At 43.2% G+C, this 144,179-nt stretch overlaps 5 protein-coding genes and 1 pseudogene across 5 annotated transcripts; 2 read left to right on the top strand and 4 right to left on the bottom strand.

Annotated features, from left to right (window-relative positions):
• Positions 1 to 30,851: 30,851 nt before the first annotated feature.
• On the bottom strand, positions 30,852 to 39,680 carry LOC133926929 (serine/threonine-protein phosphatase PP2A-1 catalytic subunit). Its single transcript, XM_062373102.1, has 6 exons — positions 39,155 to 39,680; positions 38,163 to 38,277; positions 35,511 to 35,619; positions 35,346 to 35,423; positions 33,314 to 33,505; positions 30,852 to 31,312 (listed from the first exon to the last, which is right to left on the bottom strand). Exons 1-6 carry the CDS (start codon positions 39,405 to 39,407, stop codon positions 31,139 to 31,141), a joined length of 921 nt encoding a protein of 306 aa, XP_062229086.1. The 5' UTR covers positions 39,408 to 39,680; the 3' UTR covers positions 30,852 to 31,138.
• Positions 39,681 to 54,188: 14,508 nt separating this feature from the next.
• LOC133926928 (transcriptional elongation regulator MINIYO) lies at positions 54,189 to 64,741 on the top strand. The gene is made up of 10 exons (XM_062373101.1): positions 54,189 to 54,543; positions 54,662 to 55,505; positions 55,595 to 55,707; positions 56,543 to 56,730; positions 59,948 to 60,053; positions 60,130 to 60,390; positions 60,579 to 60,767; positions 61,370 to 63,667; positions 63,962 to 64,168; positions 64,271 to 64,741. Exons 1-10 carry the CDS (start codon positions 54,313 to 54,315, stop codon positions 64,424 to 64,426), a joined length of 4,593 nt encoding a protein of 1,530 aa, XP_062229085.1. The 5' UTR covers positions 54,189 to 54,312; the 3' UTR covers positions 64,427 to 64,741.
• A 928-nt stretch (positions 64,742 to 65,669) lies between these two features.
• On the top strand, positions 65,670 to 72,632 carry LOC133927708 (U-box domain-containing protein 70-like; annotated as a pseudogene).
• A 15,473-nt stretch (positions 72,633 to 88,105) lies between these two features.
• LOC133925935 (uncharacterized) lies at positions 88,106 to 89,489 on the bottom strand. The gene has a single exon (XM_062371676.1). The coding sequence runs from the start codon at positions 89,303 to 89,305 to the stop codon at positions 88,166 to 88,168; it is 1,140 nt and encodes a 379-aa protein (XP_062227660.1). The 5' UTR covers positions 89,306 to 89,489; the 3' UTR covers positions 88,106 to 88,165.
• Positions 89,490 to 108,053: 18,564 nt separating this feature from the next.
• On the bottom strand, positions 108,054 to 110,115 carry LOC133926926 (uncharacterized). Its single transcript, XM_062373100.1, has one exon. It carries the CDS (start codon positions 109,821 to 109,823, stop codon positions 108,372 to 108,374), a length of 1,452 nt encoding a protein of 483 aa, XP_062229084.1. The 5' UTR covers positions 109,824 to 110,115; the 3' UTR covers positions 108,054 to 108,371.
• Positions 110,116 to 125,706: 15,591 nt separating this feature from the next.
• On the bottom strand, positions 125,707 to 130,508 carry LOC133926925 (beta-galactosidase 9-like). The gene is made up of 15 exons (XM_062373099.1): positions 129,768 to 130,508; positions 129,619 to 129,685; positions 129,377 to 129,469; positions 129,125 to 129,268; positions 128,711 to 128,799; positions 128,505 to 128,610; positions 128,269 to 128,356; positions 128,001 to 128,119; positions 127,573 to 127,907; positions 127,362 to 127,471; positions 127,171 to 127,280; positions 126,945 to 127,055; positions 126,757 to 126,858; positions 126,440 to 126,642; positions 125,707 to 126,266 (listed from the first exon to the last, which is right to left on the bottom strand). The coding sequence occupies exons 1-15, from the start codon at positions 130,136 to 130,138 to the stop codon at positions 126,158 to 126,160; spliced, it is 2,157 nt and encodes a 718-aa protein (XP_062229083.1). The 5' UTR covers positions 130,139 to 130,508; the 3' UTR covers positions 125,707 to 126,157.
• Positions 130,509 to 144,179: the final 13,671 nt, after the last annotated feature.

The following is a 144,179-nucleotide window of genomic DNA, read 5'->3' as shown; positions in this document are numbered from 1 at the left end:
GGCCATCAAGGTCAGTGGTTTCTGCATTGATTCGAGCATTAAAGAGGGAGATTGAAGAGGGGAAATGTGTTGGTAATATGCCCTAGAGGCGATCGAGTTTGCGGATTGGATCTGCTAATGGGCTTTAATGTTGATTAAAGGACCATTAGGGTTTAGAGTCATAATGGGCTTTAATGTTGATTAAAGGCCCATTAGTGTGCTCTATATAAGAATAGGCAGGGGCCAAGGCGCATTGAGTTTTTCAGAAACCCTGGCCGCCTCCTATTCCCGAACTCCCTTCGAAACCCTAGCCGGGCGCGCGGTGCTAGCACACCGGCGCACGGCGATTCCATCCTTGTACGTGTGGATACCGTAGAGGCGCTGCTGCTATTGCAGTGCTGATCTACTCGGGACGTACTCGCGAGTACTCGGAAGGTGCTCGGGACGTGCTCGGGACGAGGTTGACGATCGACTACTTGACGCGCACGACTTTGGATTGGTCTGCTCCAACTCTTCTTCCGCTGCACTGCTCGTCAAGTGGTAACGATTCATGATCCCCTACTCGCATGGCTTCCTGGTTGAATGCGGTAGAGAAAATTTATTTTGTGCTAGCGTAGCCTACCCGCAACCCTTCAGTGGCATCAGAGCCATCCTGCGTAGTTTTCGATCTGGATCAGTCACATATAGAAGATATGTGATAGAAATAGATTAGATCTATTGTTTTTGATCAGTTCATATGATGGATTGATCAATGCACGGTTGGTTTGGTGAATTAGAGATCGGATGAGATGCCAGTCGATGAAACCACATAGCCAAAAAGATTAGCTCGATCTCCCACCTGGTTTTGCGTGCGACTTGCCCCTACCGGCTGGAATCACCATCGGGGCTAACTACGTGCATCGCGACATGGTCGGGAGAACAGCAGATCGAGGTCGTGTGTGCTGTCATCGTTTCTGGAAAAACCTCACGCGATGATCAATGGGACCGCCGTTGCGTACACGCATAGATTGTTGTAATAACATGATCCCATCACGACATTAGAATTCGATTCTACGCTTAACTCGTTTTTGCAGAGAATGTTGTGACTGGTATGGCCTTGTGATATGTGATGCATGTGTGTAATTTTTCATAGCCTGCGTGTCATGGTTAATTGCAGCCCAAGGCTGTCATGTTATTGTATAACGGCCTGCGTGTCGACTTGTGATGCTTCTTCTCATGTAATTTATCTAGTGCTATTAGGTGTAATAGACTAGAACAAGATCATGGAGATTTGAAGCATGATGACCCGGAGGATAGGAACCGTGGCGATGAAGATCACCATGTGAAGGGGCCATACTATGTCACAGTTAATATGATTGCTTGTGATGTTTTTATGTTCCTGTCATACTATTCTTTCATGTTTTATATGTGGTGGATATGATTTTCATGATAGAGTAGTTTCCCTCAGAAAAATCAAGAGTAATTGATGCCCTTCCAATAGCTGCACCTACAAAGGTTTTGATCATTGTGTGGTAGGTCTGCCAAAGCAGGGTGCCATCATTTATCTTAACCAGTTAGAGTGGATGTCGGACATCCACACGCATAGTATTGGTTTCCTTGATAAAGCTATCAAAACGGTTTTGGGCTTTGGGGCATGATGTTGGGCGCCGGGGCATTCGATGTCACCCAGCAAACAAGAGTCACATAGGGATGTGATTAGCAAGACGTTGCTTACCTATGTCACTAAGTTTCTAGCAGTGATGCCAAAGCTCACTAGAACTTAGTTGAATATGGATCTTGATCCTCTATATGTTGTTAGAGGGAAAACACATATAGTGGAGTATCTTTTGTTAAATTGTTTAATAGAAGATTCACATAGGCATAGTGCTGAACCTGCATTTTCTGTTGTAGATCATGGTACCGGCCGCTAGTAACACTTCCAGTTTTAATTTGCGATCGATTCTTGAAAAAGAGAAGCTTTCTGGAACAAACTTTATTGATTGGTATAGAAATCTGAGAATTGTTCTCAAACAAGAGAAAAAGGAATATGTTCTAGAGGTCCCCTATCCTGATGAACCAGCTGATAATGCTCCTGCCGCGGATCGGAGGGCTTATGAGAAGCACACCAACGATTCACTGGATGTTAGCTGCCTCATGCTTGCCTGTATGTCCTCTGAGCTTCAGAAGCAATATGAGAACAGGGATGCCCATGATATGATTGTGGGACTCCGAGGCATGTTTGAGAACCAAGCTCGGGCCGAGAGGTACAACACCTCAAAGTACTTGTTTGCGTGCAGGTTAACAGAAGGCAGTCCAGTCAGTCCTCATGTGATCAAAATGATTGGTTACATTGAAAGCCTGGAAAAACTTGGTTTTCCCCTTAGCCCTGAGTTGGCTACAGATGTAATTCTCCAGTCGCTCCCTGCGAGCTTCGAGCCGTTCATTTTGAACTTTCATATGAACAGCATGGAGAAAAGCATGGCTGAATTGCATGGGATGCTAAAAACTGCTGAGGAAAGCATTAAGAAGAGCTCTAGTCATGTGATGATGGTTCAAAAGGATAGCAAGAAGAGAAAGCGCAAGGACAAGGCTAAAACTTCGGATGAGATCTCGAGTTCTAAGCCTAAACCTGTTGGAAAGCCCAAGGCTAGCCCTGCCGCTTCTGACACTTGCCACCACTGCCATAAGACTGGTCATTGGCGGAGGAACTGCAAATTGTACTTGGAAGAACTCAAAAAGAAGAAGGGAAGTAAGACTTCATCTTCAGGTATAAATGTTATTGAAATTAATCTTGCTACTCGTCCTGATGATTCATGGGTATTTGATACCGGATCAATGATTCATACTTGCAAATCGTTGCAGGGACTGAAAAGGACTAGGAAGTGTGCAAGAGGCGAACTGGATGCTCGCGTCGGCAATGGTGCAAAAGTTGCTGCGTTGGCCGTTGGTGTTTACTCCTTATCGCTACCCTCAGGATTAGTTTTGGAATTAAATAATTGTTATTATATTCCTGCCTTGGGCAAAAACATTATCTCTTCTTCATGTTTGGAAGAAGACGGTTATGAATTCACAATAAAGAACAAGTGTTGTTCGATATTTTTGAATGGTATGCTCTATGGTAATTGTCCATTAGTAAATGGATTATATATATTGGATCTTGAGGATATAACTATCTATAACATTGATACAAAGAAGCCTCGGCTTAATGATTTGAATCCCACTTTTGTTTGGCATTGTCGATTAGGTCATATAAATGAGAAGCGTATGCAGAAGCTCCATAAAGATGGTCTTCTACATTCATTTGATTTCGAATCATTTGATACATGCGAGTCTTGTTTACTTGGCAAGATGACTAAGACGCCTTTCACTGGTCAAAGTGAGAGGACAAATGAATTATTGGCCCTAGTACATACAGATGTATGTGGACCGATGAGTTCTACAGCTAGAGGTGGTTTTCAGTATTTCATTACTTTTACCGATGACTTTAGTAGATATGGTTACATCTACCTAATGAGGCACAAGTCTGAATCCTTTGAAAAGTTCAAGGAGTTCCAGAATGAAGTACAAAATCATATAGGCAAGACAATTAAATTTCTGCGATCAGATCATGGAGGTGAATATTTGAGCCATGAATTTGGTGATCATCTAAGGCAATGTGGAATCGTTCCACAATTGACTCCACCGGGTACACCACAATGGAATGGGGTGTCCGAGCGGAGGAACCGAACTTTGTTAGACATGGTCCGGTCGATGATGAGCCAATCTGATCTTCCATTGTCCTTCTGGGGATACGCTCTAGAAACTGCTGCTTTCACGTTAAACAGGGTTCCATCTAAGGCTGTAGAGACGACACCATATGAGATATGGACCGGGAAGCGTCCCGGATTGTCTTTCCTTAAGATATGGGGTTGTGAGGCTTATGTAAAACGTTTGTCGTCTGATAAGCTCACTCCGAAATCTGATAAATGCTTCTTTTTGGGGTATCCTAGGGAAACCAAAGGATATTATTTCTATAACCGGGAAGAAGGCAAAGTGTTTGTCACTCGGAATGGTGTCTTTCTTGAGAAAGAATTTCTCGCGAAGAGAGTTTGTGGGAGCACGGTGCAACTCGAAGAAATTCGGGAACCACTTGAAAGTGTTTCAGCTCCTATTGAACCACAACTCGGTATGCAAGATGTTGCAGAACCTGTTGTCGAGACACCAGCCCCACGTCGGTCGGAAAGGTTCAGTCGTGCACCCGAGCGGTTTATGTTCCTAACCACGGGGCAGCGCGACATATTATTGTTGGACAATGATGAACCTAAGACTTACTCGGAAGCAATGGTGGGACCAGACTCCGAAAAATGGCTTGGAGCCATGAGATCCGAGTTAGAATCTATGCGAGAAAACCAAGTTTGGAACTTGGTCGATCCACCTGATGGTGTGAAAACTATCGAGTGTAAATGGGTTTTTAAGAAAAAGATAGACGTTGATGGAAATGTTCACATCTATAAGGCACGATTGGTGGCGAAAGGTTTCAGGCAAATTCAAGGTGTTGATTATGATGAAACGTTTTCGCCCGTCGCAATGCTAAAGTCTATTCGGATTCTCCTAGCAATTGCTGCATATTTCGACTACGAGATATGGCAAATGGATGTCAAAACGGCTTTCCTTAATGGAAACCTAAGTGAGGATGTGTACATGACACAGCCTGAAGGTTTTGTCAATCCGAAAAATGCTGGGAAGATTTGCAAGCTGCAAAAGTCCATCTATGGACTAAAGCAAGCTTCTCGGAGTTGGAATCTTCGTTTTGATGAAGTAATCAAAGGGTTTGGTTTCATCAAGAATGAAAAAGAGCCTTGTGTTTACAAAAGGACTAGTGAGAGCGCACTTGTGTTTCTGGTCTTATATGTGGATGACATATTATTGATCGGAAATAATATTCCAATGCTCGATGCTGTCAAATCTTCATTGAAAAAGAGTTTTTCAATGAAAGATTTAGGAGAGGCAGCATACATATTGTTCATAAAGATCTATAGAGATAGGTCGAAAAGACTAATCGGATTAAGCCAGAGCACGTACATTGACAAGGTATTGAATCGGTTCAATATGCAAGATTCTAAGAAAGGTTTCTTGCCAATGTCACATGGCATCACTCTCAGCAAGAATCAATGTCCTAAGACATCTGATGAGCTCGAGAGGATGAGTGCGATCCCGTATGCTTCTGCTATCGGGTCCATCATGTATGCTATATTTTGTACACGCCCAGATATCTCCTATGCTCTAAGTGTTACGAGCAGATATCAATCGAACCCAGGTGAATGTCACTGGGCTATAGTAAAGAGTATCCTCAAGTACATGAGAAGAACTAAGGATATGTTCCTAGTCTATGGAGGTGAGGAGGAGCTCGTTGTAAATGGTTACACCGATGCTAGCTTCCAAACCGACAAGGACGACTCGAGATCGCAGTCTGGTTTTGTGTTTTGCCTTAATGGAGGTGCGGTGAGTTGGAAGAGTTCCAAGCAAGAAACGGTTGCTGATTCCACGACGGAGGCCGAGTATATCGCAGCTTCGGAAGCTGCAAAAGAGGCTGTTTGGATCAGAAAATTTGTTTCTGAGTTGGGTGTGGTCCCTAATGCGTCCAGTCCAATGGACCTCTATTGTGACAATAGTGGTGCCATTGCACAAGCCAAGGAGCCTAGGTCGCACCAGAAGTCCAAGCACATACTTCGGCGCTATCACCTCATTCGAGAGATTATTGATAGAGGTGATGTAAAAATATGCAAGGTGCACACGGATTCGAATATTGCTGATCCGTTGACGAAGCCTCTCTCACAGCCCAAGCATGAGGCACACTTGAGCTCTATGGGTATTAGATACTTGCGGGATAGACTCTAGTGCATGTGAGAGAATGTGTTCTGTCTATGCTAATGTACTTTTGGATAATTGTTATCTGGTTCCATGAATAATTATCATTTACATTGATCAGCAAGTATGTGACTTGTTTGTGAAACTCTTTGTTTTTATGATGTTATTCTAAATAGTCCCTAATCTCATATCATTGTGTGGGACAATAATGATTTATAGATTAGCACATTTGACTGAATGATGATCATGTTTCACGGATCATAGATATGGAGATATCAAATCAGTAATGTGGACACATGTTAGAGAACATGATGTTGGATAGACCCACCCTGAGATACTGCTGGGATTGTTATTTTTAATGTGCCATCAGTTGTTATCTCAAATGGTGTACCTACAGAATCCTTTGACCTGAGATCATCATTGATTCCAGAATGTGTAGTAACACACTTAGGAGCTTCCAAACGCTATTCCGTAACTGGGTAGTTATAAAGGTTGCTTTCGGGTATGTTATGAAACATGTCATGGGATGTGAGTGATCAAGATGGAATTTACCCCTCCTAAATAACGGGGGAGATATCTCTGGGCCCCTCGAGGTAGTTGGATTGGAAAGTGCATGGCCATGCCAATGTGATTAAAGAGTTAATCATGGTGAATCCACTACTTGATCGAGTGAATGGTCGAGCTATCACAAGGGTGGCACGAATCTCGCCTTGAGCTTGACTGGTATCGTGTGGTAAAGGGATTGGTGCATGAGTATATCAAGGTTCAGCCGATATGATCTTTGTGTGCATTCGGGAGTCAATATGTCCTGCTAGGTACCGCTATTAACTTGCAATTCGGAAAAAGGGTTTCCGGATAGCGGCCGTTTACACATGAACCTAACGGGTCACACACTTAAGGGGATGGAATATAAAACTTGTGCTGACTCTAGTGCAAGTGGGAGATTGTTGGTAATATGCCCTAGAGGCGATCGAGTTTGCGGATTGGATCTGCTAATGGGCTTTAATGTTGATTAAAGGACCATTCGGGTTTAGAGTCATAATGGGCTTTAATGTTGATTAAAGGCCCATTAGCGTGCTCTATATAAGAATAGGCAGGGGCCAAGGCGCATTGAGTTTTTCAGAAACCCTGGCCGCCTCCTATTCCCGAATTCCCTTCGAAACCCTAGCCGGGCGCGCGGTGCTAGCACACCGGCGCACAGCGATTCCATCCTTGTACGTGTGGATACCGTAGAGGCGCTGCTGCTATTGCAGTGCTGATCTACTCGGGACGTACTCGCGAGTACTCGGAAGGTGCTCGGGACGTGCTCGGGACGAGGTTGACGATCGACTACTTGACGCGCACGACTTTGGATTGGTCTGCTCCAACTCTTCTTCCGCTGCACTGCTCGTCAAGTGGTAACGATTCATGATCCCCTACTCGCATGGCTTCCTGGTTGAATGCGGTAGAGAAAATTTATTTTGTGCTAGCGTAGCCTACCCGCAACTCTTCAAAATGGATAGGGCAGCTTGATGGGGCTTAAAGCCTCAGATTTGGACGTTACGGGAGGCGTGGGATTGCGATGGCCCGAGGAGGGGATTAGAGTAGGACGGAAGAGGAAGAAGAGTGGGGGCTTGGCTTTGTGGCTTGGCTGTTGTGGCTCAGCTTGGCTGTGGCCCCACGAGACAGAGAGAGTAGTGGGAGGGGAGGTCGGCTCAGCTAGATGGACTAGGCCCACTGGGCGCGCGAAGAACGACCGGGCCACGACCCAAGCGGGGAGAGGAGAGGCAGTGTCACACCTTGATTTTTAGATTTCTCAAATTTTAAAATTTTCCAGGATCAGACTATAGATTAAATAATTAGATTATGAAAAAGCCCTATTTTCTAAATTCTAATTCAAATTTGAATAAGGTTATAATTATTTGCATGCATTCATGTTGGAAATAGGCATATAGGGTTTTATTTTGAGTTGTTGAGTTTCTCTGGATTTTCTTGGATTTTAAACTAGCTCATTTGGGATTTATCTGAATTTATTTGAGTTTTATTTTATTTCCAAAATCACAAAATGTTTTCATAAGCTTAAAATATTTTTATTGGCTTCTAAATGTTTTAAAGGCTTGCCGAAATTTTCTAGAATTTTTAGGCTTTATTTGGTATTTTATTTGGATTTATTTCTTTCCTTTTTTCTGAAATTCCCAAATCTAAAGACCAACCCACCTATCTAGACCCAGCCCAACTCCCCAACCCTCTCTAGACCAGGCTAGCCAAGCCCAGCGCAAGCCAGCCGACCCTTTCCTCCTTTCTCCCCACACGGGCTAGCCCATCTATCTCCCCCTCTCTTATTTCCTCTCTAGGTGTGCCATAGGTGACTATTAACCTATGTCTGACTGCGAGGGAGGTCCCCTTATCTTCACACTCCACCTTTTTCTAAGTATTCGGGACTTCTCGAAAGTGCTCTAAACCATCTCTGAAGTACTCGAAGCACATTTCGACTCAACATGATAAATAAATACCTATAATTATATGCGATGATGATCATGCATGCTTAATAAGAATATCGTCCTGAGATTCGGTGGACTTGGGGAGAAAGTGACGGTGGTGGAATGGGAAAGATTTCTCCTCAATTGGAAAGAATGGCGTCAACTTTCATCGACGGAAAGAAAAGATAATCATTGGGCTTCCCTGTGAACTAGCGGTCAGACCACAGCTAGGCTCAATCAGACACGGCTTGGTTGGACCGCGAAAATGGCGGTTAGACTAAAATCTATACAAAGAGTTTTGTGTTCTAACGGTCAGACCGCAAGTCTTGTGGTGGTCATACCGCCAGGAGCAGGTTTCTTCCGGTTGAAAGGTTTCTAAGTGCACTCTTTGGAACAAAATTTCCATTCGACATGGTGATGAATATACACATCTATGTTGTCCAAATTGTGCAAAATTACAATGACATCTACAAGTTCTCAAAAAGCTCAGGTTACTCAGAGCGGATTTTATCCTCACGCTCCCATGTCGCCTCATCTTTGGTGTGGTTTCTCCATTGGACATTGATGAACTTCATAGAATGCCATCAAGTCTTGCATTCCGCTTCATCCAAGATTCAGATTGGTCACTCACAATACGAAAGATCCAGCTGCAACTTTTGGTTTGCAACTTCGATCTCTTCAGTTGGAACTCGAAGGCATTTCTTCAGTTGCAACACGTGGAACATGTTGTGGATAGTGGAGAGGGACGGTGGAAAGTTCAATTGATAGGCCACCTCTCCATGCTGAGCAACAATTTGGAATGGTCCCATGTATCGGGGTGCTAGCTTCCCTCCGACTTGAAAGCATCAAACTCCTTTGTGTGGAGAAACTTTGAGATACACAAAGTCTGTAATCTCGAACACAAGTTCTCTCTGGTGGCAATCCACATAGCTTTTCGGTCGTGATTGAGCTGTGAGAAGACACTTCCGAATAGTCAGAACATGCTCTTCTACCTCTTTGACCAAATTCAAACCTAGAAAGTCCCTTTCATCGGATTTGGACCAATTCAACGGTGTTCAGCATCTACGGCCATAGGGAGCTTCAAACAACGACATTTCAGTACTCGCTTGGTAGTTGTTGTTATAAGAGAACACGACAAATGGCAAGCATATCTCACACTTCTTCCCATATGTGAGAGCACAAGCTCGAAGCATGTCCTCTAGAATCTGGTTCACCCTCTCAGTTTGACCATCAGTTTGGGGGTGGTATGTAGTGTTGTGGAAGAGCTTAGTTCCTTGGCCTCATGCAGGCTTCTCCAGAAATGAGAAGTGAATTGAGTGTCTCGATCAGAAATGATCTTATTTGGAATCTTATGAAGGCAAACAATTTGAGTGAGGTACAGCTCCGCATATTGATTGACTAAATATGTGGTCTTGACAGGAAGGAAATGAGCGGACTTTGTCAATTGGTCCTCAATGACCTAAATCGAGTCATATCCATGTGAGGTCTTTGGCAACCCGGTAATGAAGTCCATACCAATCTCCTCCCACTTCCAGAAGGGAATGGGTAAAGGCTGGAGCATACTTGTCGGTTTAAGGTGTTCGGCCTTCACTCTTCGGTAGACATCACACTCAACAACATATCTAGCGATTTCTCACTTTATGCGAGTCCACCAAAATTTGGGCTTGAGGTCTTGGTACATCTTTGTGCTCCCAGGGTGGATGGATAGCAAAGAATCATGAGCGTCATCCAGAATTTTCTTCCTCAATGCCTCAACTTTCAGAACCACTAGCCAATTCTCAAACCACAGGACACCTTGATCATCCTCAGAAAAATAGATAGCCTTACCTTCCTTCATTTTATTTCGGATTCAGGCCATGCCCTTATCATCCTTTTGAGCTGCCTTGATTTTATTCAGGAGGGTGGATTTGATCTCTAAATTTGCTAGAAATACCTCCAGGACTATTATGAGCCCAAGTCTTTGAAATTCATCACAATGGTATTTTCAGGCTCGGCCATAAGGCAATTGCATCAAGCTTTCCTACTCAGTGCATCGGCAACAATATTTGCCTTGCCGGGATGATAATGAACCTCTAGTTCATAATCTTTGATCAACTCGATCCACCTTCTCTGTCTCATGTTCAGATCGACTTGAGTAAATATGCATTTGAGACTTATGTGGTATGTATAGATACGACACATATTTCCTAAAAGATAATGAGGCTAAATCTTTAATGCATGTACAACCACCGCAAGCTCTAAATTATGGGTTGAGTAGTTCTCTTTGTGGTGCTTCAGTTGGCACGAGGCATAAGCCACAACTCTGCTCTCTTGCATAAGGACACATCTGAGGCCTATGCGAGAAGCATCACAATAGATGTCAAAACCCTTGTCCATCTCAGGCTGAGCGAGAACGGGAGTGGTCATGAGCAGTTTCTTCAAAATCTGGAAAGCTGACTCACATTCACTCGACCACTCAAACATGATTCCTTGCTTCAACAACTCAGTCATGGGCTTAGCAATCTTGGAGAAGTTCTTGATGAACTAGCGATTATAACCCGTAAGTTCGAGAAAACTCCAGATGGTAGGGTCAACGGCGACTCGTTCTCAGACAACACTTGAAAAGCGACTTCCTTTTGCCAGAACTCACACTTGCTGAACTTGGCATAGAGTTGGTGATCTCGAAGTTGGCCAAGAACAAATCGAAAATGCTCATAATGTTCTTCTTTAGCCTTGGAGTATGTAAGAATGTCATCGATGAAAACCATAACAAACTTGTTGAGTTCCTCTATGAACATTGTGTTCATCAAATACATGAAGAACACCGGATCATTCGTCAAGCCAAAGGACATGACGATGAACTCATAAAGCCAGAAGTGGGTGGAGAAATCTGTTTTTGGAATATCCTCCGGTCGGACTTTTATTTGGTGGTAGCCCAATCTTAAGTCAATCTTTTAGAAAACACAGGCACCGGTCAGCTGACCAAACAAAATATCGATCCTAGGAAGCGGATACTTATTCTTGACCGTGATCTCATTTAGCGAACGGTAATCAACACATATCCACAAAGTATCATCCTTCTTCTTCACAAAGAGCGTTGGGCATCCCTAGGATGAGGAGCTCGAATGAATAAAACCTTTTGATAGCAACTCCTAAATCTGCTTCTTCAACTTCGCCAACTCATTTGGTGGCATCTTATAAGACTTCTTCGAAATTAGGTCGTACCAGCAAGAGATCAATAGAGAATTCCACTGCTCGGTCGGGTGGTATTTTTGGCAATTCTTCTGAGAAGACATCAGAAAATTCACAGGCCACAGGAATATCCATGATATTCATTGCTGTGACAACCTTCGGAGTGTACAAGTGGAAACCACCCTCTCTAAAATGAAGAAAAACCTGATCACCCTTGGGATTCTTGAGAGGAACGATTCTCCTGGCACAATCAAGCCGAGCCTCATACTTGTCCAACCAATTCATTCCTAATATGATATCCATTCCTCTAGTATCCAACAGGATCAAATTTGCAGAAAATTGAACTCTCTCAATTAGGATCTTAGCCTTAGGGACAACTCGGTTGGTTGTCAACTTAGTACCGGGTGCGTCAATGTGATAGGCAGAGGGTAGGGTCTCAGTGACCAAATTGTGATTCAAAACATAAATACCATTAATAAAAGAATGAGATGCTCCCGAATCAAAAAGGACAACTGTGGGATGAGAGTTCACAAGTAGCGTACCAACGAGCACGTAGTCGTCCTCTCGAGCCTCTTCGTTGGTGATGTGATGCACTCGGCCATATTTGGGGACGTGCATAGCCTGGGAGGCTTGAGGAGTGGGTTGAGCGGGTGATGGTCTTGGAGCAGTCACCATGGCTCCCGGCTTCAGATAAGGGCAATCTAGTGCAAAGTGGTCGACACGCCCACAGTTGTAACACGAGCCATCGGGGTCACCTGTCACACTCCTCTGAGAACTGGTAGGTCTTGGAGTTTGTCATTGCAGAGTGGAGAAAGTCGGGCATCACACCATCTACATTGGTCGTGGAGCAGTCAAGGCCGACATGTGAGATAGAGGAGGCTGACTCTCTGTCCATGCACGTTGAGAGCTCCCGCCCATGGAAGGCGACAAAACCCTCTTGCGCTTCTTCTTCTCCTCCTGGTGGTTCTTTAGCTTGAACTCCACTGTGAGAGAGGTGCTCACTAGCTTGTTGAAGTCAGTGAACTCATGCACCGATAGCCGGTCTTGCATCTTGGAATTGAGTCTATTCACAAAGCGGTATTGCTTTCGCTCGTTGTTGTTGACCTCATCCTGAGCATACTGTGCAATGTGGTTAAACACCTGCACATACTCCATCACTGATCTACCTCATTGCTTGAGGTCTAGGAACTCCCGTCTCTTGATCTCCATGATCCCCTTGGGGATGTGAAAATCATGGAAGGCTTAGCGTAACTCCACTCAAGATACACGGTGATTGGCGGCGTGCATGGCAAAATAGTTGGTCCACCATGCACCGCCCGCACCTTAGAGCTGATGGGCGGTGAAGAGCGCCTTCTCGTGGTCCTTGCACCGAAGGAGAGTGAGCTTCTGTTCGATAGTCTACAGCCAATGATCGGCGTCAAGAGGATCCTCAGCACGCCGTGAAGGTGGGAGGCTGAGTCTGGAGAAAATCTGAGAAGTCATCACGGTGTCCGACCCCACCTCCTCCATGAGAGGCCGTATTATGCACGAGAGCTTCGAGGAGCACTGTCTGAGCCTAACGGTTTTGTTCAATTTGCATAAGCACATCCGTCATACTTGGTGGTGGAGGGTTGTTCTCATTAGAACCCTCAGGAAGATCATTCCCGAGATTCTGATGGGTCCTCATTCTGTTGTGATGATAAGATGAATGAGAAAAAAAGTCAAACTTTGACATAGCATAGTAGCATTAGCCGGATATCATTTGATTGAATCCCATAATATCGTATATTTGGAAAAACGCATGCATATGGGTCATAGAAAAATGAAGGCATGCTCGACTCCTATCTACACATTTCTTTCTCGAACGCATGTCTCTACAATAAACATCAAAATCACATGCATTCATATATACAACAATTACCAATCATCACCCTTCGCACTACCTATTATTTCTTTTGTGAATGGTGCTTGTGAATCTCACCGCACAAGCGATATTTCATACGTTGTTGCCAACGTATTTACTTTCTGTACCATCGCCTTACGGGACACCCCATGTAATCGCCACATGGGTAGAAGATCATATCTACCATCGTATAGTGGATGTTCATACATTATTACTAACATATTCACTTCTCGTACCATCACCATACAGGACACACTAGGCCCCTGCCTTGCACTGGTTGAACCTCTAATATTTACCGCCATCAAGATGCGTTCCTTACCTTTTTCATCGATGCAATATGATTCATGAAAAGGAACATCACAATGTGAAACTAAACAACATAAGTATCGCACACAACAACGCATTACACTTAGAGGCATAATATAGCAAGTTCATACATATTAGCAAGAGGGGCACAAAAAGAACTTTGGTGGGTTGCTTAGTGATATTGACACATTTACTAACCCACGCCCTAAGCATGTTTGGGCTACTTCATTAAACCAAGCTCTGATACTATGCAGTGAGGAACAGTCTAAATAGTATTCCAATTAATCATCAGGAGGATCATTTGGTTAATCACAATCTTAATGATTAACTAGAATACCATCCCGGTAGTCTCCGCACGTGTTTTGTGCCCAAGATTAGAACACATATCTTTCCAATATATAACATCACAACAAAGCTTAAGAAAGAGCGAATAATTAATATTAGATTACAAGTTCTTAAACATTCCAACATTTATAACAGTTTATGCAAAAGATTATATCAACTACGTAGCGGAAACAAAACTATAGACAAAAAAAGAAGAGTAGAGCTACATGCCCTTAGGCTCCACCGCAAAAACTTCGCCACTCGAGAGTAGTTGCCTACTCAGGCCCACCACCAAGATCGGCGGGCGTGAAGTAGCCAAAAATGAGCTCCTCCCCACCAGAAGTACCTGAAAGAGCAGCGTGAGTACGAAGATACTCGCAACACTTAATCCATATAGGATACATATAGATAACCCAACTCTAAGGATTATGCATTGATCCATTAGCAAGGAGAATGACAAAACCATATCAACCATCCCACATTCGTGACTCTACGACTGATGCAAATGGACAAGAGCATGCTCATGACCGAGAGCATGGCAATTCAAATTGTTTTTATACCCTGCAGAGGGTACAACTTTACCCACATGACACGAGGACCATACGGCTTGAGTGACCACACAGTCCCACCCAAGGCGGTACCCGTGTCAACCTTTCTCATACCCGGAACTACCCACTTGCAATGCCCCTATGGCACCGGGGTTACCACGAGTGTGTCCCGAACACCTTCGGCTCCCCGCCACCTTGCTTATACTTTTCTTTTTCTCTTATGTGTCATAGTGCCACAAGGCAAGTGTCGGCATAGCGTATCATATTTGGCTTACCTTACCATTAGATCAGCATGTGGTTAGTATGGAAAGTGCTAGAGCCAACTGCACCGACGGACGGTGCTTAAATAATGCAAACGGTCTATGGTGCCTCGGCTCCTCTCCCGAACTACCCCGAGGAACTCCTCCAGGGCAGAAGATACCCCTAGCACCGCCCACATCTTGCCTCAACCTCACCACTCATCCAACCATCAATATCATAATCAATGTTTGTGAACAATAAGTAAGCTCTAAGCTCACGAACAACAAATAAACCATTGCTCGACTTCTACTAAGGACCTATGCGTTGCTAAGCATTTTGAATGACTCTTAAGTTAGACATCGACAATGTTATCAAGGCTACAAGGATATAGATAATCAATAACTCAAGGTAGAGGTAATGCATCAACATAGGTTCTACCCATAGACACCCAACAATGACTCACTGTATATGTAAACTTACATAAAGCATAACTTATCGATTTAGACTACACAATTCAATCAAAGGGTGCAATATGCTTAGATGCTTGCCTTGTTGCTCTAGGGTTTGCCTAATACTTCCTGCACAACACTCGAAAAACTCCGGAAGGTTGGCGCCGCCTTCACTCGCTTGGATTGTTAGCACAACACTCTCTAAATGGAATAAGAATGCATTGCATAAATAATAAATAATGGAAAAGTGTGTATATGATGCATGCTTGAATAATACTAGAGCGTCATGCTTCAAAAACATCTGCAAAAGATCGCTAAGTGATTAGGGTTTTGAAGTTTGAAACCCCAGATAAGCTAACCTAAGTGCACATAGCCTTGCATGGCTAGCGGTCAAACCGACGTAGAGGTGCCAGTCATACCGCCGGCTTGCAAAGAGTTTCAGCCTCTGGCGACCAGACCGTAGGCATGCTGGCGATCAGACCATTGTATGGCGATCAGATCGGCCCTAGTGGTGTTCTGACCCCTATATAGGGTTTTCAACTCGAATTCTTTGGCCCTAACTGGCGGTCAGACCAGCCCTATCGGTGGTCAGACTGGCAAACCTTGCCAGCAACATCTTTGCGGGATCGCTGGCGAGGACTCCAGCAAAACCTTCGATGATGAATTGTACCAAACTGCTCTATGGGACTAGTGAAATGCTTCTAAAGTGATTTGGACAACATTCACCGAGCTAAACTCAAAATACCCCATGGATTGGATCTAAGTTTGGCTGAACTTGGGTCTAAATGACATAAGGGTTGAATCGAGCTCGTAAATAATGGGGGAATGGTAGGGGATGCCTCACCTTAGTGTATGGCAGCTTCCTGTTGGATCACTCCACTCCGGAGAAGCTCTGGTTTGGAGATCGGCTCCGGGGTAGTGTGCAGGCTTGAGGTTGTACGAGCATGCCTCCGGCAAGGGAGAAGAGTGGAGGAGCTCGGGGAAGTCCTCCGGAAGCTTGGGGAGGCTCCCACCATTGATCTCCGGTCGTTGTGGACGTCGAGGTGGAGCTTTTCTTCTCTCTCTAAGGTGGAGTGGGGAAGAGAGTGAGGGAGGGAGTATGAGAGAGAGAGAGAGCAAGAAACAGTGATCAATTCTGCGCTCTGGCAGTCAGACCACCAATGCTCCCAATCAGACCGAGGTAAGTCCACGTGACTGCACACCTGGCGGTCAGATCACGGGTAAGCCCGGCCAGACCGCGAGTGCGGTTTTTGCTGAATTTTCCTAAGTGTCACCTTATCTTCACTCTCCACTTTTTTCTAAGTATCTGGGGCTTCTCCAAAGTTCTATAAACAATCTCTAAAGTACTTGAAACACATTTCGACTCAACTCGATAAACAAATACGTATAATTACATGCGATGATGATCATGCATGCTTAATTACGTAATAAGCATTTTGGGACGTGACATCCACCACTCCCGATCCCCTCCAGTCGCCCCTTCTCCCTTGAGCTGTTAGATCCAAAACTGAAGGCCTAGATTAGATCTGGAAGATACATCTTAGTTGGCCAATAGAGAGCTGCCATGTGTCCTTCGTAATCCAATTATCCATGCTTGCCACCTCAAACACCCACGTCAGCAAATTTGCTAACTTGTCGTTCCAGTCGGCTAGCCACGTCATGAAAGTCAGCCCAATCAGCAATTCAATCTTAGACATAGGTTAATAGTCACATATGTCACACCTAGAGAGGAAATAAAAGAGTGGGAGAGAGATGGGCTAACCCGTGCGGGGAGGGAGGAGGAAAGGGTCGGCTGGCTTGTGCTGGGTTTGGCTAGCCTAGCCCAGAAAGGGTTGGGGAGTTAGGCTGGGTCTAGATAGGTGGCTTGGTCTTTAGATTTGGTAATTTTAGAAAAGAAGGAAAGCAAATAAAATCCAAATAAAATACCAAATGAAGCCTAAAAATTTTAGAAAATTTTGATAAGCTTTTGAAAACATTTAGAAGCCAATATAAATATTTTGAGCTTATGAAAACATTTGAGATTTTGGAAATAAAATATAACTCAAATAAATTCAAATAAATCCCAAATGAGCTAGATTAAAATCCAAGAAAATCCGGAGAAACTCAACAACTCAACATGAAACCCTTAATGCCTATTTCCAGCATGAATGCATGCAAACAATTATAACCTTATTCAAATTCAAATTTGAATTTAAAAAATAGGAGTTTTCCTAATCTAATTATTTAATCTATAGTCTAATATTGGAAAATTTTAGATATTCGAGAAATTTGAAAATCAGAGTGTGACATGGAGCTAGCTCGGGCCAGGACGAGAGGAGAGTGGGAGAGAGGGATTTGGGTTGGGTTAGATAGGATTAGGCCCGGATGGTTTATGATTTAGGAAATTTATTTTCTTTTTACTTTTAAACCATTTTCTCAAAGAGCTTCTAAACGAGTGCCCTCTAGCGACATTTTGCAAACATTTTCCACACAATAAAAACCTAATGTAACTACTGTCGCATGAATGCATCAAGCATGAATATAACCTATGGAAAATTAAGTTTAGAAATTAATTTCCTTCTAAATTTAAACAAGATCTACAACTCCTATTAAATTCTAACAAAATTTTAAACTATTGAGAAAAGTTAAAAATTAAGGGTGTTACATGCATCCTCGGCCCTAGCAGACTTACCAACAATCTGCATGAGCTCCTTAACTATTTCAGGTTCTTTTCTGGAGATGTCTTCAATGCAACGCCAGCTCTTAACCCCTTGAGTGAACGTATGGATGACATCGCAATCGTTGATGTTGGGGATGATATTCTGGGTATTGCCGAAGCGCCGCATGAACTCACCCAAGGTTTGATTCCCCATCTGCTCGCAATGGTGGAGATTATTTTTCATGCTGGGGCGAACGTACATACTCTGGAAGTTAGCTCAGAATACATCACAGAGCTACTCCCACAAGTAGATTATTCATGATGATAGATTGATTAACCATGTCCTAGTTGCACCTTCAAGGGCCATGGGGAGGTAATTCCCCATTACTTTCTCATCCCCACCAGCTACTTGGATGGTCATAGTATAGATATAGAGAAACTCAACGGGATTTGTGCTTCCATTTTATTTCTCAATCATCCTGGGGCGGAACCTTGCCAGCCAACTTACGTTTCATAGGTCTAGAGAGAAGTTCATGCAACCGTTGATGGAGATTTGCTTGGTTCCAGCTCCCCTAAGAGACTTTTCCACGGCGATCAGAGATCAGTCCCGATTTGACCGATGTTGGGATATTTCCCGTTTAGATCGATGGGGGTAGAAGAAGCCTCCTTAGAAGCCCCCGAGCATCTTCACCGCTTATCAATGACTTGACGCAAGTCATTGATCGGACAACCCTTGACTGCTGAGGTCCGACAGTGGTTATTTCCCCCATTGTCATCCCGGGAAGCCTTGTTCCTGGAGTTACGCCTTTCTAAGTCCGACGCGTCTGGCAACGGGGGATTGTCCGGCCGACCCTAATTGATACTATTTTCGTTTAGGGCCATATGGGAGTTCTCAGCCTGAAGCACGATCTCCTTCGTTAAGTCTAATGCCGAGTTCACCCAATCCTTACCGGCTGGGGTAGCCAGACCTATGGTCGGAGGGCGCATGAGAGCCTCTTGTAGAAGGAGGATCCTCTTAGCAGTTACGGATTTAAAGCAGTCAGTCCCCTGTTGGTAATCGAGAGATGGTATGACCGAGGGCCCAATAAAGGCTGAAGGTGGTGTGTCCGTGTAAGGCTGATCATTGCCTGCCACTGGGGTCGAAGGACCCCAACTATTTGCAGGGTCGTCGTTATGATGATCTAGATCATCACCTCTGTCACCAATAGCGAAAATTCTTAGGGATAATCTCCGCGAGATGAGGTGTCTAGATCCATCATGGATGCTTTGTTGGATTGCTCCGAGTTAGTATCCTGACAATCCATATTGTGGTAAACTGCTGGGATTGATCCCGACTTGCTATGAATCGGACATTCACGGTTGCATTGGCAGCCGAGTGGTTTAAACTCGATGTCGTAATCTTTGGCGCATTGATCCATAAATTTACTTACCTTATCGCTTGAATCATCGCCAGAAAGTTTATCGCCGAAATACACCCGATCGATCACTGGTTCATCAGGAAGAGAGGTAAGTTGTCGTAGAACCCCTCCTCCGAAAAGCCAGCTTTCGACGAAAATTTGGGCGATGTCGACGGCATGTCGTATGTAGACTTTTCAATTCATTTTATCATGATCCCCACGGACAGTGCCAGCTATTGACGATTAGTAAACTGCCGATCTAACGAATTTGTTAAAGAATAGGGGATGCTTTGAGTAGACGAATCATGAGGAGAACACACATGGGGTTTTTAGACAGGTTTGGGACTCTCTAAGGATAATAACTCTATGTCATATTTATCTTGTATAGATTTTAACCTGTTCCAAAGGGGGTGTAGCTAGCCTAGATGGATCTAAATTTAGTCGGTGACTTCTTCCTTCACTTCTATTAGCTTATGGTGCTCTGATCCAGCCTCTCTTTTTTCCTCATCGCATGGTCCCTCGGCTCCGTGTGAGTGTATATATATATACCATACGTCCTCTTGACTCCTCTATGTTTTTGGAGATAAATCTTTCCAATTACGGGTTGCATTAGGCATCTATGGATAGTTTCCTTTCTTTTAACGATTCCTTTCCAGAGAAAAGATATACTCCGAGAATTACCGGATACCCTATAGTACCCAAATACGATAACTATCCATTATTCATCATCAGTGGTCCATAACATGTGCATCAACAGCATCCTGATCTCATTTTCTTTCTGTGCGTCAACAGCATCTCCTTTTCTGTCAGTATCTCATTTGTCAACGTGACGAAGCATATTTATATCTCATTTTCCGTCGTGCGTCAACAGCATCCTGATCAACCAGGTAGCCCTTTGCTCCCTCCCAGCGTGGATCCAGCTGATGCTCGGATCTCTTCTTGAGGATGAAGATGCCTCATTCTCCAGTTTTTTCTCCTTGTTCTGTTATATCTGTTGGTTTTTAGTCTGTGTAGAGGCAGCTAATCCTATTTGTGCGCGATGGTGGCTGGTCTGCTTTGGTTAGAATATTTGTCAGTTCATCGTTTGCCGGTTTGTTGTAATGACGTATGCTTTTTAGTTTGGTTCTTTTACTACTCTGTAATTCCTTGTATAGTTCAAACTCTGGGTGTAACAAAACAGTATTCCGTTATCTGATAATGGAAAAGGGCATACCCCGTGTTGGAAAAAAAAAAACAATATAGTCTATAACTATATAGCCTTTGTAAATTATTGCTTCTGGGTCATCGGCTGATCATTAAGGCTAGAACCGTCTTATAATTGGTTGGTGTGGTGTGAGTGCGTGCGTGAGTCCCCTCCACAAGTTTAAATTTGTACGGTTCACGGCTCACCTTTAAACAGATAAGTTTGCTTTAAGAGTAGTGAGGCCACAGGTTAATCCGAAAAATGCCCCAAAAAAACTTTGCCATTAGAGAGACGCTTTCACTCGATGAAGATTGCCCTACTTAATATTTTTTTTGCCTCTCCTCAAGGGGCTTCTCACCCATTTTTCCTTTTTGAAGCAAAATCCTCCTCCGAGCCTTGTCTTTCACCCACCTATTAAAGAACTCATCGCAGCCAAAGCCCTCCCCCATCCCCGGTCCTTGTCACCGAAGTTGACGCCAGCCGTCCGTTTGAGAAGCTCATGTAAAATGTTTTGAATTCTGTATCAGCTTCGGCAGGTATCCTGTTGAAGAAAAGCTCAGATCGTATGGAAAATACATCTGGGCGTTGTGGCACAAGTACAATTTTTTTACCCATTTTAATCTAATATTTTATTACTAATCTGCTTTGGACTAAATTTGCAAAGTGGTCATTTTGGTCACACCAGCCGTGTTGGCACGGCAAATGACCTATGTGATCGACGTGACAAGCTTCGCCACGGCACGCGATCGGTGCCCAACCCATGTGGAATTGGCGCTATCGCGCCGCATGCTCTGTCGTGATAAGCTATCATGCCAATCGGGCTGGGAACACCGGGTACAAAGCACAGCTGCAACCTTCTCTTTTCTTCCTCTCTCTCCCCATCTTCCCTGGCAGAACCAGTGCTCCTTGCCTTCGGCCGCCCCTCCCCCAAATTCTGTGACTTGAGGCCTAATTTCAAGCGCATTTCACCGAGGGAGGGGCGTCTAGGAAAGTATATCCTCTATCTTCTCTTTTTCTCTTTTTTTTTTTTTGCTTGATTTCGTAGATTTTAGGTGATTTAGATGAGCTAGGGTTTAAGATGAATCTTCAAAATTTGTGAAGTATGTTAGGATTTGGCTTGATCGTAGGTTACAATTTATCACAATTAAGTGTCTATCGGTTTGTTTGATGTGTAGAAATTGTTACATGTGCCATTTGTGTTGTATGTCATGGATTGGCTAGTGTATATGTATATGCATGGTGTATGTGTTGGTAGAAATTGTTCAATTGGCTAGTCTATATGTATATGGTGGTATATTGCATGAATATGATGGTAAATGAAATATTTGCGGTATCGAATGTCACCATATGAACCATATGCATATTAATATGAATTGTATAGTTGGTATATCATGAAAGGGTAAATATTTGTTTTATTTTGTGTTGTTGCATGGATTGGATAAGAGATGTGCAATTATTGCTTGTCTTTATAGATGGAACATTTAGTTCATATATTTTTTGGCTGCACAGTTAATGAAAATTGCAAGTTTGAAAAATGAAGGAAGATGTAGAATTGTTCAACAATCCAACTTGTTATAATGATCTAGTTCATTGGGTTCGGTCTAAATTCATTTGTGGTGTGGAGGATGGTAAGGTAGTAATGCATGGTCGGTTTGATGCTAGCAAGGCTAGGGTGCACTATGTGCTCATGAAGTTGGCATCGGAGGTAGATTGGAAGATGTACACGGAGATTGTTAATGGTTTGCAATTAGTTGCACAGAGGTCGTTATCAAAGTTTGTCGTAGGCCAAGCACCCTATCAATTGTGCATGAAGGGGGATGTGGTGGTCTGGCCTCAATAAGTTCGGATGAGGAAGAAAAGCATGTTGAGCATTTGACTCAGGATGGGTCGTCATTGCATCCAATGGCCACCCTTGTTCATGAGGTGGTTTCTTCTTTGCAAGCTGACCCAGCTATAGATCCGGATGTACATCATATTTCAGTCCTTGATGAGGCAGTCGGTGGTTCAAACTTTTATATGGTCATGACGATGAGTGACTTTGATGATGGGACTTTCAAGGAGGAGGAGGCCAATCAAGATGTTGATGAAATATCTATATCTTCCTTAGACAATGAAAGTGAAGAGGTGGAAGAAGGCGGTGCAGATGGTCCTAAAGGACATGATAGAGGAGATAGTCCTAAGGTAGAGGTTGTAGCTGATGATTCGCTTGCAGGAGATGGAGGATGGGAATCATTTTACATAGAGGAGTAATTGAGGGCACTTAAGGCTGTGCATGTGGTGGTTCCCGAAGTGTCCTCATTTAATCATTTAATGACATAAGTTTGACCGGTAAGGTTGTATGTGACAATGGGTTGCTAACTAAGCAAGGGGCACCGGATAGTGAGAAGGAGGAAATCCGAAAGGGCATGATCTTGGAAAGTATGGAATAATTGAAACTTTGGTTGCAGGATTACTCCATGCGGCATCACAGAACTTATGATATGGTTCATTCAGATATGAACTTGAGGTGCACCATATGCTACAAGAGAGAATGTGGTTGGGGTGTTTGGGGTTGACTAAAGAAGAGTGATTAGAGAAGATGGAAGATCATTGTCACATCCCAAATCTCACAAATGTGTCATTAAGCATAATCGTGCAGCATAAGCATCACTTTTAATTTTTGAGTGCTTGTTATTTCTAACGGTTGCTTAACCTTGACGAAGTGTTATGAAAATACCCGACCGTTGAGTTTTCTTTTAGCTTTAGATATGCTTAGGCATTGTGAGTGAATACATTTAAAATGGGATCATCTCGCATTGTAATCACGGCACAAAAAATCCTAGAATTTTGGAGCATTAGAGCACCTCGTTTTGGGTTAACAAAATGGGGAGAGAAGGAATAGTTTGTGCAACTGAAATCGACTTATTTCTCTAGCATGTGGGCCCCACTTGGCTGGCCCACCACCTCACCCCTCTGTCCCCACTCGGCTGCACCAGCAGCCCCACATTCCCCCTCACTCTCCCTCACTCTCTGTCACTCTCACTCTCTCTCTCCCAAACCGTCAGCACAAGAGTAGGAGTTCTCCCTCTTCCTCAAACTCTCTTTCTCCCAAAAATCTCCCTCGAGAAGCTGAATGAGGTATGCATGTCACACCATTGTCTTCCCTCCATCCATCCAAGTTTCAGTTGCATTCATGAAGATTTGAATGATTTCCAATCCATTTTCGTCACCCCTTTTCTCTGAAATTTCAGCACCAATTTGTTCCTCTTCTCTGAGCTCTTTTCCTCCATTTCTTCCCCAACCGACGGTCACCAACATCAACAAGGATAGTGATGTAAGTTTCCTAGGTTTTCCATGGTGAGAATGCGCAAATTAGTTGGCATTTGGATAGGTTTTGCAGCTGCGTTCTTAAAGTTGCGAAGCATCTTTCTTTCTTGTTGAATTGGAGCTCGTAGGGAAATGTTGAATGAGAGAGGGCTAGTGAATCGTGCTTGTGGAGTGGGTAAATTAGGTCTAGAATCCATGCTTTAGTGCCAATACATGCTTATGTGGGTTGGGGTTTAGCATGCAAGTTGAATCGGTCGTCGAATCATCGAAAAATTCACCTCTGCAGGAACCCAAAAGTTCCGGATTCTAGCCCAAAAGTTCTGGATTAAACTGAGTTAAAACATCCTGAGAACCCCTACCTGGAAGTTTTGGATTCTAGCCACGAAGTTATGGGTTAATGCAAGTTAGCCAAATCGAGAGCCTTGTTCGAAACCCCACGCAAACATTCTGAGCACCCGGAAGTTCCGATCTCAATCCCACACTTTCGGATTAAATATAACTTGCCAACCCGAGAACCTCTATTCAGAGTACAACCTGGAAGTTCTGACCACCCGGAAGTTCTAACCTCAACCCGAAACTTTTGGATGTCAATTAGAATGTCAAATGATGCTTGGATCGGATACTTTGTTGTTCTACTGCATGCCTTTATACACTTAGCATGTCTTTTTAGGGGGGGGGGGTGTCACGTCCCAAAATGCTAATCATGTGATTAAGCATTCATAATCATCATGACATTATGTTTGTGCATATTCGTTTGATAATTTGAGTTTAAACATGTTTCAAAAGTACTTGGTGGTAGTTTAGAGCCCTTTAGGAAAACCCTAAATGCCTTGGAGATGAAGAAGAATATAAAAGGGGAATAGAATCAAGTTTCAGCACAAGATCGCTCTCACGGTCTGACAGGGATTGCCTGCAGTATGACCACCAGGGGGCGGCCACGTAGGATTGCCACGTGGGCTTCCCGTAATCTGACCAACCCATCCCGCAGTCTGATCGCCATAGCACAGAGGCTCCACTTAAGAAAATCGGCCAACTCTCTCCCCGTAGTCTGATCGCCATAGCACAGAGGCTCCACTTAAGAAAATCGGCCAACTCTCTCACACACACTCTCACTCTCACTCACTCCTTCACCCACACCAAGAGAGAGGGAGAGATCACCTTGATGTCCATGACGACCGGAGATCAATGGAGGAAGCTTCCTCGAGCTCCCCAAATGCTTCCTCGAGCTCATCCCTTTCACCCTCATTGTCGGTGAAGTTTCCACGCGAGTTCCTCCACCTCAAACCCCTAAACCACCCCGGAGCCCAATCTCCAAATCGGAGCTTCCTCGGAGTGAACCCCTCCAATAGAAAGTTTCCCCTACCGATTTTCCATCATTCCCAATCTTGAGTTGATCCCCATGTCATTTAGACCCAAGCTTAACCCTGGCCTATGGCTTATCCATGGGATATTTTGAGTTTAGCTTGGTGAATGTTGTCCAAATCACTTTAGAAGCACTCCACTAGTCCCATAGAGCTTTTTGGTACCCTTCGTGGTTGAAAGTTTTGCCAGATCCTTCGTTGATAGCCTCGCAAAGTGGCAAGCAAGGTCTCACGGTCAAACCACCACTAGGGCTGGTCTGACCGCCAAACGGTGGTCTGACTGCCAACATACCGTCGGTCTGACAGCCAGGCGTCAAAATCTTCTGCAGGCCAACGGTCAGACTACCACCTCCATGTCAGTCTTGCCGCCAGCCTTTCAAGGTTGCATGTACTTAGGTTACCTTGTCCGAGTCTTCAAACTTCGAAACCCTAATCAGATGGCGGTCTTTTGCAAATGTTTTTGAAACACGACGCTCTTTTGTTATCCAAGCATGCATCATTTGTATACTTTTCCATCTTTCATTTGTTTATGCAATGCATTCCTGATTCATTTAGAGAGCGTTGCACCCCCGGTCCAAGTGGTTGAGGGCGACACTGGACCCTTAGAATTCTATGAGTGTTACGCCGAGAGTATCAGGCAACCGCCGGAGAAGCAAGGCAAGCATCTAAGCATACTCAACCTACTACTTTTGATCTTGTATTGTATAACTTGATAAATTACATTTTATGTATATTTGCATGAGTAGTGAGTCCATTATCGGGTTTTGGTGGATAGAACCTATGTTGATGAATTACATTACCTCTACCCTGAGTTGTTGATTATCTAAATCCTTGTAGCCTTGATAACATTGTTAGTGTCTAACTTAAGATTTATTCGAAATGCTTAGCAATGCATAGATCCTTGGTAGAAGTCGAGCAATTGTTCAACCGTTGTTCGCAAGCTTAGGGCTTACTTATTGTTTACAAACACAATGATAATGATGTGGGTTGTATGAGATGTGAGAATGAGATGAGATGTGGGCACTGTTAGGGGTATCTTCTACACCGAAGGAGTTCCTCGGTGTAGTTCGGGAGAGGAACCCAGATGCCATAGACTACTTGCATCGTTTAAGCACCATCTGTTGTTGCAGTTGGATCTAGCACTTTTCGTACTAACCACATATTGATCTAATGGTAAGATAAGTCGAATACCTTTAGATGTGGTCATTTGGGCTTGCACATCAACGATGTGAGTGGGTGGGCTTGTAAAGACACTTGTGGTTGCTCTGGGAGTTAACCAAAGTGGGCTCTGCACCGAGCGATGTCTGATTCAAATGGTTGAGACCAATTGGTAAATGTTGGCACGAGTACCCTCTTGGGTGGGCCTATGTGGTCACTCAAGCCATATGGTCCTCGAGTCGCGTGGGTAAAGTTGTACCCTACTGCAGGGTGTAAGAATAATTTGAATTACCTCTTGGTCATGAGCATGCTTTTGTCCATTTGCAGCAGTCGTAGAGTTGCGAATGTGGGATGTGTGGTATAGTTGGATGAGATGGGTTTGAGATGGTTCATTTTACAGTTATGTTCATGAGATGGTTCCATTTACGTTTATATACAAGTCAATGGTTATAGAGTAGAATGGTACCTATGGTTATATATAGATGCTCACGTGTGTATGTCAAGTTCCATTTCGCTTATGAAAGTTACTTAACCTTGGGGCGATTCCTTGCTAATACCTCAATGCATTCTATGAGTAACTGTCCAAATTGTATTCTAATTAATTATCAAGAATGATCTATAATATAATCACATCCATAACGATTAACTAGAATCCAATTCTGGTAGTCTCGGCACGTGTTTTGTGTCCAAGATGGGAATACATGCATTTCCAACATATAATATCACAACAAAGCTTAACAAAGAGTGAGTAATTAAACTATATTACAAGTTCTTAAGCACTTAACCATTTACACAATTTACAACAAAAGAAAGCTAGCAGGGTAAAGAACAGATCACCTCCTAACCAAAACTAGAAACTACGCAACGGATGATAACACCTATAAACACCAAAAGCTAGGTAAAATCATATGCCCTTAGGCTCCACCAAAAAGCATACCATATGAGTAGTTTGTCATTTCTGCCACCTACATTAGCGGACGTAAAGTAGCCAAACATGAGCTCCTCCTCACCGGCAAAACCTGAAAGAGCAGTGTGAGTATGAAGGTACTCGCAAGACTTAATCCATAATAGGAACATATAAATAACCTGACTCCAAGGGTTATGAATTGAGTCATTAGCAAGGAATATGCCACAAAGTTAAGTAAATACACATGCGTAAGCAACCTTAACACCTATGTGTGAGCACCTATACTTAACCGCATATATTTTTCTACTCTGTAACCTTCGACTTGCATATAAACGTAACTGGAACCATCTCAGAGCTTGCACAACTGTCGCAAGCTCTAAGTTATGGGTTGGGTAGTTCTCCTCATGGCGCTTCAACTGGCGTGAGGCATAAGCAACAACTCGACCTTCTTGCATGAGGACACATCCGAGGCCTATGTGGGAAGCATCGAAATAGACGTCAAAACCCTTGTCCACTTCGGGTTGATAAAGAACGGGAGCGGTCGTGAGCAGTTTCTTCAGAGTTTGGAAAGCTGACCCACATTCACTTAACCACTCGAATACACTTCCTTCCTTGCCATCACTCGACTTTTACCGGGACCTATGCATTGCTAAGCATTTCGAATAACTCTTAAGTTAGGCATCGACAAGGTTAACAAGGCTACAAGGATATGGATAATCAAGAACTCAAGGTAGAGGTAATGCAATTCGATATAGGTTCTACCAATATGAACTTGACATCGACTCGCTAACCATGCAATGGTACATAAGCGACAACTTATCAATTTAGACTCCATTCAATTCAAACAAAGGTGCAATATGCTTAGATGCTTGCCTTGCTGCTCTAGTGTTTGACTGATACTCCCGGCGCAACACTCACACAACTCAGGTAGATTGGCGTCGCCTTCACTCGCTTGGACCATCGACGCAACGCTCTCTAAATGAATCAAGAATGCATTGCATAAACAAATAAACGATGGAAAAAAATGTGCAAATGACTAGCTTTCCAAAGTTTGAAACCCTGGAAGATAACCTAAGTGCACAAAGCCTTGAAGAGCTAGCAGTCAGACCGACGTGCAAGTGGCGGTCAGACCACGAGCATGCAGAGAGTTTAGGGCCCAAGCGATTAGACCAAAGGCATGGTGGCGGTTAGAAAACCGACCAATAGTCAGACTGGCCCTAACAATGGTCTGACTCCTAAATTCAGATGTTTTGAACCGACCTACTAATTGTCAAATTGGCCCTAGTGGTGGTCAGATCGCCAGACCCTGCCAGTAGCACCTTCACGGGGTCGGCGAAACCTTCGATGCGAAGGGCACCAAAATACTCCATAGGACTAAGGGAACATATTCTATGATTGTTCAGACGACATGCATGGTCTGAACACGTAAAACCCAAAATTAAGATCTAGACCTAGTATTTACCAGGATTTCAATACGAAAATTGAAACAACGATCACCTAGGGCTAGAAAACAATAGGAAAACCACAACTAGGATCACTCTTTGATCCCCTCTCAAAACCGCAGCACCTAGCTACAACTATCTCTAGGCCTATAAGCACTAATCACTCTCTAATCTTGTGCTTAATTATCTTGGATGATCACTTTAAGCACTATGGTGGCTTGAATGTCTTCTCAAGTGTCTATGAACTTCTCTGGACATCCACACCTTCAAATGATTGAGTGAAGGGGTATTTATAGCCTCAAACCTGCTAATTAGCCGTTGCCCCAACGGCTCAGAAAAACTGTAAGGACCGGATGATCCGATGATAACAGTAGTATAAGCATCGGATCATCCGGTGAGTACAACAGAAAAAATTAGCGATTGGAACCCTCTCAAACTCATCTACAAACACCGGATTATCCTATGACGACTTACTGAATACCGGACAAATGCGTCACAACTCTCTAGGCGGTGAAGCCTAAACCGATCACAATGAGACTAAGGCTCAAATACCACTAGAATTAGCTAAACCTTGTGAAAGGTGTGAGGCTCTAAAACCAATTGTAGAGCAGGTGAGAGCCCTAGCTCTGATACCACTTATAGGGATCGATGATGTCATAAGGGGAGTGAATTATGACACTTAAAAACTAAACCAGCTCCAAAAACTACACAAGATAAATCTATATCAATTTCTTTCTAAATATGCTCTAGGTTTATCTAGTGTGTCTACTCTACCATTCACAAGAGATTGTAACCTACCTAGGAAGGTAAATTGCAAAAATATAAATGCGGAAGCATAAATAAAGTGGAGAGAGCAAACTCAGCACAAGAGATTTTTATCCCATGATATCGATAACATGAATATCACCCCTAGTCCACATTGAAACTCCATAAATAGATCCAAATATCATACATCTCGGGAGGGCATCAATCCATTGTAAGAAATAGAAACTCTCTCATTCCTACAAAATTGTAAACAACATATCAACATTATCCAATGTTATGTGCTTCTTTTCTACCAACAAACATGCACTTACACTAGATTTCAGGCACATGTAGTAAGCCCGAGCAAACATGTCTTGATATAATGATTGGAGGCCCACAACAGGCCTACCACAATCACAATTAGTGATAAGAAGAGCGGAAGGAACCGAGGCATTCTAGCAAGACACATCAGGATAATTTTCTAAGTTGATGTGCTCCCAGCCTCCCACTTGTGTTTACACCACAATCCTCTATAGCCCATCATACCCTACAACTACATAATTACGAAGTCGTTAGAAATTGGACATCCGTCTAACATATTATTGGCCACTACATTTATCATATAATTAAGCAACATAAGTATTCATAAATTATTTCTATACATAGGTACCAAATATCACATGCAAAACTATCTACATATCAAAATATGCCTGCTTCCTAACTCGTAAGCTGCAATTTAACATCATATCAATCTTATACTCAAAACTTCATCATCTCCATTCTAAACCCTAGCAACTCTAAATACACTAGAACAAAGCAAATGAATCCGAAATACATGGAGAGGATGAAGGATATACTTCCTAGTCGCATCACATGCAAAATCCAAGTGAAATTCAACCTCAAATCATCGGATTTGGAGGGGTGAGAGCAGAGCTAGTGGCCAAGAACCGAGCCTCGAGCTTAGGGTACGAGAGTAAAGGAGAGGACAGAAGAAGAGTGTTGTGACCTCTTTATTAGGTTGTCAGGCCATGTGGCGTGACAGAGCTAGAGTTACATTGGCTACACACGGGACATGCGTTGACCACGTGCTAACATAGCAAAACTTGTTACGCCGCTGCATGTGGCATGACCAAGGAAGTTACTTAATATAATTTAATCAAGGATGGGTTAGTAATAAAATAATATATTAAAATAAGTTACGAATAAATACACAAAGTACACGGCTTCCTGAAGAGAACCTAACAAAATTGGTGGGGCCGAAGGCTCAAGCAAGATATGGCTGAGTTGACTTCATAGAACGAGGTTCTCTTGGAAAATATAACATTTCAACAATGTAGCGTACAGAAGTCCACATAAAAAATAAAAAAAAAACCATCTTAAATCACCTGAACAAGTCGTGAACTTGTAAAACTAGCTGTTCGACCATGGAGCCTCAGATCTGAGTCAAACATCACTCAAATCCCACCAAGCCAAGAGGCAACGGCCAACGGGAACATCAGGCCCATCAGGCGCTGCATGTTCTGGAGACGTTAAAATATAATACGAAACAATTCCATTGCAGCTTCTCTTCTCTTTTGTCTCAGAATAATACAAAATAGAGGTACAAAGAAAAAGAAAATCCCAACACCATGTACGTTTAACATGCTCTATGAAGTTCCGAGAAGCAGCAGCAAAATCTCCACACGAAAGAATGACCGGTGGGGGTACAACGCGGCTCAAGGAAACACATGTTCTAAGGACAGCTCTACAGGCCCAGGCGGTGCGATAGAGGAGAGGGGCATCAACAGCGGCAAAGTTAAAAAGGAGTCGACACAGAGATTACAGAAAGTAGTCCGGGGTCTTGCGTGTTGTGTCCGGCTCGATTTGCCGTGGCGCTGGGTCAAATTGGAGGAAGTTCTGGTCCATATTCTCTCCGATTTCGAGAATTGCAGCCATATTACCACAACGATAACAGTAGTTTGGCGCGCTGAACACTGTGACAACGTTCTTATCCTGCGTCACACAATCAACACAAGGCAAAGCAGATTATTCAAGATTCTGTGGGGAAATGCTCCAATTTGATGCTCATATGTCAGTGATGGAATAAAAAAACATGATTCACGTGTACATTATATAAGTGATCCCTGCCTCCCTGAGATCAAGAATCAACCGGGACCAGACACCCAATGACACAACTTCATGCTCTTTAGAGAATTGTGTGATACATTATGTAAGTGATTGTAAATAATTCATCCAGATATTTAATTTACTGCTGGCCATCAAGATAAATAATCAGCAGTTTTACCATTTTATGATGTCATCAGTCTTTCGGTATAAAACCATGGAAAGAGTAATGGAGTTGATGCAGTGTACCTAGGGACGGCAATCGGGCGCAGCGGGCATGGGTAGTGCTCCCCCATACGCATATCCGCCAATTTTATCTCGCCCGCGGGCATACCCATGAGCACCCACAGGCGAAGAGCTAAGAAGACACCCATCACCCGTGGGCATACCCGTTTACCCACAGTCCCCTCCCCTCCCTTCATCTCCTCCCCCTACAGCAATCCACACCCAGTTCATACCAGCCACACAAAATGAAAACAGAACATCTAATCCACCCTGCTAGATCCAAGCCAAAGTCGACACCACGATCGGTGGAGCAGTGGATTTGGAGGCCATGATGGCGATTTGGAATGGGGAGAGGCCCAGCGCAAGGAGCTCCGCGGAGATGGGTGCAAGGGAGCAGTCGATACGGACACGCGGTTTGGAGGCCACAACGGCAATTTGGAATGGGGAGAGGCCTCGCGCAAGGAGCTCCGAGGAGATGTGGTTTGGAGCCACAACGGCGGCCACCTACTTCAGAGAGAGCCCGAGGCCCGTGCGGAAGGCAAGCACGGCATCTAGGTTGGAGGCAGACTTGAGGTGTGCGAGGCTCTTGGACACCTTGACGGCTTTGTGGCTAGGTGAGGTGCAAGCGATTCTAGAGTTAGAGATTGATGGGCCTTGGTATGGAGGTGGACGGGAACGAGTGGAGGCAGCGGCAAGGGGAGCGAAAGGAGGAAGGGGATCGGGACATGGGAGCAGGAGTGCAGGACCTAGGGGGCTGAGTGTGAGGGTATAGGTGTGGGGGTGGCGGCGGGGATTAGTGCATTAGGTGGATTGGACTAATTTGGTCTACCAGACTGGACCTACCTGTCAAAAAGTATATACAGGTAAACGGGTTTCACAGGCACGGATAGGCTTTGCCCATACCCGTACCCGTACCCGTATACCCGTCTGGTGGCGTTTCTCGCCCACAAACATGGCCGCTGGTACCAAATTTGAACCATACCCGACCCTATTAGGGTATTACCCGTGGGTAATTGGGTTAAATTGCCATCCCTAAATGTACCTTATCTCTTTTCTTCCTTTCAAGTTACACCTTATCTAATACATGGATAAATCATCATTTATTTTATGTTGGAAATAGTGTCATCATTTTCTTAACAGTTGTCTTAGAGAATTTAGCAGGATATAGACCTTATGCAACAAGGTAATTCAGGTATTATCTCATAATAAATGATTACTTCCTCCGTTCTTTTTTTGGACGGGAAGAACTTCCTCAGTTACAGAATATATGATGTTTTAGAAAGCGTGCAGTCAAACCTCTGTAACTTTGACCCCTAATTTAAACTGAACTATTTGGATTTGTCATATGGAAATGGTTTTGTTGGATTAGTGTAACAATTTTACATTTTTAATATCATTTCCATTTAAAAAGTAAAGTTCAGAGTTGCGTAATCGAGACAGTGCCGATGTCCAATACACCTTATATCTACGAACGGAAGGAGTGCTACAATGAGTATTCCTTATGTTTTGCAACAGAAATTCTTATCAATAATTAAAAGCCCCAGAAATATTTGCAAAATTTGGTTTGGCCCTACTTGAAAAAAACAAAGCCAAAAACAATTTGGTGAGCAGAGCTCCAAATGAAAACAATTTCGATGGTCAAAATTAAACACATTGGATACTAACCTGGCACCAATTGAACCCTTCCATTACAAGTTGATGAGCCCTTGAAATAAGACTAAGTCCGTTTGTATGGTTAAATTGCTGTGCGATATCTTGCCCAAATGTGTAGCCTGCCCCTCTTGGTGAAATTCCCCACCCACATCGGTCATCTGGATCAGACCACAAAAGATCACACATTGGTCCTTCATGCGGGACCTACAATCATTTTAGAGAACAGAGCAAAAATATTAATCAAGAGTAAACAAAAGTTGTGTAAAACAGCAAACCACTTCTATACAATAATAATGATATTTATACCCTAAAGCCCAATTGAGGGGTCAATTCTAGATCATTTAAGAAAAATCTGTGTCAAGAAATTGGATAGCTAAAATATTTAGGTGCCGATATTAAGTCTCTTTCTCACTGCAACTGAACTAGGAAGTAAAAAAATCATGCAGATCCAGAAAATGGAGTCAATGATATTCTATTTTGCCCTACAGAATTTCATCCAAACATAGAATAGAAAATCACACAACTACAACAAGGTGAACAAATCATTCCATAATCTGGATCTTCTTGTTTAGTTTCTATGGTTCTACCAACAATATCAATTGCATCTTGGTAAAACATTCAATTATACATCAGAAAATCACATTACTGCAAATTGATATTTGCTAAAGAATACTTATTGTATATCAGTGAACATTTATCATATGATATCAACAGTTCCATGGTGGCATTATCAACATGCAAAGAACACAAAGAGTGAACATCACAAAAGTACACTTTATTGCTTTCATTTCACAAAACCACACTTCTTTTGGGTTATGTACGCTTCTTTTATTCTATTTCATAGAACTACACTTTTTTGCAACGAATTTTCGCAAAACTACACTTTGAAGATTCTGGGCCCACATGGCATTCTCGTGGGTCCAGGCTGTTCAGCCAAACAGAAGTGTAGTTTTGTGAAATAGAAACAAAAAAGTGTAGTCTATGACAACATGCCTAAAAGATGTGTGGTTTTGTGAAATAGAAACAAATAAGTGTAGTTTTGTGATAGTTTACCCAAAAGAAGTGTAGTTCTGTGATATTTGCTCGAAAATAAATGAAATTCTTGGCACTTAAATAATTATAGTAGTTGTAGATGAAATAGAAACAAATAAGTGTAGTTTTGTGATAGTTTACCCAAAAGAAGTGTAGTTCTGTGATATTTGCTCGAAAATAAATGAAATTCTTGGCACTTAAATAATTATAGTAGTTGTAGAAAAAATTGCTCATCAGACCAGGATGCATCAGTGTTTCAATATAAGCTGCGTCATTATTAATTAATTAAAACTAAATAACTGATGACAATTAGCAATATAATAGTTTAACCAAAAAAACATAATGTACAATGATCACAGCGCAGGATATGCATAGAATTCCAATGCCACATCCAGGTGACAGTTATTAATAGCTGACGGAAGTTTCCAGGGTCATTTCTGGGCTTGTTGGGATCTGATACCATAAACTCAGGTATATGTGCTGACCATATACAGTCAGCTCACAGCTGGTTCAGATCGTCAGATTAAACAGTATCCCTCCAACATAGCGTGGATCTTTTCAACGCAAAACTAGCAGCTACTGCTATATAGCGTTGATTAAAACTGTCAGATGTCTATCTTCCAAAGTCTGTCACGCAAGTATCCGAGATGACATATACAAACCTTCTCTCATAGTTAACATCTCATCCCAGTACCACTTACAAGTAAATCAATATCAGAAGAGAATGCCCTCTAGTTTATGCACACATGCAAGATAAGTGGTTCAATCTCATCCAATGACCCAAAAGGCAAAAAGGGATTCTGCATGCACTCTTCTTCCTTACTAACCTACCTTACAGATATATTTAATATGTTCAATGGAACATCTAAGTCTTGATGACCAGAACTATCTAACACATCTTATTCACAAGGAAGATGTGCATAGAATAGTCTACAAGTTCAAATATGTGAGGTGTAAAATTATCCACAATTAGGCACTAGTTCACAGAGATCATGGAAAAACGGTTGCCAACCTCTTGTATGCGATCAAGAGCACGGATATTATCCAATGTATCCAGTGATGGAGAGAGACCACCATGTAGGCAAAAGATCTACAAAATGGAATTTTCCGCTTTCGTCAGGTATGCACAGAACTGTATTGTAAGTTTGTATACCAACAATATAACCAAAGAACAAACCTGGTTTTCTATAAGAGCTGTGAGAGGCAAATAATCAAACAAGTCCGTGAAATACTTCCATACATTTGCATTTCCGTACTTCCGTAGGCATTCATCATAGAAGCCATACCTGTAGCCAAACAATTCATGTAAAGAACACCCTAGCAATTTGGATGTGTTTGTATAGGTGCATTTCACAAGGTAGGCCGATGCAAGAAAGCAGCTGAGACAACATATGCTTCATGGCAAAATTTTGTTGTCACTTGACAACTGAAATTTGATCAAGCACAACCAAGGGTAAGAAAGAAAGATGAAACCAAATTTCCAAACCGTATGGGCCAAGTTGTCACATTTTAGTCAGTCAATTCAGCCAAACAAAACAGCTTTGGACTTCCCTTTCCCATGCAGTTTTAAGTTCAGAGTTTGCTCGGCTCCAAAAGGAGGGGAGGGAGGGAGGGTGAACATTGTATTCAACATCTAAAGCGGACTGAACTCTAGTTATTTGAAGCCACCATCAGAGTTCCGTCGGCTCCAGATATTGAAGCGATGGTGGCTTCAGGAGTGGGGAGCACGTCAATACCTCATTGGTTCATTACTCCATTACACATACAATTCTGCATAACCATAATACAGGATAATCTCTCGATCCTATGCTAATGACCTCCCTCACATCGAGCAAAACTAGGTTGAGTCTATAGGATGTTTTGAATCAATCGCATGCATGCCATAGAAAGCTTGACGTATTATTGGTCATTGTATGAAAAATCAGCAAATTGCTAAATAAACCAACCGAAATATTATTCGGTCAATCTGATTGTTAAAACTCTAAAACCGAAATCTATAATCCAATCCGCAATTTTTCAATCTAACTGAACCGGCGGAATAATCATCCCAAAATGCAGCTAAAAGTTATGAATGGGAAAAGCACAATGTAGGAAACCAAGAAGCATTGATCACAAAGAACACCCAGGGCATCTTTTTTTCTGGGGCAGTGTCCTAAGATAATGGTCTGACGACGAAGGACTGACAAGCATGGAAACAGGTAAGTGCGCTGGAAGCTTAGACAAGAATGTAGATAAGAGCCTCCTCACTTCTTTGGGATTGTTGTTGAGGGTTTAGGGGACCCATAAAGTATAAAGTACAGATATCCTACAGTTAGGAAACCAGTGAATGGAATCTGTATCCATGTCAGTTCTCCATCTTTGAATCTGCTCTAGAAGATTATTCTACTTCAATCAACATCTGTCAGTTCACCACATTCGAATCTACTCTAGAAGATTATTCTACTTCAATCAACATTCGCTCAGATTTAAAATGTGGATAGAGACAAATTTCAAGTTTCATTAGCATCCAATTATGTATAGAGAGAGAGAATATATATATGCACTGTGTTGCTATTCTGTGCCTATGCGGTTGCGGGATGTGCGCAGCGCGAATGATAGTTGCGCATAGGCGCAGAATAGCCTCACCGTATATGTGCAGACATGAACTACAGTGAGCATACCAGCAGAATATACATACAGTATATATGTAACTCACAGTGTTTCGGGTTGTAACTGGGGATGTGCGCAGTGCGAATAACAAATTGTAACTCACCGTGTTAGCTTCTCGTGTTGCAATTATGCATTTATGAACGTGAAGTTGCAACTGGTCTACCTAACGAGTTGTAACTCATAGTGTTTCGAGTTGTAACTGGGGATGTGCGCAGTGCGAATAACAAGTTGTAACTCACAGTGTTAACTTCTCGTGTTGCAATTAAGCATTTCTGGACATGAAGTTGTACCTGGTCTACCTACCAAGTTATAACTCATAGTGTTTCGGGTTGTAACAGGGGATGTGCGCAGTGCGAATAACAAGTTGTAACTCACAATGTTAGCTTCTCGTGTTGCAATTATGCATTTCTGGACGTGAAGTTGTAACTGGTCTACCTAACAAGTTGTAACTCACAGTGTTTCGGGTTGTAACTGAGGGATGTGCGCAGTGCGAATAGCAACTGCGCATAGGCGCAGAATAGCCTCGCCGTGTGTGTGTGTGTGTGTGTGTAGAGAGAGAGAGAGAGAGAATAAAAAGCTTTTGTTGCCTAACTTCAGCATAATGCTATGGGATTTCTGAAGCGAAAGCTAGGTTAAATATGTGGAGCTTTTTAGGACTATCTTGTAAACCTAAGCCCATTTCTACTACCACAAAAGCCAAATATGCTTAAGTAAGACAACAATGCAACAATCAAATTTATAAATGTTGTGCCAAAAATTGCTTTTATCACAGAAATTAGGTGAAGTCCAAATATTATGCTAGGTCAGCACTACAAGCATCCTGTTGTCCTTGAACATGGAAGTAAAGTAATGCAGTCTGTTTTAAACGAGCATCGTGAATGAAGGCTAGCCAAGTAAATGATGTAAAAAAGGCCAAAATGCTTTGACCTGAGTATTGCGAAGAAATAATGATACGGCCAGGAGATAAAGATAGCAATTGCCCTAATTCTCTAACAGTAGAAACTTTTAACGAATTTTGCACCCTAATATGGATTCACTACCAGGAAACAACCCATTTTCATTTTAGGGAAATTTACTCAATAATGCCCACATGTTTGCAGTAATTGCAATACAAAAGTCCTATGCTGAAATTAGCAATTGCCTAGTGCTTTAGAGTTCAGTTAGAGGAATAGGAACTCACACTTGAGTTATTTGTCTGCTCTCATGATTTCCTCTCAATATTGTGATTCTGTCTCTATAACGTACTTTAAGAGCCACTAACAATGTCACAGTCTCCACTGAGTAGTAGCCACGGTCTGCAGCAAATACACATAGTCAATTCAACTATAATATATAAGCAAATGAAACTATCCAAAGCAAATAAGTAATGGAAAATATAGATAGAAAGAAAAGCAGCTCCCTTTACAACTTAACCAAAAAAGTAGCATTCCCTGCCACATGCCTAACTAAATATACAGTACTAGAAAAGTAGGAAGCGACACATCTAAATTTCCAAGAATGTTTAATTGAATGGCATTCTGTTTGTGTAAAATCGTGGCGGTGTCCTTAAGTGCGTACAGATTTCAGACATCAAAGGCATGTGTTGTAGATGCATGTGTTGTAGATGCATGGTCTTACAATACACCATCAATTTCAAGAATGCTTTTCGTACACAATCAGTGTAACCAATACAGTAGCAGAACCAAGCAGCCCAGAATAAAGACAGCATCCTTATTTGCTTATCTAGCAGTAGAGAACAAACTATTCCGGGCAAACCTTTGAACTTCTTAACCGTGGTAACCATATACACTATCTAAGCCCATTATGGCTATAAGGGAATACCTTCTAAGGGAAAATACCTTCTATGTTCTGCAAAAGTTTCTACTCAGTCAACATATACCAAATCCAGAACACAATAACATCGTGAAACTCTTGCGATGTATGAAGCAACAGTAAGAAAACCATCATCAGTATAAACAATCTATTTAGCATCAGCAAGCCCAGCACACGGGCTCCAACCCCCACGCCCGAGCACATCAGCACCTCAGTTCCTGAGCAGGATCTGGCGAATTCAGCAGTAGCACTCTCCACCGAACCAGATCGAACCTATTCGCCAAATCCAAAGATCGACAGGAACCCAGCACGTGAAGTCGGCGGTTGGCGGCGTATGACCAAAGGAGGCGGGGGACTGACCGACGTAGTCGCCCATGAAGAGGTAGTTGGTGTCAGGCGCATCCCCACCGATGCGGAAGAGCTCGATGAGGTCGTAGAACTGGCCGTGGATGTCGCCGCAGACGGTGACGGGGCAGCGCACGGGCTGCACGTTCCACTCCTCCATGAGGATCGCCTTCGCCTGCTCGCAGAGTCCCTTCACCTCCGCCTCCGCCAGGAACTTGCACTCCCGCAGCTGCGAGATCTGCCGGTCCAGATCCGCGTGCGACGGCATCGCCGCTGCCCCTCCGCTCTACCTCACCTTCCCTTTTCCCTTACCTAGTTCACTCCGCCGAAGCAGCCGCAGCAGCCGAGGAGGAGCAAGGGTCCCGGCAAGCCCGCCCTCGATGATGGGGCTCGGGCAGCGAGGGTTTCGAGGGGATCAGAAGGGCGGAGGTGGAGCGGTGGGAGGAGGTGCTCATGCCTCCATTTCTGCTCTCGCTTCGCGGTGTTTGTTCGTGAGATGGGGGATTTTTTTTTTTTTTCCTTTTCCTCGCTGTCTTGGTATTTGTTTTGGATTTGGCTTTCGGCTTTTGGTTTGGTTTGGCGGTTTGGTCCTCGTCAAAATAATATTTTATGTTCCGGCAAAAAACAGAATAATATTTATGGGTTGTTTATGAGAGGAAAGGTGAGGGCGGAGTACTTTCAAGGTGGAGCGATTAGAGAGAATCACAGGATTTTTCGTGGTGGGGATGTCTGTGGGTTCTTATATTATATCATTGCTGAAAGTTTTTAGGAAATTGATCTCTCAAAAAAGAAAGTTTTTAGGAAATTGAAGTCCCCACTCTGATTCAGGATTTTTATGGAAATCGAAAGCCAAAAAACTAGAGTGTTTGACATGGATTGGATTTTTTATTTAATATACTCTTTGTATTCGATCCTAGCCTATTTTTGGCCCTAGCAGAGGCAAGTTTCGAAGACCCTTCGGCTAGAATTTTTCACCTTCGACAAATAAGTCTGGCTCCATTTTAGAGTGGCTTCGGAGAATTATAACTATTATTGTGTTTTGTCTGGCTAATAATTACAATAGTGCTATCAATTGATGAAAATATTGTGCATGAAGATGTGGTGTGTGTGGTATTATAGAAAAAAAAGAATAGTTTTTTTCTCTACCTGTCTATCTTTCATGCTAGAATTGTCTTTTTTGTCATGAGTAGAGGCCATACATCATAAGTAGAAGAATAAGTATCACGTAATCATTTTGTATAGTCAGAGTTGCAAAAAAAAAACCATATGTTTCGAAGCTTTGTATTAAATAACCTCAACATTTACGGTCATAAGGTTTAAAAAAGCCCACTATAACCCAAACATTTGACATGTCATAGCTTTAATCGGTTCATTACGTCAATTAGGGGATTTTTTAAAACCTTTTAACCATAAAACCTAGAGTTTTGTGAATAGGATTATAAAACATAGGGTTGAATCCTACTGGCAAATATCCGATGTTTTTTTCGCAACTATGATCATAATATTTTTAGAAGTTTTTCTTAAAAAGTATTGCATCATCCTTTATTTTTTTCAAGTTTAAACTAAGAAAATGTTCTAACAGAACACGAAAGGTTAAATTAACAAAACAGAGAAGATGTGTTTAATATGAAGAGAGATGTTTTTCTACATGACCAAAGTGCAAGTTTTTTGCCTAGCTACTCATGTTAAGAGGATCCTAGCAGCGGAGAGCCTCCAACAAAGTGCCTGGCCAAATGATCCATGGTACAAACTTTGGAACCAACACGATGAGATAGAGAATCACCTGGCTTTGAGATGTCATTTCACAAAGGGGGCATGGGTAATGCTTCCGTTCGGTAATGGAGATCTAGCGAATTTTGACTCATTCACAAACCCTACGAAATAGTTGGTTCAAGCATCTAAGAATTTTGACAAGCACATAAGATGAGCATTTCAGTCAAGCCGCCATTTACTTCTAGCGGAACATTTGAAAGAAGAGAATCAGAGAATGTTCCAAGGATAATACCTCATAACCTCACAAATTGCGGCGAACATTTGAAAGCAAAAAAAAAAACACAGAATAACAAAAATTGGCCATATTGGAGTAGCTCTTTCGAATGGTTTTTACACTATCTCGAGTTGTTTTGCTTCAAACGGTTGTTGTAGTTTCATGTTACGCTGCTTTTCTATTGTAAGCTATCTGAGCCCCACCGCTCATACAAAGTGTTATGGGCTCCTCTTCCATAATTTGTATTCCTATTACTTCTAATACAACTCGATATATCTTGTGTTAACCTTTTGAGAAAAAGATAGAGATGTTATTTTATTTTTGTTTTTCTCTCCTAATATATAGTTTGGTGGGGATTTTAATCTTTTTTCCCAACACTATCTGAGCGTTAGGTTGTATTAGATTAAAATAGCTGCAGCAGAGAAAATAAGCTCAAACCACATAGAATATATCTAGCACTAGCAGCGACAATCATCGTCAATCTCTGCCACCCTATGGCAACCGAACCTTGCAGCACTCAACGGTGTGTTATGAACCCATTCTAAAATTTACCAAGGAATCGCTAGTTGAGAACCACAACAACGGGAGAGAACAAACATGGCCCCACATGTGCAATTCGAAACGCACGATTCCAAACAAAAATGCATGCTTTCTTACTGCACACGGTCTTTATCCATGTGGTTATATTTTTATCATGTCTGTGGTATTTTGTGACAGTATAATATATATTTTTTTTTGTGTTTCGATTTTTCTTTCAATACATGAACAAAATCTAGATGTATCCGATGAACACATCACCACTATGATTGAGAGCTCTTTGCATTCGATTTTCTTTCCAAGTCATGCACAAATGTCTAAGCATCTCATGAACACATCAACGTTTATATAGTGTAGCAGGAGCAAGGAGGTTGTTATTACAGAACCAAAATCCTTTTTTTTTTGCCATTAATATGAATAGTGATAGATCCTTCATGGGGCTAGAGGAATTAACCTCAGACAGCTCATAGTTTTTCATAATTCTCGCAGTATATCTCTATCTCTAAGAAAGGAATCCCTTTATGAAAGAAAACTTCTCGTAGGTATCTAGGGTATCCCGTAAACTGAAAAGTTAGTACAACGCCCCCTTTATATACAAAGTCTAGGGCCCTTGCGGAAGACGAGTCTTTAGAGGTCATCTCAAGTGCCTACAAGTCTTTAGCGGTCATCACAAGCATCTACAAGTCTTTAGAAGTCGCACAAGTTAAAATATACCATAACTTGAGCAAAGTCACCGACTATGTTTATATCCATCTAGACTGGTCACGCACCATCTATTGTATAAACTCATATTAATACAAGACAAATATGATATAGGGTTATTATCGTAAGGGAGGCTCGAACCTATCTAAAAACTCATCTGTGTTGTAAGACCCGCGTTGCCGGGATCTCCTGTGCCTCCTGTATCAATCCCTAGATTACGTAGCTGATACGCACAGTATAACAGTTGTAGTATCACAGTCAAACTTCGTACATAAACTTAAGGTACTGAGTATAAAAGGCTTACAAACCGAACTACACATTACAAACCTTGCTCTAGCTGGAACTCCGTGACGACAATAGCACGCCGGGCCTCTACACAATGCAGCGAACTCGTTTGGGGGCGGCGGCCGGAGGGTAAGAGCGGCGCAGCGCAAATCGGGCAGCACCTCCCCTGCACGGGGAGGTGATCCACCTGCAAGAAAATGGGGCCTAAGGCCCCATGCAGCACGGCTCGAAGGCCAGCAGACACATGGAGCGCAAACGCACGCCGGCGATGAGAAATCGTCGACTGCAGACTCAATCACACGGCGGAACACGGCTACGCGCATGGAATCGCTACGGGGGTCGCCTACATGATAACTACGCGGCTCTAGGAGGGCGAGGGGGCTCACCAGAAGGGCGGATGGCGGCGGGTCATGGTGGCCGGCGTTTGGTCGAAGGATGACGGCGGAGCGGCTCGGCTTCACTGCGCGAGCGGCTTGCGTACGGCCTCCGGCGATCAAGCGGCGGCACGAGGACAGTGTCTAACCCCCGGTCCTCCTCGACAACACATCGGCGGCGGGTCATCGGCGGCGAGTAGCGGTGGCGTGAAACGGAGGTGACGGCGGTGAGTTTGGTGAAAGTGGGCAAACAGGGGCGTGGCCATGCTATTTATAGCGAGAGAAGGGGTAGCACGGCGAGAGGGGCACAGGCACGTGGCGCATCGCGCTGTCCTCGGCGAGCGACGGTGGCGGCACGAGGACGGCAGCGTGACGGTGGCGTGGCGGCTCCGGTCTATGGTCGGGCAATGCGCGACAAGAGGCTGCCAGCGCGCGCCTATGGCGGCGCTAACGCAGCTGCTAGGCATGGGCGCGGAAGGGGCTGAGAGAGGGGGAAGAGAGAGGAGAGTGAGCGGCGGTCGGCATGAGCTGGTGTGCCACGCTGGTGAAAAGAGAAGGGGGAGGAAGGAGACGCGCAAGCGGCGGCGATGGTTGACGCATGGCACGAACGGACGGCTCGGGCGGAGGCGCACTCTGCGCGGCGTCTTCCAACGCGGGCGCGCGGCAACGGGCTGAGGTCGAGGGAGTGGTGAAGTGGGCCGGGGCAACGCGGTTGCGGCCCTGCGCGAAGGAGAAGGCAACGGCCGAACGGGCTGGGGAGTTGGGCTGCGCAAGAGAGAAAGAAAAAGGGGGGGCGGCTAGGCTAAGAAGAGGGAGGGAATGAGAGAAGATGGCCCACTTGGAAAATGAAGGAGAAAAAGAAAGAGAGAATTAATTAGAGTTTTGGGGTAATTCAATTTGGAAATTTGAATTTGGATTAAGATTAAGTTCTTTTGAAATATTTGGACTTGGATCTCGAGACTTTGAAGATGATTTGAATCCATGAATTTGAATCAATTTAGATTTGAGCTGCGCAAAGACTAAGAGGAAGTTTGAAATTGAGAGACATTCAATTTCAAACCTCCACACAAAGATCCATGAAAATCTCCAGCAACGCATATAAACCAACTTGATGCGGCGACTATATTGGAACTACTTCTAGTACATTTTGGAATACCTACTCAACTCAACAACTCCAACGCATATGAGTGTGCATATACTGACATATACACCCATCTACGTACCCATCTTAATCAAGTTATCTAATCCTAAAAAGTTTTTAATTTGGAGCTAACTTTGTAATTAACCACATGCCTAACTCAGGACATTACATGTGTGTTCCTGTGATTCATCTATTTAAAGGATCCTCCTTTTATTCTACAAGTTCGTAACATCGGCAGTTCACCAATCGTCGACAGCTGACGCCGTCCGTAGGGATCATGATAATAGGCGTTTAAGATTCTGCACAAAACATGTTATCAGCTTCACCCAAGTCTATGTCGAGGGTCGGTTTTTCGGATGAGGGGTTCTACGACAACTTCACCTCTCTCCCTGGCGAGCTGGTGATCAATCGGGTGAATTTCGACGAAGATCTTTCCAATGACGATTCTAGCGATGAGGTAAATCACTTTATGGATCAAAATGCTAAGGATTACGACATCAAGTTCGAACCACTCGACTGCTAGGATAATCGTGAATACCCAATTCATCACAGTCGGGATCTTTCCCTACAAATTCTAACAACATGGATTGTAAAGGTACATATCCGGAGAAATCCGATGACAAATACATGATGGATCTAGATACTTCATCTAGTGGAGGTTACCCCCGAGAAGACTTCACCATCGTAGATGGGGGTAACAGTCCGGACCATCATGATGATGACCCTACAAATAGATATGGCCCTTCCACTCCGAGTCTAGGTGTTGGCCAGCAACAGACGATCACACCGCCCTAGAACCTAAACCCTAATGGAGCGTCGATTTTACCATATCACAACCGTCAGTAGGGGGCTTAATACTTCAGATCTGCGACTGCCAAGATGCTTCTTCTTCTATAAGAGGCCCTCATGTGTCCACCGATCATAGATCTGATGACCCTGACCGACAAGGACTGGATGGACTCGGTGATCGACTTGACCAAAGAGGTTCTCATCAAGGCCGAGAATTCCCATCAAGCCCTAGCCGAAAATAGTGCTACCTGGGGTAGATCGTGAAATCCCCCATCGTGACATGTATTGGACTCAGAGAGACGTTAGCCCTAGAACAAGGCTTCTCAGGATGACAACCAGGCAAATAATTGTCGTCGAACCTCGCCAGTCAAAAATCATCTGATCAACAACTTGAGCGAGGTCATCGACAATCAGCGAAGACATCTGAGGACCCCCGAGGTGGCGTCATCTGCCCCTCCCCGACCCCCGTGGAAAAAACACATGAGGCTGTCGGAGCCAAGGAAGGCACCATCAACGGGTGTGTGGTCTTCTCTCTAGATCTATGGAATGTAAAGTGGTCGGTAAGGTTCCGCCCCAGGTCGATCGAGAAGTACAAAAAGGGCACCAATCATGTTGAGTTCCTCTAGATTTATACCACAACCATCTAAACAGCTGGTGGGAATGAGAAAGTAATGGTGAATTATCTTCCCACAACCCTTGAAGGGATAGCCATGACATGGTTAACTAATCTAGCATCAGGGAAAATCTACTCATGGGTGCAACTTTGTGACATGTTCTGAGCTAACTTTCAGGGTATGTACATTCTGCCTGGCATGAAAAATGACCTCCATCGTTGCGAGTAGATGGAGAATGAAACCTTGCGCGAGTTCATGTGCCATTTCAACAACACCCAAAACACCATCCTCAAGATGAACGACTATGATGTCATTCAGGCGATCACTCAAGGGGTCGAGAGCCGACAGTGGTTGAAGACATCACTAGAAAGGAGCTCAAAATAGTTAAAGAGCTTATGTAGATCGTTGATAAGTCTAGTAGGGACAAGGACACACTCCTCTACGTCAAGGAGAAGACTCGGGCATCAAGCGTCCTCAACACGGGCTCGACAACGATAAGGGCAAGAACAAGTGTAAGAAGAACACCAAGAGAAGTAAGGGCAAGAACGCTAAATCTGATGAAGTTTTTGTAGATCTGCTCGATATCTGCCTTAGTCATGACCGCAACCATAGCACCTCGAGATGCAAACCCAAAAACTCGGGGGCTTGGTTCCACAACTAGTCTAGAACCCATGTGAGAGCCCATACGCAATCTCCAAAGTAATAAGGGTCACTGCTTATCAACTTAATCTAGTATGTATCATTTAGGCTTAAGATAATAGGTCTACGATAGCTCGTGGGTCATCGATAAACTCTGTCGGTCCTAAATGTTTGTACTAAGAATACCTCTTTGTAATAATAAAGATCATATTGCCTAGGAAGTCAATCAAGTTCTTTTCCAGCTTTTATTGTCTGCTTGCGCATCCTCGTCCCAGCAATCGGGGTAAGTCGCTTCCCGGGTTCTTCATCCTAAACGCACACCCAGGGCGGCAAAAAGTTTTTTTCGACCCAAAGGCAATATGACGTCTCTTCACTTTATTACGTTCTTACCATTTAGACTGCCTACTCGAAAACTTTTCCGAATAGACAGTCGGGGGCTTAACACTAGGAGCTTAAAATCCAAAACAACATATTATGTACCTTCTGAAAGAAAATTCCAACAAGAAGAGAATGATCGTTACATTGCAAACTCAAAGCTGATATAAGGCTGCTCTTAATAAGCACTTCTATTAGCGATTGACACGTCCCAAACTAATTGAAGGACAAAGTCAATAAGAAGACTACGATATGCTGTCAAAAACGTCCAGTACAAAATACTACCATCAAATGCGAAGAGCGTTTAAATTCCTACCGAACTAACAAAAGCTACCATGTGTTTATTATAGACTGCAAGGTAAAGAAAAAAGAAAAACTACGGTGAGGACACAATCTCGAAATCCATCTCGCCCACAAAAGTCCATCTCGAGGATGAAATTTAATTATGGAGGGAAGGCTGTAAGATCCTAAAAAAAAAAAAAGGAAACAAGAACCATTGTGTAATTAAAGTATTAAGAGGGGCTTTAGCTGAAGTATATTAGTGCATTTCAATCTAGAATGGATCTCTAGCTCTCTGCAACAATATACCTTCTTATCATCTTGTGCTGAAGCAAAAGAAATAAGAAAAATCTGAGATAACACAGTAAAGGGAAGACAATAAATTCATGGCCACGTCTATACCTCCTTGGTCTTCACGTATCCTTGCAGATAGAGACCATGAACTCAACTGGGGTAGAAACTAACCTCAACCCAGGTTCAAGTGTACACTCTATATTCTACTCCTTCTCTGATTGTGGTATGCACCAAAACACACCAAAAATTCCTAAATCGACAGGATGGTAGGGTTGAGAGATGCTAAGAGAAATCAGGGGAAGTGAAGTGATATGGCTACTAAGGTATGTCTCACCTCTAGCAGAGTTTTGCTTTCTTATTGCCTTTGATTTCTACGTCTTTCTCCTTATTCATACTACTTCCTCTCATGTTCGTACATGAATCTGCTAGTATCAAGCACCAGCTACTTTTGATTAGAGAAGGGTTAAGCTTCCACACTTACGAAATGTGCTTTTGTCCCAGTAGCAAGCCAATACTAACCTGAAGCTAACAACCTCGGAGCTTGCATCCTACTACTAGTTGGGGCAGATTTTAGACCTGGACAACTGGGGCTGTGACCCCAATTGTGATCTAAAAATTCCTAGTACCTCCTAATTTTCTTAGGCCCAAATTGATATTCCACTAGTTGGCCTAAGCTTCAACTTAGCCCATGTCCTAGGTGCTAAGGCCCAACTTTCACTTCACCTTTCTCGCTCGCCTCCATCTCTCTCGCCTCTCGATCGCTCTCGCTTGCCTCCATCTCTCGACTGCTCGTGCTTGACATAGCAAAACCCTAGCCGCTTACCTGCCCCTTTAGCCGAAGTTGCCTAACACGGCCCCAATCCGACATAACTCGGCAACTGCTAAGCGCCGATGCACAGGGGCAGGACCAGCCGCCTAGGGTGGGTGCACTTGTGCACGACCGCACAAGCGCACAACGGCACATGACAGGGGCACTCCGCCACTGCAGAGCGCCATGGTGCTCGCCGCAAGAGTACGGAGGCCAGAGCAATAGGGCCAGGGTGGTACTGTGGCAAGGCAGGTGGCAGGCCAATCCAGGCAGCATGTGGCACGAAGTAGGCGATAGACGGTAGGCCAATCCAGCAACTGAGCAGCATGAAGCAAGGGGTAGGCCTAGGCCAGCAGCCTGCTGCAGTAGCAGTAGGTAATTGCTCCTCTCCCCGAGTCCCCAATTCCCCATTTCTTCTTTAATTTGATTAAATTTTGTATCATTTGCGCACAACTGATTATATTTATATTACATCTTGGAGATTATAGTTAATTGGTACTAGAATTACACAATAAAAAGGACCAAGACATTACCATCTTACCATGTTACCGCTCCTATTCCTGTAGTACTATCTAGCCAACCTCCTCTAGAACCAGAAAATGAAGAACAAGAAACACTAGAGGAAACAGTAAGAAACAAAGTTAGCAATACTAATATCAATCCTCATGTTGTACCTATTCCAATGAAATTGTCACTGATCTTGGTCTTTGCATACCAATTGAGCAAATGGATCCGAACATTAGGGATGCTGCCAAAAGGGAGTATATTTCGATGGATTCATGCCAACCAAAAGGTCATAATTATCCACAAAGTATAATAAAAGAATGTAATAGAAATATTCATGAAGGATGGTTCAAAAGTCATGCTTGGTTGGAATACAATGTTGGTAAGGATGCTACCTTTTGCTTTTATTCTTTCCTCTTTAAACAACCAAGAGGCAAAAATTTTGGTATTGAATCCTTCACTAATATTGGGTTTCGTAGATGGAAATATGGAACTACAAATTTGAATGGTCATGCTAAAGGCATTGCTCACAATAATGCATTATGAGTGTCGGAGGACGAACTCCGCAAGCGGGGATCCTGAGGGACCCCCTTTGAGATTCGGCCGGAGGGATGATTCTGAATCTACCCCGTACGTGGATTTAATGCGAGTATGTGAGATGTAGGCGGGACGGATGGTCGTCTGCTAGTGAGAGTAAATGCTTGAGGGATTTTAGACAAGTTCGGGCCGCCGGAGCGTAATACCCTACTCCTGTGTGTATGCTATTAATACTCTTGAAATGCCTCTCTTTGGATTTCTTGTGTTACAAGGTTTTTTGTCTACGTCTAGAACTTCGGTCTTGCTTCGAGCTTGGTGAACCTCTACTCCACTTCTCAGACTTGTGTGCTGTATCTCTCCCAGAACTTGTGCTTGAGCTTGTCCGAACTTGTTCGACCTGTCCTTTTCTGGAGTGCACCCCCTTTTATACCATCGGGGGAGGCTTGACGTGCCCAAAAAGGAGGGCACGAGTTCCCATGAGCCATAAATGGAAAGCAACCATCATGGGGCTGCAGTTTAACGTTACAGGGGGTTGAAAATGCGCCCTCGGTCAGTCATGTCGCCCATTACACCAACTTCAGCAGGTGCAGGGGGGCCCACTGGGCAGCCGCTGGGCAACCCCGCATGCTCGCTCGGTCAGAGCTGGTCTGACACAGCAGGGCGGCAGGCGATATGTCTCGAGCCCAGCGACGATATCTCCAAGCCGTTTCCCTTATGGACCTTGCAGGGTGACGTGCGATGGGACCCGTCGCATTAAATGTTCCCACGCCTTTCTGCCAGGCGGTGGCAGGGACTGATGTACTCAGTACGACAGGCGTGGGGGGAGTGGTTGGAATCGACAGGCCACGCTCCCTCTTAAATGCAGCATCGGGCCCCTCACCAATTGACACCTCATCACTGAGCCCTTGTGGGGTCCACCAGCAAGGGGCTTCTCAGGTCCTCGAGGAACTCTGGGTGCTTGGGGACTACTGTTCATAGCCCCGAGCGCCCTCTCTCGGATATGTCTCTTCTCGGTCCTCAGGGAACTCCGGGTACTCGGGGACCATTGTTCGTGGCCCCGAGCATCCCTCCCGGAACTGGCTCTTCTCGAATCCTCGGGGAACTACGGGTACTCAGGGACCACTGTTCATGGCCCCGAGCACCCCTCTCGGAACTGGGTCTTCTCAGGTCCTCGAGGAACTACGGGTACTCGGAGACCACTGTTCATGACCCTGAGCACCCCTCTCGGAACTGGGTCTTTTCGGGCCTTGGGGAGATGGTCCCTGAGGGAAGGAGCCACGTGGCATTCTGCTGTCTTGACCTCGGAACTCGGGGACCCCTGGTTCCCATGTCATCGACAATAAGGCTTACAAAAATCAGAGGTAAAGTGTGTCACATGTGATAACTAGTGGGAAAAGGAAGAAAAATGATGAATACAAAGGTTGTATGCTTGTTATATTAGGAGTTATAAGATTTCTTCTATTGCAAGCACATGCTTTTCGTGGACATGACAGTTTTCTAGCTCAAGCAATAAGGGAAACTTTTTGGAGTAGATAGAATGGTATAAAGCTAAGGATAAAAATGTTGCACATCTGCTTTGTTACAATCAAATGACTTCACCAGAAATTCAAAAAGACTTGTGCAAAGCTTGTGCAAAAAAACCACCCAAGGCATTATTGCAGATATTGGGGATAGCTATTTCTCTATTCTTGTTGATGAGGCTCAAGATGCATATATCAAAGAGCAAATGGTTGTGGTTTTGAGGTTAGTATCTAATATTTTGTTTGCTATTTTTTATTTAAAAGCTCACCATATTAATTACTAACAATGCTTCTTTCTCCATGCAGGTATGTTAATTCACAGGGTCAAGTGATTGAGAAAATCCAGCCTTTTGAGAATGTTGCTGACACAACATTATCTTCTCTAAAGGAAGCTTTGGATTGTATGTTTGCTTTCAATGGTTTATCTATGTCTAAATTGCACGGGCAAGGATATGATGGGGCATCAAACATGAGAGGAGAATTTCATGGGTTGCAAAGACGGATATTGGATGGGAATCCATATGCTTTTTATATACATTGCTCTGCACATCGGTTGCAATTAGTGGTTGTTTCAGTTGCCAAGTGTTGTTCTTTTATCTTTGATTTCTTTCATACATCCACTCTGATTGTGAACACTGTTAATGCTTCTTGTAAGAGAAGAGATCAATTGACCCAACGACACCATGAGAATCTTGTGAGTCAATTGGGCAATGGTGATATTTTTTTAGGGAGAGAGAAAAATCAAGAAACCAACCTTGCACGACCCGGGGATACTCGATGGGGTTCACACCACAAAATATTGTGTCATATTATTCTCATATGGGATGCAGTTCTAGAGGTATTGGAGAATATGGCTGATGATGCTTCCAACGGGGAAAAGAAATACATGGCTTCAAGTTTGTTGAAACAAATGGAGTGTTTTGAATTTATGATTATATTACATCTTATGATCAGATTATTGGGTATAACTAATGATTGTCACAATGCTTGCAAAGAAAAGATCAGAACATTGTTTGTGCAGTAGGTTTAATTGGGACCACGTTGTAGAAAATTAATGAAATGCGAGAGAATGGTTGGGAGGACCTAGTTGAGTAGGTAAAGGCCTTTTATCTTCTACATCACATCAATATACCAAATATGAAAGATACAATAATTGTTAGGGGTTGTTCAAGAGGTTATGATGGACAATTGCTAATTCACTATCATCACTTCAAATATGAAAATTTTAATGTGGTGAATGATCAAATTATTATGGAATTAAACAATCGCTTTGCTAAAAGATTTACTCAATTATTTAGATGCATTATTTGTCTAGATCCAAAGAACTCTTTTGCCAACTATGATAAAGTTAAATGTTTAGAATTGGCTAAGATTTTTGCTGCCGACTTCTTCCAATATGACCTTCTAATCTTTAATGACCAAATTGACATATTCGTTGTTGATGTGAGAGATGATCCTAGTTTTACAAGTTGTCATGACCTTAGTAATCTTACTATTAAGATAGTTCAAATTGATAGACAGATGTTTTTCCATTGGTTTATCGCTTCATCGAATTGGCTTTGATTTTGTTGGTTGCAACTGCTACAGTTGAAAGAGGCTTCTTAGCTATGAAAATTATCAAGACTAAATTAAGAAATAAGACGTTGAATGAGTGGTTGAATCATAGGATGATTTATTATATTTAGCAAGATACTTTTGTAAGCATCAAAGATGAAGATATTTCATATCATTTTCAAGAATTAAAGAGTCGTATAAAATGACACCTCGATTATATCTAGTTAGTGCTAGTGGTATGTTGTATTCTTGATTACTAATTTTTGTTCATTAATTAATTATAATTTTACATCCTAGTTTTTTTACCTATGCAACTTGTAATTATAGGTTCAGTTTCATATGCTATTATCGATGAAAACATGAGAGATTCGGATGAACAAAATACTCATTAATAGGTAATTACTTTTGTATCATTGTATATTTTTATATAATTCGTTAGTTTGTTATACCATATAAGTATGTAGTTGAAGTACTATCTAAATTATATATTTTTTGCTTTATTTTTGTTATATATTGATATGTGATCCAGTTTAAGTAATTTAGGCATTTAGTTGTTAGCTCGGATCTTACCGGACGCAGAGCTCTTCTACTGAGGGCTGCATGTGCAAGCACCAAGGCTGCAGCACGCAGAGAGATAAGTAGAACATATAAGATAGAAAAAAATCTTTTGGGTGTAGTCTAACCAGCCGTCGACTCAAACATTTATGGAGCTCGAGCATCGGCAAAGGTGGAGACAAGGGTGCAGACACCATGGAGCAAGGGGGGAGGCAGTGTGGAATGGATGTGACATACGGAGGAGGATTGGGAGTGGTACGTGGCGCACGTTGGAGCAAAAAGACACAAGACGGGCAAATGCGGAGGGTATGAGGCCGCTTCTAATATTTTATTTCTTAGGAGTTGTCTAAAAGAGATAGAATAAGAAATTTATATTAAAAACAAGCTTCCAATTATGTGTTACTTATTTCTTAAGGTATTTTAAAGTAATTTACTATCTTATAATCATCTAGAATTGCTAGAAGAGTTAGTTTCTTCCCAAAAAAAAAAAAAACTCTTCCTCTATACTCTTTAAATTACTTGTCACATCATCTTTTTATTTAAATGAATACCTAATTAATATTAAGAAACTAGCATTGAGAATGGTATAAGCAAAACAAGCACTTTCGATGCTGATCTCGTGGTGTTACACCTTAGCGAGGCAGGATGAATGGAAGGCGGCTACATGACATATTAGGTTCCTTTAAGTAGTAGTAGAAATATATATCGTAAATGAACATTCATTACCATAAAAAAGGTTAAGCTATACTAAATTTTTCACAAAACTACAATATATCAATTGAATAAAAAGACCTTTTCATGGATAGTACAATAATGCAAAGGTACAAACTACTGGTTCAAAGTGATGTTTTCCTCAATGTTCTAATTAGCTACCTATAGCTGTGTTATAGCTCTGCTATAGCTGTTTCAGACCCTAACGCTAAGCAATAAGCCAATATTTCGCTATATTAACTATGAGCCAATGAGCCAATATTTCGCTATATTAACTATGAGCGCTATAGCTCTGCTTTTTGTGGTAGTTTGTAGCTAGCAATAACTTCACAATCCTACATATCTACCCGGAGGATAAAGTAACGGATTAATTTGAATTCTAAATTTATTAAAAGTTCCGAATACATCTGTTATAAGTTTGAAGTATGAGAAAAACATACCAAGATGTTCAATCTTTCTCTTCCTCAATATCATATCATTCATATTTGATATTTTTATTCTAAGACTAGCTATGGTTAATTTATGGATATGTATTAGTTGCTCTAAAGTACATGATTGTTTTATTGGTTGGTTGTGACTTATCTTATGCACACATTTATTATTTCCTACTATTTTAATATTAATAAAACGCTATAAAGCATATATCGCTATAGTATCTTATTTCTCCATTTTGCCGCTACGCCGCAACAATCGCTAATTTAGAACCTTGTTTTTTCCTATTTTTTGTTAGAAAATTTATCTATTTTCTTTAAAGTTTTATGAGCTGCATGCACCATAACCGTCAGATTGAAGCAAGAAATTTATCACGCCAAGTACACCGATTCATACCCTCTTTTGGTTTTGCTTTGCCAGTTGCTGCCACAACGCCGGGTGACCGGAGTCGCGAACAGCACCACCACCGAACCAGACCAAATCGCCCCTTAAACCCTCTTCGCTGATCACCACCCAGCGCTTCGCTCCCCTCCCCGATGGACGCGCCAACGAAGCGGCGGCACCAGCCCGGCGGCGCCCACCCCACGCGCCGCAAGGTCGTGGAGGAGCCCTTCCACCCCACCGCCCCGGCGGTAGCGGCGGCGGCGCCCCCCTCCCACCTCGTCGGCGCCATCGTCGAGAAGGGCTTCTCCGCCGCCGCTCCCTCCTCCACGCCCCGCCCCACCGTCCTCCCCTTCCCCGTCGCCCGCCACCGCTCCCACGGTCCCGTAAGCCGCCGCCCCTCCTAAACCCTAGCCCCCCAGACCCACCAACTACCTTTTCGCTTCCGTCAGTGCTTTGTTCTTTGTACTTCCTGACTGACTGATTGCCCTTCTTCTTCCGTAGCACTGGGGTCCCGCGGCAAAGGACGCCGGCAAGGGTGCCGGTGAGGAGGAGGACGATGAGATGGACATGGACGAGACCGACTACCAGTCGGTGGTGGTCGCAGCAGCTGGCCCGGTGAGGAGGAAGGAGAGGAAGGGCATGGATTTCAGCCAGTGGCGGGAGTTCGTTGACGACACTCCCCCCAAGCGGAGGCAGGGAAAGCCGGCGCAGGAGAAGAAACAGAGTGCGCAGAAAACTCATGTTGGGGCTATGACTTCAAAGGTGGATGATGCGGCAGCAGGGGAGAGAGAATTGGAGGAAGGTGGTATGCAGCTATACAGTGGAAATAGTAGGGAAGTATCAGGTGCTGCGGCTTTGGTTTCTGATATGGTGTCAAAGAAGCTAATGACGAAAGTTGAATTGAGGGGTGAAATGTCAAAGGCAGGTGAGGTTAGGGATGCGACATTGCGAGGAGAGGGTATGGAATTGGATGGTGGGGAGTTGTCGATTGAAGCGGAGATTAACGCAGAGAACATGGCTAGGCTGGCTGGGATGTCTGCAGGGGAGATTGCTGAGGCACAGGCAGACATCATGAATAAGATGAACCCTGCATTGGTGGAGATGCTGAGGCGGCGTGGGAGGGAGAAGTCTGGAGACACGAAGGGTGTGAGTAGGGACAAGGGTCAGGAAAGTTCAGGGTCACAAAAGGCCACAAGGGCTACGCCGGGGGATTGGTTGACGGCTGGTGAGCATAGTGGGAACTCTTGGAAGGCGTGGAGTGAGAGAGTGGAGCACATCAGGTCGTGTAGGTTCACATTGGATGGAGATATATTGGGGTTCCAATCTTCGCTAGAGAAACAAGATGGTACATTATTTGATTTTGCTCTGCTGAGTTACATTAGCTTCTGTCATGGTGGTATCCTTTAGATGACAACCTCTCTTTCCCACTTTCAGGCAAGAAGACACATGCAGAAAGTGTAGCTGAGCGTGATTTCCTTAGAACAGAAGGAGATCCTACAGCTGTTGGGTACACAATCAATGAGGCAGTGGCACTTACCAGGAGCATGGTTTGTTTTATGCACCCTTCGTTTTATACTATTTCTCCATTTACATGGGAAGTGACATTTCAAAATGTCTGTCCACTAAGGAAATCAAGAGTGTGATTATTGCAATATTTCCACTCTCTACCCTATTTTAATGGTGTGAAATAGGTTAAGTGGTTGCAGCATGGCATTTAATAGGGAAGTAGGGTTACATGTGCCATTCGTCACTAATATTTCCTTAGATTTAGTACTTCCTTGGTTTGTGCACACAGTGAGTTTGGACAAATATTGTGAAACTGGAGGGATTATAACTTAACCACATGCTGGATGGTGGACACGGACTATATAGCATCCAGCTGTCTTCAGTTCCTTATTTTTAGCAATATGAACGTTTATATGTATATGCATTACTTTTTGAATTTTTGAGGGTACTGTATCATGCATTTTTAATTGTGTGGTGCATATTTACTTATATTCTTTAAGTATCGGTAGTTTAGTAAATTCCAAGGATTACATGATAGTCAGCTTTACTGCGTAAATTGTACTATGTTAAAGGTGCTAGGTGCGGCAGTGAGGCTATTCATAAAATTGGTTTATCTAGAATCATTAGCTATTGAACTGGTTATCCGGTAAGTGACTGAGTTCAAGTTCAGTGTGCTAGTCTGTTGTATACTTGTATGTTAATATTTGGTGGGTTAGGAGTGGTGTGGCAAGGGTAATAAATAGTAAATGTGGCTACCTCAGCCCTCAGGTTGCAAAAAAAGGAACTTCGTTTTTTTACATCATCTTTTAAAGTCCGATTAAAAAAAAACTTACAAGACCTAGAAATGTGATATAATTCAGCTTCATCAAATTACAGGTTCCTGGGCAGCGTGTGCTTGCGCTGCAGCTTCTTGCTTCTATTCTGAATAGGGCATTGCAGAGCCTGCATAAGATGGATAAAATTGATAATGTTAAAGAAATGAATTCCAATGACAAATTTGATGACTGGCAAGCAGTTTGGGCATATGCCCTTGGGCCCGAACCGGAGTTGGTACTCTCTCTAAGGTAACATATCCTTTCTTAACTACTCCCTTTGTTAAATAAAAGTCCATTTTCTTGGTAGTTATCTCTTCACAATTTAAATCCATGGTGGAAATTAAGAGTGGAGTTACTGCATTGTTTCTACTCTCTATCCCTATCTAATGCTGACATGCTGTAGAAGAGATTTGACTTTAGGCTCCGTTTGGTTTGCGGAATTGGACTGGATGAATTGAATTGGAGCTCAAATCCAAATCCATGTGGAAATAGAAATGAGGTTCCAATTCAATTATTTTGTTTGGTTGGCAAAGGAATTGTTGAAATAGAAATCAAATAAAATTAATTCCAATTGATGTTTGGTTGCACAATCTAAAAAATCCATTGGTTCCTCCTCCATCCTTGGCGATGAGGATGCATGGTGGTCACCGCCGCGACCCAGCACCGCCGCCGCTGCCCCAAGAAGCTACCCTACAAGCCGAAGCCCCCACCAGAACCGCACCCGTTCCTCCTCCACCTCAAGTCCCTACCTTCCCCCATCACCGCAGCGGCTGCACTCCTCTCTGCACCACACCACCTCCACGACCACTCCTCTTTGCACTCTAGTCTCTCTGCAGCCCACTGCCTTCGTTGTCGACATCGACCACCTTGGCGCCACCTCCTGTCCGGACACTGTGGTCCTCGTCTTCTCCACTCGTCTGCAACGACCGTGTGGACACCGGGCGGGACATGCTCCTGTAGGCCCCTAAGCTTGGTGATGGCAGTCATGGCGTCGGAGAAGATGAGGTGAGAAGCCGCCGGCCACAAGGAAGAAGAGAGGCTAGGGATCTCGTCGCCGGAGGACGGGGGTTGCTGGCGAAGTTGCCCTTGGAGCCCGACTCGAAGAAGGTTATCCCCGTAGCCTGCTTCGATTCAGATGGATTCGGATCCCAACAGGTTTGAATCATGATGCAACTATCATAGTTGTCCAATTCTGTGGAAATCGACTTCCAATTCCAATTCCGAAATTCCGGCCCCAATTCTAGGATCCAAACGGGGTCTTAGAGTGTTTATAGTATGCCATTTTACAGGAATATGTGTGGTCTGAATCATGGTTTTTAAGGCGGTAAGGCAAGGCGCGGCGACCCACCCTCTTCCAGCCGCCTAGGCGCTTAAGGCGCGGCGAGGCGATGTCATGCACACATCCTAAGACTAACCCCAATGGATTCCCTTCAGGGGTCAAATTCCCGTCGTGAAGGGATTTTCGTTCCCTTCAACGCTCCAACGGTTTCCCTTCACGGTTCCCATCACGACGGGATTCCCAGGGTCATTCCTTTCAGGACGGGATTCTCTCTCCTTTCCTTTCGTGATTCCTCTCGAAGGGAAGCTGTTGGAGATGAGAGAAAATAAAGGGAATGAGAACGAGGAAGGGAATCGGGAAGGGAACGAAATGAAGGGAATATGATTGGAGATGGTCTAACGTACATTGGCTCTAGATTTTAGTAGCAGTGTAGCACATATACTTACCTTGTTGCTGCTAATGATCTGACCTCTCCTCTCTGGTTCGAGATTTGCTTATATAGTTATATATTTCAAACATGCTATTCTATGCTCTCCGAGTAGAGCAAGGAGGGAGGGGATCCTGCCGGGTGTCGCCGAGCAGGGCAGTGAGGGAGGGGATCCCGCCGGGCGTCGCCGAGTAGAGCAGGGATGGAGGGGAACCTGTCGAGCGCCGCCGATTAGAGCAGGGAGGGAGCGTATCCGCCAGGCGCTATTGAGCAGGTTCAGGTGTCGCCGTCGCCGGTTTCAGGTGCTGCCTACCGCCGTTGTCCCTCTGTTTTCCTCCTTAATCCCTATTCCCCCCCCCCCCCCCCCCGCGTGCCTGTTTTTCTCGCTCGCTGCCCGCTTTGTCGAATGGAGTCCGCCTCAAGCCGTTGGGCGCCAAACCGATGCCTTATCGCGCCTAGGCGACACCATAGCATGCAAGGCGGATGCCATACGCACGGATGGCAAGGCGACGGCGACGGCCAGAGCTTGAGCTCGCCCGGACGCTAGGCGATGCCTTAACAAAGCATGGTCTGAATGTCATTCCCTATTTCTTGGATTCAGTGCTTTCTTGTTATGTGCACTTGGTGGGCATGAGCTTATATTGTCAGATCGAGGGAGCAATAGTATGAATTCAGATTTACATGCGCATATGATACAAGAGTCTCTTAGTTTATCAATGAAGAGAACCATAACTGGAATATATTAGATAGTTCGATCAGTAGTAAATAATTGCAAAATATTGTCACAGACCTCTCAGATTTGCGTAGTCCTTTAGCTTGGTATTTTAAATGATGTCATCGAAGTTTGAAAACATCTCATCTATTAGCTACCAGTCATCACGATAAGTATATGTAAAGTATGTGCAACCTTATTATACTAATGCTTCAATCACATTTACTGTTTCTTCTTAGAAATTGCTTTATTGGTCAAATTATATTCTAGAGTGGTATGACCTACCTAGCTGCTTTTAGGTGTTTCATATTAGTTACCAAACATAGCATCTAAATGCACTTTAGAGAACCACCTCTTATTGGGGTGGTGGAGTCTTGGAGTTACACTTAACGCACTATGGTTCAAATCCTGTTTTTCACTTTTATGCATACATGGGTGTGCCTTTGTAGAAGGTGTGTTTCTGTGCTTTGTGATGCTGCAGATTTATGACATTTTCTTTATTTTAGCCCTTTTTAAACTAATATTTTAAAAACAACACGTGGGACACTAAATTTCTACGAATTATCCCTTTTTGTTACGCCAAAGTACATGACGTGACTCACAACTTGGTAATGGCGTGACCAAGGTGACCACGCTGGCGTCCCGCCCCGATGCCTTGCCACGCGGCTCCTTTTGTCATGTCAAAGTAAATGGCGTGACTCACATCTTGGCCACGCCACATGCATTAGCATGACCACGTTGTGAGTCACGCTATGTACTTTGGCGTGATAAAAAGGGGCTAATTCCTAAAAATTTAGTGTCCAACGTGCTGTTTTTAAAATATTAGTTTAAAAAGGGCTAAAATAAAAGAAGTCCCAGATTTATCCCTTGCCTTCACAATTAGCGTTTGGGGTGCACTTGCATGTGTGTGCACGTACCTTGTAATCTAAAAGACAGGTTTACATCAATTTGTAACCCAAAGGCAGCTATTTGGGACCTTGTGATGCCATTTGTTTTTCTTTCCTATTTTTTATTTGTACTTTTCTGTCACTAACTGAAGCATTTGCAGGATGGTATTGGATGATAACCATGATTCTGTAGTTTTGAGTTGTGCTAAAGCAATTAATGTCATGCTGAGCTGCAAGTTCAACGAATCATATTTTGAAATTTCAGAGGTAACTTTGCTTTTTTATGTTCTAGTTTATTTTCAATGCTGATTTGAGTCTCATTTGGTCGATCTTCTGCCTGCAGAAAGTATTAGATCACGGGAAAGATATCTGCACAGCTCCTATGTTTCGTAGCAAACCTGACGTGGATGGAGGCTTTCTTGAAGGAGGTTTTTGGAAATACAACACAAAACCATCGAATATACTTCCACACTATGGTGATAATGATGAGGAAGAAGGTGACGAGAAGCATACAATTCAGGATGACGTTGTTGTGTCTGGACAGGATGTTGCTGCTGGTTTTGTTAGGATGGGAATACTTCCACGAATCTGCTTTCTTTTGGAGGTCAGCTTTTGTTTTTCACTCTTATAGTGATAATGTTGCATTGCATTTACATTATTTTTGTAGCAAGCATGTGTCAGCTATTTGACTCATTTATTTCTTTTGCCAATGATTTTATTTCCTGTTCTTTGAAAAAGTGATGACCATCATTAAGGATCTTAAATTTAACCTTTTCGTTTTTATTGATTCAGATGGACTCACCTCCTGTTTTAGAAGATTATCTTGTTTCAATTCTTGTGGCACTAGCCAGGCACTCTCCACAATCTGCTAACGCGATCTTGAATTGTCCAAGGCTTATTCAAAATATCACTAAGCTGTTGACAAAGCAAGGATCAATGGAAATTCGCTCCTCACAGATCAAAGGGGTTGCTCTGTTGAAGGTATTTTTTTTCTTTTTTTAGACAATCCCGTGTTATAGGGCTAACATGATAGATAGCTGGAGTCTTCGTTTGATATCTTGCACGCTCATGTTTATGGCTTGATGCTGAATAATTCCTGTAGGTGCAAATTATTGCTAACATAGTGCTCTTCTTGGTCACCTTTGCTTACTTTATTGATCCGTTGATCTGCTTATCATTTTCCCAGTAATGTATGGCACTCTTCTGAATGCTAGTTGAGCTCAATGATTTTCTTTGTATGCAAGTGCATTAATGCTTCATATCAATTGTCACCTGGCATAATTAAATCTTGAATGGTTCCTTTTTAGGTGTTCATAATGCTTGCTCCTTGTCTCGATCAATCACACCCCTTCCACAATTTATGTACTGACACTAATTGGCATGTTTTCATATTTTATGACGTACATATTCACTTTGATTGTTCCATTATTATGATCTGATGAAACTATAAGCATCTTAAAAGCTGCTGCAAGCTGACTCATATTAGAACACGTGTGGCACTCATGGTTTTTCGCTATTGCTTCTATTTCTGTCAAACTGCAATTATTTATTAGCATCTAAATTCATTTGTTCCTATTCCTTAGGTTTTGTCCAAATACAACAGGCAGACATGCTTGAATTTTGTGAACCATGGAGTTTTTCAGCAGGCAATGTGGCACTGGTACAGAAAAGCTAGTACTCTTGAGGATTGGGTAAGATCTGGAAAGGAGCAATGCAACCTTAGTTCAGCAATGATGGTTGAGCAGCTGCGGTTTTGGAGAACCTGCATCTCATATGGGTTTTGCGTAGCACACTTCACAGATTTCTTTCCTGTTTTGTGCCTGTGGCTAAGCCCTCCTATGTTTCAGAAACTGAGTGAAAGCAATGTTCTCTCTGAGTTTAGTTCCGTTGCTAGAGAGTCATATCTTGTCTTAGGGGCTCTGGCACAAAGGCTACCGCTTCTTCATTCAGTGGAGCAGCTTACTAAGCAAGACTTGGGAGTTTCTGCCAGTTACATTGAGACATGGTCTTGGAGCCATGTAGTTCCGATGGTAGATTTGGCACTATCTTGGTTATATCTGAATGATATTCCCTATGTGTGTTCACTAATTAATGTGCAGAACAAGAATACAAATCACATGCTAGAGGCAAGCTACTTGGTTTTGGTGATTGCTTCTGTACTAGGCATGCTTAATTCGATATTAGAAAGAATATCACCAGATGACACTCCTGATGGTAAATACTGCTTGCCTTGGATACCTGATTTTATCCCCAAAATTGGCTTGGCCATAATTAGTAATGGATTTTTCTGCTTCTTGAGCACTGATGCTGTTGGACATGAGGAGTATCCGTCTTTCTGTGGTGCGTCATTGGTGCAGGGGCTTTGTTATATGAGATGCCAAGGTCATGTTGCTGTATCCTTGCCTTCCGTAAGTTGCCTTCAAAGATTAGTGCAACTATCCTGGTCTGTTGACAGAGTAATCCAGGGAACCACAAAAAATTGTTCTGAGCTTCTCAAAGATTCTAAAACAGGGATAGCTGGCAAGATACTAGGCAAAGGCATCTCCAGTTTATGGCATAACGACTTGTTGGATTTGCTAACTTCGCTATTACCGATGATTTCATCGCAATGGTCCATATTACAGAACACTGAGATGTTTGGAAGAGGAGGACCAGCTCCTGGTGTTGGGTTTGGCTGGGGGGCATGTGGTGGAGGCTTTTGGTCTCTTAAATACCTACTTGCACAACTGGATTCAAATTTGGTCCTACAATTGATAAAAATATTCTCTGCAGCACCAAGGGTTCCCGTCACTCTCAGTGAAGTTGTGAACTCAGATAATATGACTAATACAGTTGTTACAGCTTCTGAGAGAATCAGTTCTGTCCTTGGGGTGTCCTTGATTGCAGGACCTGGGCAGATCTCTATGTTGGAGAAAGCCTTTGATATCCTCTTCCAACCTTCAATTCTGAAGTGTCTCAAATCATCTGTTCATGGTTTTGCCTGTAATATGGAAGTACTAAAAGCTTTTGAGTGGGACATTACTGAGGATGAATACCTGCTTTTCAGCAGTGTGCTGAATTCACATTTCAGATCCAGATGGTTGGCTATCAAGAAGAAGCATTCAGATAAATATGCTGGAAATAGCAGCAGCATTAATGTGCCAAAAATGCCAGAGACATTGGAAACAATTCAAGAAGAAACAGAGTTGACAGAAGCTGTAAATCAACCTTGCAGCACATTAGTTATAGAGTGGGCACACCAGAGACTGCCTCTTCCTGCACATTGGATTCTAAGTGCAGTCTGCTGCATTGATGATCCAAAAGGCAAACTCTCAACATCAGCCAACTATATTCTTGATGTCTCGAGGGCTGGTCTTATCTTTCTTTTAGGTCTGGAAGCCATTTCAGCTGCCCCATGCCATCATACTCCTTTGGTTTGGAAGATGCATGCACTTTCTGTCTCCATCCGCACTAGCATGGATTTGCTTCAAGAAAACAGAAGTAGGAGTATTTTCCATGCTTTACAAGAATTGTATGGACAGCATCTGGACAGGTTATGCCAGAAATACTATAGATCTCAATCTGTCAAGAAAGATGAGAGTGCAGGAGTGGCCTCTTTAGAGGAGTCAAGAGAGGCCAGCAGCCTTGAAATTCTCAGATTCCAGGAGAAAATTCATGGAAGCTATACTACTTTTGTTGAGAGCCTTGTTGAGCAATTTGCGGCTGTCTCATATGGAGATGTTATTTTTGGTCGGCAAGTGGTCATTTATCTTCATAGAAGGGTTGAGCCTACAGTTCGGCTTGCTGCATGGAATGCGTTGTCTAATGCGTATGTGCTTGAACTGTTACCTCCAATAGACAAATGCATCGGTGACATCCAAGGATACTTGGAGCCTCTTGAGGTACCGTTTCTTTAGTTTCTTTTATGTTTAATGTGGATGACTTTTTAATGATGTGATGGTATTGTGAAATTCATTTTGAAAGTTTACGTTGTACCCCATTTGTATTTACGCATTGCACAGCCTGGAATATGCAAATAGTATAATATATATGCTGCTTTGCTGACAATTTATTTGGTTCCTGTACATATGAATTGCATGGTATCATTTTGTATGATTGTTCTCACCTTATTGTTGGCTGCTTCACTGTGATAAAACAAGGTTTTACTGCTTCATATTTTTACATTACTTTTGTAGGACGATGAGAGAATTTTGGAATCTTATGCCAAATCATGGACATCAGGTGTCCTTGACAAAGCTGCACAGCGTGATTCTATGGGCTTCACATTAGCGAAGCATCACCTTTCCGGCTTTGTCTTCCAGTGCAGTGCTTCTGGCAAAACGTTGCGAAACAAGCTGGTCAAATCACTTATCCGGTGCTATGCACAAAAGCGGCATCACGAGGTAAGTGCTCCCTCAGGTTTTCGATAACGCTCAATTGTGCTGCAGTTCCATGCATGTTTAACCATTACCCATACTCAATATTTGGATAATTCTGTCCAACAGGCTATGATGAAGAACTTCGTTCTGCAAGGCATTGCGCAGGATTCTGGGTGCAGTAATGAACTTGACCGGAGATATGAAATCTTGAAGGATGCTTGTGAGATGAATTCGTCCCTCTTAACTGAAGTCCAGAGACTGAAGACATCTGTTGGTCAATAAGTGTCAGAATACATTACATTCTTATAATGGGAGGAGTTTGGTTGAAGAAAAATAGCAGTTCATTCAGTTTTGTTTCCGTATTTCTTCACCCCATTAGTGTATCCTCATCGCTGTTTTTGAAATAGACTAAGTTCCACAACGTCTCATGGTCACCAGAGTTTAGCAATTGTATGTAGACAATTGAGCAATGAATCATGCTGTACTCGCCGTGCCGACTAGAAACCTGACGCTGGGTAACTGTAATGCTTGACTTGTTTGTAGTCAAAGGCAGAAAAAGAAAATCTTATTAATACGATTGCTCAAGCAATTCCTACATATGCTATGTCATGTTTTGACTTGACGAAAATTTCTTGTGATAAGTTGAGTTCTATGATGGGCCAATATTGGTGGAATCAACAGGAAGATGAGCATAAAGTGCATTGGATTGGATGGGATCGTCACAAAATCGAAGGAGGGTGGCTTAGGATTTCGGGATTTATATATTTTCAATGTGGCCATGCTAGCCAGACAAGGCTGGAGGCTTATCACGTCTGGAATCGTTGTGTGCTCAGGTGCTTAAAGCTAAGTATTATCGAGAGTGATCTAATACAGGTGAGACCGAAACCGGGTACATCTTACACATGGGGAAGTATTCTAAAAGGGGCCACACTTACGTGAAGGCTTAATTTGGAGAGTAGTAGATGGATCAATATATAAATATTTGAGACGATCATAGTTGCCAAGAGGAGTAACACGCAAGCCTAGAGCAGCTCAAGGGCAGCGTTGGTGACAAGAGTATTGGAATTATTTGATCCAGTAAATAGGGAATGGGATGAGGAGTTGGTGCGAGACTTGTTCTAGGAGGAAGATGTGGAAGTGATATTGATTTTGGCAATTTCAGTTATTAAGGAAAACATGGAGGATGTGGTGGCATGGCACTATGACAGGATAGGTGTATTTTCGGTGAAGCACGCATACAAACTGGACGTGGATTTGCGCGAGAAAGAATAATGAACCGTGATGCAGGATCATCATCCTCAAGCTGTCGGATACAAATTTTAACTGGGAGAATATTTGGAATCTTCGGGTGCCGGGTAAAATGAAGTTATTCGTACGGAGGCTAGCGCATAAGCCTTCCTTTGAAAAGGAACGTGGAAAGAAGAGGTGTTCGGCTTGATACAGGATACCCAGTCTGTTGTCATCTTGACGAAGAGGAGCCATTTTTCCCCAAAAATGCAAGATGGTGAGAGAATGTTGGCTCTTAATGGGATTGGAAGAGGAGCATGTGATTCTTGAAGCATGTTGTACAACAAAACAAATGTTTGATGCTATCTGGTTGATGAAGGAAGAGGTTCAGAACAAGATCCTTATTCTGCTCCGGACATGGTGGGATGTTAGGAACGAAGTAAATGCAGGTGAAAAGAGATTGTTGGCAAAAGAGGTGAGTGCTAGAGTCACTCGACATCTCGTGGAGTTTAAACAGTTGGAGGAGGAGCATGTAGGTCCAGCCGAACATACAGGTCAATGGATGCGTCCCAATGATGTCTGGATGAAAGTGAATTTTGATGGTTCTTTTGATATGGATACACGTGAAGTAGGCTGGGGTGTTGTGGCAAGGGATCGGTACGTAGAACTAGTTTGATTGGCACGTCTACGCTGTGCTCGTTTTTATTTTGTTACACAGAGTATGATAAAAGAAGATTAAAAAATTAACTTCACAAATTTTGTACATTTCAATATTTATTTATAAATTTATCAATATTTAACACATTCAATTAATTATAGAGAAAACAATAGTAATTTTATGCATACATATAATTTTAACATGTAGATGAAAGTAATACTAACCTTTTTTTTTCATATTTTTGTTTTGAGTTTTCGATATTTTTCTTTGTATTTTAGATTTTTCAGCCGATTTATCAATATAACTAATATTCATTTTGACATTTTCCTGAAATTTCCCAAAAATAAAAATTACATGTGTATATAAAAACACACACACACACACACACACACACACACACACACATATATATATATATATATATATATATATATATATTAGTATACACACACACGTATACATATACGTCTATATATACACATATAAGTATAGATACCCTCCCACTGATACACTAACCTATAGTAGCAGAGGGCCTGATAGGCCGCTGAATCTTGGCCGGATAGTCTATGTTATTGATTCAGAGCTGGTGCAGCAGGCAAGTTGCGGTTCTTGTCTGATGCTCTACAGTCCGAAGCTGAAGATTGCTTGGCGGCAATACAGCTTGTGACAGAGATGGGTATGGGGAAGGTCATTCTAAGTCAGATGCGGCTAATCTTGTTGCAGCATTACAAAGCAATGTACTTGATTTTGCGGAGGTCGGCGTATTAGTTCGTGAGGCAAAGAGTATGTCTAGTCTGCAGCTAAACGAATTCCAGTTCTTGCTTTGTCGTAGGGAGTTTAACAAAGTTGCCCATGTACTCGCTAAGCATGGTGCTGGTCTTGAGAAGGGGTTAGGTGGCCAGCAATTTGGCTGCCGTGGGTAATGGAATGGATCATATTCCTATTAAAAAAAGGACGTGTTTAGGATTTCTTGAGACAGTGAAGGAGCCAAGTATGCGTAAGAAGTAGGGCAAACATTGAGTGTCCACGTATCCAGACATTTGAGTCTGGACAAGATAGAGGTAAACACCTACAACAACTTGTACAAACTTCTTCTCTAACACATTGTTTGTTAGTACCAAGGTTGCTCGACCATCCAACTCGCCCCACCGCTGCTCTACCCGTGTTCCAAGAGGAAGCTCGATCAATATTCCACGGCACCGGGAGTTTATGCAAAAAATAATAAATAAATAAAATAATGATGTCCAATTTCAAGGAGCTTCAACTTTTATCTCTCAAAAAAAATATTTTTTTAGTGCAAATTAGACACGCACATGCACTCATACATACACCACACTTACTCATACACACTCGTGTGGATGTGCGCTAGTAAGCCTAGCATACATGTAAACTAAATTGGAGACCTAACCTTATATAGTGTGAACTCGTGCTTTGCCACTTAACGTACCGATGTGTGCATGTACTGCTCCTTTCCAAAATTTAATTTAATTCTATGAAAATATGAGCACATGTGTCAAATCTTGATCTCAAATTCAGTTGAATATGTTCCACTCAAAAGACCTTAACCAATTGTGCTTTTACGAAAAGCAGTTTTTCTGGTCAATTTTTTTTGGCTTTTTACTTGTCAGGTGTTTTTTTTTACTTCACGGAAATGTCGAAAAATCACATGTCAGGAGAGCTTCTGCTCAAGGAAGAGAGAGAGGGAGTGACGAACTGTGGCGGCTGCATGTCGATCCTTGCTCTGCGCCCCGTGTGGACCCTCGTCTGCTATGCGATTGGCTTATGAGGCGTGTTGACCAGGCGACGACCTTCTAGTAGACTAGCATCATTGGGCGCATCCATGGGCCGGGGGCTCCAGCCTCCGTACTCCTTCGCAGTCACTGGCTCAACGAGGTGGGGAAGAAGAAAAGAAAAAAAAGAAAGAAAAAGAGAGGAGTGCATAAGTCTTTCTACCTGTCTTTTAGAAATTCTATAGTATCCTCTGAAGGAGTAAAGTCACGTACGAGCCTTATTCATCTGGATACTGTAGCAGTATTGTATCGCTAAATCTCACCTGTCTATTTTCAAAATCATATTACTGTTTATATGTAACTTTACTCTCTCATATCAGAGAAACTAAACAGTAGACTAAGCAGTGATATATGAGAGAGTGAACAGTGGTTGCAGTAAAACACGGTACTGATACTGTATCATAATTACTGTGTTGATTTGTTGTAGCGAGGGAATTGCAGCAGTTTTGTTCCCTTTACTATAGCAGTACGGTGGCATAAGGAAGTCACAGTAATGTTCATATGTGCCTTAACTCTTCTAAGTTAGAGGTTCCTCCGGTTCCCAAGTCTGAGGACCCATTTCCGTCTTCTCTACATCTGCTACTGATTGAGAACACCTTGCTTTGACTTGGATAGCCGTCGTTGTTTCTTGCGCGGTGGCGTTAGGCAGGATTGCTTTCGTTGGCATCTAGTGTAGCGCTGGAACACTCTGACATTTGGCATGGCAATCGCTAGGAAGTGGGCAAGCGAGCGACGCCGACACGGGAGGCTGACAAGGACATCGCTGACGGCTGGGCTCATTTGATTGGCAACCACTCGGAACCTATTTGCAGTTAATAGTACATAGAAGACGCATGCATGTGAGATGCCAACGTTTCTGCGTAGGGTTGTTTCAACTTTCAAGAGCCTTGCCGCCATTGCGATGCATGCATGCATGTAGCAAGAGACAAAGAGGAAACGATGCACTCGAGCCCTTGTACGTCAAGGTCAACCTTTAACGATCAGGAAGATTCCGTACAAGGCGAGGCGTCATGTGTAACTTGGCTCTTCTTGGTGGATGGTGGTCAGTCCTACTAATGGACTCGTATCCATGTCGCTAGCTGCCGACGACGTCAGCTCCTGCGATGTCAAAGTACTGCTTACGTGTGCATGTATGTAGGCCGCTTCTTCTTCTCGCTCTCTTAAAAAAACAAGGGTTATACCATTTGCCGACTTTATAGAGAACTTTAAATTTCCAATTCGAAGAACACTCATCCCTAGCCAAGTTTTGCAACGGGTTCCTATAGGTTAGTAATCATTTCAGTACCATTCTACCCTGAAACTATAAAAAAGAATACTATGTTGCAGCATTTTCCAACTGAAAAATTAACAAGAAAAGAATACATGACACTTATGCCTTAGTGTCTACTTGGATATTAACAGCGGTGGATCCTAAAGGGGAGGCCTACCTTCAAATATTTGCCATGCTCTATGGAGTGAAAAACTACTGGACACCTTGAGGCTAGGAGGAATATGAGTCCAAGATGAGCGCCCTGACAATTTGTTCTGGACACACTGGAGCAATCCTCACCATCTGATCGACCATTCGGGCCTCGCGAATTGGAGCGCGCAGGTGGAGACGGTGGTTCTGGAAGGGGACAGCGTCGCGGAGGCTCTGGTGAGGTACGCGGCGGAGTCCGGCGTCCACAGCCTTGTGCTCGGATCCGCCTCGTTGAGCTGGTTCCGGAGGTGAGGATTTTAATTCTGTTTGTTCTTTTCCCCACAAGTTTCCCCTAGTACACAAGGTGGCTAGAGTTTCACTTTTGAGAAACCAAAGACGATGTGATGGGGGATTAGGAGACTGCTGCTTAGCCTTTTCCTGAAATAAAACTAGAGAAGTGGATAAAGGAGAGTCCCTTTTGGCATGAAAAAGGCGATTGGTGCATGCACGTACATTGTGATTAAAACTTCTTTCTTGTATGGAGGCTTAACCTCTTTTATTCCCTTTTATGTTCCTGAAAAGAATATAGCCTGCAAAGTGTATCTTGGCAAGGTTAGCATAGGCAGTAGTGGTCCTGTTTAATACTGAACTGTTCCTGTTGTGTACTACTCGCTCCATAGTCCATTAGCAGATTGTTAGCAACTTAGCACGTAATTGGTTTGGGATCATATTATACAATTTTCTGCACTTTTCCGTCCCAGTTGAGCAGTTGGCGGGGGATTTTCTTGTTGAATGCCTTCGCGAATGGCATGGAGAAAAGGGTCCATTTCGGGACAACTGGTGACATAAAGGCTCAGAATTAACTTCATTCTTATCCTCTTTTTCGAAGTTTGGGATCATATCAAAAGATTTACATGTAGAATGTAACAGAATTGTTCTTGGGAGGGCCTGAAACTCCCCACCAAGGCTTCTCATTAGATTTTGCCACCTTGCATCACAATTCACAAACAGAATCAATATGTGCCTCAACTGTCACATCTGTTTGGTGGATCTACTTCCGTTGGCTGTTTATCTACTGGTGTTGTTCCAACTCCTATCAAATTAAAGGCTTAAAGCTCTCTAGTCCTTTTCCAGTTTAAATCCTATACATGTCATGTTGTGCTCTGCGTTTTCTCTATGACTGTATCTATGACATTTCTGCATGTCAATACCCCCCCCCACACACACATATACATATATACATATACATATACATATACATATACATATACATATACATATACATATACATATACATATACATATACATATACATATACATATACATATACATATACATATACATATACATATACATACATATATACATACATACATACATACATACATATATACATATACATATACATATACATATATACATACATACATATATATATACATATATACATACATACATATATATATACATACATATATATATACATACATACATACATACATATATATATATGTATGTATGTATGTATGTATGTATGTATGTATGTATATATATATACACACTTGAAAGCAAATAACATTTCTATCTTGCTTGGTTCAATCCGTTATCAACTCCTAACATAAAAAGAAGAAGAAAAAGTTTCTCTATTTATGTTCTGTGTTGCCATGTTTTTTAGCCAATTGCTGTACTGTTGGTAATTGGTGTCGCTATTCCTTTTTCAGGATGTTGTGTCCCGGCGTAGATTAACTATAAAAATTGCAAATCAGGCTCGAACAAACAGTATGTGTTGACTAATTTCTTTTCCTTCAATACTTTTGTCTTTGTTTATGATTTGTACTGAGCTCCTTGTCTTAAAATATGTTTCTTTACAGAGTCAAACACTTATGTTAGGATTTAGTCAATAAGTCATAAAGCATTCGACCAAATACAGAGGGACTGGTTGCAAGACAAACAATCATTGCATAATCTGGGTGATGATGAAACACCAAAATATTCTGGAAATACTAATTCGGACTCATGCTCTCAAGCCTGCAGTTCTCTTAGAACTTCTACAAATGCTGTTAAAAGTTCAGAAAGTCATAGAAGAGGCCTTTTAGGAAGCTTAGGTCGAAAGACACAAGGGAGAGAAGGGAAGAAAGATTTTGATGCTATTGCACAATTGAAGGAAGTTCCTTATGTTGCCTTAAGGTCAGTTGAAGAGGTCAGAGCTGTTGGTCCAGCCTTGAGAATATTCTGACTAATGCTGGCTTCCAGATGCATTCATATCATTTCTGGTAGTTGTGAGCTAGCCTACAATTTTATGACCCTGACTTTGTTTTCTGGCTTGGTTTGCAGTCTCAACATATAGATGAAGTAGCAAAACTGAGGAAAGAGTTGAAGGATACTTTGATGATGTATGACAGAGCTTGTGAAAATCTCGTCGACACTAAGAAAAAGGTCAGTGAAGCATGATAGTGCACTATTTGGCCCCTTACAAACACTACTGGTGATGGTTATATTAGAAAGCTGCCTTCGATTCATTATAAGGCACATTCTTATTTACACGTCATCTATCTTCTTTAGAAGGTTGATAATAATCTCCTGAGTTGGTTGCTACTACCCATACATTGGTCTTTCATTTGTCCTTTTTCCTCTTTGACCAAGGTTTTACTTATTTCTCCATTTGATTTCTAATGTTTCAGATTCAGTTATTTTCTACTGAGTGCTGTGAAGAGGTGAAGAAAGTGCAAGATGCACTGCAGAGAGAGGTAGTGTTGACACAGGCTGTTGCACATGAGAAAAAGCATTTAGAAGCTATTGGAGCAGTTGAGATGGCAAAAGAGTCATTCACTCACGAGGGCTATTCCAAGCACAAGGGTGAAATAGTAGCTAACATGGTGTCTACCGAGAAGGCAAAGGTTGTGGATGCTCTTCTATCAACAGGCAAAAGTTGCAGGCGGTACTCTAGACATGAAATAGAGCTTGCCACCGAAAACTTTTCCGATGCAAGGAAGATAGGCGAGGGAGGCTATGGAAATGTATATAGGTGCACCCTTGATCACACTGAAGTAGCTGTCAAGGTTATTCAACAAGATTCCAGTGACAAGATCAACGCGTTCTTGAGAGAGTTACATTACTTTATATTTAATTTTATCGAATATCAAACTATAAGGTATATACGTATAAGGAATAAAACGTATACGGATAGGGTATATCGTGCACATATTTAACAATTTTGGATATTGTGGAACCGAATCTGCGGTACCTAATACACCCGAAAATCTAGAAGGTGTATATTAGGAAGGTCTCGATTGGTTACCCAACTCGAGTATGACTAGTATCTCAATAGAATCTATCTACTTTGTCTTGGCAGACGAGATGAAGGACTCCCTATCTATTACAACTGCATAGGAGGTGGTACATCAGCTCTATAAAAGACGGGGACCCAGACCCCCAGGGGGACAACCGCAACTCAAGACATATACATCTCGACACGAGAACCAAGATCATAGGAGATACTCAGCGACTTCATCTCTAGTTTAGTTTAAATCCAATCTACTCCTTGTAATAAGTCTAGCTCCATTGCTCGTACTCGAGAGAATACATATACATCAACATCCATATAAGACGTAGGGTGTTACTTCAATCGGAGGTCCGAACCTGTCTATATCGTGTCTCTCGTTTCTTACTCGATTCCTGGTCAACGAAGGTAACCCCGTTCTTTACGGACACATTGTCGGGAACGAATCTTCGACAGCTGGCGCGCTAGGTAAGGGGTTTCTTCTGGTTTTTAGGGTCGATTGTGTCTCAAGTGTACGTCTGCACCGGATTCTCTAACATTGGCTTCTACAACCACTTGAAATCGATGGAGGTCGTCTACGCATCACCTCTAGCCGGATCGGAGATCACATTCAGAACTATGGTTTTCCGCTGGAATGATCAGGGTGGGCTGATCCACACCGGTATTCTCAAGTCTAGCCTATTGGACGCATATCGCAAGGTGGGACACCTCGAGTGGGATCCCATGGAGCCCAATGTTTTGCAATTTATGGGCACCAACAACGACGGTGAAAGTCACGAGAGTGGCAACAACGGCTCCATCGACAACCAAAGCAACCGAACAAATTGATTCGTGTTCATGGCCGGAGAAGTCGCTGGGCAACCCAGACCTGACCATAGAAGATCTAAACACCGTGGTAAACGATTGTGCCAGAATTCTCGAGGACCCAATAGCAGCAGCCACTGCCCATGGTACCGGCATTGTAGAAAATATACGAGTAGAGACGTCTGCGGATGGGGCCCTAAGTGCCCCTGACACAACCCTTCATGGACAGATTGCAAGAGGTCAGGTGCCTTCTGGCCTTCAACGACGATTCCTGGTGGGCACACCCCCACCATCAGCGGTCCCAAAATTGAGGAACGAACTCCCTTAGGATAGCCATCACATGGCTTCATTGGCTTGATCGCAGCCAAGCCTCGGCAGTGATGTTTTCAGTACTCCAGAGGCTAATGCCCAGGGAGCTCATCTAATTCTAAGATCCCTTCCTGAGTTGGATCCGATGAATCCCTTAACCCCTATGGTTAACCAGGTCAAGACTTTACTCGATGCGGATCAGATCCAAGCTGCTCAAGTAAACAATCCTAGCGACTCTAGGCACCACAGCCGGCAAGGTGTTGATTCAAGGAGCCATGGACACGGACGCTCTCAAGCAGAGGGGTCGCAAGTAGGAAGCTCAGGAGGTCGACCTTGAGTACAACCTTGCAGGTCGAACTGCAATTACCCCCTCCATGGGCGTAAGAATTAGGAAGACTTAAAGAATCACATTCCTCACGATCAGCATGATCTACAGAGAGTGATAGACAACCGCCGCGAAAAATGCCGTGAGGATGATCAATGTTACAACGAACATAGATCTCCAGGACGGAACGGTCGATGCGACCCCCCGTTCGAAGGGACAGGCGTGATAGTCTGCCCCTACCTCCTGAAGAGTTCGACTGAGGTTGTGAAGTTTTCATACATGAGCTTCGACCGATATGGTGGCCTGAGAAGTTCAAAGCAGGTCCGATCCAGAAGCACGATGGGAAGCTCAACCCTAACGAGTGGTTACAAATCTATACCACTGTTATTTGAGTAGCCGATGGTGATAATAGGGTGATGGCCAATTATCTATTAACCGCCTCGATGGACCTCTGAGGTCCTGGTTGCTTAACTCGCTGCCTAACTCATGGGCCGAGCTGAGGGCTCAATTCATTGCAAACTTCCAAGGTACGTTCGAGCGCTCGGGGATGGAAGATGATCTTCATCAACTAACTCAGGGTAGGGATGTTGCCCAACTCGACCAACAGTCTGGTCAGGTCAGCGAGGCAGAATCTGCAGACACAGATGCTGCACTACTCGAACGTAAGACGACTTGGATGACTCCATTCTGAGCCTATCTTGAAGGTCGAGAGATCCCTGACGATGATGCGTTTACAGAGAAAATTGCTCGTAAGTCCAAGCTATACACTCTGGTAGACGACAAGCTTTTCCGAAAGGAGAGTGATGGAATCTTGATGAAGTGCATCACTCACGAAGAGGGCAATAAAAGCATGTGTGGTAATCATGCGTCATACCGCACTTTGATCAGAAAAGCTTTCTGTTAATGATTCTATTGGCTAACTTGTCACGTTCCAAAGTCATAATTATGTAATTAAGCCTAATCATGCTTCATAAGAATTAGGTTTAATTTTGAGTAATTTTGTTTTGGAGAATTAGAACACTTGGTTTTAAGTTAATTGGATGAGAGAAAAAAGTTTGAGAGAGAAAGAAATGAATTCACAGTTAAAACGGGATTCTTTCTCTAACATGTGGGGCCCACATGGGTGTCCAACCACCCCATCTCCTCTTGGGACAGCAGCCCCCACCTACTCCCTCACTCCCACCGTGCTCTCTCTCACTCCCTCCTGTTTTCAACCGGCCAAGGAGAGAGAAGCCCCCCTCTCTCTCAAGCCCTCTCTCTTTCTCCCTCGATTCCTCCCACTAGAAGCCGAATCGAGGTACACATGTGGTATTCACACGATCACTAGCTCCTAAGCTCATCATCCATCCAATTCATTTTCGTTTTCCCGAAGTTTTCGAGCCGTTCTTGTTTTTTTGCTTTAAGCACGAGGAACCACAGCTGGACTCCTCTTCTCAGACGATTTCTACATTTCCTTCATCACCCGATGGTCACCAACCTCCACAAGCACCGTGGGTAAGTCCCTTAGGATTCTCTCGGCAAGAATGCATGAATTGGTGGGTTGATTTTGAGTTTGGAGCTAAGTTTGTGGAGTTCTCAAGTTCTTGATCTTGGAGCAAAAAGAGAGGATTCGAATGAGATTTGTGTTAGGAATCGTGTTTCTAGGTTGGTGAGTGAGTTCTAGAATCTATGAACTATCTTAAACATGTTTCCCTTTGGTTTGGAGAAGCTCACAAATTAAAATCGCCCGAGTTTCCCCCATCGAAGTAACCTCTCTGGACAACCCGGATAGTCTGGGTAGCCTAGCGAAAACCCTGATGAATTGTGCTAAAAAAATCGTTAGGGTTTAGGGTGCAAGTTAAGTCTAGAACCCTTTGTATAGTTCATATGTATGTTTATGTAGGATAGATTTAATATGTGAGTCGAATCGGCCGAGAAAGATTATCAAGAAGTGCAAGTCTGGCTAACCCAGATAGTCTAGGTTAAACCCGGGGAGTCCGGGTAATTTTTGGTGTTTTTAACCGGGCACCCTCACTCGGAGTCTCACCCAGATAATTCGCCCAACCCGAAGGGTCCGGGTTAATTCGATTTAGATTTAGCAGACAACCCCCGTCCGGGGTACAACCTGGAGGGTCTGGAATCCGGAGGTTCTGAGTTCAACCTGGAGTCTCTGGTCTCCTGTTAGCTTTTTGAAGTTGTTTAGATCGCAAAGTTTGCTTTTATTTTACATGTCTTGCACCTTTAGCTTATTGTTATCCATATTGTAACATACATTGTTGCACCTCATTCATGCTCATCATTGCACGCATTCTTCTTTAGTGAATAAGGATTTGGAGCGTGACACAGGTGTGGTTGAAGGTGACGCTGAGCCACACAGGTTCTGTGAATTCTGTGTGGGTAGCATCAGACAGCCACCTGAGAAGCAAGGTAAACATCTAAGCATGTTTCTCCTATTAATTTGGATCATATGTGTCTAATGTGATAAAATGTGCTTTATGTACATTATGCATGTTGTTGAGTCGATGTCGGGTTTAGTATGAGTAAAACCTATATTGATGCATTACATCCCCTGTCTTGAGATATTGATGATCCATATACTTGTAACCGAGGTTTAACTTGATGTTTTCTAATTCAAAGATAAACCGAATTGCTTAGCCATGCTTAGGTTTTTCGGTAGAAGTCGAGCGGTGAAATGAATTTATTGTTCGTGAGCTATAGGCTTTAATTATTGTCACATCGATAACCATGTTGGGTTGATGGTGTGGTTTGGATGAGTAGTGAGGATGAGGCGAGATGTGCGGTGTTAGGGGTATTTCTCTTGCCTTGATGTGGAGTTCTCCGGGTAGGTCGGGAGAGAAACTCGGACAACGTAGACTGCTTGCATCGTTTAAGGACTGATCATTATTGCAGTTGGCTCTAGCACTTACCTTACCACATGTCGATCTAATGGTAATATAAGATGAATACATCTGTAGTTGTGATTATTTGAGCTTACACATCGACGGTGTGAGCGGACGGGTTTGTAAGAGACACTTGAGGTTGCTCTGGGAGTTAACCTAAGTGGACTCCACACTGAGTGATGTCTGATTCAAATGGTTGGAGTTTATTGGAAAAAATTGACATGAGTACCCCTTGGGTGGACCTGTGTGGTCACTTAAGCCGTATGGTCCTCGAGTCTTGTGGGTAAAGTTGTACCCCCTCTGTAGGGTGTAAAAACATTTTGAAATGCTGTGCTCTCGATCATGAGCATGCTTTTATCCATTTGCAGCAGTTGCAGAGTTTTGAGTTTGGTTTGAGGTGGTTATTGGGTTGATATTGTTCTTTACTGATATTATTACTATGATTTCTTTTACATATATGTTCAGTTGATGGTTATGGGTTAGATAGTTGTGTTGGTTAAGTCTAGATGCCCACGCATGTTTTTGTCAAAAAAAAATTTCGTATATAAATTTACCTAACCATGTGGTCGTATTCTTGCTAACATCTCAATTCATAATCCTTGGAGTTGAGTTATCTGTAAGTACCCAATATAGATTAAGTCTTGCAAGTACCTTCGTACTCACGCTACTCTTTCAGGTGCTACCGGCTGGGAGGAGCTGGTCTTTAGCTACTTCACACCCTCCGAGGGTGGTGGCGGGCATAAGTAGGCAACTACTCGGAGGTTGTGCTTTTGTGATGGAGTATAAAGGCATGTGTCTCCATCCTCCTTTTGTTTATAGTTTTAACTTCTGTTGTATAGTTCTCTTTTGCCTAGGAGTTGATTAGTTTCAGTCTCCTCCTAGCTCTCTTCATCTAGATTTAAAATTTGAATACATTGTTTGAGGAGTTTCATCATCTTCCATCACAAGTCTTCCCAATTTATCTCCAATCAACTCTATCTTTGAGTCTCTCACACTTGTAGTGCCTTCATTTGCGACTTGAAGTGTGTTCCATATTGTCTTGGCCTCCTCAAGCCCATCCACCTTGTTGAACTCTTCGTGGCTCAAGGCGCCAAGAAATACACTTGTGGCTTGTGCATTGCGGTGGAGGCTTTGTCCGGGAGTGAGCACTTTGTCTTCATCCATCAAATCATAACCTGTGCAAATAATCATCCAAATACTTGGATAAAGAGAAATTAAATGCAATTTTATTTTGTGTCTCCAAGCGGCATAATGTGTACCATGAAAATAATGTGCACGCCCGGATGACATGAATATATAAGAATTAGAAGCATTTAATTTATCATAATTGAACTCAAATGCAGCTCCCTTGTCTTTACCGTTACTCGATGTCAAAACATCATTCTTTGTACCCTTCGGGCTTCCCACACCTTTTGGACTTTTCTCCCCGGATGTCGACATCTTCAAATTCTCCAAGCGATGAAGCCTTATGGAGGTTAAGCTCTGATACCAATTAAAAAAAAAATCTGATGCCACTTAGAGGGGGGGGGGGGGTTGAATAGGCAGAACCTAGAAATTTTACAAACTAAAACATAGCGCATCAGCAAAATGCGGACTCTCCGCAGATTTTTGCGGACTCTCCGCAAATATGCACAGGTTCCGTAGAAATAAGCGGATACTTCAGATATTTCTGGGAGAACTAAAAAATATGCCAATGCAACAACAACGTGAATCAAGTCCACGAGTTACGAAGCACTAGAGGATGTGTTCCAACCTTTTTTCTCCAGATACCTGCAACTCAAACCTTACAAATAGATAGATCGGGTTGAAGTCCTAAGAATCAGTGGATACAAGATTATGTAACAAATCACAAGAGATTGACAAGTGAGACACAATGATTTGTTCACCGAAGGTCGGCCACTCCACAAAGAAGTGGCTATGTCTTTGTTGAGGAGCTCACAAAGAGCTAGGTCTCTTCTAACCCTTTCCTCACCCAAGCAATCACAAAGATCAAGTTAGGGTTACTTACTCAATTCGAAGGGGTAAAACAAACATCTCGAAGCTCACCACAAGATTGGGAGCTCGATGGGCAATGCCTAGCCGTCTAGGTGGACGAACCACTAAGAGTAACAAACACAAAATCACTGGCTTGACGAAGAAAATGAGTGCTCAAATATTGGAGTTGTTCTCCCTAGCACTAGATCTCTCTCCCAATCCAATTCTCAAAACTTTGCAAATATCAAGCTAGAGCTAGGTGGGGGGGGGGGGGTGTTTTTGGCTCTAAAGATGTTCACCTTTTCGAGTTAAGCAGCAGCCAGCCAAAAGGGAGAGTGATAAGGTATTTATACCTAACTCCCAAAAGTGCAAAGCTTTCGCACACCCTTAGTTAACCCAAACTCCGCAAAAGTGTAGACTATCCACAAAAATACGGACACTCCACATTTCCACATGTTTACAACATAAGGGCTAACCTAGATGTAAGTGTAGTGTTTGTGGTGTCTCTCATATGTTGTTAGATCTTTTGAGAATTATTTCTACGCAAACAAGTAAATTTTGTATCCCCCTTAATACTGCAACATCCTAAACTCAATTTCAAAAGATAAATTAATTTAAAACTATACGATCTATGAGCCGCTTTTCTTTTTTCTTTTTGGGGATCACCATATGTCAAATTCTCACTTGATTGAATTACACCTGTCCATACTTCATAAAACTCATTAGTTCTTTAATTGTTTTGTCATTATCACCAAAACCCACTTAGGGGCCTAGATGCACTTTCACAACGTCGGTGATGCGACCCTGGATCTTTAACAGAATATCCGGCGGTGCGGCCTCCATCTCGGCCAGCTCGGCTCCAGCCCATCTTCACCGGTGGCATCACCATACTAGACCACGCCGACCACCACAAGCACACAACCGGCTCGGCTTCGATGGCCTGCTGTGACTCAGCGCCTGAGCTGTGCTCGGGACGGCCTGAAGGCACGGCCCGGCTAGCCGGCTTTCGGAGTCGCACCCTCCTTCCTGACTTGGCTTCGGACCTTCACCGGCGGTGCGCCCTCCTTATCGGCTCGGCTTCGGCCCTCTCACCGGCGACTAGGCCTCCACCCATGTGGCGGTGGTGACTCAGATGAGACGGGCGGTTAGGATTAACCGCCACCTCTGCCTTCTTATACAGCGTGGGGAGAAGGGAGCTCGGCCAACCTTAGGCCGAAAGGCCTAATAGGCTCGAGCCCAAGTAGTCTCAGCCCACAAGCCGAGAACTCCTATGAACTAGCTATTTTTCATAAAACCTCCCGAGTCTCTTCATAATTGTAACCCAGTTTAATATTTACTGTTTACAGTACTGTTAAATTATGTTATAACCTATGTCTTTAACTATAATTATGTTCAATACTATTTTATGTTGTAAATTGATATTCCAGACCCTGTCTTATCTATAAATTTTTTATGTCACATGTGTTTTCCCTTGTGCATCCCTATGAAATATCATTATGTTTACAACTTTGTTTTTGCAATTGAAATTCTATTTCTTGCAAAAATACTCATTAATTCAAATTAAGTGATTACCTCTTCCACTTGATATAACACAATGTTCCAAACCTTTGTATATTGGCCATACACAAGGTAGTACCCTAGTACTACTACGAGATCTACACTATGTCTAACACGTAGTGACTATTCTTAAAGTGTGTACCCAATATCAAATTTGGAACAAAGGTCTACACCTTTTCAGGTGATTACCTTAATTCATATATCATATTAGCCATACACAATGTAGTACCTAAATACTACTGTGGGATCTACACTATGTTTAGCACATACTGACTATCCTCAACGTGCGTACCCAATTGAGTATGAATTTACCTAATTTGAGTATGAATTAAAGAAGGTATATACCAATTTTTGGTTATTACCTTCAAAGTGTTAACACAAAATTTGCATAGCACAAGGTTGTGGGATTCAAGGCATCTACTGCATAGTTACAGATTATGCCCCCACTATTGAAAGGTCTACACTATTTCTGTGACTACCATCAATGTGTTACCAACATAATTTGAGATCTACACTATGTAATTCAAGTTTCAACTTAACTTTGCAATTTTTGCATTATTACAACATTACCGTGATTCTTCAATTTACCCAAAGTGTAAATTCATTCAATCATTGGTCAATTTGTAGGACAAAATGTCCAACATCGAGTTCAACAGACTCGAGTTAAATGGCAAAAACTATCTAACATGGACCATAGACATGAAGATAAGTCTATCATCTTGCGGACTCATAACGACGATTAATCCTCCTCAAGAGGGGATCCACCACTTCAAGATCAAATCAAGTTTGGGGCTTTATACTATGGAAGGCACCATCTTCATCTAGATTTAAAATTTGAATACTTGATGGATAAAAATTCACATGATTTATGGAACTCGCTCAAAGAGCGATATGAACAGCAAAAGACAGTCATACTGCTTGAAGCACAACACGAGTGGTCCAACATTCGCCTCCAGGACTTTAGGTCCATTGGAGAATATAACCATGTTGTTCACAAGATCTGCTCTAGACTGCTATTTTGTGACAAAGCTCCCACAGATACGGAGAAAATTGAAAAAACTTTGTATACAATACTTCTTGTATATAGGGTATTACAACAACAATACCGTGCTAGGAACTACCAGAACTATTCTAAATTAATTCACACTTTACTTCAAATCGAAAAGCACGATGAACTTATTTTCAAGAATCATCACCAACGTTCTACATGAACTACTCCTTTACCTAAAGTTAACTCTAGTATTAAAAATACTAAGAAGTTTGACGGCAACAAATGCCGCCCAAAGAACTTCAAAGGCAAGAAGAACCGCAAAAAGAAGCAGAAATCTCATAGAAACAACAAGGGGAAGGTCATTTTTTAGAACAACAAAGACAAATCTAACGTTTATCGTAAATGTGGTTGCTATAGCCATACAACTAAGAAATGCTGCACTCTAAAATACTTGGTTGATCTCTACCTTAAATCCGTCGGACAAAACCGACCAACTGAAGGCGAAAGATATCAAGCTCATTTCCATCTTCAACCTGACACAACCTGGATAGCAAGTTGTTCCCAAAGTGTTCATCCGGAACCGAACAATAACATTACTCTGTAGCAGCAAGAGGACCTTGAGAGCACGAACAACATGCTCATAGAATTTTCTTCCAATGACTTATTTGGAGACCTCAATTAGGTTTCCAATTAATTAGATATTGCTATATCTATGTTCTACATAGTATTGGAATAGGTTGTTGTCATCTTCTACTATATTATATATTTCAATAATGTGTCAACACATTGATACTCAATAAAGTTGTATGTATTCTATATATGTATGAAGAATTTCACTTTAAATTCTCCATTTCTATGTATAGATATCTAAGGGGACAATCTGATGGAAGAGGAAATATGCTTAGTGGATAGCTGTACTACTAACTCTCTACTAAGGGAGACTAAATATTTTTAAACTCTTAAAAAGAGTAAAGGAAATATTTTGACAATCGTGGGACGCGAAACTATGATTGTTAGCTTTGGTCACGCCATAATCACTCTTCCCATGGGTATTCAAATAACAATCGATGATGCACTATTGTATCCCGACTCAACACGTACTCTACTAAGTTATAGAGATATCCATCAAAATAGTTTCCATATCGAAACCCTTAATGACAACAAAGAGGAATATTTCCTCATTACTAAAAATAACGGATGTGCCAAACAAATACTAGAGAAAATTCCCTCTTTATCTTCAGGATTGTACTATACATACATCAAACCCGTACCACATGTTGCGTATAAGGTAATTTTTCAGAATATTAACACATTCCAAATATGGCATGATCGCCTTGATCATCCCGGTGTAGGCATGATGCAAAAAATTATCTGCAATTCAATTGGTCATGGCATAAATATTGCCAAAGTCCCATAATCTTTGGATTTTGTGTGCACAACATGTGCCACATGGAAATTGATCTTAAGACCCTCTTATCTTAAAATCTGAGCTGAACCACTCAAATTCATTGAGAGCATTCAAGGCAATATATGTGGTCCTATCCAATATTAACTGGACCGTTTAGGTACTTTATGGTTCTCATTGACGCATCTACACGATGGTCACATGTGTGTCTTTTGTCCACACGAAACCATGCTTTTGCAAAAATAATTGCTCAAATTATTAAATTATGAGCACATTATCCTAAACATAGGATACAATCCATTCGAATGTACAATACGACTAAATTCACCTCACATGCCTTCAATGATTATTTATAGCCCTAGGAATTCAAATCCAACACTCAGTACCATACATCCATACTCAAAATAGTTTGATTGAATCTCTTATCAAGAGAGTCAAGCTCATCGCACGACCATTATTACATAATTGCAACTTACCAACTTCATGTTGGGGTCATGCAGTCTTACACGTTGTTGACTTAATTCAATTGCGATTAACTGCATCTCGCACTGCTTCCTCACTGCAGTTAGTATGTGAAAATCCTCCTAGCATTTTCCATTTGAGAAAGTTTGGTTGCGCTGTATACATACCGATCTCACCACCGCAGCGTACATCAATGAGTCCACAAAGGAAATTGGGGGTCTACGTGAGGTATAACTCTCCTCAATCATAAAATACCTTAATCCCCTCACATGGGACCTATTTATAGCCCGGTACTTTGGCTGCATATTTGATGAGGAGTATTTCCCGGCATTAGGGGGAGATTTCAAGTACCAGAAAGAATGCCACAGACATTTCCTACTTAGATCCACATACTCGAGAATCTAAACTCCAGTTCAGAGAATCATAAATTTGCAACATATTATAAATAACCTACTAGATGCATTTACTGATAATAAATATGTCACTAAATCCTATATTCCTATTAGGAATGTACTGAAAAGAGTGGAGGTACCAAACAAAACCATCCAACTCCCAAATCAAAATAAAAGGGGGAGAAGTATAGTCACAAAGGATAAAGCTTCTTGCAAGCTACCGTAGAAACAGAGGAACCCCTCCTCCAAAATAGTAAATGCAAATCAACGTCAAGTAGAACAACACCCAAGGCCTATGGATACTATACATCTAGTGAATGTTCAAATCCACATCCCAGCTCAACTGTGCACACAAATACTGATGCTAAGATATCGAAACACCCAGACTCAATCGTAATGGGAAATCACGATGAGTTAGAAAGGGTAGATGGAATTTCCATCAATTATATTGATTCTGAAGAATCCTTTGATAGAAAGACTACAATTGTCGACACATACTTCTCCTCAAAGATTGCAAACGACCTTCTCAATGATCCAGATCCCAAGACCATGGCAGAGTGACGCAAGCGCTTGGACTGGTCACAATGGAAGGATGCAATCCAAGCAGAATTGCGCTCGCTCTCCAAAAGAGAGGTATTCACATCAGTAATACCTACTCATCGTAATATTTTCCATGTGGGATACAAGTGGTTTTTCGTTCACAAACGGAATAAAAACAACGAGCTGCTGAGATATAAAGTCAAGCTTATAGCATAAGGGTTCACGCAGAGACCCGGTATTGATTTCAATGAGATATATTCTCCAATAATGAATAGAATCACATTTCGATATCTAATTTCATTGGTAGTTCAAAATCACCTATCTATGCAGTTGATGGATGTAGTGACCACATACTTATATGTGTCACTTAATTCGGACATATATATAAAAATCCCCGAAGGACTAGACATTCCGAACCCAAACGCAAACCACAACATGTATTATGTAAAGCTTAAAAAGTCATTATCTGGCTTAAAGTAGTCGGAAAGAATGTGGTACAACCGACTAAAAGTGTTCCTTCTACAAAAAGGGTACTCCAACAATGATGATTGCCCATGTGTCTTCATAAAGAAATCCTCAATAGGATTTTGTATTCTCTCTGTCTATGTTGATGATCTGAATATCATCGGAAATACAGAAGATATAAATGAAGCACACAATCATCTAAAGACAGAATTTGAAATAAAGGATTTGCGAAAAACCAAATTTTGCTTGGGTATACAACTCGAGCATCTTCCTTTAGGTATTCTAGTACATCAAGCCACATATACCCAGAAAATATTGGAGAAATTTAATATAGATAAATCATATCCTTCCAAGACTCCTATGGTTGTTCGATCTCTTGATATGGAGAAAGATCTATTTAGACCACGGGAGAAAGGAGAAGGGATACTGGGACCCGAGGTCCCTTACCTCAGTGCTATTGGAGCGCTTTTGTATCTTGCAAATTGCACCAGGCCTGATATCGCATTTACATCAAACTTACTAACTAGACATAGCGCTGCTCCAACTAAATACCATTGGGCAAGAGTCAAGAATATCTTTCGATATCTCCAAGGCACCATAAATCTTGGTCTTTTCTTTCAAAGAAAACAAGATGCGATTATGATTGGATACATTGACACTAGCTATTTATCAGATCCTCATAATGCCAGGTCATAGACAGGCTTTGTGTTCTTACACGATGGAACAACTATTTCTTGGAAATCTTCAGAATTGACTCTTGTTGCTACATCCACAAATCATTTTGAAATAATTGCATTATATGAAGCATCACGTGAATACGTATGGCTTTGCAAAATGATCAACCATATACAACAGTCATGTGGTATTGGTTACATTGAATCATCAACAATTATCTATGAAGATAATTCTGCATGCATGGCTCAAATGCAAATAGGTTACATAAAGAGCAATATAACTAAACATATTATCCCTAAAATATTCTATCCTAATTAATTAAAAAATAATAGGGAATAGAAATCTTGCAAATTAAATCATGTGATAATCTCGTTGATTTATTCACTAAGTCCTTACCAACTTCTATATTCCAAAAATGTGTTCATGGAATTGGTATGCGATGACCGCGAGATTTGCAAGATTCAGAGGGAGTTGATCCCTGAATAATAAACTGTTCATATTATATTGCACTCCTTTCCTTTATGACTTTTTCCTATATGATTTCTCATATAAGATTTTTAATGAGGCAATATCTACTTTATTTCTCCTATTTTTTCAAGTGATTTTCGAAGGTTTTAATATGATCCAAAAATCATAATTATTGCTCTCTAAGCTCACTAATGAGTTTTTCCCTACTAGGTTTCTCATATGAGCTTACAATGAGGCAATATCTGATATATGTCATATCATTTTCTCCTTATTTTTTCTATTAGATTTTAAAGGAGTTTTAATGCCATATCAACATATCATTTTCTCCTCATATTTTTCTCACAGCATTTTAGAGGAGTTTTCAACTAGAATTTTACATTACGGATAATTGATCAAGGGAGAGTGTTGCGAACAGACACCTCTTAAGAGTCTATACATGTGATCAATTAGCCAGTAAACTACCATCTACAGTTACCCACCACGGGGCACCCGTTCGGGTGATAGTTCCACCTGAATGGACATGTTACATATCCCTTAAACATGTATATATATGTGTATAAACTCAATGATCAATATACAAGTTACTATTACTCTCACGTTCTTTACTGTTCTCGATTTTCGTTCTAAATAAGTTGCAATAGGTGACTCAAAATGTGTGTGTGGTGGGGGCGGGGCGTTCTGTGTTGAGTTGTGCGTGAGGTAGTTTTCTTGTGGCGATGGGCATTATCTAGCTAGACCGAGCTATGAACATTAGGTCATCTCCGATAGCAATCTCAAAATTTTGTACCCTATAACACTATTAAAATATCCACTATCACAATTACAACATTTACTTTTCTAACTATATACAACAGATACTCTATAAATCAAACCCTATCTTCTCTCTTCTATATTAAATTGGTTTTCCTTTAAACGTTTCGTTCACTCCGGCGGTCCAGGAGAAAATTGAGTTTTTGTCATGCGCGCATTCGCTGTGGTGGCCATGCACGCGTCCGTCGCAACCATCGGCACACCAAAGCAGGCCATGGTATTGTCCAGAGGCGCGGACCCGTGGGCCTCTGCATTGATGAAGGCCACGACGCCACCGCATAACGCCGCCGGCCCAAATCCACTGCCTCCACCCCAGATCCAATCTCACCGAGCCACGATCCAAGCTGGGAAGGTTTCGTTAGAGTCAATCCTTGCGTGAAACTCTCAATTTCCCGGTCAAATTGAGCCTTAGCACTGCCATCGTCCTTAGTTCCGACGGGTGCTCCTAGTCGCTCGATGCGCCTCCTCCTCGGAGCTCCTCTCACCCGGCCATTGCCACGGTGAGCACCCTCATGCCCTCCTCCACCTTCTGCGCGTGCCAAACCCTCTCTGGCTCGCCACTAGCGTGGCCCTCCGTGAGACCCGTGTGCTACCACCGCGAGCTTGCTTGTCATCGACCGTGCCATCGTCGCGCCCATGACCCTTTGACCCCCGCCTGACCTTCCTCATCACGCGGTGAAGCTTCTCCAATCCTCACCCGGCCTTCCCATGCTCTGTTGTTTCCTCCCCCGTGATCTCCTCTCATCCTCCGCCACCGCGCCCCCTCCCTCCCTCCACCATCATGCCCCTCCCTCCACCTGGACTCACGGGAGCACCGAGCCGTTGTTAAGTGGGCCCCGCACAATGTTACGGCCGAGTATTTCCTCCAGCAAATATGCCCCTCCTCTCTCCTTACCGAGTCCTTGCCACATCACTGTAGAGCTCGAAGCCGATTTTGCTGGAGCGCATATATGGGGCGAGCATGACCCGTATACGACGTGGATGTGGATGCCGTTTCTACTGGAATTGGTCTTAGACAGTAGAGCTAAGCTGTTGTTATAAATACCGAACAATGGAGAACCTCACCGATGCTAGTGTCTGGATTGGACGTCTAGCTGTTTTTATAAAATTACGCCATTCTGTGGCGTTTATTGATTTTCCAAGTGTACACACCTATACATGAATGGATCATCTCACCACCGTCAAATGTAACATGAGATTTATGCAAATTTCAAAATTCAGACTAACCGACTAATATACGGTACACTAGAATAGCCTTACACAAATCTCGGAGCAAATTTGGATGGTTAGGATAGTGCATGCACCCGCGTGTACACGTAGAGATGCATTTCCCGGGGCCTGTAGTAAAGGAATAGATAGATTTTTTTCACCGAGGTAATTTTTTCCGTTTCATATAAAAAAAATCTCTCCGTTCAGTTAATTCGTATTCCAGAGACCTTGTCGATTTACTGTACATTTGAATTCCTGACACATCTGGGCTGTCTTCGAACACAGGAAAACAAATCGAAGAAGGGAGAAGCAGGGAAAACAATTGCCACGAAACGACACAGCATGGTAGCAGCGTACGTTGCCCACGAGAAACGTGCACGCGATTCACGGTCACGATCGTGCTACGCGCTCTGCGCCTCCAGGAAGGCGTTGAACTCCGCCCTGGCCCTCGCCATGCGCGGCGTGATCGTGCCCGCGGACGACGGCGACGACGGGCACGACACCACCCCTGCCGCCGCCGTCGAGAACCTCACGTGCCGCTGCGACGACGACGAAGGCCTGGCCGAGTCCAGCCGCGATGACGCCGAATTCTTCAGTATCCCCCTCATCGGTGTCTCACCGTCGAACACGAACGCCATCTTCACCGGCGCCTCCGCGTCGTCCGCCCAGCTGATCTTGGCCACCTCGAGCGCGAGGCAGTCAGAGTCGTGCTGCGCTGGCGCCGGCGGCGGAGGGCTCCACGACCCGCATTCGAACCTCTCCAGAGACACCACACGCGACACGCTGCTGCGCCGCGGCCTCAAGCCTGATTGCTGCCTCTGCATGTTCGAGACGGCCATACCAGCGGCGGTTGCGGCAGCAGCTGGCTTCTTCTTGGAGAAGACCGGAATAAGCATGCATAGCGCGCCGCACGTGAAGCCGTCCCCCACGCCGAGCGGCTTTGGCTCGGTGGGCTCGTCGTCGTCGTCGTCGTGCGGTGCCATGGTCCTACCCTGGGCGCGGGACGCGGACCTCGACAGCGCGGGCGGCGCTAGGGCCGGCGTGGCGACTAACCTGGCGAGCGCGGCGGAGTGCTGCCGGGCAAGGGAGCGCAGCGCGGCGGTGGGGCTGGGCGTGGCGGGGGGCTCCTCCCACTTCGCGCCAGCGCCTGGACCGGTGCCCTGAACCGGGGAGGACGCGGCAGAGCACGGGAGGCTGGCGCCTACGAACGTTGGCCGGCGGAGCTGCGGCAGGAGCGGGGACTGCACCACCACCTCCGTGAGCACGGACGGCGCGGAGAGCGGCGAGTCCTCGTCGGCCACCATGCCCAGGCGGCGCAGCGACGCGGGGTCCACGGGGATCTGTCGCTCCTTCTCCGTGGACGGCGACGCCGGGCCCGGGCTCGGGCTCTTGACGCGGCCGTCCGCCGGCGCAGAGGTCTCTGCTCCTTGCTGTGGCACCTCCGCTGCTGCCGCTTCGCCTTCGGGAACAGGTTCGGGCGCCACCGCTGTTGCTGCTTCACTCACGGCGGCGGGCTCAGGCGCCTCCGCGGGGGACTGCATGTCGGGCCGGCGTCGTGCGGTACAATGTCTACGAGCGTTTGTGTCTGGACTCTGGAATTGGTATGGTAGCGTGTTGCATGAGCTGTAGGAGAACTGATGGCTTAAAAGAAATGGCGCGCGGTTTGATCATTAGTGGACGGTGGTGCATGCGTAGTGGATGGCATGAAGACGCAGCCTCAGGGCATGGTGGTCGACATGTACTACTCCGACTCCGAGTTTTAGCAGCTTAGTGCTTGACCATACACTATGATCAACGCTTAAAAAACAGGCAATGTTCTGAATCTGATAATCGAACCAATTTCTCAAGTCACCTGATCTTTTATAATGCATGCTTCCTAAATTTCACACGCCTAAAATTTAGAGCACAAATCAAGCGACGGCGGCCAGTAAGGTTTATGGTTTGGGTAGAGGGTTTTCGGAGTTGTCGGTGTGCTTCCTAAGTTTAGAGAGATGTCTGGGGAAGTAGGCCGGCCTGACAGAGGAGGCGGGAGCGGGAGCGGGATAGCGACTGCTGGTGGACCAGGGTGGGGTGAGGGCATCTCGTTGCGCTAGGTTAGTGTGACGGGGATCGCGGGAGCAGATTTGGTGACCTCCTTGCCACCGGAGATGGGCGTGGTGGGAGCAAGGGCTAACGCTAACTCGATTGAGGGCAAGGGATCGTGAGCATGAGAGAGTTGTTGGGAGGTTGAAGACAGTTGTAAGCAGTTGGATGTCCATCCGACGGTTGTAAGTAGTTCGCTAAAAAAATAAAAAATAGAAGATTGATATCCATCCAACGGCTCACAGTCGTCGCTGAAAAAAAGTCAAAAACAGACGGTTAAATATCAACTGCCTTTATAATTGCCCCATGTGCACCGGCAATTCTTGGATAAAAATAAAATCTTACGCCTTCGAGTTTTACGCTGAAAATTTTTATATTTCTCCTGGAAATCGATGGATCCCCACGTGTATATTCAGCACCAATGAGAACAATGGAGAAGAAAGGCGACGGGCTGGTGGTGGACTACAGTAGCAAGGCTGGTCGCGGTTGCTGCGTACGGTTTTAAAAGCTTTGCAAAAAGTCAAATGGGACCTTACAAGTTACAATTGGTTTTATAATGATTTAAGCATACAAGCAAGGGTAAATATTAGTTTAAGTAGATATTCTAGATGAACAATTAACCTGTTTTCTTCAAATCCGTAGACTTTTCATTTGTGATTTTCCATAGACATGACACGATGGACTTCTCTATCCTCCTTGCCCCTACAGTTGCAGCTCGATTTGCGGTTGTCATGTTGTGTTGCACTGCTAGGGCGCAGATTACTAAAAAATCATTAATTTCATTAAAGTTTTTCTTTGCTTGAATAATATTTTCTTTATAGAAATGCTTATTCAATCCAATGCAACGCTAGAAACGGCTCTGTGGATCACAAATGAAACGCGATCTAATTCCCGTGAGCTAACCCACACCTGATTGGCATCTGGGCCTAGTGGAAGTCCATGTTCTCTTCTCTACAATTTGGGCTGCCGCACTTTGATTCCACTTCCACCATAGTCTCACGTAGCGGGACCAACATCCTTGCCTACCCTAACTCACCCATCGTAGCACACCCTCTCCCCCAACAACTCTAATCGGTGTCGAGCACCCTTCGACGAGTATGGGCTAGGGTTAGAGTTCAGGATGGGGTTGTGGGGTCGGGTTTAGAGGGATGGTCGGGGCAGTGAGACGATAGAGATGTCACCGGTCACGGCAACCGAGGATTGGCGATGGGTTGGTGTTGGTGGCAGGGGAGGCCTAGTGATAGCCCAGGACCGTCGGATTAGCGAAGCGGCGGTCGGTGGTCACGGATACGATGGACAGAGATGGGGTAGGAGAGCGAAGCACTTGCACGATGAAGGGCTCGCCAAAGGAAGAAGGAAACACACATGTGGAACAAGGGCATGACGGACAGCTTACCGGCAAAGAAGAGACATGCCAGAGATAGAGAACAAGAGGGAAAGAAAGAGGAAGATTGGGACGGGGGCGTGCGAGCTTCGTTTCCCAGTCGCAAATGCGCTCTGTCGAGAGTTTTTTATGGTCAACAGGGGAAGAGTGTTCCCACTTGAATTTTCATTGATAAAGAGTGGCAAACCACATATTACAACAACAACATAACACATGTAACAACATGAAGACTGACACACCCCACCCACCCTACACGAGGAGCACAACTCCCTCAACATCATACTACGAAGGTGGCACCACACACACCCCCAACGTGATGAACTTTAGCTAACAATATGATGATGACACCTCCCCTCGCACCTAGAGCGACACTCTCACTGTAGGGCTTCCGGCGTCCACATTGCTTGGCTAACAGTTGAGCTCGCTCACCCCTGGATGCACGACAAGCGGGGACGTGAAGGTGAAGAGCCTCACTAGAAGCTGTGTAGTGGAGGGGCACCTCCCTGCGCCTCAGGCATGTGCGGCGCTCTCGCTACACGGCTTCTAGCGCCCATCACTTAGCCTCTAGCTAAGCCTGCATGCCCTGCAGACACACAAGTGGTGGGTATGTGGGGGCAAAGAGCCTCGCCAAGCTGTGTGGAGGTGGGGAACCTCCCCATGCACTGAGCACAGTGCTCTTGCTACACGGAGTTCGACATGCACAATCCATCTGGCCAGCTTGCCACAATGAGGAGCACTGTTGCGGCACTACCACCGCCCCTACCTAATGCAAATCTAGCCTAGACAGCCACCACAGCGTAGGCCAATCACCGCAGAGCACCACCACATCGGCCACCATACTACTCCCCACACCAGCAAGGTCTGCAAGGTCCCACAGCTCGCACAGGAGACGCGGATGTTTAGGAAGCGACACCAATGCGAGCTAGGGAGGCGATGGCCGTGAGGTGGAGCAGCGACAGGAGCGAGGCCTCCCTGACGAACGAGAGGTGTGGCCCTGCAACTGCCCTGTCTGCTAGGGATGACCCGTGCATCCCTTCCACAGGGGCTCCTAGATCTAGCCCTTGAGTGGCAAGACTTAGCGGGTACGGTCTTCACCACTGACGCCATGACAAATTCGGTTGTGGTGATGAAGATCCAGGTGTTGTATGGAGGGGAAGGGGAGGAAAAGACAGAAGCAGCATTGGCTACTGAAGGCCCATCGGTCACTGACGATGGCGAGGAGGGATCGAGTGGCGGTGGCTGTTTCGGTCGCCTCCTCTGTCCCCCGAGGGGAGCACCGCTGGAGGTATGTTTTATAAATTCTTGTTTACCAAGTTCCTTTCATCAAACATCTCACCTGAACCTCAAGTTATTAATGAATGTCGAATGGTAGGCAGTACGCTAACAACAATGGCAACTTGCTTTGGTAAACCTCACTGAAGCCACGTTTGGAGGCCACTTGAAGAAATTCATAAAACAAAGTGACCAATAGGTTTTAGAGGGAGAAAGGCAAACAATTTATGAGATTTCAAGAAAGTGACCACTTGAACAATTTAAGCTACAACCGATAAGTGAATCAATAAAGAACTATAAAACCACCAACAGTTGTGTAAGGATGAATGGACCTACTAGAAAATTGACCTGCAGGAGACTAACAGACTGCTGTTTAACAAAAAATTCCAAACATGATCTAGCAAATCTCTAAGAGAATCTAGGCTTGCATCAACAAAAGAAATGCAACGAATGGTTTGAGAATGAATTCAACTATTCTGTAACTGACTCTACATACGGGTCTGCATGCTATAACGAACATGATTCTTTTAGGGTATATATGTGATTTTAGTGATTAATGATAATATAGTCAATGAGATTAACATGTTTGTCAAGTATATGCTTTAGTAGATCTTACATATGCAATATATGAAGAAGACACCGAAGCGGAACTCAAGAAAGTTTGTATTAGACGAGTTCTGAAAGGATTGTTAATGTTGGATGGTCCGATGCTCAGGAAATTATACACATCGTAGTGTTTTTGACTCAGAAGAGGCATTTCAGCTAAACACATCAGATGGTTAGACGTTGAGGTGATAAACACGCCGGAGCATTTTTCAGGAGTGGTGTTTCTCGATGGCAGAAAGGGTTTGTACATGCCGGATGGTAAGGCGATGAAGAGTTGGCTACACAGAAGCATTTTCCAGAAGATGTTGCAATGACAAGTTTTGGCATGGTTGTACACGCCGGATGGTCCGTCGATCAGAGAGATGTGGTTGGCTCAAGTATACACACCAGATAGTCTGGTGATGGAAATCATGGTAACACCAGAACATCCGGTGTTCACAATGAGTTTGAGTGCAGTTCTAACGGCTAGTTTTTGCTGCTATACATACTAAATGGTCCGATGTTTGTATTGTTGTTGACGCCGGATCATCCGGTGTTCACAATCTTTTTGACAGTTGGAGTAATGACTAGTTAGCGGAGTTGAGGCTATAAATACCCTCCACTTGATCATTTGAGTGTGCTTGAGTTCAGGGAAACTCATAGACACTCGAGAAGACATTAAAGCCACTAAAGTGCTAAAAGTGATCATCTAAGGCAATTAAGCACAAGATTAGGGAGTGATTAGTGCTAATAGGCCTACAGAGTTATTGCTATGTGTTGCTGGCTAGAGAGATGATTAAGGAGTGATTCTACATTGTATCAAGTGATACGTAAGCACCTTGGAATCATGGTGACTCACCGGCACCGTAAGCCTTGGTGGCTTATGCTTGTTGACCCTCCGATTTAGGAAGGGACAGGAAGATGCTTGTACAGGGACGTGAAGAACTTTGCCTTGATGGCTCAAGCTCTAAAGTGAAGAAGACGGCAAGTGATTGGAAGAGATGCTTGTGGTGAGACCTTATCTTAGTGGCTTGGTGGCTCAACCTATTTGAGGCCTAAGTGACAAGGGTTGTGATCGGGTGCTGTCCGGAAGCTATAGCCTAAGTGACTGCTCCAACATGGATCAGGAGTGGCGTTTATGTCATCGATACCACGGGATAAAAATTATTTGTGTTGAGTTTACTCTCTCTACCATCTTTACATTTTTGTATTTACATACTTACAATCTATCCTTACATGTTTACTTTTATAGAGTAGTTTGCTAGGATTGACTATAGGTTACAATCTTTTTTAAACGGTAGAGTAGATACACTAGATAAATCTAGAGCATATTTAGATAGAAATTGATATAAATTTATCTTATGAAGTTTTTAGAGCCAATTAATTTTAGGTATTTTAATTGACCTCCTCTTAAGACGTTACCGATCCCTACACATGCATTGAATCACAAAGTCAAGACTGAGATTTTACTCCTAGTATGCGCTGCGGTAGCATTGTTACCACGATTCAGGGCGGCAGAACTGATCGAAAGAGAGTGAATCTCAGCAGACAACAGGTTATCTCAACAAGTTGACTGCCACCATTCAATTTTATATGAAAGTAAAACTGGATAAACAAATAGGGATCATGTTTTGCTCATAGGTCAACCATGATGATGAGTTTTGAAGGATACCACATAAGCTATCTTAGCTAAATCTCATAGGAATAGCGGTATGTATGTGGACATGATTCTACATATGCCTCGTAACAAAGCAAGGCACTATAAATACCTAGCCTACAGTAGGTGTAGCGTACCAACTTGAGAAGAGAAAGTAACACATTTGGTTAGACTGCTACACTCCAGTGTTTCAGGAAATGGAAATTCCAGTGATAAAGATGATCAGCTGTATGGCGAGAAGAGGTCAGAGACACGTTCCCTTCTTCATGGTGCCTGCGCGCAATGGGGTTTCTTTTGTGTAAGTAACAAAATATAAGACGTTATATTGATGAGAATTTCACTCTATTTTCTAACATCTTGCGTGATAAACAGTACAGCAGCTTGAGAACCATAGTTGTCATAGCGTCGCCATATCGACGCCATAGCGTCATGATATCGGCGTGGTGTTGCCATGGCACCGTTACGGCGTCCTGTGGTGGCCAATTTCGTTGTGGCGGGTGCCGTACCCCTTCGGTAGAGGGGACGAGGACAAGGACCGAGTTTGAGTGGGTCGCAGATCAAGCATTAGCCGTGTACCTGACCACTTGAACCGTAGCCTTGGCCGCCGCCGCTACCGAGACCGAGAGTCATCCGCCACCCGTGCTCCTCGTCGTCCCTGCGCTCCTGCATCCCATCGCTACGCCCCTGGTCCATCCCTGAGATACGTCTGCTGCCCCTGCTCCCTGGTTCATCGCCTTCATCGGTTTGCCCGCTAGCCCCTCGAGACCTCAGTCCTCAACTAAGTATGTGTTCTGTGCTCTCTCTTCTCTCTTGACTGTTCTCTGTTAGCTCACTTAGCTGTTACTGTTAGCACTTAGCAGTAAGCACTTCTAGCCATGCCCATGACAACTAGTTCTGATATGGCGTAGCAGATATGGCACACTAGTTTTAAGTTCTGTTAGCACTTCTGGTAGGCTGGTAGTGGTAGCATAAAAGATTTGGTTATGTTTTTTATAATCAAAAAATGACTAGTAGGTTCTGAAAGTGTCGCGAGGAAGCGGGTAATACCTATGATACTTTGGTTATGTAAGACTTTGATTGGAACAATGAATTGATAGACCCAACAGCCCAACTTGAAGGTTCTCGTGGTTCGGACCTCACATAGAACCAAGTTGATGAAGCGATTGGTGCATCACAATTTCGATGAGTTTCCATTGGATGATTTTTTTTTTGAAAGGGCGGCACCAGTGATGCCGGTGCTATTATAGAAAAAGAGAGCTGATCCCGTTTATGAGAGAAACTGGGCTAAAAAGTCTTAACAACTGCTTGGTTGATTCAAGGCTAACCGGCCAAAAACCCCACGACATGAGCGCCCCGACAAGCAAAAGCCAAACAGCACCACACACCGGAAACAACATACGCGGAGTCCACCAACGGGTCATCGTTGCCAAGCTCGTCGCACGCTGCGACCAAGTAGCTCCGACTTCCTATAACAGACCTCAACCTTTGACTTGATGTCCTCGTGTCCCTGTTCATGGCCACCAGGTGTCATCGTTGCCAAGCTTGTCAGACGCCCTGAAGCAGCAGCTCTGACTACACCATAGCCCACCAGTGGACATAACAGCTTAGTACCAATTGAACAGAGGCCTCACCGACAATTCACTCCTTTAGAGGCCTGGAGTGTTCACAACAGTTGCTGAAATGGGCTCCCACCACAACTAAGACATCGGACACCAGAATATGATGTGGGATCCTCCAAAGCGATGCTAAGCGCCACCGTCGCCCGTCCAAGCACGTACATGGTTTTCACCCGAAAGATCCCACAATGAAGTGGGGGAGCACCTTCGACAAATGGCTCTAGGGAGGAAGCGGCGCCCGAGGGCGACGCCATTGTCAGCCCAGGCCAAACGCCGGGCAAGGCTATCGCTCGGGGCACACAACCCCCACCCAACGTCAAAGCCAGCACGAGCACATGTCACCCCAAGGCCACCCCACGCCATGAGGCTCCCCGCGGGCTGGATCGAAGAGAGAAGATGCAGATCCGACAAGGGGAGGATCCGCATGGCACTGGGGGACTGCGGGCAACAGAAAATGCAGTGGGGTGACGCCCAACCCGTCGCACCACGCAGAGCATAGCACACGACCGGACAAGCACACCACCCATGCCACGGGGCACCCCACGAGCTGGATCGCTAAAAGAGTAAAATCCGGCAAGGGGAGGAGCCGCCAAGGCACCAAGGGGTTGTAGCGAACATGACCCTCTTAGGGCATGTATATGATTTTGGTGATTAATGGCAACATAGTCAATTTGACTAACATGTTTGTTAATTATATGCTTTAGTATGTCTCATGAATGCAATAAGAGAAGAAACCACCAAAGCCGGGATAAAAAGATTATTGAATTAGAGAAGTACAAGGAAGAATGCACACGCCAGATGGTTCGGCAATAGAGGTATTGTACACGTTGGAGATTTTTAGCTCATGGCACCTATACACACCGGAAAGACCGGCGCATGAAGATGGTGCACGCCGGAGCATTTTCAGAGGAAGAAGTCAAAGATGCTACCCGCCGGATGGTGCGACGCTCGGTGTTATGTACGTTGGAGCATTTATCCTGAGAATTGTTGAAGACTGCGCTGGATGGTCCGGTGCTCGGAGTTGTACATGACGGATGGTTGCACTGGAGTGTTTGTTTCTAGAGAATGTCTCAGTAGCTAGTTTGCCATGGTTGTACACGCCAGATGGACTGGTGATAGAGCTAGTGAACACGCCGGAGCATCCGATGTTCACATTGAGTTTAAGTGGGGATCCAACAGCTAGTTCGTAAAGGATGTACACGTCGGATAGTCCAATGAGTACAATCTGTTTATACTGGATCATCCGGCAAATACAGAAAATTTGAGCCGTTGGGGTAACGGCTAGTTCACAGGGTTGAGACTAAAAATACCCCCACCCCCAAATCGACCATTTGAAGGTGTAACAGTGTGCTGGAGTCTAGGGAAGCTCATAGACACTTGAGAATACATCCAAGCCACCAAAATGCTAAAATTAATCATCCAAGGCAATTAAGCGCGAGATTAGGGAGTGATTAATGCTAATAGCCCTAGAGAGAGTTGTGTCTATATGTTGCTGCCTAGAGAGAGGGATCAAGAAGTGATCCTAGCTTGTACTGATAGGTACGCCGACACATTGGAGTCTTGGGAACTCGCTGACACATTGGGCCTTGGTGGCTCAAGCTTGTTGACCCTTCTATTTGGTGTGGAGTGACGGTAAGACTCTTGTACGGGGACGCGGAGACGCTTGCCTTGGTGGTTCAAGCTCCAAAGTAAAGACGGCGGCAAGTGAGTGGAAGAGAGCTTGTGGTGAGACATTGCCTTTGTGGCTCAACCTACTTGAGGCCTATGTGGCTAAAAAGCTGTGATTGGGTGCCTTCCGGGAGCTATAGCTTAGGTGATTGCTCCACGTGGACTAGCGGTGATGTTTATGCCATCGATACCACATGATAAAAATCTCTGATACCGAGTTTTCTCTCTCTACCATCTTTACGTTTCCGCATTTACTTCTTGCAATCTATCCTTACATGTTTACCTTCATAGAATAGTTTGCTAGGATTGACTATAGGTTGCAAACCTTTGAACAGTAAAGTGGATACACTAGATGAGTCTAGAGCGTATTTAGATAGAAATTGATATAAGTTTATCTTATGAAATTTTTGAACCGATTAGTTTTAAGTGTCCTAATTCATTTCCCCTCTTAGAACGTCGTCGATCCTTTTAATTGGTATCAAAGCCAGCACTCACACCTTTCATAAGGATACGCCAATTCAAGTGGCATTTGAGTCGTGTTCTCATTTTTATCGATTAGGCTTCACCGCCTAGTGAGTTGTGACGTCTGAGGTAGGGATGGATACCGGTAGTGCTCTACGTTTTGACGGCTCTCACTTTGCCCGTTGGAAAACTCTAATGACTTATTATTTACGAGTCACCAAAGAGGAGATAAAGCAACATGTCACAAACAATGAGAGGCAATTCGATGTTTTAGCAAAGAGTATCCTCTTATCATCTCTAACTATTGATGCATTTAATTGAGTTTATTCTCTAACCAATGCTCATGATATTTAGACTAGCCTCATTGAAATATATGAAGGCACAAATGATGTGCACAATGAGAAATATCATGTGCTAGTCTCTCAGCTCAATGGCACTAAACAATTTCCCCGTAAAAGTGATAATGTTATATACTTACGTTTGAATATTCTTGTCAATGAGATTAATGGGTTTGGTTTGATGCCAATTAGAGACGATCAAATGGTGTGAAGAATACTTCAAGCTTTTGTTCCAAAGTACAAGTTGATAATCTCCATCATCTATGACAACAACAATATTAGCAAGATGACTCCAAGCCAAATCTCGATAAGATCACCGTCCATGAGATGACCATGAATATGAAAGTTGAAGGATCATCCTCATCTGATACCAAGAACTTTACCCTCACAAGCAAGAAACTTCCTTACTCACACATGAAAGAGAAGGTGAGAAGACAAGAGCAAGAGTCAAACTCAAGCAAAGATAATTGTGATAAAGATAAAGAGAGCGATGAAGAAGATGAGCAAATCACCTCAAGTAATGAAGAAATGGATTCCAAGATCGCCAAACTCATCTTAAGATTGTAGAAGGGCCTCAAGAGAATCAACATCAAGATCAATCATCCAATCTCTATGAAAGACTCGGTCAACATAATTGCTCATATCAACAGAGAGAAGAAAAACAAAAACAAAAGTGAGACAAGAGAAAGAGGCAAAACATTTGCTTACATATGAAGATGAGTGAGTGAAGATGAAGATTCAAGCTCAAATTATAAGAACTTCACCAAGAGAAGCTTTTCCTCAAGGTCATCATCATGCAAGTCGTCATCACATAAGTGTCTTATGACCAAAAATATGAAAAATGATATAAGTGATAAGGATTCATCCTCTCAAAAAGAACTTATTATATTAATAAATGAGGAGCAAAATACCTTAAAGAAACAAGTTAAAGAACCTAAGAAATCTAATACCTTTAATAACATTCATACTACCTTTGTGTCTAATTATAAATAATTATTAAGTAAATTTGAATTTCTAAATAAAGAGCATGAAGAGGTTAAGGCAAAATTTGAAGATATTGAATATAACTTAAGGTCCCTTTAAAGCAATCTATCCTCCTCTTTAATTTTAATACTAAGGTACATGCTTCCACTTTTTGTGATATATATATATATATATATATATATATATATATATATATATAACAATCCCCTTTGCAATAAGATATCATTGAAAATGTTATTGTAGAACTATCTAATAAACTCATTACACAAGAAAATGATTAGCTCAAACAAGAAAGGGAATTTTATAAATTATGATTCATGTTCTTTTCATTTCAATTGATATCTACATAACCATTTCATTTAGATTCCTACAAGTGGCATCATCTTATTGGATCATAGTTAATGAAGATTTCCTCTAAGTGCTCTAACGTTTTCTCTTAAGTTCAACATATGTTTGTAACCTTTTTGAGATTGTTAATAAAGAGAGAGAATTTTGATGACCAAAGTAAGATGCAAGTTGCAAGATGGTATACCTATAAGAGAATAAACAAGAAAGTAAGATGTCTAGGCATGCCAAAGTTAACAAAGGGAGAGAAAGAACTCTTGCATGGATCGATCAAGGAAGATAGTTACGATAGCGAGAGAATTGTCTCCATAGCGACGACAACAAAAGAGAGATAAAATGAAGGTAAGAACAATGTACGACAAAGATGGGATTTTTCCCTTACAATTGCTATCATTGTTTGTTCTTAACATGCATCTAAACAAAAAGTTAAGGTCTTGTGCCATTTACATTTGGTTTTCAATTGGTATATTTTAATATTTGCCTCTTGTTTTGGTTGTGTTATCATCAATTACCAAAAAGATATAGATTGTAACGAATATGGCCCTCTTAGGATATGTATATGATTTTGGTGATTAATGATAATATAGTCAATATGACTAATATGTTTGTCGGGTATATGCTTTTGAGAAAAAGCTACCGAAGATGGGACAAAGAGAGGATTGAATTGGAGAAGTCCCAGGGAAAATGCAAACACTGGATGGCCCAGTGATAGAGGTGTTATACACGCCGAAGCTTTTCAGCTCGTGGCACATGTACACGTCAGGAGGTCCAACGCATGAAGATGGTGCATTCTACCCGTCGGATGGTCTGGCGCTCGGTTTTGTGTACGCCGAAGCATTTATCCAGAGGATTGTTGAAGACTACGTCGGATGGTCCGATGCTTGGAGTTGTACATAACGGATGGTAGCACTGGAGTGTTTTTTTCCAAAGAAGGTCTCAACGGCTAGTTTGGCATAGTTGTACACGCCAGATGAACTAGCGATACAGCTGGTGAATATGCCGGAGCATTCGATGTTCACATTGAGTTTGAGTGGGGATCCAATGGCTAGTTCATGAAGGATGTACACGCCAAATAGTCCGGTAAGTACAAACTATTTACACCGGATCATTCGGCGTATACAAAAAATTTAAGCCGTTATGGCAACGGCTAGTTCGCGAGGTTAAGGCTATAAATACCACCTCCCCCAATCGGCCATTTGAAGGTGCGGTAATGTGCTAGAGTTCAGAGAAACTCATGGACACTTATAAACATCCAAGCCACCAAGGTATTAAAATTAATCATCGAAAGCAATTAAGCACAATATTAGGAAGTGGTTAGTAGCACGACAGCAAGTAACCAGAAGAGAAGCTTGTGGTAAGATCTTATCTTAGTGGCTTGGTGGCTCAACCTACTTGAGACATAGGTGGCTCAAGGGTCGTAACCGGATGTCATCGGGGAGCTATAGCCTAGATGGCTGCTCTAACGTGAACTATGGGTGGTGTTTATATCATCGATACCAATGGATAAAAATCTATTGTGCCAAATTTGCTCTCTCTACCATCTTTATATTTCCGCATTTACTATTTGCAATCTATCCTTGCATGTTTACCTTCATAGAGAAGTTTATTATGATTGGTTATAAGCTGCAAACCTTTGAACGATAGAGTAAACACATTAGATTAATCTAGAGCACATTTAGATAGAAATTGATATAGGTTTATCTTGTAAAGTTTTTAGAGCCAATTAGTTTTAAGTATCTTAATTCACCTCCTTTCTTAAGACGTCACCGATCCTTTCAGGGGTGCACCATCTGGCCATGCACCTGCCAAGCGCACAAATCACCACCACTAATGATCGCCCGAGCATAACACCGCCACGCGCACCCCGACCACCAAAGCCCATGCCGCCAACAGCAGACGGAAGCCTGACAACAAGAAGGGACGCACTCCTAGAGGTCATCGGACCATACGTCCAGCATACCCATCGCGCACGTCGGAGACACGCGTGGCGGGCATAACATGACATCGACACCCAAGGACAGCTGGCCTAGATGCCAACACGCCAACGGGACGCAGCACTGGCCACCGCCGTTGACCTAGGGGCCTAAATAGACTGTCAACTGGAGAACCCACCATCAAAGAGGGGGCGGGGGAGGAGTGTGAGGAATTTCAACCATTTCGGCCTAGCCTAGGCATGGCACGGAACGACGGCTAACGTGCCTAACCGGCACAGCACGACGGCTTGGGCCGTGCCTAGGCCAGAGCCTTGGCACGACGGGCCGGCACGGCACAACCCGTTTAACTATTTCTATTTTTTTAATATCTTAAATAATTTTTTTAGATCTAATACCATATAGGATATATAGTGCAATGGTAGTGTGTTTAACTCCCAAGCAGAAGGTTGTGTGTTCGATTCTGGGTGAAAGCAAGTTTTTGTGTTTTTTTTCAATTTTTCGCGAGCTAACAGGCTAAAAAAGGTCATCGGTCCTACCGTGTCGCAGGCCGGCACGACACGATCCGATCTTAAGTGGGTCGTGTCTAGGCTAGAGTCACAGCACGTGGATCGGCACGGCATGACCTATTTAGTTAACGTGCCTAAACGGGTCGTGCATAAACGCGTCGTGCCTCAATGGGCCCGTGCCGTGCCAGGCCAGGCCGCCCATTTGGCCACCTCTGGTGAGGAATGGTGATGTCCTAAGAGGAGGAGTGGTGAATTAGGATACTTAGAAACTAATGGCTCAAAAAACTTCACAAGATAAACCTATCTCAATTTATATCTAAATATGCTCTAGGTTTATCTAGTTTGTCCACTCTACTGCTCAAAAGGATTACAACCTACTCTAGCAAGGTAAATTGTAAGTATGTAAATACGAAAACGTAAATAAAGTAGAGAGACAAACTCGGCATAAGAGATTTTTATCCCATGGTACCGGTGGCACACGAGCCACCCCTAATCCACGTTGAAACTCCACAAAGGATATACTTTCGGTCACCAAGTCTCTTCCGATCACGGCTCTTGAACTACCAAGTCACTAAGACAAAGCCTCAAGCACGATAAACCACCAAGACGATGTCTCACCATTAACCGCTCTTGCGGTCACTTGTGCGACGTATTCACTTCGGAGCTTTAGTCACAAAGACATGGACATCCACGTCCGCACACAATCTTCTTACCGTCACTCCACACCAAGTCAGAGGATCAACAAGTTATCGGTGAGTCATAAAGACTCCAAAGCACCAGCATACCTCGGGGTACATGGTTGGATGTCTTTTTGATCCACTCTCTAGGTTGCAGCACCTAGCAACACTTCTCTCTAGGCCTAATAGCACCATTCACTCTCTAATGGTGTGCTAAATTGCCCTAAATGAACACTTCAAGTGTATATGAGATTCTCTAGACTCCAACAGCTAACCACACCTTCAAATGACCGAGTGAGGGGTATTTGTAGCCTCAAACTCGCCAACTAGCCATTTTTCCAACAACTCAGAAAAGTTGTTAATATTGGATGATATGATAAGAATAGTAGTACTAACACCAGATCATCCGGTGAGTACATCTTCAGAAACTAGCCGTTGGAACCCTCACTCAAAGCCTCTGTGAACATCTAATAATCCAGTGAGATCTTCAACTCTATCAGCAGACCTTCCGGTGGGTAAAGTTGAGCCAGACCGCACCACTTCTTCTCTATAAGAAATGCTCCGGTGTATTGATCTTCAGCGCACCGAACCTTCCAGGGGTTATTCTTCATTCTTCAACACTTGCAGTCGCCTCTACAAGAAATGCTTCGGTGCTATAATCCGATGTGCACAAACCAAGCATCGAACTATCTAGTTGGTTAATCTTCAGTCTTCTGCACTTGCATTCTTCTCTGTAGGAAATACTCCGGTGCTACCCAGTTGTCGGTGATACAGGAACCAGGGGTCCCCGAGTCCCGAGGCCAGATCAGCAGTTTGCCACGTGGCGCCCTCCTGCGCGATCACCTCCGCAAGTTACGAGAAGACTAAGTCCCGGGAGAGGGTGCTCGGGGCCATGAACAGTGGTCCCCGAGTACCCGAGTTCCTCGATGACCCGAGAAGACCAAGTGCTGGGAAGAGAGTGCTCGGGGCTGGGAACAGTGACCCCTGAGCACTCGAGTCCCCCGACAACCAGAAAAGCCAAGTACCGGAAAGGGGGTGTTCGGGGCTACGAACAGTGACCCCCGAGCACCGAGTACCCTGAGGACCCAAGGAAAGTCAGTTCCCCGAGGACCCGAACGGCCAGTTCCGGGAGAAAGTGCTCAGGGCCATGAACAGTGGCCCTCGAGCACTCGGTTCCCCGAGAACCAAGAAAGGGCATATCCGGGAAAGAGTGCTCAGGGCTGTGAACAGTGTCCCCCCGAGCACCCGGTTCACCGAAGGCTTAAGAATTCCTTCGTCGGTGGCCCCCACAGAGGTCCAGCGGTGAGGTGTTAACCGGTGAAAGGCCATATGCTACATTTAAGAGGGCGCATGGTCTGTCACCTCCAATTGCTCCCCCACGCTTACTGACAGTCCCTGCCACGTTTTGCTAGGGGGGCGTGGGGACATTTAATGCACGGGTCCCATCGCGAGACATCCGACGCGCCTCGGGATAACATCGCGAGGCCCAAGGCGCCCCGCCTGCCGCCCTACTGTGTCAGGTGTACAAGATCGAGTGGGCACGCCGGGCTGCTCGATGGCTGCCCGGTGGGCCCTCCCCGCGGCGCCCGTTGAAGAACGGCATGATGACGAACAAGACCGGACGAGGGTGCATTTTCAACCCTCCCTGTCACTTCGCGCAGTAGCGCATGATGGTTGCTTTCCATTTATGGCACCTCGGAACTCGCGCCCTCCCTTCCTGGGCACGCTACTGCCCCGGCAGGTATTTAAGGCGGGGCGGGCTCCCCGGAGAAGACAGACCGAGTTAGAGGACAGTAGCTAGGACGAGTCGAAGACAGCAGCAAAAGACAAGCACAGAAGCTCAGATCACCGAAGAACAAGAAGCCCGAAGCTCTAGGCTAGATAAATATTCTTGTAACCAGCAATATCTCTAAGAGATGTTCTCAGAGCATTTATAGCATACACACAGGAGTAGGGTGTTACGTTTAGTGCGGCCCGAACCTGTCTAAAAATCTCCTGTGCATTTACTACTTCTGCATCCGATTATTCCATTCCACCTGCATCGCATTTACGCCCATTTACTTCACCCGCAAAACAGATTCAGAATCATCCAAGGGGGTCCCTCCGGATCCCTGCTTGAGGAGTTTACCCTCCGACACCAGTGCAGATCACCAGACTATCTGGTGGGTTGATCTTCAGTCTTCTGCACTTACATTCTTCTCTGCAAGAAATACTCTAGTGATACCTAGTGCTGATTAACCAAACTATCTGGTAGGTTGACCTTCAGTCTTCTGCACTTGCATTCTTCTCTGCAGAAAATACTCCGGTGATACCCAATGCAAATCACCGGACTATCCGGTGAAGTTCTCAATCTTTTCCCCCTTTGTCAGAAACACTCCGATGGTCTCATGTCCTATTCACCAGACTATTCAGTGAGGCTATTAGCCTCTGGACCCAATGCTCCGGTGATTGCAAACTTCTCTACACCGGACCATCCGGTGAGGCAAATCTTCCTATAACTTTTCCAATTCAGCCAAGCTTTGTCTTGATTGCGGTGGCTTGTTCATGTATTCTATACATGAGATCTACTAAAGCATATGCTTAACAAACATATTAATTCCATTAACTATGTTATCATTAATCACCAAAATCACAATCATAAGCTAACATGACCATTTTCGCTATAGGAGAGGCCACATGGCCCCTAATGGCCTGTGTGCCCCCCCCCCTCCCACCGGAGGGAACCACATGCTACACTAGATCTACTCGTAGCCGCCTGCCACCGCACGAAACACCCCTCAAAAGCCAAATCTACATTGGAAGACACCGGATCCACTCAAGTCGGCGCCCATCGAGAGGGAAGAGGGTATGGAGGTGGGGGAGAAAGGAAGGGAGGAAGGGGAAAAGGAGACCACGGCGGCAAGCGCTTGGTGCTGCCGTCGCCGGTCGAAAGTGGCAGCAGCAGCCACACGAGGTCGTGGTGAGGGTGGCTTTCGGCGACGGCAATGTTGTCGCCCCCTGAGTCGCCTTTCGGGGAGACGACGCGAGAACCTGAGTCACCTTTCGTGGAGACGCCGCGAGGAGTGTCTGCTCTTCGGTTAGCTCAAGCAGAACTATTTGATGATTTTTGAGAGATGAGAGATTTGAAACTTTGAGATATGAGAGAGTTATGTCTTTTGTGCTATATTTATATTGCTATTTTGATTTCCTAATATCATAGGCTATAACTTTTGAACTACATTTACATTGTCATTTGCCAATATAATTTCCTAGTATCCTAGACTATATGTGTATTCGCCATGCCGATGTGTATATGACATCACCATGGTGCGCGCCATAGGCATTGTAAAATTATGAAGGTGGTGGGTCGCCACGCCTCGCCACACTGCCGTAACAACTATGTTGAGAACCATGGGGTCAATGAGGACCTCAGGCACAAAATGAAGGGACCGGTGGACAAACACTACGAGCAAAACATGGAGAAGAACTTATACAATTCAGAGATGGCAAGAAGCCTAGGTTATAAGAAAGTTGCAACAAATGTTGATTGGGAGTGCCGTTTCATGTACCATCATAAGCCAAAATCAAACAGACATGATATTCCTGAGATGCTTCGGTGAGTTTACAATTTAAATGGCAGTAAAACAGGCATGATATTTCTGAGATACATCGGTGAAAATCTCAGGACTATGCTGAAGAAGTAGTCAACCTGGCTGAAGAGCTAGCAAAAGTTATGAGTGACAATCTTGGGCTCGACAAGGATTACTTGAAGAAGGCATTTTCCAAACCTTCTGTGGGCATAAAGGTGGCAAAGTACCCCAGGTGCAGTCATCCAGAGCTTGTGATGGGCCTCAGGGAACACACTGATGCAGGGGATCATACTTCTATTCTAAAATGACTTGGTCCCAGGTTTGGAGTTCATGAAAGATGGTAAGTGGGTCCCAATACCACCAACAAAAGACACTAGAATTTTCATAAACCTTGGAGATCAGATTGAAGTGTTGAGCAATGGAATATATAAGAGCATTTGCCATCGGATACTTCCCAATAAGAATGGGAGCCGCCTATCTATTGCAACATTCTACAGCCCTGGTGCAGATGCAATAATCTGCCCAGCTCCAAAGATTACATATCCTAACCAATATCGTTTCCAAGACTACCTTAACTTCTATTCCACTACCAAGTTCACTGATAAGGTATCAAGGTTCCAATCTACAAAGGCGATATTCAAGTGACTCACTTCAGCAGCCACGGATCAAAAAAGTATTATTGTGGTACAGAAACACATCATCCATGTATAAACCTCTTTATATGTGGTTCTCCTAAGGAACACTCAAGTTTTCTTCTTAAGGAATATGTACTTTACTGTCAGTATTTATCTTTTTCAGGAATAAACTGCTTGTTCTACCTGTATCTAATGTAAGAAAGCTGATGAAGAATAACTGCAAGTGAAAACATTTGGTGTGATCTTGTTATGCTGATATCATGATAATGTCACAACCATACAACACTTAATTCATTCCAAAGCTTAGTGAAGCTGTGTTCTTGGAGGTCATGCTACATATGATATGCCATGTGAAATACAGCTCCAAATTTAAAATAAGTAAACGTCAAAGACAAAAGGATTTGTGAAAAACATGGATAATGGAACAATCATTTATTAGAAAATAATTCCATCATCTCTACTTTTCTCATTGGCTTCTCTAACAACAATAGTATGAACATAAAAATTTATTATCTAACATATAATATGTCATGTCATATAGCTCAGATTTAAGAGCAAGATATTGGACAAAAATAGCTGCCGAGACAAACATTTGCATTAGGCACATAAGTTTTAGTTTACAATACATATAATTAAGTTTCAGCAAGCCTTGTTCCTTTTCACTTCATACTCTAATATAATATACCCATTCTTTGATTAGGAATCTAATACATTGGGATTGTCTATTTGACCAGTCTTCCATGGTTTCTTGAACTTAAGAGCTGTATGTTTCAAACATTGAGTATTAAAGCAGTGAGCATGCATAGAAGTACTTCTAGCAAAACAATCAACCCTTTCAAGAAAATACAAACATCAGCTAATCTGAGCAGAAATGTACACTCACAAGCAGCACTTCAACTCGCGGGCCGCAGTTTCGCCAGTATAGCTTTAGTCAGGAAGGTGTTGGTTCTCTCAGCAGCTCTCTCGAGCAAAACCCTCTGAATCTTACATCCATGCCAGCACTTGGACACGAAGCACAGCAGAAAATTACCAAATTTTAGCGACCTCGAAAACTCTGATGCCCTCTCATCAATCACAGAAATTAGCTCTCCAATGATGCTTGGTGTCAAGCGAATATCTTGATTGAGAATGTGGTAAAATAGTGCAAAGAGATACTCCGTCCAGACCAAATGACAACCAAGATTATTGTGATGCTGAGGCAAACAAATTGGTCTCCTCTCTCGCTCCTCCCCCGAAAGCAGCCTGTGGCAGAAGGCAGTGACATGCAACGGATGCATGCAATCCTTGACAATCCGTGTGAGCACATCACACTGGGGAACATTTAACCCACCCTTTCTTAGAACCAGTGGAAAGAGGACAGCCTCCAGTGCTGCAGCTGGGTGGCGTTTGCAGAGATCCAACGCTGCGGAAAGAAGAACAGACGAAGCTGGTCTTTGAAGCTCGAGTAACATTGGTAGGACAACAGAACACAGCACAAGTGATGGCCCTTTTCCATGCATCCTATCATCCTCAAGCACTAAATTTGAAAGCAGAACCCTCATAGTGTCATCGTCAGCTTGCCATGGCTCTACTACGCTAAGCACTGCCTCGGCGTTCCCAGACTCAACACAGAGATCCTGCAAATCTTTCGCCACCCGCTGGGCCACCAAAACCGACTCCACCATCACAATCTCCTTCTGCAGAGCCAGTGCTCTCTGCACGACCGAATTTCCAAGCGGAGGAGCTGGAAGAGACAGAAGTGGAGCGCACCCAGCCTCCTGCATCTCTGAATCCTCGTCTTGCTCCAGCACCAAAGTCTCCAAACCAAGCTCGTCCAAATCATCTCCTCCACCAACACCATGGGTCCCACTCGTCATCGCGCTCCAGCAATCAACAGGGAGCCACGGCAGGACAGGACGCGCCAGCGTCGCCGCTTCTCTAAGCCACGGTGGCGGCTCGTGGAACCCATCTAGAAACTCCTCGGAGGCAACACCAAGAACGCCTTTCCCCTCGGGCAATCCGTCGAGCAGGTAGCGTGCGCCGCGGCGGGCCCAGAGGTCTTGCCGGCCAGGCGGGGCGTAGAGGACGCGGGAAGCGAGGCAGCGGACGAGGCGGGGGTCGAGGAGGCCGGCGGAGGAGGAGAGGAAGGAGAGGGCCTGTGACTGGAGGAAGGGCGGGAGGGTCTGGAAGAGGATGGGCGGGGGATCGGAGACGGGGAGCGTGGGCACCGGGGAAAGGAGGAAGCGGAGGAGCGCGACCGCCGGGGGAGGCGAGTTGGGGTAGTTGGAGGAGGAGGAGGAGAAGGCGGCGGCATTGGCGGCGGGGGAGGCGAGGAGGTGGCGGAACAGCGGCAGCCACTGCTCCATCGGTGGGTTGTTTTTGGCGTGCCTCGCGCGAGCCAGTTCCCGCGTTTTTATTCTGATGAGACCAAAAGGGAAGTGAAAGACTGACCTTCTCAAATCGGTCGGCCCACCAGCTCACTCGCTCAGCTAGCAACCAGCGCACGGCCTAGTTTCGGCCGCCGTCTTCTTCCTGGTGGCATTCCAAGCGGCTTCTTTTTCCCCTCCGGCAATCCTCATTGCACCCTGTCCTCGTGGTGCTCTCCTCCTCCGTCTTCGATGGCTTCTGCTGCTAGATCCGTTACCGTTGCCCCCCACCACACTAACCCGTCTCCAATAGGCTGACGACAAGCTGCCCTACTCACCGTCCTCCTACCGCTCACAACTACAGTAGCACCATTGCCACCTCACAACCCGGCCGGACTGTCACCAACCGTCGGTCAATACCATGGCCCTGAGCATCCCTCTAAACCTGTCCTCACCGAAACCCCAAACGCTAATCTACTTTAGTCCCTAACCTCGAACCTTAACTCATTAGGTGGCGTTGGTACAACAGCGCGCTATGTCTTAAGCTCGGAGGACGACGGCACTCTAGGGTTCAAACTCGAGAGGACATGAGGTGGAGAAGGAAGAAAGAATCCTAGCTGTTTGCTCCTTCCCACGAATGAATCTCAAAATAGAATGAGCTGAGTATTAAGCTCAGTCGACCGCTATATAGGAATACGTCATTCTCTCAAGCATGCCAATTCGAGCCCTGAAATGGATGAAACCTAAGGACATTTGTACTTAGAGGCACAATCCACTATCTATTAGCAGACCTATTGGACCTTTTACAATAGTAGCTTAATGGACCTTATAAGGGGATATGGTACCATATGCCAAAACATTTTCAATTTTTTCTTAAATATATTTAATTTTATTACAAAATTAGACCCTTGTTTGAAAATTTTATAGAAATAGACCCCTGTTGCCTAAGGCCTAATAATCCGACCATTAGACCATTTTTCGCAAAAATCATGAAAATACTGTCTTCCTTTGCTCTCAACCTTCAAAACACCATCCAAATAAAAATTATAAAAACATTTGGTAGTGTAGAGGATGCTATCTTCAATTGCTCCACAAAAATTTAAGCCCAAATAATAGCTTGTACAATGAGAAAAAAAAAAGAGAAGTTTCTGTTTCAATTGAAATTTGTCTTCTTCTTTTTTCTTCTCATTGTACAATTCATTGTTTGAGATTAAAGTCTGTTGATAGCATACTTTACACCATCAATCTTTTTTCAAAATCTTTTGTGACTATTTGGATGTTGATGCTTCTAAGGAACGCGATGCCATGTCGCCCCATGGCAGGGTGATAGGGATCTATTTGTGTCAATTTTGTAAATAGAGGGCTAACTTTGTAATATTAATAAAAAATAAAAATATTAAAAAACAACAATTTCACTTTGCCTGGATGGGCCTATGTGCCATGCATAACCGTCATGCGAGAGTGTTTGCGTGCAAAATTAGCTGGTCAGCGCTGCCAAACACATAAACAATGAGGAAATGATATGGATCTAGAAATTCATTGTCTAATACAGGATGAGGCGAAGAGAATAGAATCAGGGAGAGCGAATCTACACATTTCTTGTTCTGCCCCGGAGTTGAAATTTTAATATTTTTGTTTGAACTAAAATTGGTAATTCTTCGTACTCAACTTCAAACTGCGTATCTTTCTTCGTATTAAAAAGGAAGGTCATGAAAGACAAATGACACGTGAAACAATTACCAACCGAAACTTTTTTAGGGCCTGTTTGGATGTTATATTTTTTTTAAGCCCACGGTATTTAAGAACTACAGTTTTGATATAGTAGCTATGAAATACCATAGTTTGTCACTACCACTATTTCACAGTTTTAAGAAAACCAAACGTTTGGCAAATACAATATTTGTTGCAGCATTTTATTTTATAATACATTGTTATTAGTAGACTGTGCGCCAACCGCCAGAACGATTGCTGTGGACGGGCCATCGACAGCATTGCATGCAAAATTAGGGGCGTGATGAGATGTTTCGTCGACCGACCGACCCTCCTGATTGTGTGGCCATTGCAAGTGCAAATGAATGCATGCAAGCTGCATAATATATGCCATGCATGGGTGGTTGGACGAAGATAGGAATTGCTCACCAACTCCCAATCTAGCCATATCACAAACACCTTGTTGGTTAATTGCAGCCTTTTTCTGACAGGACCAGTTCATAGTCCAGAGAGCTCAGTGAGGCACTAGATTATAGGAGTGAGCACTAGCTGAGCAGTGTAGGAAACGGGTAGGCTATATTAGTATAAATTAAAAAAAAATACCGTGTTCAACTTAGTAAATTATGTAAGTAGGAGATTATATATCGTTACCATTAGACACACAGTGTATCAGAAGAAGAGTCGTGCGCGTCCACGAATAGGAAGTAGTCGATCTCATCACGAACCGAGCGTCTCCTCCTAGGATCCTTGTCGCCGATCAGTACTGCAACAACAATAGCAATACCTTTATGGCATCCACACGTACAGGAATAGAACATCATACACTGGTGTGCTAACACTGCACGCACAACAAGGGATTGGTGGGTGGCTCAAGTGATAAAAACGTTATGACTAACCAAATGCGAGCGTTTCTAAATTAAGGACTACTCTAAATAGTTGTTTGTATATCTTTCTTCTTTAGGGCAACGGTTTGCTCCATATATAGAGAGAGAAAAAAACCCCTCCACCTCCACATTTATTAGTAATATGGGACTAATAGATAATGGGTCTTCCTCATATTAATGGGCCTTTTAATCCAATTAATTGTCCCACTACGGATCCAATCCATATTGTTTATGATTGCATCTAGGGCATATCTCTAATAATCTCCCACTTGCACTAGAGTCAGTCATGCAAGAATCTCAATGTTCCAACCCGTTAAGTGTGTGACCCATTATGTTCATGTGTGAACGACCGCTACCCGGAAATCCTTTCCAAATTACAGTCAATAGCAGTACCTAGCAAGACATATTGACTTTCAAATACACACAAAGATCATATCGAGCGAACCTTGATATACTCATGCACCAATCCCTTTGCCACATGATACCAGTCAAGCTTAAGACGAGATTCGTGCCACCCTTATGATAGCTCGACCATTCACTCGATCAAGTAGTGGATTCATCATGATTAACTCTTTAATCATATTAGCATGGTCATATATTTTCTCAATCCAACTACCTCGAAGGGTCTAGAGATATCTCTCCCATTATCTAGAAGGGGCAAATTCTATTTTGATCGCCCACATCCTACGACATGTTTCATAACATGTCCGAGAGCAACTTTTATAACTATCCAGTTACAAAGTAGCGTTTGGAAGCTCATAAGTGTGTTACTACATATTCTGGAATCAATGATGGTCTCAGGCCAAAGAATTCTGCATGTACACCATTCGAGACTATAATTGATGGCACAACAAACAACATCCCAACAGTGTCTCAAGGTGGGTCAATCTAACACCATATTCTCTAACATGTGTCCACATTACTGATTTAATATCTCTATATCTATGATCTGTGGAACATGATCATCAATCAATCAATGTGCTAATATATAAATCATTATTGTCCCACATAATGCTATGAGATTAGTGATCATTCAGAATAACATCATAATAAAACAAGAGTTTCACAAACAAGTCGCATAGTTGCTGATCAAAGCAAATGATAATTATTCAAGGAATCAAATAAACGATTATTTAAAAGCACATTAACATAGACATGATACAATCTCTCACATGCCTACACTCAATAATGCAAGTATCTAATACCCATACAGCTCATGTGCGCCTCATGCTTGGTTGTGAGAGCAGCTTCATCAATGGATCAGCAATATTCAAATCCGTGTGCACCTTGCATATGTTTACATCACCTTTATCTATGATCACTCGGATGAGGAGATAGCACTGCAGTATGTGCTTAGACTTCTGGTGCGGTCTAGGTTCTTTGGCTTGTGCAATGGCTCCACTATTATAACAATATAGATCTATTGGACTAGAAGCACTAAACATCACATCTAACTTAGAAACAAATTTTTTGATCCAAACAGCCTCCTTTGCAGCTTTAGAAACTGCGATATACTCGGCCACTATTTCTTGCTTGGAACTCTTCCAACTCACTGGTCCTCCATTGAGGCAAAACATAAAACCAGATTGTGATATCGAATCGTCCTTGCCAGTTTGGAAGCTAGCATCGATATAACTATTTACAACGAGCTCCTTCTCATCTCCATAGACTAGGAATATATCCATAGTTCTTCTTAAGTACTTTAGGATATTATTTACTGTTACCCAGCGAACTTCATTTGGGTTTGATTGGTATCTACTCATAACACTTAGAGCATAGGAAACATCTGGGTATGTACAAAGCGTGGCATACATAATGGACCCGATAGCAGAAGCATACGGGATCGCACTCATCCTCTCAAGCTCACCAGGTGTTATAGGACACTGACTCTTGCCGAGAGTGATGCCATGTGATATTAGCAAAAAACCCTTCTTGGAATCCTGCATATTGAACTTTTTCAATACCTTGTCAATGTACGTATTGTGGCTTAATCCGATCAGTCTTCACGACCTATCTCCATAGATCTTTATGCCTAATATATATATGCCGCCTCTCCTAGATCCTTCATTAAGAAACTCGTTCGCAATAAAGATTTGACAGCATCAAGCATTATAATATCATTCCCGATCAATAATATGTCATCTACATATAAGACTAGAAACACAAGTGTATTCCCACTAGCCTTTTTGTAAACACAAGGCTTTTCTTCATTCTTGATATAGCCAAACCCTTTGGCTCCTTCATCAAAATGAAGGTTCCAACTCCAAGATACTTGCTTTAGCCCATAGATCGACTTTTACAGCTTGCATATCTTCCTAGCATTTTTCGGATTGATAAAACCTTCAGGCTGTATCATGTACATGTCCTCACTTAGGTTTCCATTAAGAAAAGCTGTTTTGACATCCATTTGCCATATCTCATAGTCGAAATATGCAGCAATTGCTAGGATGATCCTAATAGACTTTAGCATTACGACAGGCAAAAATATTTCATCATAATCAACACCTTAAATTTGCTTGAAACCTTTAGCCACCAACCGTGCTTCATAGATATAAATGTTTCCATCCATGTCTATCTTTTTCTTAAAAATCCATTTACACTTAATAGCTTTTAAACCATCAGGTGGATCAACCATGTTCCAAAATTGATTATCTCACATGGATTCTAATTCAGATCTCATGGCTCCAAGCCATTTCTTAGAGTTCGGTCCTACCATTGCCTCCATATAGTTTTCTAGCTCGTCATTGTGCAACTATAATATGTCACACTGCCCTGTGGTTAGGAGCATGAATTGTTCAATTGTGTGACGTGCCCTTTCATACCTACATGGGGCTGGTGGCTCAACAACATATTCTACAACATCTTGCATATCCTGTTGAGATTCAGTAGGAGCTGAAACTCTTTCTGGTGTTTCCCGAATTCCTTCGAGTTGCACCATGTTCCCACTAACTCTCTTTGAGAGAAACTCTTTCTCCAAAAGACATCATTTCGAGCGATAAACACTTTGCCTTCTTCCCGATTATAAAAATAACATCCTTTGGTTTCCCTAGGATACCCCACAAAGAAGCACTTGTCTGATTTGGGAGTGAGCTTATCGGACATCAAACGTTTTACATAAATCTCACAACCCTATATCATAAGAAAAGACAACGCGAGATGCTTCCTAGTCCATATCTAATACGGCGTCTTCTCTACATCTTTAGATGGAATCCTATTTAATGTAAACACAGCAGTTTCTAGAGGATATCCCCAGAAGGACAATGGAAGATCATATTAGCTCATAATGGACCAGACCATGTCTAACAAGGTTCAGTTCCTTCGTTCGGATACCACATTCCATTTAGGCGACTCCGACATGGAATGATTCCACATTACTTTAGATAATCACTAAACTCATGGCTCAAATATTCACCTCCATGATCTAACTGTAGAAATTTAATTGTCTTGCCCATTTAATTTTGTACCTCATTTTGGATCTCCTTGAATTTTTTTCAAAGAATTCAGACTTGTGCCTCATTAAGTAGATATAACCATATCTACTAAAATCATCGGTGAAAGTAATGAAGTACTGAAAATCACCTCTGGATATAGAACTCATTGGTCTACATACATTTGTATGTACAAGGGCCAATAATTCATTCGCCCTCTCACTTTGACCAGTGAAAGGCGTCTTAGTCATCTTATCAAGTAAACAAGATTCACATGTATCAAATGATTCAAAATCAAATGAAGCTAGGAGACCATCTTTATGGAGCTTCTCCATACGCCTCTCATTTATATGACCCAAGCGACAATGTCAAACATAAGTGGGATTCAAATCATTAGGCCGAAGCCTCTTTACATTAATGTTATAGGCACAGACATCCCCAAATCTAGAATATAGAGTCCATTCACCAATGGAAAACGACCATAGAACATATCGTTTAAATAAATTGAACAACACTTGTTCTTTATTATGACTTCAAAACCACTATCTTTTTCCAAACATGAAGAAGAAATAATGTTTCTGTCCAAGATCGAAACATAATAACAATTATTTAATTCTAAAACTAATCATGAGGGTAATGACAAGGGGTAAGTGCCAATAGCCAGCGCAGCAACCTTTGCTCCATTACCGACACGAATGTCCACCTCGCCTCTTGCAATACTTCTAGTCCTTCTTAATCCCTGCAATGATTTGCAAGTATGAATCATTGTACCGATATCAAATACCCATGAATCATTAGGACGAGTAGCAAAATTAATTTCAATATTATTTATACCTGAAGTGGAAGTCTCACTTCCCTTCATCTTCTTGAGTTCTTCCAAGTATAGCTTGCAGCTCCTCTGCCAATGGCCAGGCTTGTGGCAGTGGTGGCAAGCATCAGCAACAGCAGGGCCAACCTTGAACTTTCCAACAGGTTTAGGCTTAGAGCTTGAGATCTCATTTGAAGTCTTAGCCTTGCCCTTGCGCTTTCTCTTCTTACTATCCTTCTGAACCATCATCATATGACTAGCTTTTCTTAATACTTTTCTCATTAGTCTTTAGCGTTCCATGTAATTTAGCCATGCTTTTCTCCATGTTATTCATATGAAAGTTTAGAATGAATGGCTCGAAGCTCGCAGGGAGTGACTAAAGAATCACGTCAGTAGCCAACTCTAGGCAAAGGGGAAAACCAAGCTTTTCCAGGCTTTCAATGTAACCAATCATCTTGATCATATAAGGACTAACTGGGCTACCTTCTGCCAGCCTGTATGCAAACAAGGACTTTGATGTGTTGTACCTCTCAACCCTAACTTGGTTCTCAAACATGTCATGGAGTCCTATAATCATATTGTAAGCGTCCGTATTCTCATATTGCTTTTGAAGCTCAAAGTTCATTATGGCAAGCATGAGATAGCTAACATCAAGTACATCATTGGTGTGCTTCTCATAAGCCCGCTTTTTAGTGGCTGTGGCACCCTCTTCTGGTTTAAGAGGATATGGAACCTCCAGAACATATTCCTTTTTCTCTTGCTTGAGAACAATTCTCATATTACGATACCATTCAATAAAGTTTGCTCCAGAAAGCTTTTCTTTTTCAAGAATTGATTGCAAGTTAAAACTGAAAGCGTTACTAACGGTAGGTGTCATGATATACAACAGAAAATAAGCATGTAAATTCAGCACTAAGTTTATGTGAATCTTCTATTAAACAATTTAACAACAGATGCTCCACTATATGTTTTACAACCGTTTTCCCTCTAATGACATATAGTGTTCTAAGATCTATATTCATCTAAGTTCTAGTGAGCTTTGGCATCACCGCTAGAAACCTAGTGACACAGGTAAGCAACAGCTTGCTAATCACATCACTATGTGACTCTTGTTTGTTTGGTGGCATCGAATGTCCGGGCATCTAACACCATACCCTAAAGCCCAAAACCATTTTGATAGCCTTGTTAAGTAAACCAATACTATGCTACAGATGTCCGACATCCATCCCATTTAATAAGATAGTTGAAGGTACCCTACTTTGATAGACCTACCACACAATGATCAAATTTTAATAGGTGTAGCTATTAAAAGGACATCAATTACTCTTAATTCTTCTGATGGAAACTATTCTATCATAAAAATCATATAAAACATGAAAGAATAGTATGATAGGAATATAAAAGTAACACTAATAATCAGATTAATTGTGATATAGTATGGCCCTTCCAATGGTGATCTCCATCGCCAAGCTTCATGTCCTTATAGCCATCATGCTCGAAGGTTCCAAGATCATATACTAAGCTACTACACCTAATAGCTAGCAATGAACTACATGATAATATCAAAAATCACGTGTTGACACACAAGTCGTTATACAATAACAACACAGCCTTAGACTGCAATTAACCATGACACGCAGGCCATGAGAATTACATACATGCATCACATACATAATAAGGCCATACTAGTCATATCATTCTCTGCAAAAATAAGTTAAGCGTAGAATAGAATTCTAATGTCATTATGTGAACATGTTATTTTAACAATCAATTCGTGTACACAACGGCGGTCCCGCTCGAAAATATATAGATCATATCTATAAAATCGCTATGAAAATCTCATCGGATTGATCATATCAAGTCAATTTTGAGTCATTCACAATGTCTCAATTTCCACTAGATCAATCATATTGATCATCGCATGAGGTTTTTCAGAAATAACGACAACACACACAACCTTGATATGTTGTTCCTCCAACCATAAAGCGACGCGCACTGTTAGCCCCGATGATGATTTTAGCCGGTAGGGGCAAGTTGCACACACGGCCAGATGGGAGATCGAGCTAATCTTTTTGTCATATAGTTCCATCTACTTGCACCTCATCCGATCCCAGTTTCACCAAACCGTGCATCGACCGATCCATCACAAGAACAATAATAGATCCAATCTATTACTACCACATATCAACTATATGTGAACGATCAAGACCAAAAACTATAAATGTAGGCTCTTATACCACTGTTGTGGAACAGGTAGGCTACGCTAGCATAAATCAAAATTTCTCTACCTCATTCAACCAGAAAACTATGCGAGTAGGGGATCATGGATCGTTACCACTAGACGTGCAGTGCAGCCGAAGAAAGTCATATACGTCCATAAAGAGGAAGTAGTCGATCTCATCACAATCCGAGCATCTCCTCCTAGGATCCTTGTCACCGATCAGCACTGCAACAACAGTAGCAATGCCTCTACGGTATCCACACGTACAGAAATAGAACATCATGCACCGGTGTGCTAGCACCACGCGCACAATAAGGGATTGGTGGGTGGCTCATGTAGATAAAAACTTTAGGACTAACTAAATACGAGCGTTCCTAAATTTAGGGCTGCTCCAAATAGCTGCCTGTATATCTTTCTTCTTTGGGGGTGACGGTTTGCTCCATATATTTAGGGGGAAAATCTTCCACCTCTACATCTATTAGCAATATGAGACTAATAGATAATGGATCTTTCTCATACTAATGGACCTTTTAATCCATTTAATTGTTTCACTACAGATCCAATCTGTATTGTTTACTATTGCCTCTAGGGCATATCTCTAACAAGCAGTTGGCAGTGGTTACTTTATTTGCTCATGATTTCTGTTAATTGTTGTTCATCCTTGTTTGCTTCTTGTTGACTTGCTATCTATAGTTTTCCTGAATATCGTCGACTTGAATTTTGAAACAAGGGCCAGTTTGTAGCTTGGCCAATTCGAGTTCAGGGACTGTGTTTTTTCTAGAGTCATCCAAAATCTATGAACACTACCAAAATGTGGGATCAGGAGAATATCTATGTATCCTTGGTCAAAAATCTAGTTAGCTGTATGAATCCAAGAGGACATTTGGTACTACAGAGTGCAAATTGTCCAATGTCCATGACCAAGTGATCAATGGAGTTCGAGTGGTCCGCTGGTTCTTTCCCCTTTTTCTGATCGTGGATCAAACTTTGTTCCCACTTCTGTTGATGTTTCTGAAGATAATTTCTAGCACAAAGAAGAGGCTGTTGTGGAAAACCCTGTAAAATACCATAGTTGAATTTGTTTTCTCTAACTTAGAATAGATCAATACTTCCAAATGACTAGCAACAACATAAGTATGTCCAGACTTTGCAGCTGTGCAGCTCAAACAATGGCAAAAATACGAATTTGTACATATACCTGAGCGTATTTATTGAAATAGACAATATATTATTGTATTCACGAATCTAGCATCTGTATTCGGCACGCGGTGCGCCAAAAATTACCTGCATTCGGTGCCGAATACAGGGAACAATGTGTATTCGGTACATGGTGTGCCGAAATACCTGTTTCCAGATATTTTTTTATGCGTGATGTTATTTTATGTACTTGGCAAATATGGTCGTGGCCGGCTGCGGTTCGCTTCTGTCATCTGATACCGGTATTTTGTTATTTCATGTAATTGGCAACTTTCAACTAAATTTGAAACGAGTTGCTAATTTAACTGTCATTTTATCTCAGTGAGTTGGCACTTCATATTATTGACAAATTTCAACAAAATTTAAAATTATGTACCAGTGTGTTGTCATTTCATGTAATTAGCAAATTTCAACAAAATTAGAAATTATTTGTTAATTTAACTATACATTTCAAAATGCATGAGAAAGAAAGCATGTAGTCTCTAAGGCGGCGGGTAGCCTTAACACTTAGGTATGTTTGAACATGCACAACTAACCCTTGTATCATTGATCATCTCAAGACGGCGGTGGAAAGTGACGACGTAAATTAGCGAAAGAATGCCAGTTGTGCCAGACAAAGCTATCAGGGTAAGATGGTTATCGTCTCCGAGGTGGTGGTTGGAAGTTGTGAGGACAGGTACAAGGAAATTCAACATCATCTTCATGGTCATCACGGTCCTCCGAAGATGGAGGCCTCAGAGGGAGGGGTCGAGGTGGCATGAAATTGCCGTCGTCGTCATCTTGAGATATCATGGTAGGAGCACGTCCTATTTTGTTGTTGGTTGGACACCATGTCGATGTGGTGTGTGAACGTCCTCTTGTAGTGTTTGTTGAATCTTCTCCTGTATGGCTGGTGGAACGTCGAGGCATTGGTGGCATGAAATCATCGTCCGCATCGACGTCATTATTTTCAAGTAGAATAGTAGAGGGTGCTCTTGTACCCCTTAGCTTCGCTAATCTTTGTCGTCTTCTACGCAAACCAGGTATCACACCCCCGCCGAATAGCATATGCATCGCCAAGAAGTGTGGGATTTCTTTGTTGATCAACTCTGCGTCTTCTGGGAATGTCTAACGCAGAAGAGGAGCATTCAAATCAATAGTAATAAGATAAGTAGGGTGACCAAATAGAAATTGACGAACCAGTATGTGGGATGCATACTGGTCGGGCAACATCGCCACCCTTCTTTGCCTCATACAGAAACCCAGCATAGAAGGATGGTCCGCTAGTTCGCACACCCTGAGGTATATTTGGCGGTGCTCATGCAAGAGGGCCCTAAGGTCGTCGATTGTTACATGTAGGAGTGGAACGGTGAACGCAGAACAGGGCGGTCTTGCATGCAATTTAGACACAGCCTGGATTAGGTTGCTCTCATTGAAGGGATCATCCTTCCCTCCATGCACAACCTGCAATGAGGTATTTAATGCTATATTGATCATTGTAGGTGTCCATGGATAGCTAGTACTAGAATATCCCGTCATATATGTATTGATCTTTGACTGCAACGTTTTTGCTCTGCACCAAAGTACGAATCGCTGGTTATTTAATAAACATTAAACATGTATGAAATATCGTAATTGATATATACAAATGCTTAATAAGTAACTCATAAATAAGTTATATGTCCTAATTATTTGACAAAGATTATGTAAATTAAATGTAATTACTTTAACATTGTAGTGCATAAGGCATAGTACAGATAAGTACATAATATAGTGAATAACACATAGTACAAATGAGTAAACGAAACAGATGAGTACACAATATACTGCACTGGCTCATAAACGACGACGACGCCGCACGCAATCCCCAGGAGTGTAAGCGTCTGACGGGTGTGTGGCCCTCATCCCAGTGGCCTGAGCTGGCCCCTGCCACGTATGCCCTTGCTTGTCATCTTCATCGCCGTGTGGTGTTGCAACTCCACCGAATGTGTATCCAGAACCGCTTACTCGGCCCTGCATGTACCACGATGTAGGATCGTCATGCAAGAGTGTGGATGCCGGTAGTATGTGCTCCGACGGAGTCCGAAATGCTGAAGTCTCAGCATGCTAGTACCACTGTGAACCCCCAGGTACATCGGGATATTGGGGGTACTGGTCGCTCAGTAGCTCGTTGAAGCTGCCCACTTGCAATGCAGCGGCCCAGTCAAAATCTTGTGTGCCGCTCCAGGTTGGCGTCTGCTGTGTGCAGTCAATGACGTCCTCGTGATGAGTTGATAATACTGGTGGAGGTGTCTGCGTACCCTGAGGAGGTTGTGTCCACTGAGGGGGCTAGAAACCTAGTGTACACTGCTCGGGAGCAGGAGCCTCTGTGACCTCCTCAGCTTCAGCACAAGAACGTGTCACATGATGGGCCACAGACGAAGGTGCCTCCCGTGATTGTACCTCACGAGCACTAGACGAGCGCCTGCTGTGGGAGGCACGGGACAAGTCCATGGCTGGTACATCGTACCCCCTAGAACGCGGGGCACAACCACCTAGATCACGTATTGCGGACAACAAGCAAGACCCTCTCGTCCTCATATAGTCCCGGAGAGAGTTCTGATCCTTCCGTGTGGATGACCACCTGCTTCCCCACATACTTGCTCCGCCTGCGTATGCATTTCGTACCCCGCTTCGGTCTGTATTTGTTGAGGGTTATGTCAGTAATACGGATGGGTAACTAATGAAAATCGTTAGAAGTACAACATCACTTACCATCACATGACGAAGATGTGCACGGTCCTCAGGGAAGGGTCTCGGGGCTGGCGGTACATTGCCGCTGAGTAAGGTGGCACGCATGCGGGAACGGTACCACGGAAGGTACTCCCAGTACATGCCGTCATCGTAATGTCCCGCAGGAATGACGACATCCACTGGGCCTAACTCCATCCACCTGGTTATATGCTACATATTAATCTCCGACCAGTCATGTGTGCCTGTGTTCCCTTGTGTGCTCCTCCTGTACGTGACATAAACAGTTATAATTTTGTAACATTGATTACCTAACATAATAATGGTACGTACAATAACACACTTACTCGTGCGCCCGACCAGCGTCTCGTGGGGGAGATACTGGCACCAACTGTCGATGACCGAACTGCCTCTATACACGATCAGGAGAATACACTTCCACATTGTTCATGTACAACAAGAAGCATCTGGTCATCCATAAGTCCGGGTCACGAAAACAAGAGGATGCGATGAGGCCTCCGGTCGCAATTTCGGCCACTCGTTCCATACGCTCCATAATGAATTTTGGCGACAAACATAAGTTCGTGCCAACAAGGGTGATGAGGAGTTGGGCTATGAATCTCGCATCAACAGCGTGGCTCACATTCCTAACAGCCTCTTCGCTGCATGTATGTGGGGTGTGTCTACTCAGCATAAAATAGTTCTCATATTTTGGCTTATGTGCTCGTACGAAGTAAGGATAATTCGGGTGCTTGATACACCTAACCTCATACTCCGTAGGGTTAAACTAGGCACACTTGTGGTCCCTTCTTGTGATTACAGCATAGTTGCTGATAAAGTGGATGACCTCCTCCTTGTTTCGAAACCGTTGTCCCACCTGGATGTCGCTATTCTGGTATCCCCAGTTAGATAGGGTGTTATACTCAACAATGGTACAATCTAGCAGCCCAGCACCATGAAAGTACTGGATCACCGGCACCGGGTCATCGTTGTCAGCACCTTCTTCATTCCCTCTACTACTAGCTTCATCATCCATGCATCCTGCATCTACCTCATCATGGTCCACTTCAGGTCTCTCTGTACCGGAAGTGCCCTCCCCGACATACCCTCCCTTCTCATCATGCATCACATGATGGTTTGATCCTTTCATGCTAGGCATCGCTTCACCTTGCACCAATCATGATACTATGTTTACGTACACTCTCATTTCAAAGTTCTCCTCTAATACCTTGCGTGAATACAATGCCCATACATTGTTTCTTCTCAAATCGAACAACGTATGGACAATGATCGAGCTGTTTGGCACAAGCCGTGACCGCACACCCTCTAGGACAACATTGTAGGACTACTGGTTCACACGCAAAAGGCTCATAACATGTGATTTTAAGCCTTCTAGATCAATAGGTAGCTCAACCGTACTCTCTACGTGCTGGCAGTTCTGAATTGATACGAGCCTCCCATGCAAAACAGCGAGACGTTCTCTATAATAAATATGGATAGTTATAGCGTCTCTGCTAAACAAACATAAATAGGCAAATAACTACTTAGATGTATGTACTATAAATAGCTAATTACGCCCCCATACATTATCATAACTCCGTTTATCATGCCTATCGCGGGATCAAAATTACGGTTACACTATATTAGATTCTGTTACTAGATCATAATTACTGTTACGAGATCATAAATTATGCAAATATTATACCTACTCTATTTTATCAACTTAATACCATTTAATCACTATATTCGAACGGAATAAATACTCTACTTTCTCTAATTATATTTTCTAATCTAAATATTAAGTACATACATAATCTACGTACAAAATTACGGTTACACTATAGTAGTTTCTGTTATGAGATCATAATTAATATTACGAGATCATAAATTATGCAAATATTATACCTACTCTATTTTATCAACAAAATACCATTTAACCAATATATTCGAACGGAATAAATACTCTACTTTCTCTAATTATATTTTCTAATCTAAATAGTAAGTACATACAAAATCTACATACAAAATTATGGTTACACTATAGTAGATTCTGTTACGAGATCATAATTACTGTTACGAGATCATAAATTATGCAAATATTATACCTACTATATTTTATCAACTTAATACCATTTAGCCAATGTATTCGAACGGAAAAAATACTCTACTTTCTCTAATTACATTTTCTAATCTAAATATTAAGTACATACATAATCTACGTACTTACTATTACGGAAGGCTATCCTCGTCGCGCGCTGCTGCTCTACTCCTGCTCGCGCTCGACTGCTGCTGCACTACAGCTCCTCACGCTCGACTGCTGCTTCAAATGCTGCTCGCGCTCGCGCTCACCTACTGCTCTGCACACGCAGGCAACTCGCTCTGCTCGTGCTCACTTTGCTCGAATGCAGGAGATGGATTATGTTGGGAGCCATTTTATAGTCGCGCGATGAAAGAAGGCAGCTGATGCCAGCCGACAGCATAAAGCAAAAAGCAAAAGCGAAAAGAAAAGAAAAGGTAAAGCGTGATGCGACATGACGTGACGGCACACGGTTACCGAAAAAGTGTATTTCGGCACACCGTGTGCCGAATACACACTGTTCCCTATATTCGGCACACGGTGTACCGAATACAGGTGATTTTCAGCACTTTTTCGACGCACCGTGTGCCGAAAAAGAATTTTTGGTGCACCGTATGCCGAATACAGATGCTAGATTCGTGAATACAGCAATATATTGTCTATTTTAATAAATACGCTCAGATATATTATACAAATTCGTATTTTTACCAACAAACAACACATATAGTACAATCATAAGCTTAACTCTTTGGTTATTCTCATCATCTGCCTTTTCCAAAAAAAGATCTCATCATTTGCATAATTCGTTGGGGACAAAGAAGATGAAGAAAAAAAGTAGTGACAAAGATGTGGGAAAAGAATAATTATTTCCTCTCGTACCATCGACGCGATAACGTATCATACATAATGACAGAAATAAATAACCCATTTACAACAGAATGCTGCAAATTTCTCATAAGAAAATGAACTTTGTGGATCATAAGATTCGTGCGGTCGACTGCAGAGCAAAATCATCAACAGCTCAGAATAAATAATATGGACAGCGACTGTATACCGGCCGGCCGTAGTGCCGTACGAGAGCTGCAGTTCCTGCAACCGCACAGACGGCCACCTCCAATACATCTCCGATAAATACTACATTTTTTATACGCATTTAAAAATAAACACCAATTGTATCCATATCTACGCCGTATATATAGATATGAGCAAGAAATAATTGGTGTGTGTGCCCTTCCTTCTCTTCCCTGCAAATTATTCTCAGTTTAAATCCTTTTGTTCTTTTCTTTTTTTTTTTCCTTTCTCATGTTGTTCTTGTCATCAATGTGACGCCGGACAAGTCGCCGCCGAACTCCTCCAGCACCACCAGCAGGTTCCCGCTCGGGTTCAGAAACGACCGCGGGACATGGTACCTGGATTTTGCAAAAGAGAAACTCGGGTTCAGTTTGTGGTTGCTGTGCTGCGCGGATCGATCGAGCAGCTAAAATTGTTGATCCTATTGTTTTTTTTACAATTCAATGTTCAGAGTTAGATCTGAGAGAGTGGCAAGAACAGTGCAATCTAGACGAGTGAGAGTGTGGCGTACCATCTCTGCGAGATGTCGCCGCAGTTGCTCTGGCACTTGGTCTCGCTGTACGTGCCGGAGTAGCTGCAGCCGCCGCAGTTGCCGGAGGCCTTGTACGACCAGTACCGGCCGATGTTGTGCCCGTTGACCCAGATCTGGCCCTTCCCCATGCTGCCCATGTCCAGGGCCACCGGCGCATTGCCGGCCGGCGCGTTGAAGTAGGCCTGAATCCCAGTCACAAGATTTCAGCAACGATTTCAGAACTGCAAGCTTCCGTGAACCGGCAATGGAACGAGCAGTTGCCTTGTGGCAATGCAGATGTCACTGGAAACACTGACCTTGTGCCATGTCAGGGGCTGCTTCCCGGCCGCGCTGCTCCACTCGACGGACGAGCTCCCAGCGGTGGAGTGCACGCCCAGCGACTCGCCTTGCAGGCCGATCTGCGACACCGGAAACAGCGAGATCAGTGTGATTGTAGGTGCAGGTAACGATGAAGAGAGTAGCGGTTTGAGTAGACGTGGAGTACCTGGTATGTCCATTTCTGGTTGCTGAGGTCCCTCTTCCCCTCGTTCAGGCCGGAGAGCGTCACCGGGCCGAGCACGCCGGCGTTCCACGCCTCGAAATGCGTGCCTTGGTTCTGCAGGATAACACAACACAGGAGGTTGTACATGTTTCAGGCTTACAGATAGTCTGAGCTCCGAACTGGAAGAGTGCAATGGCATAGGATTATTCTGAATTGCTGGTCAGCTTACAGGGAGGCCAACTGCTGCACTCAGGATGGAGATCTTGTTGCTGCCCTGCCACATCTTGACATACCCACTGTATGTCAGCTTCGGGCTGTCGTAGCCGCCATAAACCGCGCCTTCGATACGAACACGAAAAATCCATCAGTAAAACCCTGCAATATTGTTTTGGGTAACACTGAAAAAGATTCAGACGGTACCGTATGACTGCCCGTTGACGAACACCTGCATGGAGTGGCCGGCAGAGTAGATGGTGAGCTGTGGCCACTGCCCGGACTTCAGGAACCGCTCGTTTGAGTCGATGTTGACACTGCAGAGAACAGGTTACGGGTAATTCTTCAGACATCAGCAGAGACCAAACTGTTTTCAGAAAAGAAAATGCAGCAGGTGAAGAGCCGGCGAGTTACTCACTAGGTGGTGTACCACAGGTAGTCGGACTTGTCCCACGTCATGCTGAGCTGCTCCACCAGGCCGTCCTTGGTGAAGGCGCGGTCGTTCAGCGCGTTGGTCGCCTCGCTGTACGACTGCCACGAGAACCCGCCCACGGGATTCATCCTCGCCGGCGCCGACGGCTCCTTCACCGTCGCGGTGTTGAAGGCGGCGGTCTTGCAGTCCGGCAGCACGCTGATGGACCACGCCGGGAGGTTGTAGCGCTGGCCGTTGAACACGACCCGCGCCGGGGAGCTGGTGTGGTAGTTCGACAGGAACGCGGCGCAGGCTCCGGTGCTCGACTTGAAGACGTACGCCTGAAACAGAGTTCGAGCATCCATGAGCAACTCTGAACTTGTTACGTTTTGATTGCCTGGTATTTTCTAGCAGGGCTGTGACAGAATTCCGACCTTCTCGTAGTTCCCGATCGACTGGATCGTCGGATCGCCGGAGACGAGCGCCGGCTCGGCCTGCTTGATGGCCTTGTGCAGGTCCCTCAGGTGACCCCATTTCGGCTGCCTGAGCAAACCTGAAATCCATGCCATGGTTTCAGTTTCAGACCATCAGAAAGCACACACATTCAGAACGTCCTACTGCAACACTGGGTACGAATTCTCTTCCTCTCGAGTGTCATACTGAACCTGAAATTGGGACAGTGGCGCAACCGCCGCGGCATACCGTATTCGTCGATAGGTGCATCGTAATCGTAGCTCGTGGCGATGAAGGGACCTCCAGCAGTCCGGTCGAAATTGGTGCCACCATGGTACTGAAGATCAAGCACATGTAAACATCGTCATCATCCACTGAAAAATTAGGCATCCAACACACAACAACTCATGTGGCTAGAGCCATGTGGTAGCTGAGTTTAGCTACCTAGCGTGAGCCAGCCTCACTCACTGTCACTGACGACTCACCATGTAGTAGTTGACGAAGGAGCCGCCCTTCTGTATGAACCGCGCCACCGCGAACGCCATGTCCTCCACCGGCCGGTGCGGCACCGCGCCACCGAAGGCCGTGAACCTGAACACATTTCGCGGCGATCTTAGCTAGATTGCGAAATGTCTCAACGTGCCAAGAAACTCACCGCTCTGATTTGGGTTAAAAATTTACTAGTAATTACCAGCCGGTCCAGGCCTCGGTCCACATGGTCGGTTTGCTGTTGGAGTTCGGGGTGAAGTAGTCGCAGTAGAATCCGTTGCAAGTGTTGATCTGAAGCCATCGATTAACGTAGGAACACACGGTGGTTAAAGAATCTAATAAATAAAATGAAGAAGAAGAGAAGAACTAGCATAAACGGAGACAGGCATAATTGTTTGGCAGCAGCAAGCAAAGTTGGCAGCTTGGCTAGCTGGAAAAGGGGCCGTGGCGGCGATGTCCTAACGACAGCATTGGATACGACGAGAAAGCAAACGAAGTGGTTGATTAGTTAGTGCGTCTTAACCATGAACGCGGCCGATTAATTCGCTAATCATTGTTGCACCGAACCACGGTGAGAAATGAGAGGGGGGAGGTGGTGGATCGGTTACGTATTTACCACGGGGTCGGGGGCGTCGTCCTGCTTGCACATCACCCACGGCACGCCGGCGCCGGTGCCGACGGCCATCTTGGCGGCCCAGTTCGCGTACGGCTTCGCGCCGCCGCCCATCACAGACTCCATCGGGCCGTACTCGTTTTCCACCTGCACGCGTCGTCGCATTGCATCATCGTTAGCAACCGTCACGTATTCTATTGTAATGATCAGTTTGTTGCAGGAATCGTTCGCGACTTTGAGTGTGAGGCGAGTCACCTGAGCGAGGATGATGGGGCCGCCCTGCCACTCGAACAGGCCCTCGGACTTCATCATCGACACAATCTTCTCCACGAACGTCTGCATCGCCGCCTGCGCTCGCCCAAGACATTGCAAAACCAATTAAACTCAGTGATACCCCAAAAAAGAATCCAGAAAACATTGCGTCCAGCCAATCATCGTTGAAAGGATATATGAACAAGATAGCCCAAGCTATGCTTCGTTGTCGCCCTTGTCCGTACCTTGAAGGGGCCATTGTCAGTCCGGAAGCTGATGCCGGGGACATACTTGAGCCACACGGGAAAGCCACTGCATCGTCCATGCCAGAACAAGCTAAGAAATCAAGAAGCAACAGGAGGCCAGAATGCAGGAAGAGATGAACGTTGCGCACCCGAAGTTCCACTCTGCACAGACGTAGGGGCCGATGCGGAGGTGGACGTAGAGGCCGGCCTGCTTGGCGAGCTTGACGAAGCGGACGAGGTCGTATCGGTCGCCGAAGTAGTACTGCCCCTGCACCGGCTCGTGCCCGTTCCAGAACACGTAGGTCTGGATCACGTCCAGGCCGCCGTCCTTGGCCTTCTGGATCAGGTCCGGCCACATCTCGGGGGTGCTGCGCGGGTAGTGGATGGAGCCCGAGATGAGGATGCGGCGCTGCCCGTTGATGACCACGGCCTTGTGGTCGTAGGACACGGCGGCATTGGCAGGGGAGGCGATGATGGCCGCTGCCACCAGCAAGGAGAGGAGGAGCACGCCGCCGGACATGGTGGCGCTGCCTAGGACGGCCTGGGGCGGCCCGGCTCTCTCTCTCTCTCTCTCTCTCTCTGTTCTTGGAGAGGCAATGGCAGTGGACAGGAGAAGGAAGAAGAAGAAAGAGTGGGAGAGGATGGAAATGGGTGGTGGTGAGCTTATATTTGTGCTCTGCTGGTGAGAGTGGGAATGCGTTCTTGGTTTCGGATTCTTTTTTGGTTCTTTTACCTGCTCCGCTTTTGATCTCTTCCCCCTCCCTTTTGGATTACCGGTTGTGTTTACAGTTGGACGAGACCACAAGCAAGGGAGGAGGAAGAAGAAATGCGCAGCGGAAGGCAGAAGCAGAGGAGGTTGTAGGCCTCCGCAGAAGGCTTTGCTTGGCGCCGAACAGGGGAGGGAAAGGGGCCAAGTGGAGCCCTGGAATTGGACCAGAGAAAGGTTATGCATCTTTTTTTTTGGGGTGACCATGTGTATTGTGTTAGAACTTCAGAGAAGAGCTTGTTTATGCCCCTTTCAAGCTAAAAATCAAATCGCGTAGCTTAATTTTGTGATTTTTTGGGGGTGAGAGGCCTAAATTTTGTGATTTTTTTATGTCTTCTTTGCTATGTTCCTGGCAAGCCAGACATAAATCAACAAATCTCAAACCAAATCCGCCAGACAATATTTCGTACATAATCAAAAGGAAAAATGAATAGAGAGATAAAAAAAAGTTCAATGCATGTTCGGAAGGCGATTTATTTTTTCCTTGAGAATATTTCACAAATTAGATCAAAGCGTCAATCAAATATGAAAAGTCCAATTTAGACCCAACTATTCCCTTAGTTTAATTTTAACCTTAAACTTCAATACTGTTTAATTTACATATCTCAACTATAAAAACCAGAGCACTCAAGCCCTTAGTGGCAGTTTTGAGAGTCATTTTGCTACGTTGGCTGCCACATCAACAAAATTGGCTTAGTTGGTTATCTAGTCAGCGGTGCATTTTCTAAGTTAACAAAAGTTATTTTGGGCCCATGAGTAAAAAAATTAGAAGAATTATCTTTCTCACTATGTTACAACTTTCTCTCTCGTCCCTATGTACTTTCTTGAGCTGGCTGCTAACGTGGAGAAATTCGATGACATAGGCACCTGATGTGGTGAAAACCACTAACGAAACCACCGATGAGGTGTTAGGTGCTCCAGTTTTAATAGTTGGGGTGTAAATTAAACATTATTGAAGCGAGGATGAAAATTAAACCAGGATAATAGTTGAGGGATATAAATTAGACTCTCCCCTTATATAAAAATCCATTGGTCCTAATATATGAATTATGCATTCATACTTTAGAAAAAAAAATCAATGAATTTATAAAATATCGAAATGATATAAAAACAATAGATCAAGCTCCTCTTAGGTAGACTGTTTTCATCAAACAAAGAGGGTGTGACAAAGCATCCCCATTACATGCCAGATGGACATCGTTGGTGACAGTTTGGTGGATTCATCTGGTAGTTGAAGTGGTTTTCCTCACTTTCTGGCTGCATCATTTTTTTTTCTGGAAATCATGGAATGAAGGCATCAAAGATTACTGGTGGTCAGCAAAACCTTTAAGAAAAAACAATAACAACAACAGCGTTGATACGAGGAAACCTGATATTTGTTGGGGCATTTCAGGATTTGCCACTTTTAACATCGAGTGGCAGGCAATTTGCCACCCAGATCCAGTTTTATAGACTCAGGATGGCTCGTATGTCAACCTCAACGGAAAATTGGTACATGTTAAGGGTGGCAAATTCAGAAATTATCCACATTTGTTGCACTTTGGAGCTAACGAAGTGGTACAGCACCCTTCTACTACTAGTCCAACCTTGTACGTTCGCAGGCGCCTTCTTGTCCTGGATGGTTGTTCCGTGAAGTTGAAAATGGTGAGCAAAAGGAGAGGAAGCCTATGGAAGAGGGAAGCATGCAACACGGCATCGGAGAGGAAACAGTGGTGACTCTGCTAGTCCAAGTATAAATTCTGCACCTACAGCTGAAATGTTCATGTGGTCGGTACCTTAGAAAGTATCTGTTGCGCGGGTGCCGTGCGTATGCACTACTTATTTGGTTTTGGTACACTTCTACGTTTCGAAAAATTCTCAAAGAAACTCGCGGATGTACAAAGATGTGTATAAACTTGCAAACGTTTGTGCAAATATATGATCATATGAGCAACTTATTTGGTTTTGGTACACTTCTGTGTTTCGAAAAATTCTCAAAGAAACTCACGGATGTACAGAGATGTGTATAAATTTGCAATCTGTGCAAATATATGATCATATGAGCATTTGTGCTTAATTTGCGAAAGATGTGCACAAATTTATCTTCTTTACATCGCACTTATGATTAAATATATATTTTCTGTGCAAGAGTTCAAACATGTTTTACATCTATAAAAAAATGTAGAGTTATTTTGGAATGGATAAGTACACAAATCAACCAAGTGCACACGGACCTAGCGTAGAATTTACCTGCTTTGTGCTACTCTTATTTAAAATGCTTGTGTAGCAATTGTGGATTCAGCCTATTTGGGCAAGCTTTAGTTGTGTATATGCTGGGTTAGCACTGCAATCTAAATATTTTAGTTTATTTAATCTAGGCCGTCCATTTTACAGTTCAACGGTCCTAACGTAATTAGTTTTTGGCGGCATCAGTCAGGGGCACACTCAAGTCAGCCCACTCAACAAAAGCTGTGCCTCTTAAAGGTGCAACAACTAACAACTCTTAACCAACGCCACGACCTTTTGCACATGCAAATGAGGTGTGGTGAAACTGAGCTTTCCAAGAAGAAAAAGGTGAAAATACATGCCCAACGAATTGCAAATATCGTTAAGGCCAACTCAAACAAAGTCTCCAAATTTGCAGATTCGGCGCTACAGTACCTTTTGTCTACTGTATCAGTACTGTACCATCTCCCACAGATCCCGTACCGGTGCTACAGTGCACTACAGTGTTACGGAGAGGGTATGGAGCTGTAAATTTGCCGGAGAACGGTAGCATCGTAGTACTGTAGCAGTGCTGTAGCAATACTTTTTCGGAGGCTGCCAGCGGGTCCGGAGGGAAGAAAACACTGTCGGGGTTACTGTAGATAGAGGCTGACAATGGGTTCGGAGGGAGGAAAAAGAGTAGAAGGTAAGAAATAGGTAGCTGTTGGAGATGAAAAAATAAAAAATACTGTAACAGTGATAGAGATGCTGTAATAATATTTTTAAGAATAAAAATTTAAGATAGCTGTTAGAAATAACCTAACAAAATACCTAACGAATTGCAAATCGTCAACTAAAATTCCTAACGAATTGACATGAGCCATCACGTTGGGGTTCCGAATACTCCGCGTGTGTGAAATGGATTGACAGGCCAATACATGCAAACCAGGAATGGGGTAGAGGAATGTTCGAAAAGAAGTTAAGCAGCTAAAAGCATATGTCTGCTGTGGCTGATTAGTGCTCAATAACTTCGTACTCAGCATTCTCATGTTCATGATGTCGTTTTTTAAAATATCACGAGAAGTGCTCAAAATACTGGACTATTTGTGATCTAGATTCTTTTGGTACGATAACAATCATAAAAAAAAAATATTTAAGCTTGCAAGATGGAATATAATATGCCAACCTGAACCAAGGAGGCTTAGGCATTGTCCATCTCTCGATCAAAAATATATACCTTCTTAGTTAATGGCTATTTGAGCTTTTAAATAAGGAGAGTGTTTGGTTATCGCTATTTAGAAACAAATATTTAGGTAGTGATGAGGATTTGGTAATTAATAATTTACTATAAATATGGTATATTATAAGGATGAAATACCATCGTACACGTATCCCTTATCTTATATGGTAGGTTCAATAACCGTCATATAATAAATAAAGCATACGTGGATGTTCCAGAAAACTCATCATGTTCTATACGAAAACAATCTCTGATCAGAAAAGAATTCTCAAGATAATATAATCCGAAATGGTTAAGCTCGAGTGCCTCCCCTACCCGACTAGATCCTTCCAAATACATGATATATCCCAAATAAGATTCTAGGATAACACATGGATGCAGTGGCGGAGCCAACAATCTTTGGGAGCTCGAGGCAGGGCCAATGTCAGTGAATATTTGGCTGAGAAAAACCATCTTTTATCCTTTAGGTAACATTACTTGTTAGTGAAAGCTCACCACTTGAGCCTGGGCAGTTGCCCGGTGTTGCCGGGCGGTGGCTCCACCACTGCATGGCTGGGAAATACCCCTCTTAGCGAGCAATATCAATTGCTATACAACGTGGTAAGGAGAAAAAAAATGCCACAATAGCTGAGGTGGTGAGGACTATGATCCTCAACATTTTATTTCAGAGGCCAATCATAGCAGACAAACTAACGGCTTGACATGATTTAGTGAATATAAATCTATCTCGAGACAGGTATACTTTCAGGTAGAGGTTACATCTGAATGGACAATCCTTAGTCTATTTAATGTACCAACAATTGATCATCCAACTTGTTACTTTCCCTCTCACAAATGGTTGTGGTAGCTTATGCTTCCCCTCAAAATAAAGATTTTCTTGTGGTACTTAGGAAGAGGTGTTATTTTGATCAAGGATAATTTGGTCAAAAAAATTTAGAATAGAAGCTTCAAATGAGGTCTTTGCAACCAAAATAAAAGGCATTTAACACACATTCTTTAATTGTTACTTTGCTAACTCAATATGACACACTTTCATAATTGCCTTAGAAATAAACAAACCTAGGGGCATAAACCATATGATGAGTGGATAGCTTAGTGATATAGGTGGGGGGGAGAAAAGGATTTAAGTCGGGGTGACTACTCTATGTTGGGCAATATGGTGATGCCATAATGATATTGTTTTTTATTAAAAAACTTATTACATCTTTTATAAAGGCATTGTTCAGAGCACTTACTGACTGAGATTTTGGAGATTGCTATAGAAGTAGGAGCACACAGAGGACATCATTATGGCATACCAAGCATTGAAATTGGTGGACATGAACTTCTTCGCCAGCAATGAGTGTTGATTTAGTAATATCTCATGTGTTGGATAACATTGTTTTTCATCATATGGAGTGCTGTTATTTTTCTCCAAACAATCAGATGAGAACAAAGACTAGGTGCATCTAGGGCTGGAAATAAAGCTTGGGGCTCGTGAGCCAACTCGGGCTCGCTGAAGATCGGCTTGGCTCAGCTCGGTTCGGTGGTCAAGCGAGCCGAGCTCGAGCCACCTCTTCAGCTCGGTGGCCAAACGAGCCGAGCCCGAGCTAGCTCGCGAGCTGGCTCATGGCTCGGTCGCTGCCAAGTGCCTACTCAAATCCCAGCAAGCCAGCACTCGCACTCTCGCACCCGCACACCGCACTCCCACAGGCTGCAGGCGCGCCATGAGTCTCCATCTGTGGCTGTCATCTCTTCGCCTGGTGCCGCCGCCCGCTCGCCCGACGCCGCCACCCTCCCGCCTCCTCTCCGCCCGGCGCCCACCTGCCTGTGGCTCCCGCCCTCTCGTCGACGCTCTCACTCTCTCATGCCAAGCCACAAAGTAGTACATCGACGCTCTATAGCCGCTGAGCACCGCCAAACTTCACCGTGAAGCGCCCATCCTGTCGAATCCGATGAACCCAGACCAGATCCGGCGAGCCCGAGTTGAGGAAAGAAGGGAGCGAGATCAAGCGACGCTCCTCCAAGAAGTTTCAGCACGGATCCTATTGTTTCACTGCCGAATCGACGCACACGCTGCCTTCGTCTCCAACTCCGGTGCCCCTTTCCGCCACCTCACCGTCGAACAGCTGCACCACAGCTCCTCTGTCGAGATTGACCGCACGGTGAGCCTCCCCGACCCGCGTGCATGCTATGGAATGCACCAGATGGGCTTCGGCCTGACGACGGCGCGGTCCGCCCCAAGGCTCCGAGCACCCTCGCGCTGGCTGTACGCCGCAGGCCTTGCTCTGGCTGTGCCTGCCAACCGAGGCCGACCCAAAGGAGCTTTCCTTCTCACGCTGGTGATGTAGGTGTTGCCGGTCGGTCGATTGCTTGCTGGAATCACTACCGGCGATTATGCCGGCGAGCTCTCCGACAGAGTTTGCCGCAGTCTGGCGAGGAGGAGGGAGGCAGGCGAGGCAAGCAAGGAACTAAAGAAGAATCGAGAGGGAGAGGTCGTGGGTGAGACGAGGAAGAAAATGACGGGGAAGGGAGGGGATATCTCTGTTAGTAGCTCGCGAGCCAACCGAGCCGGCTCGAGCCTGAACCGAGCCCGAGCCGAGCCCGTATTCCAGCTCGCTTTTTCTATCGAGCCGAGCCTGGTTCGTCTCGCCCATGAGCGAGCTCACACGAGCCGAGCCGAGCCGAGCTCGGCTCGGCTCGTTTCCACCCCTATGTGCATCACACGATGTAGAGGCAGGAACCATTTCCATTTTCTAAAAAAAATGCAAATCAGGAGAGGTCATTACCGTACTTCCTCTCGTCACAAATATGTTATATTTTGGGTAAGCTTCTAGTCAACTTTTGAAGTTTTAACTATAAGTATCTTTAAAAATATATAGATTGAAAACATAAAAAATCATACAAGCAGTCTTGTCTTGAAATGTACTTTTATAATATCATGATTTTATTGAATTTTACAAGCATATTTTAATAGAAAATAATATTGAAAACTACGTATTGAAGACCGCTACGTTCTCCAAAACCATAAGTACTTGATAAGAGGGAGTACTAGTGCGAGCTGGCCATGTAAATGTTTATAGTAGAATATGTGCTCGCATAAATACAAGATCAGATTAAATTACATGGGTATAACCGTACAAGTCAAAAAGATACTTGTACCTCTCCTGCACGCAATGTTGTTCCGCCTTGGGGCCGAAGAGGACACCGTATAATGATTGCTCTTGCTCAATATACCATGTGATCGATTCCATGCAATTTGTTAATTAATCATCTATATATTTACGTATAATAAGGCTAGAAAAGTTGGAGTGATAATCATCTCATGAGCATGCACTTTATTTATCTCTTATGCCATATAATTATTGATTTGCGTTGTTAGCCGTAATAAAAAATTAACCCTATCAAAATATGCGCTCCATATTTTTCTCTTTTTCTCTCTTTTATGATACGAGAAGTTTCACCATTTTTCTAGTATTTTCTGGTTTAGGGATTATCGCGATGCCTTAAATTCAACTTATTGTTCTTAACATATAACGCAAGGCCCTCACATAGGCAAGAATGTGTCACTATCGGCAAGAATGTGTCACTATCGGACTGGATGAATGTCCCAACATCCAAGAATGTAAGGTGGTGGTGAATTTATTTGATAGAGTTTTTTCTGATTTAAATTTTTTGTGGAGAGTAACTTTTTAGAGGAATAATTTTGTGGTTGAAAATGATTTCTTAAAAAAAACTATACAGAGAAAGTGATTCTGTACGGAAAGTGAATCAGGGGAAACTGTTTTTTTATTTTTCCAGCTTTCAATTCATTTCAGAGAATCACTTCCACGGATTCCACTCAAGAAGCTGAAAGCTGTTGTTTAGCAGAGCTCCCCTGATTTTAACCGAAAAGCTGCTCTAAGAACTTTGCTAAACCAATCTTAAACCTGATTAACCGGCATCACTCGGTTAGTGTTTTTTAAACGAAGACTAACTCCTCTTCATTAATCATTAGAACTATAATCTTGTTGCAAACATTGCATCAAAAAGGAGGGCTCTGAGAAGGCCTATTCTTTCGGGCGTTCAGTTGCGAGTGCACGACAGGCCATGCCACTGATTGTCCTGAAATCGCTCTCAATTTTCATCAGTGATCCAAAAAGCTTGGATTTTATTATTATCGTGATCTGAACAAGATCTCTCACCAACCAAAAGCTTTCGATAGCTCTCATTACCAGCAACACTGCACCGACAGCAGCAATTAGTGGATGCCACAAATCCCATTGCAGGACATGTCATCCGATTAACGAAAAACTCAACGAGCTCACCAGCACTGCATTGCATTAATTAGTTACCTCATCAGCATGCAACAGCCTAACAACAAAAAATAATTGTGATGCTTGATAAGCTACTACGTGATTATGTCTAGTAATCACAAGATACGGTTTACTACTAAAACCGTATGTGGTAACCAGTATCAAGGGAGCCGTCTCACAAACAGGTTTTGGAAACAATCTGTCATATATTGTTTGGGATGGTTTAGTCCGTAGTAGTGTACAGACAAATAAAAGTAATCATTTCAGTGCGTTGCCAACTATTAAATAGCGAGACGGATTTTCTTAAAAGAAGAAAACAAAGATAATGAGACAAGATGGCAATTGCATTCGTTAAAATAAAACTGAGACAGAATGACAGCTGAATTAGGGCAGTGGATCATGACACTACTGTCCTCAACTTGGTTTAGTCCTATGCATAAAAAAAGAAGGATCAACCATGGAATAAGATGTGAGCCCATCACTACGGTAGAAAAGATCATTCGTGCCCCCTCTTTTATTACCAGTTCTAAAATAATCGACAGTGATATTTTATTACTATTGATTTTTATAATAACCGATAGTAATAATCTATTCAATAAAAACAGACAATAATAACTACCATGTTATATGAATCGGCAGTGATACTTGATTACTTAGAACTGACAGTGATAATAGAGGTATTATTACTGTCGATTCATTATATTAACCGACAATGACAATAAAATACAGTCTATTATCAGAAATTCATAACTTTTTCATACTCAGTCAGATGCAGACAAACTTTATATGAAAATTGTAGCTCTCGATGAGATCTGCAACTTTATAGTTGATAACTTTTTATTTGAAACCATATAAATATCCAAATAATTATTCAAAAACTGTCGAAGGAAAACTATGCACTGGACCACAAAGTGAAAAAGCCACACACAGGGTCACAAAGTTAAAAATTGTAACTTCAAAGATTTTTATCGTGAGTTTGTTAACTCAGATAGATGAAACGTCTACACAATACTGACTTTTAGATGTAGCACTATATCTCCAAAAAAACTTCAAGCAAATTGTAGAATATCAATTTTCGACCAAAAACTTCAGCGGTCATATCGATGGTCTTCTGAGACTTTTTTTAGGGTCAAAAATTATATCGGTGTAAACACGGGTATTTTTTTCAGATGCATCTCCTCGTTAGCTTTGAAAGTAGAAGTCAAACATTGAAATCAGACTATGTATGCAAAAGTTATGAGTGTTTTACCGAACAACGTATGAATTGGTAATCTTAAATTTATAATTTTTTTCATACGAAATCCGATAGAGACAAATTTATATAAAAATTATAGAACTCGACGAGATGTATAGCTTTGTAGTTAACAATGTTTTCATTTCAAGCTATCTAGATGCTTAAATAATCGTTCAAATATTTGAGCAAGAAGAGTCAAAAGAAGAAATTATCCCGTAACTATCGGGTAAAACTGTGAGGTGAGATGTTATGAAAGCTTCACGCGAGAGGTGACATTCAACTCTCACAAACTGCTCGGGTGCGTACTTTGCTATATTCAATTAATCAACTCCACAGACGCCGTGGGGGGTTCGTTTGTCGAGTGAAAAAAAATAGTCCCAAAAACATTAGATTTATAACCGAACATCACTGCATTGATGCCATTTTAAACTGGTACTAATGATATTTTCTGTAGTAGTGCATGCATCACCCTAAAATCAAGAAAAGGAAATGGAACCAAATTAGGGTGATTAAGATAGCCCAATAGATAAAGAAAGGTCAGGGCCTATCACAACCACAACAAACATGGTGAAGTACTCTGACTACACATCGTATACATGTTGGAGCTAATGACTATATGTTACTTTTTTCAATAAAATAAAATGAAAACGGAGGCAGCTTCTTGTTTAAAAAACTCTTAACGCAATAAAAATCGACCAAAACGAGAACTAAAATGTAAGTTAAGTCCCTTATATAACGAGAAACAATCTTAACCATTGTGCCATTATGTCATTTTAGATATCATGTGAAGGAACTTTTTTCCCGAGGTGCTCAGTTATTGCAATCTCCACTGACAGTATCACACAAAGATGAAAACAGAAAACGTTATCTCAAAACGAGAAGTACGTACATGGGAGATGTGGCCATATGCTGTAGCAACACTGGATCCATTATCGTTCATGTAGAAATCGAAAATAGTTAGCTAAAAAAATGAGAAAAATTCTTAAAACATCAAGATTGGATATAATATTTTTTGGAAACAAGATAGGATCTAATATATATACATGATTCATGTTTGAATAGAAATTGTGCTAGCAAACATGATGAGAAATACCTAAGAGATGCGCCATTAGCTGTATCAAGATTAATTGGATCAAGTATCAAGTATGTGGATATAGAAGAACATTATCTTAAAAAAAAATAAGAAATACTCAAGCGATTCGCAGCACATGCCGAGTCAAGATTGGATCAAATATTGAGTGAAAAAAAAGCTAGATTAAAACCTTTTAAAAAACTAAGATAAACATTGTCTCCAAAATGTGAAATACTCAGGAGATGTGTTGAGGATTTGATACTCGATTATTGGTAATATGTAAATAAGAATAGAGATACTTACGCGTAGTCGTTGAAGAATATCGCAAAGAGACATAGAGTTATACAGTTTTAAATCTCCAAATTGAATAATAACCATATGTTTTGTTTTGTCTTGATTATTCTCTAGATCGAAGTGTACAATGATGTGTATGGATGGATTTAACCCTAAGATCTATGTGGATTTATGTATATCTACTACTGAAGATCTAGTCGATAGAGGATTGTTTTTGGTGTGGATCTTTAATGGGTGTTGGTCTTTTAATCGACTAGACTTGACAATGGGTTCATGGCTTTGAAGATCTGAAGGTGCGAGTTGCTAAGGCTTGATTGCTTTGTTGCTTCTGCTTTCAATCACTGTTGTGGGATTTGCTTCTGGATGCCTATACCCATCTCCCTGTCTTATATACTTAGAGGAACTCAAGGTGTGATCTTACTCGGATATCTCCGGATATACCTTATTCGTATCGTTAGACTTCTGAATACCTAAGAATCCCTCTCGAATAGGGAAACTTCATGTAACCAAGACGCATAGGTTTCATGTATATTGTCTCCATACCATGCTCTATGATGGCTACGCATAGTCCCGTATCGAGTAAGATACACACTATTCTCATAAACTTTTTTTTCAAATATACGATATTTAGAGAATATGTAATATTAACTATATATCCTCGTCAAGATGTACATCCCATGCCGTATCAAGGCTGGATCTAATATTGTGGAAGCAAAACCATATGCAGGAGCCATTTTTTCCCTCTCTATTTTCCTCATCTCTCAACAGTCAACACAGTACTTATGTGCAGCTGGTTCCATCTTCCATGTGGGGTTCCAAGCTGTCTTGTTTGGAAACCGCCTAGGACCCAAGGACAGCCAATACCAGCACAGCAAGTGACATACCATGAGATCCCTCAGTTTGGCCGTACGCGGCTAGGCCAACAACTCCAACTCATCACCTGTATATATCTGGGCAATTTGGCACCGTGGTTAGATCTAATCCATAGTGTCAGTGCCTGCACAGATAATATCAACTGATCAGCACAAATTAGGCTTCCATACTTTGCCCATGTTTAATTACCTAATTTGACTTCCATGCATGATCTAGCAAATTAGGCTCAAGATATGAAGGATAACCGTTCTGAAATGAAACAGTTACAGGATTGCCCAAGAGAGGAAGTAACCTGAAATTAGGCTCTAGATATGGAGGAATTGATGAACTGGCAGCTGAGAGTAGCGAAAGAAAGAGTGGAAGACAATCCTTATGTTCATGGAGGGGCATGGGACCACAAAAGGAAGGGTTTTTTTTTCTTTTCAAGATGAGGATATGATGTGTATCATTTTCCTCCCCTGCATAAAAATGGAAGTCATATCATGTCCCTAACCTAAGGCAATGACAAGTAGGCACAGACAGTGCGTAGATTGAAATACGAAAGCATATAGAAATGAAATTATTTCAATTTTCAAGCAGACAATATGTAGTTCCATATAGATGGTCCGATCGAAAAATCATTTGTCAAAATTGGCATTTACATATTTTTGAAAGAAATTCATGATTTCCTGCCTAGACAACATCTCAACAGTTCCAATCGGCTGACCATCAAACTGTTAATTCAGTGGGGCTTAGTGGCAGTTGGTTGGATAGTAGTGAGAGATATATCAACTTCTTTGGATTGATAACTCAAGTGACAGATGCTGTTTGACAGCATGAAGTCATGTGCTAGGCAACCGAAAGTCTAAGTTTCTTGCTTGATAAAGAAGCATCTATCCATGACTATATCAACACTCATCTGCCTGCATGCTCGAGAGTTTAGACCATCATCAATGATATACAGACCATCAGATTTTGTTTTTTTAGAAGAAAAAAAAGATCCTTTTATTAACAAATCAAAATTTAAGATCTTCCACAAGCTCCATTTTTTATTATCAATTAACTAAGAAATGTGAAATTGAGAAATTTCCAGGGACTACCAGAGTACCAGACTACAATTAAACCTTAAGGATATTATTGACATGTAAAATCTGAAGATATTTGTGCATGATCATGAAATCTGTAAACTACTACCACTGCCAATAACTGGGCACATCTTCGGCTGTATATTGTGAAGCACATAGCACTGATATAAATTGCATGAACAGGAAGCTTCAGTTGTTTGGTGGCATTAACAAACAGAATAAGAGAGCTGGCAACAACCCCACAACAGTACTATATTACCTATATATCTGGTTCTTTTTGTTTATTTTTATGGATGCATCTCGCTACATGTGTACCGAAAACTAACCTTGATGACCTTGGTCGAGTCTTGACAAAAAAATCATTCAATCATATCATCCTTTTGACCATATATTTTTATGATCCTTAGTTGGCCACTGATCTAGGTAATTGGGAAATAACTTGTAAACCTTGTATACATCAGAACATAATTCTTCAAAAATATTCTACCAAAAGACTGCCCAAGTTTAGCCATCAAGACAAGCAGCGCATGTGAAGTTTTCAAGCAATTTATTAACACAAAAGGAAAATAAAATGAGCAAAAGGATATATTCCCTTCGTTTCCTATGTTCATAATTCATATCCACAAACTGTATGGTGCAAGGTGCCTGCATGCAATGTTCAATGGAGAATCAAGTAGACTGAAGAAAGGCAGAAAAGATCAAAGGGTCCAATAAATATCATCCTCAAGTCGCCAAAAACAAGTAGTAAAAGGCTGTTATAGACTAACAGTAACAAAAAAAATAAAAGGATCCACTAAGCTTGAAAAATTCAGATTCTTTATTTTATCTGAAGAATAAAATATAATCTGATGTTTCTCTGTTTCCATACTTTCTCACTGCAAGATGCCAAATACTCAGAAAGTGATGGTGAAAAGTATTAACCAAGATGCAGCTATAAAATGTCAACATCCATTTTGATGCACATACTGTTCTATGTGCTTTCCACCGATGACACCTACAGCGAATCATGCGCCTTACAACCGCCGTGACCCAATCCAAATCTAATCTGTTTATCGTCTCTGGTTCTTAGGGCAAGGAGGAGTTCAGGTTCAGAACGATTCTTCATGACTGGTACATACCATATTATCATATTAAATGCAGGAACCAAAAGAAGAAATGCAAAAGTTCAGACCTTATCACGATTCATAAGGAAATCAGCTTGGACCAAAAGAATTCAGTGCAACACATTTATAGCGTTATGAAAGCAGAAGAAAGGCATATTTAACTAAAATACAACTAACAAAAGGGTTTGAGCTGACACATGCAGCTTAATTTAATCATTCAGTGAGGCGAAATCGCTTTTCCTTTTGCCCAATCACCACAAAGGGCAAAACTTTTGGGTTGCCAACATGCTACGTGCAAGCTATAAGCTTATCCATCTCCAGAAAAATGTGAATTAAGCCCGCTTCCTTCCTTCCTTGATGTTACCCTCTCGTACACTTCTCTGCTAACATCCTCCGGCAAGGAAAAAGGATGTATTCTCCAGGTTCTAGGTGGCACAGCAGCTCCAACACTAACCTG

The sequence above is a fragment of the Phragmites australis genome, chromosome 8 (assembly GCF_958298935.1).
Source record: "Phragmites australis chromosome 8, lpPhrAust1.1, whole genome shotgun sequence".
Taxonomy (NCBI): Eukaryota; Viridiplantae; Streptophyta; class Magnoliopsida; order Poales; family Poaceae; genus Phragmites; species Phragmites australis.
The sequence above is the reverse complement of the archived record's forward strand: the minus strand, read 5'-3'. Positions and strand labels throughout refer to the sequence as shown.

Bases quoted from the DNA above. Each gene is read 5' to 3' on its own strand.
- LOC133926929 (XM_062373102.1), bottom strand. From the start codon at position 39,407: ATGCCGTCGCACGCGGATCTGGACCGGCAGATCTCGCAGCTGCGGGAG. The intron at 38,278-39,154 runs GTCAGTCCCCCG...TATTTGCTGCAG, and splicing joins CTTCATGGGCGACTACGTCG to ACCGTGGCTACTACTCAGTG. The intron at 33,506-35,345 runs GTTGGCAACCGT...AAATGATTGTAG, and splicing joins CTCTTGATCGCATACAAGAG to GTCCCGCATGAAGGACCAAT.
- LOC133926928 (XM_062373101.1), top strand. From the start codon at position 54,313: ATGGACGCGCCAACGAAGCGGCGGCACCAGCCCGGCGGCGCCCACCCC. The intron at 54,544-54,661 runs GTAAGCCGCCGC...CTTCTTCCGTAG, and splicing joins GCCACCGCTCCCACGGTCCC to CACTGGGGTCCCGCGGCAAA. The intron at 55,708-56,542 runs GTTTGTTTTATG...ATCAAATTACAG, and splicing joins TGGCACTTACCAGGAGCATG to GTTCCTGGGCAGCGTGTGCT.
- LOC133925935 (XM_062371676.1), bottom strand. From the start codon at position 89,305: ATGCAGTCCCCCGCGGAGGCGCCTGAGCCCGCCGCCGTGAGTGAAGCA.
- LOC133926926 (XM_062373100.1), bottom strand. From the start codon at position 109,823: ATGGAGCAGTGGCTGCCGCTGTTCCGCCACCTCCTCGCCTCCCCCGCC.
- LOC133926925 (XM_062373099.1), bottom strand. From the start codon at position 130,138: ATGTCCGGCGGCGTGCTCCTCCTCTCCTTGCTGGTGGCAGCGGCCATC. The intron at 129,269-129,376 runs GTGACTCGCCTC...CGACGCGTGCAG, and splicing joins GCCCCATCATCCTCGCTCAG to GTGGAAAACGAGTACGGCCC. The intron at 127,281-127,361 runs GTACCGTCTGAA...TTCGTATCGAAG, and splicing joins CGTCAACGGGCAGTCATACG to GCGCGGTTTATGGCGGCTAC.